This window comes from Ictalurus furcatus, chromosome 1 (assembly GCF_023375685.1).
Source record: "Ictalurus furcatus strain D&B chromosome 1, Billie_1.0, whole genome shotgun sequence".
In the NCBI taxonomy this organism is placed as follows: domain Eukaryota; kingdom Metazoa; phylum Chordata; class Actinopteri; order Siluriformes; family Ictaluridae; genus Ictalurus; species Ictalurus furcatus.
In genome coordinates this window covers 2810572-2954750 of record NC_071255.1, presented here as the reverse complement: position 1 = coordinate 2954750, position 144179 = coordinate 2810572, and the positions used below count along the sequence as shown (strand labels likewise).

General features: G+C 40.5%; 4 protein-coding genes and 1 long non-coding RNA gene across 7 annotated transcripts; 4 read left to right on the top strand and 1 right to left on the bottom strand.

The window, feature by feature from the left end:
• Nucleotides 1-15826: 15826 nt before the first annotated feature.
• Nucleotides 15827-17900, top strand: zgc:92591 (uncharacterized protein LOC436997 homolog). Its single transcript, XM_053626745.1, has 2 exons — nucleotides 15827-16036; nucleotides 17664-17900. The coding sequence occupies exons 1-2, from the start codon at nucleotides 15920-15922 to the stop codon at nucleotides 17898-17900; spliced, it is 354 nt and encodes a 117-aa protein (XP_053482720.1). The 5' UTR covers nucleotides 15827-15919.
• Nucleotides 17901-26622: 8722 nt separating this feature from the next.
• asb10 (ankyrin repeat and SOCS box containing 10) lies at nucleotides 26623-36349 on the top strand. 2 transcript variants are annotated; one of them, XM_053612612.1, is made up of 5 exons: nucleotides 26623-27510; nucleotides 30834-31101; nucleotides 32257-32761; nucleotides 34962-35075; nucleotides 35546-36349. In XM_053612612.1, exons 1-5 carry the CDS (start codon nucleotides 27171-27173, stop codon nucleotides 35729-35731), a joined length of 1413 nt encoding a protein of 470 aa, XP_053468587.1. In that variant the 5' UTR covers nucleotides 26623-27170; the 3' UTR covers nucleotides 35732-36349. The 2 variants fall into 2 exon arrangements, with proteins under 2 accessions (XP_053468587.1, XP_053468667.1); XM_053612692.1 differs by having other exon boundaries at nucleotides 27420-29376.
• A 5817-nt stretch (nucleotides 36350-42166) lies between these two features.
• gbx1 (gastrulation brain homeobox 1) lies at nucleotides 42167-44370 on the top strand. Its single transcript, XM_053626621.1, has 2 exons — nucleotides 42167-42878; nucleotides 43523-44370. Exons 1-2 carry the CDS (start codon nucleotides 42434-42436, stop codon nucleotides 44071-44073), a joined length of 996 nt encoding a protein of 331 aa, XP_053482596.1. The 5' UTR covers nucleotides 42167-42433; the 3' UTR covers nucleotides 44074-44370.
• Nucleotides 44371-49199: 4829 nt separating this feature from the next.
• Nucleotides 49200-60951, top strand: LOC128600198 (uncharacterized). The gene is made up of 3 exons (XR_008384529.1): nucleotides 49200-49270; nucleotides 55467-56270; nucleotides 59792-60951. It is a non-coding gene; the product is annotated as an uncharacterized LOC128600198 (long non-coding RNA).
• On the bottom strand, nucleotides 54902-139118 carry agap3 (ArfGAP with GTPase domain, ankyrin repeat and PH domain 3). Of its 2 annotated transcripts, none has more exons than XM_053612393.1 (18): nucleotides 138445-139118; nucleotides 129197-129255; nucleotides 126297-126384; nucleotides 121572-121657; nucleotides 120109-120250; nucleotides 119785-119919; nucleotides 115806-115933; nucleotides 114179-114337; nucleotides 107229-107312; nucleotides 100151-100255; nucleotides 97555-97726; nucleotides 87321-87485; nucleotides 75661-75822; nucleotides 69346-69500; nucleotides 68735-68825; nucleotides 68369-68591; nucleotides 55977-56232; nucleotides 54902-55117 (listed from the first exon to the last, which is right to left on the bottom strand). In XM_053612393.1, exons 1-18 carry the CDS (start codon nucleotides 138563-138565, stop codon nucleotides 54902-54904), a joined length of 2547 nt encoding a protein of 848 aa, XP_053468368.1. In that variant the 5' UTR covers nucleotides 138566-139118. The 2 variants fall into 2 exon arrangements, with proteins under 2 accessions (XP_053468368.1, XP_053468281.1); XM_053612306.1 differs by lacking the exon at nucleotides 138445-139118 and adding an exon at nucleotides 134648-136697.
• Nucleotides 139119-144179: the final 5061 nt, after the last annotated feature.

The window sequence follows — 144179 nt, the reverse complement described above, 5'->3', positions numbered from 1 at the left end:
TCGTTACCTTACGTGCAGCGACTCAAAAGTCTGGTATTACAATTCCTAATAATTAACAGCGCCTCCTCTTTTTTTTTTAAATTTATTTTTCTCCAAACCATAGATTCCACGGCCCCGCCCACTGTGTTGGCTTCACAACAATTCATGAGACTCACGAATTCACGTGGCGAAATTCACCTAGATCAAATCCAACACTCAAAGTAACTAGCTATTACCAGAAGTGCGTCTTTCGCATCCCTTACCCTTTCCGCTTCGGTGAATTAGCGTTTACGCCAAGTCAATTTTATTTATACTACTGTATTATCTGAAAAAGAAGAAAAGCGTCATTTTTGTGGGGGGTTTCCCGCCCAGGTGGCTCCCGTCTCTCCGTGACGAGCCGAAATATTTGAAAACCAAACGTTCAAATTTCTTCTCATTTATAATAGAAACCTGCCATCACTCCCTGGTTCCTTGACATCTTGACATCTTGACAAGCACAATGAGGCATTCTGACATCCTGTCAATCAAATAATCCGCTTGTTCGAGATGATCTAACGCGTACGTAATGTGTAATGCCAAAACTTCGGTAAAAGGTACATTACTTTATAAGGGTTTTACTCTTTAATATTCGGTCTTTCTGCAATCACAGATTCAAAATCAATAGCAGTGAAGGTCTAACTGGTAATATATGTGCACAAGCATGAACAACTTGTCCGGTAACAACAACAACAACAACCACCGTGGCTTTTCACTACTCTAATTATGCAATGCTGGATGAAAGAACACAATTCGGTGGCACATGGGTGTGCGCGAAAGGAGACGAAACCACCGTCCTGACTTCTTTCTGTCCCGAAATGTGCAGTTTCTCATTTTCCTTTTGTTGTTGGCTCACAGTTCTATCAATGTGTTTAAGAAGTAGAAGAAGAAGAACAACAACAACAGCAACAACAAAAGACACAGAAGTCCTTTTTAAGTGGTTTGTTTTCATCACTTGTAGAATCAAGTGCTCTGCTGAATCCGTATGGAGCACAGACAGATCTCTGACGAGTCGAGCGCTTCTCGGGAATGCGTAATGCGGCGGTAATGCATTGGAATGCGCCATGACACCTTGACACAACCCTCAGCACAGCAGTGCATTGTCAACGGTAATTTGTAGGATATTAGAATTATGAAGCACACAATAACACACACACACACACACAGATAGATAGAGAGAGAGAGAGAGAGAGAGAGAGAGAGAGAGAGAGAGAGAGAGAAACTAATTAAGCACAAATGCATACGTGCATGCATGTGTCCAGTAGTTATAAGCTTGAGCGCATGCCACAGAAATGACTGCTGTTGTGTCATCTCAGTGACCTGGCAAGTGTTTGTCATTATGCACAACAAAAGCAATTACCCATGAATGATTTGCTTTGGCGAAGCAAAGCCTTGTTGCCAGGCAACACTCATGTAAATGAAGAAAGCTCTATCTCTAACTAAAAAAAGTACAGGGACAGTTAATCAAGTGACAGAGATGGCTTCAAATTTAGCAAAAAGTATTTGTATACGAAAAGAAATTCTTTTCTTTTTCGACCAAATCACACCCACAAAACCCAGCTTTTAGCTGAAAGTGACGTGAAAATGGAGTGCCAATGCCAAATCCAAGCAAATACAAGCGCTGTAAATCAGTAAGCGGTCATTATTAAACCACCATATTGCTTACTGAAGTACACACTTTTCACACTATATAAAAAACATTCACATAATACCCAAGCCCTGTGAACTTCAGTGCAGTGAAACAACACCGTGTATGTCCCGACTGATAAAAACACACTCGTCTGGACGAGCATAGCGGCTTGGGAGAAACTGAAACACGGAGTGCGCAGCATGGAAGCTTGTGTACATCAACAGCTCAAAGAGCACTCTTGCTTGAATGAAGGCTGTGATGTCTACAGCAGTGTCTGGAAGATTTTTCCAGGCCAGTATGCTCAACTCTGGCCTCCAGAATTACAGTCTGGATCAGTGTGTGTGTGTGTGTGTATATATATATATATATATATAGACAGATAGATATTTTTAAATAAATCTTTTGGGAGCAGACGAGAGTAATAAATCTTCATTTCATACAAAAAGTGATAAATAAAGTGAGAATGTTCCATTAAAGCAAAGCAAAATAGAACTAACAAAATAAGACTTTTCCTAGAGTCGACTGTAGAATTGACTTCATCCAAAATGCAGTCTATTACAAAAAAAAATTAAAAATACAGAAATAAATCAGATCTTGTGGCTTGAGATGAGTTTAAAACATTTTATGAATGGGTAAACGATTCGATGTTGACACATGGAATCATCCTTCTGTAGTGAAAAAAAAACAAAACACACACACTGCTCCATCAATACCAAAAAATGCATTCTTCTTCTTCTTTATTTAAAGGGTTTTTTTTTTTTAACCAATGTGCTATCCACATCATCATTTTCATAGCAATTATCTCCAATTAAGCCTGTAGAGTCTGATGGCACCTAATAACTAGCTCTGGGTTCATAACGACCCGTAATTTCAGTAATACCTACCACTACTATACTGTACTAACAGTACGTCTCGAAGTACAAGCTTCAAATTTCTTATATATTTAAAAAAACAAAAAAAAAACAAAAACACATACATTGTACTTTTTTTTTTATTTATCCATTTTTGGTTACATCTAATATTGTATTGAATGTCCACAGAACAAGTTAGTTCCTTTTATAATTTAAACATTAAACACCCCTCCCCCCCCCACACACCCATCTCATGACATTAATAAAGACAGCTTGTCCAGTTACCAAGCAATCGGAAAACGCAAATCCCTTTGTCCTTTCTTGCGTCAGAAAACTTCAAAGTAAAGTACACCGTTACTAAGTGCCGACGCTGGAGACTCCTTCCAAAAGAAATAGTCACCTCACCATTATCAATAATTACACACTTAAGAAACGCGTTTACGTACAGTATGGCGTCTGCCCTCCGAGTCCCTGTGAATGAGCTGATACTATAGAAAATATCGTGTATAATAGTATAATATAAAATGTATGTGGACATACATAAACATAAACATGAGACTTTTATATAAATTTAAAAGCAACACCTTCTGACCGACCGGAATCAAGAATTCAACAGCGTTAATGATCCGTAGTTGACGGCCATATGACCTACTTCACCCGACACGCCGATCCACATACACCTCCATATAAAGACCTTAATTAACCTAGTAGATACTATAAAATAGATATCTACTGAAATTATCAGGAACTGAACACATTTGCTGGTATCATGACCAAAAAATACCCTCAAGTCACGGTTTAACCATACGGACCTAATGTTCAGAAACAAACATGCCTGTACATGCAAGTATACGAGTAGGGCATGAATGAAAGAACTTAATTCATTTATTCATTCATTCCTTCAGCCTTGAATGTAACACAGTTCTTTGTGTTCACTGTCACCAAACCAAAAAAAAAAAACCATCACAAGTATATTAAAAAAATATATTAAATGTCTTTGCGCACGTTTATTGGTTGTAAACTTTATGTACTTCTAGCTCAGCTCTAACGTGGGAGAAATTGGACAGGATTGTACAGGATGTATTTTTTTACCTTCTCTGCACAGAACAGGAAGAAATTTATACAACCGTTGAGTCGCACCACATGACATGGATTCTTATTTTTCTTCTTCTTATTATAACAATATACGTATACTTATTTGAATTCTATTGCCTTGTACTGTCTCTCTTGGATGTACTATCTTAATTTGTGTATTTAAAATAATCTTGAAAGTGAATTTTAGAACCATAATGGTAATTAAATTTGCCGGCTCGAGGGCACTCGGAGCAGCCGTCAACTTTTTGCTGCGATTGAAATAAAAAAACCTGATACGGCGGCGAAAGGAGCTTTGCCCATTTGCATTTGACACACCGCGAACGCAAAAACAAGAACAAACATGCATCGAGATCTCGACAACTCACTGTGGAGAAGTTGAAAGGGAAGCAAACGTCGCCTCGGAAAGTGCACTGTAGAAGCATGTCGCTGATGTCGTGGCCCGTTCGGTTATAGAAATCGGTCATGTTGAACTGCTTGGGCTTGAAGTTGACAAAATTGGCCTTTTCTTTCAGAGCAGCAAGGATTTCTGGCTCTGCGAGATGCGGGTTCGCAATCTGGTAGTTCTCGTTGAGCAGGGCGAGCAGTTCCCCTACGTGATAGAGGTCGTTTTTGGTGATCTTCGAAAAGCGGAACTCGTTGAGGTTGCAAAAAGTCACAGCGGGAAACGTGAGGTTTGGCGCCGCCACCTCGTCCAGTTTGGTGACGTGAGGAAACTCAAAGTAGTACGACACGCGGTCCATGCATACCAGGAGCAACAGACCGAGAGAGCCCAGAAACGAGAGTGTCCACAAGAAGCGACGGAATGTCATGTGTCCGTAGGCGAAAATGTGGCTCATGCCGTGCAGCGTGGATGAGTTGGCGAAGGCTTGCAGATTCGAAGGCCTGATGCTCTCGATGCTGTCCTCCGAATCTCCCTTCATGGCTGTCATGGTAAGTCAGTTCCTAATCAGAAGTTGGAAGAGAAATTGGAATAATTTGCAAAGTCAACAGTATCAAAAAATATTGCACATGATCCAAAGTCCGCCTCAGATCGCGAGCTGCTCTTCCTTGAAATGTACGGTCTCTATTCAAGAAGATCCCAAAGCCTGGTAAATGTTCACGTTGCACAATGAAAAGTGCAGATGGAGAAGAAATAAGGAGCCACTGAAACTGAAACGTTCAGCGGCTGACTGGACCGTGCCTCATCCAGCCAGGAGGACTGGCTCTACATCGCCTTGCTGGGTTTATGAATGGGAAAGATCATTCAAAGCGAAGCCGTTGTCGGATATGCATTTTTCTTCCCAGGATCTTCCTCACACCCCTCTCCACACATGCAAATGAAGTGTCACGGACCTCCCCTAGTCAACCCTCTTGCGCTTGTCAGTCAAGTCTTTGTCGCCTCGTTCCTCCGGGATCTACGACGAGCACCGAGGGCTACCTCTTGATGCTGAGAAAAGCCGCGCTCAAGGTCTCGCCCAAAGCTGCCAGCGTTTTCCTCCAGATCTGCTCATGTGGATTTGCACACCGATGCCTCAATCCTTTCCCTTTCTTGTGCAAGCTCGGAGCTCGCTGGCTCTTTCCCCCTCCCTCTCACACCGTCTCTTTAGTAGTCAGAATCCATCCCACTGCTGAGCTCCTGCTTCACCAGGATGTGTGTATGTGTGTGTGTGTGTGAGAGAGAGAGAGAGAGAGAGAGACAGATAGACAGAGAGAAAATGAGCGAGAGCGAGCGTGGGGGGAGGGCAGAGGGGGCTTACACTCAATACATTGTCTCCAGGTTTCACAACAGAGAATCACAGCCTGTAATCTACAATCTGGTTGCACAGCCACAGGTAGTCGCCTATCAGCATTTGTGCACTGAGATTTCATCCTTGTCAAATCTCCAGAGCGCGATTCGTTCCACTTCCCTGCAGAAACCAACTGGTCAGCCTTTTCTTTCTTTTTTTTTTTTTAAAGAGAGCGAGAGCGAGAGAGAGAGAGAGAGATGTATTTACTCAAGATGGTCTCTAATAGTCAATTAGTGACATTTATGCACATACAGGACAAATATGTAAGGAAAAAAAGGGCAAAATTGCTGACACCCGAAGCATTTTCTTCCTCTTATGACTACAGCAATTTGCCAACGATCAGATTTTTAAATAAAGTTGTTTTTTTTAATGACACATTGTACTTTTTATCCATTTATGGTTATGTTTTAGGCTGTGTAGCACAGAGGAAAGCAAAAAAGAAAACACAGATTCTGTGGTACACAAGAATCAACCTAATTGCCTGAACGGCTCCATGCTGCAAACTGCAGTTTTATATAATTTTTTTTTTATGTAAGGAGGAAAACTATCCGTGCCATGCTGTTATAAGGGTGCACGGTTATCGCATGCTGTTATCTTACTCGGGGTGCACGGTTCGCCTCACACCACCAGGGTCGGGGTTTCGATTCCCACCGTGGCCCTGTGTGTGTGGAGTATGCATGTTCTCCCTGTGCTGCGGGGGTTTCCTCCGGGTACTCCGGTTTCCTCCCCCAGTCCAAAGACATGCACGGTAGGCTGACTGGCATGTCCAAAGTGTCCGTAGTGTATGAATGGGTGTGTGAATGTGCATGAGGGTGTGTGAATGTGTATGTGATTATGCTCTGCGATGGATTGGCACCCCGCCTTCTGCCCGATGCTTCCTGGGATAGGCTCCAGGTTTCCCCGTGACCCTGAAAAAGATAAAGCGGTATAGAAGATGGATGGATGGAGGTGTCTTACTCTGCTTATATTATTTTTATTACCATTTATAGGTACACTTAACGTTGGGGGCGTGTCCATGAAACAAGTTCCGGTTGTTACTTTGACAGTCACTGCCAGCTTGTTAATTTCACACAAAATCCACCAGAAATGTAAAGTTATAGCTTCACCTCTAGCACAGACACTGGGAACCCCTTCCATAAACGTTAAATAAACATATCCTCACAGAAAATGTCATCACCACACACTTTATGTAGAGCATCAGCCATAGAAGTCACATGGTTTCACTTCATTAGAATAAGCGAGTCAATATATAGATTGGACATTTAAGACCCGATATATCAATTTACTCTTCATCAACTGACCAGTAACTTAATGTCTATCGTTCTTCCAGACAATTTAGCCTGCATCCTTGCATGACAGTTTCATTACAGTCCCAAGCACTGTGAAACTGCCAATCCTATGCTGGTCAATAAAAACAAATTAGTAAGTAAACAGCCAAGCTCTTTGATCTACAGTATAGTAATGAAAAAACAGGTTCAGTTTGACATGATCCTATGTGATTTGTAATGGCTTGTTACTTTTTACTGTAAAAAAAAAATGCATGCACAAGTGTCCATACAAGGTCTTGCTCTGTTCACCATCATGCCATCATCCAGGAGCTGACTGTTCTTCAGACCCCAGTTTGCCCACCGTAGTTGAGGCAAACGCGATGACTCGTATCCTAAAGCCCAAGAAAAACGATTGGTGTTCTCTTGCATTGCTTATTATACTGTATATAACCTATAATCATTTTAGTGTTTCCACAGACTGCATTAATAAACAGGTCAAACAAGTGAATGGGCCACAGAAATCACCCCACAAGGAAAGGAGTCAGGAGAGCAACTCCCTCAATTATCCCTGGACACAGGGATGAACTTGAGACAGAACTTGCCCGCTCCCTGGACAACCTGCTGCCTGAATACTGTTGTCAACAGACCATTGAGACCATCAGGAGACCATCACAAACTACCCAGAAGCTCTTCAGCAGCTGCTCTGAGCTCATGGAGCTAGGAAAGATGCACCTAACTTCAAAAGACTGGTAGAGTTGGATTGAAGTAGGGTTGTGACTGTATGGTAAAGCCTTGGGCAATATGTGTAACCAATGTGAAGCCAGTCCAAAGATGTGTCAGGCTTGCCCTTTTGGGAGCTGCAATTCAACATATTTAAACTGTGAATATTTAAATTGGGAACATCCCACACAAAATTTCATTATTAAAAAGTTTAATAAACCTTCCCAAGTTGATTTCCGAAACATTGTTTGTGTAAAAATACCACCTATAATATCCGACAGGGAAATTTTCAGTCCATTCCGTTTCGCTTGACAAATCTGCTTCCACAAATTCATTGCTTCAAATTTGGTTGGATATTCAACGCTGGAAAAGAAGGAAAAGCAGCAGAGTACCAATGCATAATCTCTACCTGCTGCTAGTCCACCTCACCAGCAGGTGGTGCAAGTGGGTGTTGAAGACCAAAGCAACAGGTAGAGCGAGGCCTTCCTGAAGAATCAAACAAGGACGTTGAATATAAACGTATCATGTCTTAATCAGTTTTTTTCACATATATACTGGCGCTGATAATCATAACTCGTACTCTGCTTTGGTCTTCATCGTGCACCACCTGCTGGTGAGGCAGACTAGCAGCAGGTGAAGATTATGCATCTGTACTCTACTGTTTTTCCTGCAATTCCCAGCTGTTCAACGTTGAATTATCCAACCAATGAACTTTGAAAGGTGAATATTGCCATTTTAATAATGAAATTGTGTGTGAAATGTTTCCGAGTGAAATATTCGGAAATATTCCGCTTAAACATACAACCATGTGAAATTGGAGCCCCCAAAAATGCAAGCCCTGAAAATACAATGCATTAAAATGCAAGAGCTGTTAATGCAATGCATTTCTTTTTTTCTTTTTTTAAATCAGTGCAATTCAGCATGTTTTTTGTCAATGTTTATGCGTGTTTGTTTATGTCATTACTTCCATAATTACAAAACAAACCACACTCATACTGGTGCAAGTAGGAATTTGAAACCATTTATTTCTATGTTACCAAATCAGTACATTGATGGTGTCGTTTCAACCATTACTGTAAAGACCATTGACTCCAGCTTCATTTCAAATCAACCTGGATAGCTGTGTCATACTGAGAGGGAATCAACATATCTCAAAGATTTGCTGACCTAGTACAAGACATGCCCTACCAAATTACCACCTCATCATTTTTGGGACAATGTTCTGTTAATGTAGTGTCAACTATGTAACAGCGCATCAATAAGGCCCTTTAGCAGTGTTTCCTTTGGGTGTGTTCACACCTGGTATTAATATCAGTCTTCAGTCAACACTCGCATTCAGACTTCATACATCATTTCCGTGAATGGAGCAGTAGACTGGGCCTATGCAGTTTCCTCTGCATCATTTGAATCCGAGACAAAGAAAATAGATGACTGCTTCCTCTACAATGACAGCAAGCTCTAGCGAGACATGCTCCACGTGTATTTCTCCCTATATATAGATGCCATTCCAGTGCGATTTTAACACTAGACATTGTCACAAAGCAGGATCCAGCGTAGGGACGTACCGTAGGTATAGAGTATAGGAGAGTTTGGTCTTAGAGCGGAGTTTGGTTTTGGGTGTCAAAACCAATACCACGTAATCTGAAAGAATCAGAGGATCTCTTAAGGAGTCACTCATTCAAGAGAATGATATTGCTGGTATATTTTCTCAGTTGTGTGAGCAATTCGGGTCTGCCAGTTTCTTGTCGTGTCCCCAACTTGGACATCAAGGAGGGTAGACATTTTGGGTAGTCTGAAAAGTGTCTGGCGACTGCAAGAGGTAGGCCTTAATGGCTACAAGATACTGCCCAGTAAGCGTGAGAACAGACTTTTTTTTTTTTTGGTCACCTTTTTAGACCTATGCCATGTGGTCCTTGAAAAGGGCTGCTCAGTCACACAGGTAGCTGCCAAGGGAAGACAATGTTCCCAGTACATATCTCGACAATGACCATGCCTCCTGCGTGTGGGATTTGATCTAGGGGCTCCCAGCCACATCCATGACCATGACCTATCCCATCACTTTGATTTGGAAGCAATGTTTGTGCAAAGAGTGTACCTAATGTGAATGACAGACTGCGCAACTCTTCAATTCACAATCTCACAATCCTCCCAATGTTTAGGTGGACAAAGTTTGGACAGAAACCTCATACTGCCAAGAAAGCACATACCAGGAGCACTGAAATATGGAAGCCTCTCCATCAGTACAAGTTGATAACCCAGTGAATGGAAAAGTCTATTCTAGATCGTATCGGAACCCTAGATCTGCAGGTTTATGACAAGTCACTACCAGAAAGTGCCAGAATCTTTTCAGACTGGTGATACACCACCTGTTGGCGTGTGCAGGGAATGCTATTAGGCCTCTGTGGTTGATGGGGAGGAGCACCCAGTGCTATACATCAGCTGCAAGCTCTCTGTAAATCCTCTGAGATCCTTTATAGGACAATAGAGAAAGAGTGCCCGGCCATCAAACGAGCAGAACTCACACCCCGATACCATCTGTTTGGGATGGGCCTCAGACCATGCCCCATTCTAGAGGTTCCAGGACAACAATGTGCAAATCATCTATTGGTACCTGGAACATCAGCTGTTTAAGTGGTGGACCTTTAGCCAGGGGCATGAATGTCTGTATTGGGGGGTGGGGGGTTGTGGGGCTTTGGGGGGGAGGTGTTCAGCTTAGAGAGCAAGCAATATAATGAATGAGCACTGTCACCTGTGTGTGACTAAGGCTGAGCTATTTATATGCAATATGTTTCGCATTTAGGGGCTGAGAAGCAGGAACGATTTAGCTGGTGCAGAACTGAGATACCGGGGATTTTACAGACAGCGTCCTGCTGAGCCAGTGTGTGTGTGTGTGTGTGCATACATTGTAATTTTTCATGTTTTCTTTTCTTTTTGGAGAAAATCACACACACAACACTGCCCTTTCTGACATCTGCTTCCAGTCTCCTCAATTCCCTTCCACTTGCTAGGGTATTACAGCCCCTTTTAATCACTGAACTGCACAACAAAGCTGAACAAAGACCTGGAAATGTTAGTCAACTAGCATAAAATTTCATTCAATCACACACACAAAAAAAAATTATTCAATACGAGGCTGTAGCAGCTTTGTACATTTCTCGGAATATTCTGGAGATTGTTAAACTGATCAATTTTAGAAATTGTCATAAAGGGTGACTTCAATTGGAAATAGTTTTCCTTGTAGCACATAAAGAAATGTGGTGTTCATGATGAAGTACTGCTATTCTTATATACAGGCTGTGTCTGTTTGGCAGGCTCTTAACTGGCAAAGCTTCTTCACTAAACCACAAGTGAAAATACTGGAAAATTTTGAAAATTAGTGTGTGTGTGTTTGTGTGTGTGTAATCATACTTGGCTAAAGATTCACACAACATACTGAGAGGCACTCGTTATTGCTTGTTGTCCCGCCTTTCTGAGAACTGTAAACAGCTGTTCCTTGGTTTTTGCCAAAAAAACTCTAGAAGCCAAATCTCAGCGACAGGCTGCCTCCATTCACACAGGAGATTAAAGCTGCCAGTCAAGGAACTCAAACAAGCTTGCTATGCCACGCTGCCAGAGAGATACTGACCACCAATACCAAATAGTCCAAAATCACCAAATAGTATTTGCATATACTGTGTATATAATAATATATACTAATACTGGATCAGAACACCATCTAGAATACTTCTCGTTAGTGAGCCGATGCTAACGCACCTCCGTAACAACTGGGTGAAAATTGGTTCCTAGATAGTCCTGATCATACTCAGGGTCCAATAAAGTTTAGAAACCGAGTAATGAATAATCTTGCGTCTACATTATGGATGTAATTGAATACGCTATACAGAATGAACAGATCACGTGCTCAAGACTGATACAAATATGATAGAAAGGAAAGATTCACAGGGCATCAGCTTGAGACCCAATACTGGGATCCTACAGCAATAGACAAAATAGTCAGGAGGTTTTTTTTTTTGTTTGTTTGTTTTTTTAAAATCTGACCAGCACTAAGTTCTCAGGACAAAGAAACCCAAACGAATGATTCTACGTGATGCGATTAGAGCAGGTTCATATTTAATTAAAAAGTGAAGAAATGTTATAGTTGAGAAAGAACCCATTAGCTTGTTCCTTCTTAGAAATCTGAACGCATCCACCATGCTGTGTTCTTCTTACTCACATTTATTAACTCATCAAAGTGAACTGCAATTATCCTGTTTAAATGGTGAGAAGGTGTTATTGCCTTACTCTGGTGAGCATCGTTCCATTCTCAGCGTGGATCGATGTGTCCTACAGCTCCCTAAGTACCGAAGGCAGTGGTAGATTGGAGGTGAGAACGGTTTCTGCTGCTCCACTGCGTGGGAAAAGTGCCTTTAAATATCCGTACCACCTTCACACCTGTAAAGGATGGGGCAGAATGTAGTTAAAGACTCCACAGTTAGCGATAATGAGGCATGACATAATTGGAGAGTAGAGTAGCTTTTTTGAGCTTGTGTGTAACCCACACATTTCTAAACCTAAAACTTGAGTTTGCAAACTTGCAAGCTAAGGCCACGGCAGAAAGTAGCTCACGCACAGGCTGTGCAAGTGAAACTCAAACAACAAACCAGAAATCTACCATGGTAACCGACGCAAAATGCCATACACCTGCTGCTCAAATATACTCGGAATTTGATTGAACAGTGTATGCTTAGGTTCTCGTCCTAATGTATTTTTGGGGGTGGGCATAAATTATCCACGTTGATGTTCATTAAACCTTAACTGTATTTCATATGCGCCTCCTCAATCATCATCATCTGCTCATGACATGCTTTGTATGGATTTGTCTGGAAAAAATCTGAATGAAGATCCCATCCCAAGGGCTCCTACGTCCCTACCTGGCACCCTCTATCCCGTCAGAGGGTTGTGTACCAGATCCTCTCTGCCGCAGTGAGAACTGATGGCCCACCATGGGAGGAACTAAAATGTGTGCTGAACTCTGGGAGCCTAATAAAGCTATTCCGGTCAAATCAGATTAACTTGATGATTCTGACAACGCCCATCACCAGCATTTGGTTCCGGTTTCGTAGCGCTCCTTATGGGCATCCACTCCATCTACCTCCGAAAAGACTCTATCAATCATCCTGGACGCTGTGCAGAGTCATGCTTTTAGTCAGCCCACCATGAAGATTGTACATCAACAGCTTTTGTGCATACGTATGACTCAACAAGTCAAGTTCAAACTTGCTGGCTTGCTGAATCATACTGCAGACTTCTTTTCAACGGTTACATCTCTTTTTCTGACTAATGGTGCTTAACCAGAGCTCGGTCGCTACGGCCCAGACTCTTGTCTCTTAATGTGCATTTGAAGCTGCTTTATCGTCCTTCCCTGAAATGACTACGCTGTACATTCAGAAATGACCCATTAGTACTAAACACTAGTCTATCCTCAGTGAACTGTGGGTTTGAATTGGCTCGTCCTTATGATAATGTTTTTGGACTATCGTTGAAATGTAGTTTTCATTTTCCGCAAAATCAAAAAAAAAATTCCTGTCTACAAGAACAATATCTCTGTCCATATGAAAGCACCAATAAATGTTTTGAAAACGCTTGTGTGGATGTGCCAGGCCAGTAGATGGCGACAGCATGTCAAACTCTTATGTCAAACGCATCAAGAACTTTAAGAGCATGGATGTTGAGTGCAGGGTTGCCAGGGAAAGGTTTTTAACGCCTTGGACTAGATTTCGAGCATTTCGAACAGGTGGCATTATGATGTACTGTACGTGGTGAGTACAGAGCGAATAGGCAGCCTATATTTGGCCTAAATGTGGAAGTGTTGGAATGCAAATTTTTATTCGAACTTGGTTTATCTAATAAATGTTTAAAAAAATCTATCTAGTGATTAATTCATCTTCAGTAAGCTCTTAATAATGAGTCTTTATTTATCACATATACATTACATCACAGTGAAATTCTTTTCTTCACATACCCCAGCATGTCAGGAAGTTGGGGTCAGAGCGCAGGGTCAGCCATGATACAGCGCCCCTGGAGCAGAGAGGGTTAAGGGCCTTGCTCAAGGGCCCAACAGTGGCAGCGTAGCAGTGCTGGAGCTTGAACCACCAACCTTCCAAACATTAACCCAAAGCCTTAACCGCCACACCACCACTTCCCCTCCTGGTTATCCTGGTTAGAGTCATGGTGGATCTGGTAACATTTGATAAAATGAATTAGTTACCTAAGGAACACTACATAATGCAAACCTACAAGTCCTGTACAAGTTCCCTGTTCTTAAAAGAAACCACTCTCAAGGTTATGTGACCAAAAGCACCGCTGCGCCTCTGTTTTCATATCAGCCGTGATTACTGGAGACTTCCTCCATTTCATCCATCTTCGGTTATGATGGCAATTCGATCCAGCTGCTGCCTTACTATAGCCATCCATTCACATCAACACTAAATAATAACAGTATTTACTGTACACCTGCACACACACTTGCAGAGGTAGCTGCACCCACATGTATGTTCATGTGATTGTGGCATCAGGTGATCTTTATTTTTCTGATGGCCTTGGGAAAAAACAATTGCTTTAAAGTCTGTTTTGCCTTCTAGTCTGCTACAAAAGTGGAAACTTTTTTTGAAATCTCTTTCTTCTTTTCATTAGCAGTACGAATTTGCATCGAACGTTCACACACAGATTCTCATGTTCGACAGGAAGTTACATCGTCAGACTATGCTGAAGATCACGGGGAGAGGAAAAGTGCGTTCTCTCGTCTGACAAGCTCGCTGTGAGACTACATCACTGTTATACAAAATTTTAGATTGAAATAAAATTTAAAAAGCAGCTGTTGAAAGAGAAAACAAAGAGAACCTTGAACGGCTCTCACATAACGGGACAAACCGAAGAACCCTGCAGTTCCTTTATTTTTCTAAAAGGGAGTGTGATGTCTGTCTGCTTCTCGTACTCCAGCTCCCAAGCTTACTGAGCCAGTGACCAACCACCAACTCAATATCCCAGAATTCCCACTCACGCCACATTACCTGACCAGTCACATGACCCCCATCTCTATCCCCATCTCCAAATTCCAAGACTTATTTCCTGTTATTCCTGTTCTTTGACTCATAGACCATTAATTCTTCTCTAAATACTACTTAGTCTACTCTCCTCGAAGCTTGACTGATATACATTTAAATATAAATGAATCCATTTATATTGATAATATTGTATATTGTTCCCTGCGATGGATTGGCACCCTGTCCAGGGTGTACCCCGCCTTGTGCCCGATGCTCCCTGGGATAGGCTCCAGGTTCCTTGTGACCCTGAAAAGGAGTAAGCAGTAGAAGATGGATGGATGGATGGATGGAATATTGTGTATATGCTAAAAATGGAGCCATGTTCAACCCTGTTAGTACCGTTATTTATTCAGTGAGGGGTAACAAGCTTGAAACTCCAGACTAAATGTGTGATCATACTGTACATTGTTCCTAGTTCTAGTACAAGTGCATGTGAAAATAAATGAATTGTGTACAGAAATCCCATGTGGCAAAATAAACGCTCATGCTCTGGAGACAATCAATCAATTTACAGACGTTCTCAGGATAAGACAAGACATAAAAATCACATAATTATCCTCATTTCTGTTGCTCACTACACTATTTACACACCTTTACAAACTTTCTGTACATCTCGATACATCTTGTATAGCTTGATAAATTTCTACACAAAATGCCAAATTAATTGAAATAAAATTAAATGATTTTGTTTAGTGAAACTCTATTGAAGACCTTAGTTTGTTTAACATAAATTCATATATATATATATATATATATATATATATATATATATATATATATATATATATTATATTATATTATATTAAGGATTACAGAAATCAGCCCAACCAATTGTGTACACATTAAGAATATTGCTCTAATTTTCCAAACGGTCAACGTGAAATGTTTTGGACCTGAGTGTTTATGTTCAAGTTGATTCATTTATTCAAGTAAATAATATACCATGTAAGAAAATCAGCTGTGGAGAAATAAACCACACTACATGGGGAAAATGTAAAACGTACAGAATTTAAAAATAAACAAATAAATAAATAAACATGTAAAAATGTTTATTGTTGACTTGGAAGGGCTGTCACGACCATTAACAGTAATAATTTGAAGCTTGAATATTTTGTAGCTATATATAGTCTTGGTAAGTGTTAATGAGTGTAAGTTGTTAATTAGTTTGAAGGCAAGCAATGTTTGGGGGGGGGGACAACAATATTAAAAGCCTGTGGGACTTACTTAATAAATGCTGAATTATTTCAAAGCCATGAAGGGTCAGATTTTCACTTGAACATGTTAAGAGATAACAGCTCCAAAGCAGGTGAAGAGAGCAGGAATGTCACTGGGTTTAATTGGACTCGTCATGTATTTGAGACCACGTGATAAATTGGTGATGAGCTGCAGCTGAGCTCTGCTGAAGACCTCGAGTTCGGCCTTGAGCTGTGAATTTCTCACACTGAAATTAGAAGAAAAAAATAAAATAATAACCCCTCAATCTTTCGTCAAAATGACAAACGATGGGAGTAAGAAGAAAGGGAAAGCACCGGGTGAAAAAAAGGCTTCTAAAAGGAAAGGGAAGAGGAGAGAAACATATGCTGTGTATATCTATAAAGTGTTGAAGCAGGTGGGGTTTTTCTTTATTATTATTATTATTATTATTATTATTATTATTATTATTATTATTATTATTATTATTATTTTAAATGTTGTGCTTTTCACCTTCAACATTTTTAATTTAGTTAATTTAGACCCTTTTTATGAACACCTGACTGGGTCACAATGTCAATGTCAAATTGACCCCTATGGTGTGGACGTATAAGTGAGCAGTGTGGTAAGAGTTAATTTTGGGCTTCTTGTTTTCTTTCTACAGTGGGATCAGGCAACGTAATTAAACCATTAGATAAAGTATAAGGGTGCACGGTGGCTTAGTGGTTAGCACGTTCGCCTCACACCTCCAGGGTCGGAGGTTCGAGTCCCACCGTGGCCCTGTGTGTGCGGAGTTTGCATGTTCTCCCCGTGCTGCGGGGGTACTCTGCGGGTACTCTGGTTTCCTCCCCCAGTCCAAAGACATGCATGGTAGGCTGACTGGCATGTCCGTAGTGTATGAATGGGTGTGTGAATGTGTATGTGAGTGTACCCTGTGGTGGATTGGCACCCTTGTGCCTGATGCTCCCTGGGATAGGAGGATAACGATGATAGAAGATGGATGGATGGAATTGCAGTATATCAAATACAGTAGATGTACTACCCACCACTAGCGACAAAGAAAATGTACTTTTTTGTTCCCACATGGATTGGTGTTCTCAATCCATTGCACACTGTGAAATGTGTCCTTATCAATATCCTAATGGACTTTGTAATTCTCTGGAATTAAAAAAAAAAAAAAAAAAAAAAATTTAAATAGTAAATTTATGTATTATTAATTCTTGATGAAAAAAATGTATTTGTTGTAGTAGAAGAGGAGACCTTTTGGCCATTCATTTCAGCTAGCATGTGCCAGTGCATGAACTGGAATGAATTTTGTAGTTTAAAATTTAAAAAAATTAAAAAAAAATCAGTATTGAATGTTCACGTCATGTAAACATGAACGCAAACGTCACTCTTCGGAAAACTCTTAATCGTCTGTAAAAGTTCTTTCTAAATCTTCAAATTTCTAGCGAAAAGTCATATCGAGGTCATCAAGGCGTGTGAGCAGAACCCTTTCAGAAAACTAAAACCTTTTTAATTATCCTAAGAACCACTGAATGATCCTCAAGTCCATCCTAGAAACCTTATTGACGAAACTGATCAATAAATCTTTGAGCCTGTATCCAATGTAGCATCAGATTCCTGTTTTTTGCCTGACAGGATGTGCTGTTGTAGCCCATGCACCTCAAGGTTTGATGTGTTCTGAGATGCTCTTCAGCTCACCATGACTGTAAAGAGTGGTTGGTTTGAGTTATTGTAGACTTCCTGTCAGCTTGAACCAGTCTCGTGGTTTTCCTCTGACTCTGTCTGATCAACAAGGTGTATTTTCCTGCCTATAGAGATGGCTGTATGTGAAAATACCAAGAGATCAGCACACTGAAATACTCGAACTCTGATACCAAGAGCCATGCCACAGTCCAAGTCATGGAGACCGCTCTTGACCTGTATCTGCAGGAGTTTACGCGTTGTGCCATGACCACATGATTGTCTGACTGGATTAGCATGAATGAATGTACAGGTTTTCCTATTATATGATTTATTTATTTTGCTTTTTCATTTTGCAGGTGCACCCAGACACGGGCATCTCGAGCAGAGCTATGAGCATCATGAACTCATTTGTGAACGACGTGTTCGAGCGCATCGCCACTGAGGCATCCAGACTGACGCAGTACAACAAGCGCTCGACCATCACGAGCCGTGAGGTGCAGACCGCTGTGCGTCTGCTGCTTCCAGGGGAACTCGCCAAGCACGCCGTGTCCGAGGGCACCAAAGCCGTCACCAAGTACACTAGCTCCAAGTGAGATGGTGTTTGGGCTGGATTATTTTGGTTTTTGGAAATAAAACTGCACAAAATGTCTTCTGAGTGGTGGTGTCTCAAGTTCATCCATTTTATATAGTCGTTTTTCCTAGTTGGTTTGGATCCGATGTGCAATACTGGTTCAAAAGTCGTCTTCTTGATCTTCGTTTTGTTCTTCTTGATCTTGTTCTTGATCTTCTTGATCTTGTTCATCATCTTCTTTTTCTTCATCATCAGACATTCCATTTTTAATAGAATTTCTTTTTGAATGTTGTAACTATCTAAAACAGACGTGAACGTTGGGGTTGTTAAGACTAACTGTTTTTTCAGTGTTAAATGTTCCGATATGAAACAGGAATGGCTGCACTGGTTAAGGAAAAGCCGGAAACATGTAGCAGGTATCTTCGAAAGCTAATATTGTTTACAGGACCAATAAAACAGCCCACTTGTAACCACACCGAGCTAATTATTGTTTGTTTGTTTACTTTTTGTTCCACTAAACGTGGTCCAAGTTTAAGTTCTGGTCCACATCATATCCACGTCACAATATTTTCATACATAAAAATCAGCTCTGAGTGCTTCATGAAGAAATGAATAATACATTTAAAACCGATTATTTTAAGCTGTTAAGTAGGGATTTAACCTGAGCAGCAATAAGAATAATATAAATTATTAAAAAACCACAAGAGAAAAGCAAAAGTCATGGTAAATAAAAGCTAGAAATAACAAAATAAATATAATATTTAAAAAAAACAAGAATGCAAACAAGGAATCATAAAAAATGTAGTTTGTAAAAGAAGAATTAAAATGAAAAAAAAAACACCATCAAAAAGTTTATTTCCTGTAATTTATTTCAAAATGTGGAACTTAATACATTTTAGATTCATCACCCATAAAGTGAAATATTTCAAGCCTTTTTATTTTAATCTTGATGATTACGACTTGCAGCTCACGGAAATCAAAAATCCAGTATCTCAAAATATCAGAATAAAGAATTTATAATACAGAAATGAAAGTTGTAAGTGTAGATAATGACCATGATTGATACTCACTTGTTATATTGTAGACACACATCATGTTGTGTAGTAACATATATTCACCACTAGATGGCAGTGTTTGAGAACTTTTAAGATGGCGGTCTCAAACGACAAACATCTGCGACCTCAGTGGTCAAGATCAGCAGCACAAAATGGGATCAAATGGATAAAATAGCGATTTCAATACATTAAGACAAAAACTGAAGCTCTAGGTGAAACAGGTTACTACTGTGTATAATATTGTAATAATAATAATTGTTCCCAGAAGTAGCTCTAAAGGTTTCTGTAGGCTAGGTGTCGTTAATTGAAACCATCGTTTACATGTTTGCTGATTAGGTCAGAAATGTCAGAAACAGTGAATGGGTTTAACCCCATTTCTTAATTCCTAAATCTTCCCATAATTGTACACAAATTAGAAACGAACCATGAATTAAGAATTTACCAATCTGAAAGATTAAAATACCAATCTGTAAGAAATCACCAACGGCAAACGAACAAACAAACAAACAAACAAACAAACCCCCTGTTCTTTTCCCTCTGATTGAAATTTTACATTATGAAAACTAAATGAAGAAATAAAGGAATGCACAAGCATCTACACTGAATCTCATGTGACTTTTGGGCCTGTAGTTATTTGACATGGCCTCTGTTCTTTATCGTTTCCCTAATTTTCTCTGTTTTGTGTCAATATTTTATATTTAGGTATACTTTTCTGAATTTTACAATTCTCAAATTCCAAATATCATGACATTAACAGTTCCTTAGTAGAGGAGATTTTTTATATATATATGTAAGCAGTAAAACACTGTGTGTTGGGTTGTTAAAGGAAAATAATCAACAATGTGGGGGTGTGATGAAGCGGAATCACTGTTACCACAGCGAAGGTGATCGTTTTCCACTCATAGCACATCCCGAATTGATTTATATCTCTTATCGGCTATACGACAGCAAGGTTTTTATTTATTTATTTATTTATTTATTTATTTATTTTTATCTGTTTACAGTTACATTTAATGTTGTGGAAAGTTCTCACTTAGGCCTTTATCGTTTTTTTTTTCTTCTTAAAAACAAATTTTTATTTTTTTTTAATTGTTGCTTGTTGTGTTACCAAGAAACCAAGACTTAGAAAGTACTGAAACTGGAGACTCCTTACATAAATGTCAAATACATCTCCTTACAGTAAAGTTTTTTGAATCTGTTTATTATTAATAGAAGTTAGATAGAAGAATAGAATAGAATGAGTTGTTACTACAGAAAAGTTAACGTATTAGAACTAGCGCATTATATTAAACATTATGTTCAAACCTGCGATTTGGATGACAGCCGGAACTACTGATTTTATCAGAAATTACCCAATACTTTATGACTTGTGGTAGAATGAGTAAACTCTCTTTCTCAAAAACACAAGCAGCTACTACCAACACTAGTGCTATAGCTTAAAAAAAAAGTTTCTGCTTAATTGAATCGACTTAATTGAACATAACGAGTGGATTTGGGCGGTAGGTTTAGAACATTTTTGCTTAAACTGTATTTTGTGAATTTAGCCATGCTAATGGCCGCTGGTGATCATTTACTCAAATGGCTGTTTTGTTTAAAAGCATCTCAGTCTCCTCAGTAGAGAGAATATGTACTAAGGTACTACTTTTTAAACATCAATGATTAAAAATACCACAGTTTACCTTTTGGTAAAGTTTGTGTCATTTGTCAAGTAAATCACTTATTATTTAATTTTGCTGTTCATAATTTTCTACAAAAACATGCTTTATGTATCTGAAAAACATTGAAACTAGTTTCCTAAATGTGAAATATTCCAGACCTGAAATAAGCTTGATAATAGATTTGCAGTTAAAAGGGAAAAAAAAACTTTACATGAAATTTACACGTGCTTTTTAGACACTTATGTGTATTTTAGACACTCCCTACAGTCCATGTGTTTTCCATCAGATTTTTTAAATGATTCATTTATTTTCCTGTAAATTTTTCTTTACAAGATTCATTTTTCATTATGTGATTTTTTTTTTTACAAGTATATTTGTTACACAATTAATTTTTCACTTTTTTTTTCACATGATGTGATTTGTTTTACACACAATTCATTTATTGTCATGTATTTTTCCACACTAAGTTTCACCTGATTCATTTATTTCACTTGATTTTTTTTGGATGATTTATTTATTTATCACATATCATTACCACGATGTGTTTACTTGAGTTCACATGCATGAACACCGTTCCTCCATACAGAATCTCTCCAGATCCTTCACATTTCGAGGTCCACGCTGGTGGACTCTCCTCTTCAGTTCACCACACAGGTTTTCTATGGGGTTCAGGTCAGGGGACTGGGATGGTCATGGCAGGACCTTGATTTTGTGGTCAGTAAACCATTTTTGTGTTGATTTTGATGTGTGTTTTGGATCATTGTCCGGCTGGAAGATCCAACCACGGCCCATTTGAAGCTTTCTGGCAGAGGCAGTCAGGTTTTCATTTAATATCTGTTCATATTTGATAGAGTCCATGATGCCATGTATCCTAACAAAATGTCCAGGTCCTCTGGCAGAAAAACAGTCCCAAAACATTGAAGAACCACCACCATATTTAACCGTGGCCATCAGGTACTTTTCCATATGGCTACCTCTCTGTGTGCTCCAAAACCACCTCTGGTGTTTATTACCAAAAAGCTCTATTTTGGTTTCATCTGAACGTAGAACCCGATCCCATTTGAAGTTCCAGTAGTGTCTGGCAAACTGAAGACGCTCGAGTTTGTTTTTGGATGAGAGTAGAGGCTTTTTTTCTTCAAACCCTTCCAAACTACTTGTGGTGCTGTAGGTGACTTCAGATTGTAGTTTTGGAGACTTTCTGACCCCAAGACACAACTAACTTCTGCAGTTCTCCAGCTGTGATCCTTGGAGATGTTTTATCCACTCGAACCGTCCTCTTCACAGTGCACTGAGACGATATAGACACACGTCCAATTCCAGGTCGATCCATAACATTTCCAGTCGACTGGAACTTCTTAATTACTGATGGTGGAAATGGGCGTTTTCAATGCTTCTGCTATTTTCTTATAGACGCTTCCCATTGTGTGAAGCTCAACAACCTTTTGCCGCACATCACAGCTATATTCCTCGCTCTTACCCACTGTTATGAATGACTAAGGGAATTTGGCCTGTGTGTTACCTCATATTTATACCCCTGTGAAACAGGAAGTCATGGTTGAACAATGTCCTGTTCCTAGTCACCCAGGTGTACTAAAAACATGTTAAAATATCACTGGGAATATACTTCAAATATATTTTTCTCATATGAATTCATAGGAGTGCCAATAATAGTTGCACACCTATATTTAACAAAGATATATTTTTTAACCTGTGTTTTGTTAGCAATTGTTTGATATCCATGAGAGCAGAGTATTTTTGTGAATGTTTTGAACAAAAGATCAAAAGTTTTAAACAATAAAGGCAATTTTCCACAGCCTTCTTTGCTCATATTTTCCAAGGGTGCCAATATTAGTAGAGGGCGCTATATATAAACTAGAGCTATTATCGTCTTTAGCATTTCTGTACAACTTTCAGTTGATGATGAGATAAGTTTGATTTGCATAAACATGGAAGTCCGTAAAAGCGTCGTCTAATTAGCCTGAAGGTTGCTTTGTTAATTAACACTCGGTCAACAATTTATTCACGTTTCAGCTCAGTATTAGCCTGGTGAACATTTGCAAACAGGGGGGTCGGGGGGAATTTAAAAAAAATTTTAAAAAAGGAAACGAGCAGAGGAAAAGCAGACACCTTGGTTTGAAAATAAATGGTGCTTTTTGTTTTGCATTAATCAGAGCTACAGCAACGCAGCCTGAGCAATGCCGGATGTTAATGTTGTGTATTGCGTTCCGTCTCCCTCCCCTGCTTGCTCTCTTGCTCCTGCAATGTGCCTTGATGGTCTGATGTATGCTAATGAGAGCATGTCTGCGGACGTATTACGGCGCGTGTGATAGGGTCATTAATGACAGTGTCTTAAGCACTATCATCATCATGACCATTTTCCCTCTGATCTCCCGGTTCCTCGCTGATCCCCCCTTTCTCTTTCTCTCTCTCTCTCTGTGTCTCTGGAGTCATTTCTCTCTCTCTCTTTCTACTACTCTCTCTCTCTCTCTCTCTCTTTTGGGAGAGCGTTATAAGCACATTATGGATAGGGACATTAGTGACTAATGTAGTCACTGGGCCCCGCATTGTTTTGGTGTGCAAGTGCATCATTAGAAAATGTTCCACTTGGCGGGGAAGCGCGTATTAGGGGCGCTCGCGATGAAATGAGGTTGTGATCGATTGTTAAATTTATCGAGAGCTATTAGGTTGAAATATGAACCTCTCAATTGTCATAATGAAGAGGGCCTCCATTTGCGCGGGGATCAACAGCACAACGTATAGCGCGCTAAACATCGCAGGTACCGGCTTAAACGCTGGAAGGGTCTGGGTTTTCCTCCCCCATCACATCCCTCACGCCATCAACGATTCTTTCAAAAACGTTTTCGTGGCCAAAGAAAGCGCTAAAGAAACGCACAGCCGAGAGTTATCCGTGACTTGGTGCAAATCTGCGCGTTTGCATGCCAACCGCGTCTCTCTGTCACACATTGGACATTTGCATTTAATACTACACCGATCCCATTTGGGTCGAAGTGTTTGAGTGGGAAAGTGTTTCGTATTACAGTCTATAACTGACTCGGTTATGCCGCGTCGTGTTTTTATTCAGGTAGTTGCTACTTTATTTCAATACAGCATACATCCAGCTCTCTATACTGCCCAGTATGCAAACGATACACGCTCACACTCCTGTACTGTAACAGAAATGCTTGTACACTCGGTTAAGCTTTACACAGACTGGTGCGACAAACAAAAAACATCGCCGTTGTTTAGGTCCCAAGACCTTGAGGAGAACAACCAGAGTTGTATGAGCGGACAGGAAGGCAAGGTTAAATCCAATAACCACTCTTTACAGCCGTTGTGAGCGGAAAAGCACCTCCGAACAACTCGCTCTCCTAAGGTGGAGATGATGCAAGGAAGCAAGCATTGCCGCTAAGCGAAGTGAAAAGAAATCTCTGATTCGTTATGAAGCTTAAGAGTCACGCAGGGCGGAGTTTTATTTGAACTGTCGGCCTTTTTAGGACATCGTCTTCCTTTTAAAATACTATAAGTGTGTTAGTTACTCTGTAAATTAGTCTCAACCGATTAGCATGCGTTTTTAAAAGTCCTCCCCTCCTACCAATGTCCCATTAATTAGCGAATGTTATTACCGCTGTCTTCGCATGCCAACTAGATGAGCTTTCCGTATATTCCTTTTTTTTTGTGCTTTAATTTTAATGGGAGGCACAGCAGTCAAGTTGGCAATGAGTGGGAGATAATCAGCAGGAACTAATTGCCTAATTGTATTGATGAGGCCGGCGATCATTAGGATGTTTCGTGAGTCCAGTGACCAGAGATCACCACAGATGGCCAGATCATGTGTTTATCTTATTGCTTTTACCAAAATTGACTTGTGTATGCGAGTGGCTTGGTGTGTTTCAGTGTTCTGCAGGGAGTGTGTTTGTGTGTGTGTGTGTGTGTGTTTGTGTGGTGTCTGCAGGGAGTAAGACGAATGACTGAAAGGAGTGCTGATTCCTTTTTTCTTTTCCCTTCTTTTTTTTTCTTTTTCTTTGCCCCCCCATCTTCTTTTCTTGGTCGAGAAAGTCCCTGCCTCCATTTAAAAAAAAATAATAAAATAAAAATAAAAAAAATGTGAATGTCCACCATTTGAGAAATGAATTTGTGGAAGTCGCTGTCTCTTTTCCCCCATTAGTAAGTGTTTAGTTCAACGTTTTAAATAATTGCGTTACGAGGAATGATATTTAAAATACATTTGGGAGGCAATGGGCCGGGAAAGTGCCTACATGTTTTGCTGATGACACCCGGGCCATTTGGAAGACATCAAAGTAGAGAGGAGGTAGCCCAGATGCATATTATAAACTCATTATGCGTATCATTTAAAAGGATGTACTCCAGCAGCAAAAAAACAATCTCGCCGCTCTCTCTCTCTCTCTCTCTCTCTCTCTCTCTCTCTCTCCCTCGCCAGTAATGTGTGTTTGCAAAGTCGGAAGTCTTTGATTCCTTCAGTCAATGTGACAGCCATTACGCCACTGCAGAACACAATCAGTGGTATATATGTGTGTGTGTGTGTGTGTGTGTGTGTGTGTGTGTGTGTGTGTGTGTATATATATATATATATATATATATATATATATATATATATATATATATATATATATAATATGTATATATAATGTATGTATGTATGATCAGCAGCATCATTAACATATGGATCAGACACATCGCTGTTTAAAAAAAAAAAAAAAAAAAAGTTTTATGGATTTATATTACTTGAATTAGTTCAATGGTGGAAAGTATCATATAGTCAAAAATAACACAAATTCCAATTACTGCATTTTCCAGACTATAAATTGCAGAGATTTTTTTTTTTGGGCACCTTTTAAGCATGTAAACATTATATATCTTCTAGAAAGGACTTCCACGTTTGGATGAAATATCTTTTTCATTCTTTCTCTTGAAATGTAAAATTTTGAAAATAAGGTGCAATTGCAAAATGTCTGAAATGACAACAGGTTTCTTTAGTTTGAATGTAAAAAAGTGTAAATATACTAGAATTAGAGAAGCCCTAGTGTCTTTTTCGCTACGTAGGTCTGTTTTAATTCATGAACACATATACCACGGTTCCGTTATCACATGTTGTTGCCATATGGCAACAATTCCGTTTTATCATTTTAACAAAATACTCAAAATGTGTAATATATATAGGCTAAATAAAGGTTAACTTATCTCAGAGAGTGTTTAAATTTTAAATTTGTAGCCTAAATATTGAAAAAAATTATACATTTTTGAGAGCCCTGCGAGGATGACCTTCATCATGTCATGTGACTGCATAAGAGGAAGTAGAAACAGCACTTCCTGGTCATCTGGCATGGCATTTTTTTTGTGTTATGTCAACATTAAAGCCACCAATTTCAAGTTATATAGGAAAATAGTAGTTTTGTATTATTGCCTATCAAAAAAAAATGGAGATAGATTCATTGTTGCCATATGGCAACACTATGCAGTAAAGGGCTAGAGTAAGTAAAAATACTTTGAATAATTGGTCTTCGTTAATATGCTTCGTTAATTGGTCTTCGTTAATATGCTCAAATATTATTGTGGCATGTTTATACTTTACTTCAGTGTGAACTTATGTATTTAATTACCCTTCCTTATTTATGCCTCAAAGTATTAAATTACATTTTACATTACATTTATGGCATTTGGCAACATTTTTTATCCTGAGCGACTTACTATTATCTCATTTATACATGTAGATGGTTGAGGGTTAAGGGCCTTGCTCAAGGGTCCAGCAGTGGCGGTGCTGGGATTTGAACTCACAACCTTCTGATCAGAAGTAACAATTAATAATACTTATGTGGCCTAATGCTACACTGTAACTATTCAAAGTGTGCGTTTGAATACGGATAATCCAGTGTGGAACCTGAGGATGCGCACTCATGGCCCTACCTTCTGTGCCGCACTAGAAGGCACGAACTCCAACAAACTCCGTCGAAAAAAAGGACGTTGAGGTAAGCTTTGCTAATTTGCTAACAATAACTGGTTTGACTAGCATTGATCCTAGTGGAGAGATATACAATGAAAACAAGGTTCAGGTGTTAGTCATTACATGTGTGGCCCCTCCCCCAACCACCACAGTCATGATAAACCACACCCCCTCCTGCTACACTGCTATACTATTTCCGTCCAAAGAATTTATAGTATGGATTTTCCAGCAGTAAAAATGAGCCAGTTGTTTTGAGACTATGTGAGGGACAGAGTAATTATGACACTGACTTTTACTAGTTAGTCATGAAAGGGATTACAAAGTGTACCTTGAAACTTATCCCCACTATACACATTGGGGCTAAGCTTATTGGAGTCTAAAGTGGACTAAAAATTGTCCTTGTCACACTTTCAGCTGTAGAATGTCTAAACCTGGTATGTGCCGCCCATGTGACTGCGGTAAAAATAGAGTCCTGCTCATAGGCAGCAAGGCCCATCTGAGATTAAATATCAAAACAACTCCACTGAGCCGGGGTGAGACAGCGAACGTGGTGCCTACGGCAGTTCAAGACTGAAGCCGGAACAGAAAAGCAAAATATTCCGTAGCATCTTCCTGTCAGCATGTCTCACCGGAGCTTCGCTTTCAGTCCAACTGCTCTGCGCTCCTTAGAACAGGAACAAGACCTTCTGGAGAGACGGCGGCATCAGAGGAAGCTCATGGAGCCAACTGTCAATGGCTACCTGCTGAGGAAGGAGGCTCGGGAAAGAGCCACAATCTCCAGGAAGAACTTGGAGGTACCATCGGTGCCGCTGGTATGCCATGATTTGGTGGTACAGAATGCACTGTACACAGGAGATGTGGAGGCTGTGAAGACACTGTTTCCCAAAGGCTCGCCGGATAAACTGGTCATCAAGCCTGAGGGAGGGGCCATGCGCTGGGTCGCTGACGGGAAAGTGAGAGGTACTGGGTTTGGCTTATCTATCTATCTATCGATCTGTCTGTCTGTCTGTCTGCCTGTCTGTCTGTCTGTTTGTCTGTCTGTCTGTCTGTCTGAGTTCTTTAAGCAGCTGAACTGCAGCTGTTTGGTCGAACTATATGCAATACGATGTGGTAATGACAAAATAACCGATGACTCATATGAATGCGTTGGGTGAAAGAAACAGCAAATGGATGGATTAATGGAGGGAAAGTAAAGAAAGAATGGTGAGGGTGTGGGGGGACAATAAAAATGAAAAAATGGCAAGGAAAACAAAAGAATGGGAAAAGAGAAAAATAAACAGAAATCATTAGGAGGGATTAAAGAAGGAAAAGTAAAAAAAAGGAAAGATAGAACCAATAAAATGGAAAAAGAACAAAATTAACAAAAAGAAAGAAAACAGCAGATGGATATTAAAAAGAAAGACAGATAAAATTTTTAGAAAGAAAAGAAAATGCATAAAGAATGTGGAAAAATTGTGTGAAAGAAAGAACGAAAGGAAAAATTCTACAGAAAATAGCAGGAGTAAGGAAGCAAAAGGAAAGGAAGATAAATAACTAAAAAAAACAACGAAGAAAAAGGAAAGAAAAGAATTCATATGAAAATTAAAAAGTAAAAAAAAAACAGAAAGGGAGAATAGAAAATGACAGATGATAGGATTAAAGAATGACAATGAAATTATTTATATTAAAAAAAAAAAAACTTTTTAAAACCCCCCCAAAAAGATTAAACTAAAAAAGTAAATAATAAGAAAGAAAACAAGAAAGGAAGAAAATAAAAAAGAAAATAATCGAAGCAAATGAATAAACACTGGCAGAATCTAAGAAAGTAAGAAAACATCAAAAGGACGGATCAAAGAAGGAAAAGGAAGAAGACGGGAAACAAGGAGCAATAAAAAGGAAAAGGAGAAAACTAAACAGAAACAAATGGTGGACTTAAAGAAAGAAAAATACAGATAGGAAAAAAAAGAACACAAAGCACACAAATGAGTACACAAGGAAAGAAAACAGCAACCGGAGGGATTAAAGAAAGAAAGAAAGAAAGGAAGTAAGAAAGAAAGAAAGAAAGAAAGAATGAAAAGAAAAGAAACAAAGCAAATGAATAAATATATTCGGATCAATGAAAGAAAGCAAGAAGGAAAAAGAAAGAAAGAAACGAGTGATGAAAGTAGGAAAAGAAGATAATCCAAGTACCATAATAAAATAAAGAATTACAGGATGGACGAGGGGCGGAGCTGTCATGAACCCCATTAACCTGGGGCACACTCTCTTTCTCCACATAAATATTCTGTAAATAATGGATATTTGGTTTTTGTAGAGCAGTTAGAGCAGTTGGTGCGAGGCTGCAGGACGTGAGTCATCATTAATGTTGGTTAATAAGTGCACCAGCCTGGTGTGAGGGCACACAAGTCTCATGTGGTGTGAATACCACAGCTGCCTCATGGCTTCTAACGTGTCCAACTGGTTGCATAACAGCCATGAAGCCTTAAAATAGAGCGGTCCATGCACAACATTCAAATCCTACAGAGATCACTCAGGATAAACAAACGGTCAAAACAACACCACAACAAGACGCTGGATCCCGTCTGGTCATCTGTCCAGCTGCTTCCATTTAAATTATGGGACCAAAGATTAAGTTCAGGAAGCAGAAGAAATATCGCAACGACGTAATCGCAACCGCGCACGCTTCGGGAGTAGTACTTCAGTTCTGGAACGCTCTCCTTGTTGGCGATGAGGTCACTGTGATCAGTATCGTCGATGACCCTGAGTACACACACCTTATGGATGCGATATATGACACCAGTGACATCGAGGAGTGGAAGAACTACAGGTTCAACTACAGAGGGTTAAGTATGTCACCGCACTGCTGAATTCTCGAATCTGATTGGTCAGAAGGTGTTGATGCATTGTTCAGAAGCTGTGTGGTCATTATATAATATGTTATCAATAAAAAGTGTTTTAGATCAAATAAAAATATATAAGAAATGCATAAATAGCTTTTCTCTGAGGAGACATTTATCTTACCATTTAGAGAAGGCATCTCCAGCGACACTAAGGTTTGCACCATGGGGAAGACATCAGGACAGAAGTGTTTGCTCTTTGTGGTTTCTCTGTAATAAGCGGTTTTGGGGTTGTTGTTTTTTTTTGGTATTATGAACTTGAAGAAAAAGAAAAAAGGATGTTTTGTTTTCTTGTATCCTGTCAAATAAAGTAAAGATGAGATCGTTAATTCAACTTCAATTCAATTCAGTTTTATTAGTTTAGTAATGAAAGAAATAAAGAAAGAGAGAAAGGTAGAAAAGTAAAAAAGAAAGAAAGAAAGAAAGAAAGGAAGGAAGTAAGAAAGAAAAAAGGAAGTAAATAAATAAATGTGGAGAAAGAAAGTAAAAAGAAAGAAAGAAAGAAAAAGCGATAGAATGGGGAAACAAAAACAAACAAATGTGGAGATAGAAAGAAAGACAGAAAGAATGAAAGAGAAAGATAGATAGATAGATAGATAGATAGATAGATAGATAGATAGATAGAAAGTAGAAAATAAAAAGAAAGAAAGAAAGAAAAAGAAAGAAAGACATGGAAAAAGAAAGAAAATAAACAGAGAAAGAAAGACAGAAAGAAAGAAAGAAAGAGGAAATTAAAAACAAACAAACAAACTTATAAATAAAAATATAAATAAATATGGTGAAAGAATGAAAGGAAGGAAGAAATGTAGAAAGAAAAAGAGAAAGAAAGGGGAAATTAATGAATGAATTAATAGATAGATAGATAGATAGATAGATAGATAGATATGTAAATAAATGTGGCGAAAGGGAAAGAAAGAATGAAAGAAAGAAAGAGAAAGTAAATGTGGAGAAAGACAGAGAAAGAAATGTGCAGAAAGAAAGTAAGAGAAAGAAAGAAAGAAAGAAATGTGGAGAAAGAACGAAAGAAAGAAAGGAAAGAAAGAAAAATATCTCAAATAGAAACTAAAAGTGATAACTAACTTGTTTCAGCAATCTTACACAACATTAAATGTAACTATAAACAGATAAAAAGTATCATCGTATTATTAATGAATTAAAATGTAATGATTGGCGAACTGCTGTGGTATAAGGGGAATAAAACTCTTTGGGATGTAGCGCAGCACCAGCTCGTTGATTATTTTCCTGTAACAGCGTGACGTGGAGTGTTCTGCTCCTCACTTGAGCTGAATTCATTTCCTTGCCTAATAACGTTCTGTAACGTAGTTCCACAAGCAGCATTCGTCGCACATGTGGGAAAATAATCAAAGGGCTGATGTTTAATCTGATGGTCTGCCTTTCCTTCTTCAGGACTGTGGTCTCTGACCTACGAGCAGGAGCTGACCACCCCTCTGCACATCACAGCGGGCAGAGGCTTAACCGATTGCCTCAGGCACCTCCTTCTGAGAGGGGCCAGTGTAGATTTTACCCCTGGGGGCAGCACTGCATTGCACGAGGCATGCCAGGAGTGCCAGACAGACTGCGTTAAACTGCTGCTACAGTATGGTGCCAACACCAACGCTGTCAACGAGGATGGACTGATGCCCCTGCACCTCTGCACTGAGCCAGAGTCACTGGAGTGAGTGATAATAAGTCACTGGCTATCATTATTTTTAAATTCTGCACAATTAGTCACATTATCTGAAGAACTGTAGCAAGGTCAATATTGGTCATAGCATAGGTAATGTAGTATGACTGATAATATAGTTTCTGTCATTAGCAAAGGCAGATCCTTTTAATGATCTGAACATATATAAGAAAAGAGACAGCTAGAAAGAAAGAAAGAAAGAAAGAACAATATTAAAAAATAAATATTAGAAAAAGAGGAAACTAAACAGAAAGAAAAAGAATAGCAGGTGGAGGATTTTTTTTTAGAAAGAAAGGGAGGAAGGGAGGAAGAAAAACAAAAAATAAATACTGGATGCACTGGATGGATCAGTAAAAAAATTTAAGAAAGCTAGAAAGAAAGATAGATCGCAGATAGAAACAGCAGATAGATTGAAGAAAAATTAATAACTCACCAGAAAGAAGGAAAAAAGCAAATGGAGTGATTCAAGATGAAAAATGTAATGGAAGAAAGGAAAAAGAAAGAAAACGAAGAGAAGCAAATTAAGAAAGAAACTAAGTAAATGAAAAGAAAGAAAGACATGATTAAAGGAAAGAAAGAAAGATCAAAACATAAAACACCGAAAGGAAAGAAACAGCAGATGGATGGATTAAAGAAAAAGAAAGAATGGCAAGAAAGAACCAATAACAAAAGAAATATAAAAAAAGAGAAAGGGTAAAAGAATGAAAGAAAATTTTTTATACAAAACAAATAAGGAACAAAAAGAAAAAAGAGACAAGAAAAAAGAAAAAAAGAAACAAGAAAGAAAAAGAAAGAACGAAATAAATAAATAGAGTAGGTCGATGCATGATATAAGGAAAGAAAGAAAGAACAGTGGAAGATCAATCCATATAATACTGAAAGAAAGAAGCAAAGAAAGAAAGAAAGAAAGAAACAACAGATGCAAACAGATGTATTTAAGAAAGAATGGAAAGAAAGAACCAATAACAAAAGAAATAAAAAAGAGAAATGATAAAAGAAATAAACACATAATAAATACAAAACAAACAAGAAGGAAAGACAGAGAAAACTATAAACAGAAAGAAAGAAAGAATGAAAGAAAGAGAAAGAAAGAAAGAGGAAGAAGTTGTCTTAGCATTACTTATATCTCTGACGTACACTTCCCAGGTGTGCCAAGCATATCATCCAGTTCGGTGCAGCCATAAACGGCTGTAGCTTGGATGCAAACGACACGCCGTTGCATGTAGCAGCACGTCACGGCCTCCTGGCCCACGTGGATCTGTACCTGCGGCACGGTGCAGCAGTGGAGTGCCAGAACGACGAAGGACAAACACCACTGAATGCTGCATGTTCGTACCCACACGAGCACGCTGCTCTGGAGCGCTATGCCCAAGTGTGCCAGCGGCTGGTGGAGGCTGGGGCGAAAGTGGTCACGGGTGACGCCGATAACCGCACTCCTCTGCACATGGCGTGCAAGAACGCCAACCCCAAGATAGTGGAGCTACTGCTGCGAAACGGTGCCTCTGTCAATGACATGGACTACGGAGGCGAGGCGCCCATGCATAATATCCTAAAAATGGTGGCCTATAAGTTGGAGCATGAGCCCGAGCGGATTGTTCAGGAATTGCTTAACTACGGATCAATCAGAGTGTGGCCAGGAGCTCTGCCAAAGGTCAGTACATCTGTCTCAGGTTCTGGGGTACATTGTTTTAAGCTCATCAACCCCCAAGCAAGTTTCTGTTTTGGTCTGTTCCGGTTGCAGTCTTAAGGGCTGACCTAATACTAACGCAACCACGGATTGTACTTTATAAATCTTAAAATCTTTATACTTCCCTCATTCCTACACTCTAGCAAAGTCCGATTTCGGTTTCGCCAATCCGTAGAACTGTTCCAGGACTGTACAGATCTCAATGTTAGTTTTAACCTTCACTTAGCAGGATCTTGTGGGTACCTCCTGAGGTCAAACTGTTGCTTTGAAACAGCTTGGGGGTGGGGGCAGGTGTGCGGTTAAAGATATAGTTCGATATAGTCCTTTCACATATCACTTGTAGAAACTGTAGGTCATGTATATATGGGGTTATACGGTAACCACCTGGAGGTTGTGGGGGGTAGTGAGCTGTTTCTTGCTCGGTGTTAGCTAAGTCGAACGTACTGTATATTGATAGAGTTTGTTTTACGTTAATGAACTCAAACCATTCTCCCTTTACCGTGACAAAGTGAGGCCACATATTTCAAGCAGGAATATCGAAACCAGAAATGGGAGGAGAAATGGGCGTGGCTTCCAGGACATCAGAGAGTGCAAAACACATGCGCATCATTCTAGATTCACATGTCGACTGGCTTATCTGCATTTTTTTTTTTCTTGAAGTAAAAAAAATAAGACTACTCTTTTTGTGTATTTTTGAATGGTAACTTGTAATAACTCCGTAGTAACTCTGATTTTAAAATAAGGAGGTCTGCGTTAACGCTACTTAAACCATTCTATAGCTTGTTGATCTTGATGCTATGGGATTTAGCCTTTGCTTCAGGTCTGTTTGAAGAGAACGATGCAGCGGCACTTTAGTCCTTTAGTCTGTCCAGCTCGGTCACCTCCTCAGCTGCACAATCTGCAAAAACAGATCAGCTTCAACTTTCCTGCTAATAACTCTGTCAAGGCCAGTCACGCTCGTTATGTCGTAGATTGCTAACTAGTTAAGGCATGTCTCTGCCGTAACTCCGCCCAACCGGGTCATATCGCTGCAGTGCATTCAACATTTCCTTTGATGTCTCAACCTCATTGACCTACATATCAGATTTTTTGACTAAATGCTGGCTATCATTCGATTACTGCCTTACTAAACATACTCAAAATGAAATCTCAATTTGTAGTTTGCATGTTTATTACGTATAAGGACTAAACCTATTAATGCATGCGGCAGCACAAGAAACAGAATACGATATCAAATACCATCGGAATGTTTAGTTGTCTTTTTAAAACGCTGTGCTGATCGCAGAAAGCGCTTAGTACTGTACATCCAGTGAATCCCACTTGTGCCGGATAAATTGCCTGATTCTTAATGAGGCAAATGTTAATAGGAGATTAATTAGCACTAATTGCAGAAGTTCTCGACAATCCCCCAGAGAGGGGCCCAATCTGTTCATCAAGCCAAGTGCTTAATTATTCCACACTGCACTCCCTCACAACTACCACCGCCGACCTCTGGCCTTTTTCCGAGCAGGTGGGGATATCACTCCAGGTCATTGTTACCTTGACTGAGGAGCAGCTCCTTCTTCCCCCAATTCAGTGTTAGCTGTTTCAAGAAATGACTAGACTGTCCTAACAGACCATTCATAACATACACACTCCATGTTTCACATCTTAAGGGTATCCCACGCTGCTGTTTAATTCTCAACCCTGTTTGGTCAGAAGTCTGTGATTTCAATCGCAAGTTTGTATTAATGTCATTCTTTCTACAGCATTAAATGACACAGCAACTTGTATGGTGGTTAATCCACAGTAACAAACATGGTGCGATTTAATAAACCAAATGGTATAATTGTTGATGTGCTGAAGTTTTCTGTAAGGAGATGTTTATTTTAGGCTAATATTTATGGAAGGAGCCTCCAGTGTCAATGCTTTGTAGTAGTCAGTAAATTTCCCACTACAGGAAAGTCTTCAGGACTGGTCAGGGAATGACCGTTTGAAGCTGCTATACCGTATGTGACGGCAGGAATTAAGTTCCACAGCGTGGCATGATTGGAATAAATACTGTTAATAGAACATAATGAACTTTGCAGTGGTAAGAGTAACTCAGTTGTTTGATCTGGATGACTGTTATGAATAAATGTGTAATCTGATCATTGTCGTTAATGTGTGTGTGTGTTAATTCCAGGTCCTAAAGTACTGCTGTATGTCACCACGTACAATCGAAGTGCTGCTGAATGCATATAGCCGTCTCAAAGTCAATGATCGGTGGGTGGAGGCCGTTCCTCCAGACATGTTCCAGGTAGGAAAATATTAAAGGACTGCAGTTATGTTCTCCTAAGGCTGAGATAGATCATTCTACAAATTCAAGATAACATAACATAGCCACAGAGGTGGGAAGTAACAAAGTTCAATTATGTTTATAATATGATGAAAAATGAAATTCTGAACAAATCTAAAAATGTGACAGAAGGAATGAAACCCATCACTGTAATCCATCAAGGTAGCTATTAGCATTCAGTTAGTAGTTGTCCAGTGGAGTTATAATTACAAGCTAACATTTGACAGATTTGGAATAAAGTTTTCAATAAGGAAATGATTGATGGAAGGAGTTTCCGGTGAAACTCTCCATGGGAGAGTCATCAGCACAGAAGAGTTTATGCTTGGAGGTTTCGAAGTATTTATTTAGAAAGTAATTGCCCTTTTAAAGAAGTTGTGTACATGACCAGGATAACATGCTAAACTATACTGTTCTCTGGATTCTCTCTACAGAAACATCATGACTTTTACGAGTCTGTGTTTGCCCTGGCCAATACTCCCCGCTCCCTGCAACATCTGGCTCGCCACAGGTTACGCACCTATCTAGAAGGCCGTGTTCACAAAGTGGTGCCCAATTTAGGCCTGCCCACATTTCTGAAGCACTACCTGATGCTGGAGTTTCGAGGCTATGTTCACTAAGTGCTCACTGAACTAAAAGTGTACCATCAGCTTTACAATCAATAGCAGCGTTTACATGGACAACAATAATCCACTCTTAATCCGATTAAGACCATACTCTAATTAAGAAACTAGCATGTAAACAGCAATTTTTACTTACCTTAATCTAATTAAGGTCATAATCGAAGTAAGCAATAATTGAATTAAGACAGGTGGAGTACTCCTGTTTTAGTCGCATTATGGACGTGTAGTAGTGACATGTAAACACCTTAATCACATTATGAACGTCGTGTGAGAGTTTTCACCGCATTTTGCGACAGGACACGATCACACATGGCAGCGCAACCGTTTTACGGCGAACAAGAGAGTTCGGCTGCGTCCCAAATTGCATACTTTCCTACTATAGGCCTGTAGTGGGGAAAAATACATGTATCTCGGCTACTACAGTGAGGGAAAAAAGTATTTGATCCCCTGCTGATTTTGTACGTTTGCCCACTGATAAAGAAATGATCAGTCTATAATTTTAATGGTAGTTGTATTTGAACAGTGAGAGACAGAATAACAACAAAAAAATCCAGAAAAACGCATGTCAAAAATGTTATAAATTAATTTGCATTTTAATGAGGGAAAAAAGTATTTGACCCCCTCTCAATCAGAAAGATTTCTGGCTCCCAGGTGTCTTTTATACAGGTAACGAGCTGAGATTAGGAGCACACTCTTAAAGGGAGTGCTCCTAATATCAGTTTGTTACCTGTATAAAAGACACCTGTCCACAGAAGCAATCAATCAGTCATATTCCAAACTCTCCACCATGGCCAAGACCAAAGAGCTCTCCAAGGATGTCAGGGACAAGACTGTAGACCTACACAAGTCTGGAATGGGCTACAAGACCATTGCCAAGCAGCTTGGTGAGAAGGGGACAACAGTTGGTGCGATTATTCGCAAATGGAAGAAGCACAAAAGAACTGTCAATCTCCCTCGGCCTGGGGCTCCATGCAAGATCTCACCTCGTGGAGTTGCATTGATCATGAGAACAGTGAGGAATCAGCCCAGAACTACACGGGAGGATCTTGTCAATGATCTCAAGGCAGCTGGGACCATAGTCACCAAGAAAACAATTGGTAACACACTACGCCGTGAAGGACTGAAATCCTGCAGCGCGCGCAAGGTCCGCTGCTCAAGAAAACACATATACATGCCCGTCTGAAGTTTGCCAATGAACATCTGAATGATTCTGAGGACAACTGGGTGAAAGCGTTGAGGTCAGATGAGACCAAAATGGAGCTCTTTGGCATCAACTCAACTCGCCGTGTTTGGAGGAGGAGGAATGCTGCCTATGACCCCTGGAACACCATCCCCACCGTCAAACCTGGAGGTGGAAACATTATGCTTTGGGGTTTTTTTTCTGCTAAGGGGACAGGACAACTTCACCGCATCAAAGGGACGATGGACGGGGCCATGTACCGTCAAATCTTGGGTGAAAACCTCCTTCCCTCAGACAGGGCATTGAAAATGGGTCGTGGATGGGTATTCCAGCATGACAATGACCCAAAACGCATGGCCAAGGCAACAAAGGAGTGGCTCAAGAAGAAGCACATTAAGGTCCTGGAGTGACCTAGGCAGTCTCCAGACCTTAATCCCATAGAAAATCTGTGGAGAGAGCTGAAGGTTCGAGTTGCCAAACGTCAGCCTCGAAACCTTAATGATTTGGAGAAGATCTGCAAAGAGGAGTGGGACAAAATCCCTCCTGAGATGTGTGCAAACCTGGTGGCCAACTACAAGAAACGTCTGACCTCTGTGATTGCCAACAAGGGTTTTTAAACCAAGTACTAAGTCATGTTTTGCAGAGGGGTCAAATACTTATTTCCCTCATTAAAATGCAAATCAATTTATAACATTTTTGATGTGTGTTTTTCTGGATTTTTTTGTTGTTATTCTGTCTCTCACTGTTCAAATAAATCTACCATTAAAGTTATAGACTGATCATTTCTTTGTCAGTGGGTAAACATACAAAATCAGCAGGGGATCAAATACTTTTTTCCCTCACTGTATATAGACGGTAACTACGCGATTTGGGACACACCCACCGCTTCAAGCAGTTGTCTATTAGCACGTATAGCATGACAAATAATTAACTGCACTTAAAGCGTTCGTAAAAAAAATAAATAAAAACACCCAAAACTGTATACGGTACCATAACGAAGACGAACTGTATGTTGATACGTGAAATTCTGGAGGGACGTCGGACGGCGTGGCGCAGTGACGTAATGACACGGGCTTTTAATCTAATTATGTTCTAAAACATGTAAAATGGGAACATGACAGGAGTATTCTAAAAGTGACTCATGTAAACACCTTAATCACATTATTATCTTACTCAGATTAAGGTCAATAATTAGATTACTGCTGTCCATGTAAACGTAGTCACTGATTATTTTGACCTTTTATTTTGATTTTATTTTTATTTTTTTTACTGCTATGGCGCTACAGTTGGCTGAAAACTATGCTAACGCAAATAAAATTCACCTGGCAGAAAAGCTGATTCACTGAAGGGGAAAGGACGCACAATGTGAAATTTGCTTCTGGTGGTGCTTATTTGCACTTTCGAGTTCATCTAGGCGAACTTTGACCTGTGAATTCACCTTGTCCGTTTCGTGAGCCAAAAGAAAACACAAAATTTGGTCTCTTTGGTCGATAAATTTATACATTTGACATGTCATCTACTGATATACACTCTGGATGTCGTCTTATTCAGATAATTTTTTCTCTGTATCTGTTAGGATTTTCTTGCTAGCAGTGTTATATTATATAGATATAGATATAGATATAGATATATAGATGCTCTGACCAATAATTTGAAGTAGTTCTGTTCTAGTTACTAGAAGGTTGTGAGATCAAATCCCAGCTGGAATAAAAGCATCTTCCGAATGAATAAATGTAAATTGCCTTAAATGAGACACAAATATCATTCAGCTCTGTGCATAAATGTGACATTTGACATTCATGACATCTTTGATAGACTAGAGTAAATGAATGTGTCGAACTGTGGAGCAAACAACGTTTGAGAATTGTTTTTTTAATTTTCAGTCTTTAAAAGACTGATGATGATGATGGTGATGATGGTGATGATGGGGAATCGCTTTTGCAGATGATGCTAATATGCATTCTCTTTTGCGATCGCTGTTTTACTGAAACAACACGTACGGGAAATATCATTAATAAGACTTTAAAAGGATGAGCTTTGTTGTATGATTGAAGTATTGCTGTACGGCATAGTAGATTTATTTACCACCTGGAATTCTTTTACATGTCTGATGAGCTTATTGATATCGAGGACATTGTGGTTACTTGTTTAGACCACAAGGGGGCGACCTGCATTTTGAACTATCACATCTATCTCGAAAGACAATACGAAGTTTTAAAATAATGGTTTGATTGTATAGCTTGAACATTTATTTGCATTGACATACAAATAAACGTGTTTCTTTCTAATTGTGTGTTTTGTTAGTGAAATTGACGTGTACCTGCCAGAATTATTGGCACCCTTCCTAGAAATGATTGTATAAAATAAACACATTTTTCTTTGCTCTAACAAAAATAAAGATTTGCATTAGAACTGTTTTTTAAAACAGTGTTATTGTTTAGAATGATAGTAGAAAGAATATTTGAAATAAATCCAAACAAACTTGAAAATCTGATACTCTTTGTCCATTTACTCTCAGTCCCCCAGGAACACTGTCGTTGCCTTTAACTGGGGTATAAATATAAGACTGCTCACATGTTAAAAAAAAATCAATTTCACATCCATTATCATTTGGAAAAACATGGGAAGACTGCAAACTTTCAACACAAATGGTTAGCATGAACAGATAAGGTGAAGCAATTAGGGCCATAATAAAAGGTTTCAGGAGGAATAAAAGCCAAATCGACTATTAAACAGCGCAAAACAAAGTTTTTGATCGTACACACCATCAGCATGTTTGGCGACAAAAGGAAGGGGGATGTATACAAAGAAAAGCACCTGATGACTCCGAAGTCAAATCTGGAGGTGGATCGTTGGTGCTTTCAGGCTGGTTGCCTCTTCCAGGAGGTTCCGACTTGGCCATAGATAATTTTACCCCTGGCTAAATAAAATAAATAAATAAAAATCAAGAACCCTACTAAAAGCCTGTGTTCTGAATGGAACATGACATCCATGCTTACAAACCTTAGAATATAAAGAAGCCAAAATGCTAAGTGTTCCACTACAGGAAGTGTCTCAGTGATGTTATTAGTGCAAATAATTTGAAACCGGTGTTTTCTTGAAAAAATTTGCACTACTTAAATTTTTTGTTTTTTAAATATACAACATTCCTGCATTTTTACTTTAAAGTTTTTTTTTCAGAATGTAGCTTATTTGAGAAATTAAACACATTAAAACTTTAACTGTTTGAATTTAGTCAATTAATTATTTCTCAAGTTTCTAGTTAAATCTTTCTTTCCAAAAATGTCATCTTCACGACTCGACTGTGATAATTCTAGATATTTTTCACATGTACTCATTTCATTATAATTTCGACCTATAGGGGAATGACCAAATTCATAACAAGTATTCAAAATCTAACATCTTATCATGTTAATTTATTTATTTATTTTTTTTACAATGCCCTGGCCTTTCATTATATACTGTTATGGTTATTATCAATGATCTGATTCAAGAGCTATGAAGGTGAATCTGGAAAGCCGGACAATTCCATGATGATGATGATGATGATGAAGGGATTGTTGCCACTCTTCAGGCCTCATCAGGAAAGAGCAGCCATACATTCATGTCGATTGTGACAGGAGCACTTTGACCTCTATCCTCGGTTACACCCTCCTCGTCATCACACCATCCTCATCAGCCCTCACCTCTCCTCCTTCCTCACCTCTCCTCCTTCCTCCTCCACCTTGTCCCATCCTCCGTTCAGAAACATGTCCACCTACGTATACATTTTGTGTACAGTTCTGACAACATAATAATAATAATAATAATAATAAGAGAAAGAAGATGAAGAAGAATTACTGTTTTATTATTATTATTGTTGTTGTTATTATTATTAACCTCAATAAAAATATAAAACTTTTTTTTAAATTATTTTTTATAAATATCCAAATGTTTCTTCATGACTTAGAGGATGACATCTTATAAATTATTTTATGCTGGAATGTCTGAGAAAAGTGCCAAGGCTTGATAGACAGTGTGTTGTGGGGGGGGGGGGGGTTGGGGGATGACAGTGGGGGCAAGTGGGGCAGGGATGGGGGGGCCTAAGTGCCTGGTTTGAATAGATCAAAGAGCGCGGCTACTCAATGGGGTCATTTGCATTTTTGAGAATAATTAGCATGTGGGGTCCAATCAGAGTCGGAGGTGATGGTTAATCAGACGGCCGGTCTGTGAGAGCGTGCGCCACCACCACTTCACTGCGCCCAATCAGCGGCGCGAGCGAACTGGCATTTAAACCCGCAAAATGATCTCCGATTAAATGAATAGGCCACTTATAAATAGAGATGGAGAAAGTTTCGCTCCAAATTAGGCTAGTTTGCTTTCTGACAGTCCAGGGTCTGTGCCATAAAATCACAATCTTATTATTGTTCTTACCCTTATTATTATTATTATTATTATTATTATTATTATTATTATTATTATTATTTAATTGTATTTATTGTTTGTTTGTTTTTTTCTGAAGACCAGTTCTCAAGCCCACACTCCAAAACCCCGGGGTCCAGAAATGTCACCAACCCTTGTAGTCCTACATCCAAAATGTAATTTCATCCAGAACTTTCTCTCCAGGGGCTTATTGTAGCGGAGCTCTTAGAGGCCACAATTTCACCATTTAGCCCCCACAGAATAAAAACCCCCACTCGTTCTCTCTCTCTCTCTCTCTCTCTCTCTCACACACACACATACACACACACACACACACACACACACACACACATACATACACACAAGAGGGCCAAAACATCTGCGGTGCCATCGGCCCCTGAGTTTGGACAAAACAAAAAAAAAAACACACAAAAAAGGAGCGCCGTTTGTTGCGCGTCTCTTCTTGAATACAAAGTAATTGCTTGTCATCAATCAAAATTAATAATAGCTGATCGGGTCGGTGTGGTCAGCGATTACAGGGCTGAAGCGGTGTCTCGCGCATCTCACTCAGTGTGGACCGGGCCATTGTAGGAGTGGAGAGGGGGGGAGAGAGAGGGAGCGAGAGGGGTGACTTGACCCGTCTGTTTGGTATCCACTGGGAAAGCGGCGCCAAAAAAGGCCCTGAATGAGGAAATGAAGCGTAATTTGAGGAAGATGGATGAGTCTCCAGGGCTACGCCCCCTTCTATCCTCTTGTGTTGATGAGCGTTCGCGTACTCACAGTGCGTGTGTGTGTGTCTGTGTGTGTGTGTGTGTGAGAGAGAGAGAGAGCGAGAGAGAAAAGGGGGGGGGAGAGAGAGAAGGGGTGGGAAGCAGGGAAAGAGGTGCGTGTGTGTGTTTATGTCTCACTATGTGACAAATAGTGAGAGAGAAGGACTGGAGCTCGAGACTTGAGAAGGAGGGGGAAGAAGAAAAAGAAGCAGAAGAAGAAGCAGAGGCGAGAACTTTTCAAACGGCGAATAATCGGCGAATAATCGACAGGAATAAGTTTTGCTTTTCTGGCAAGAAACAGAGAGACAATTCAGGATTTATACGGCGACGGAACACGGAAACTTCAGCATGCAGAGGCCGAGCGGTCCCGGCACGGCGTTTTCCATAGACTCGTTAATTGGCACTCCGCAGCCGCGGCCGGGCCACTTGCTCTACACGGGCTACCCGATGTTCATGCCGTATCGACCGCTCGTGATCCCGCAAGCCCTGTCTCACTCGCCATTACCGTCGGCCATTCCTCCCCTCGCGCCTCTGGCGTCCTTCGCCGGCCGGTTAACCAACACGTTCTGCGCGAGCTTGGGCCAGGGCATGCCTTCCATGGTGGCCCTCACCACCACACTGCCGGGATTCTCGGAGCCCGCGGATGGTTTCTACCCACCTCAGGAGATCACCGGGCCCAGGTTAAGCGCAGACGCGGCGATCGGGCGCCAGGAGAGTCCGCACGAAGAGCTGCACGCGCGCGACAAGGCAGCCGAGCTCCTCAACTTCTCGGAAACTTTTCAGACCGTGGCAGGTGAGAGCAAGAACGCAACAAGCTTCAAATCACTCTCTCCGACTTCAATGCAACAAGACTGATTAATGTTTGATGAAAAAAAACAACAACAACAACAACCAAAAAAAAAAAAAAAAACAACAACAACAACCAGGCTGTTGAGGAAACGAATTCCGATTGCATGAAAGACATTTCAGCTAAACAATGAAGAGTAAATAAATAAGCGAACACAAATAAGCAAATATGTTGTTTTGTAGGACACCACAGAAAGAACAGGGTAATGCAACAGAGTAGAAGTGATTTCGACACATTCACCACTTTCTTTTGCAAGAAAAAAAATCACTATCATTGCAAGATAATTAAAAAAAATGAGTTAAATCTAAAGTAAATAATAAAAGCATGCATGTTTCAGATCTTTGCATTGACAAGGTGGTTAAAAAGTCATTAAAATTCATAACAACTAACAAAAAAATAAAAATGAATAAAAGTCGCACTAGGAAAATGTGAGTTTTCGTTATTAAATTTGTGGCTAATTTAGAAGCCCATCAGGAAATCCTGCTAGAAGGGTTTAAACTTATAAAAACCTATTTTCTTTTTGGCTCGTGGATGAACAGATGGTTAGGAATAACGCGCGCATTTCCCTCTCCTGTGTCTCTGTGTGTCAGGTGAGACTAAACTGTACAGCTCGGACGATGAGAAGCTCGACCTGAAGTCCGCCGAGGCGGCGTGCAGCGAGCGCGAGGACAGCTCGGGAGACAGCGAGAACGAGAGCTTCTCGGACGGCCACAGCTGCGGCTCCAAGAGCAAACTGAAAGCGGGCTCGCACGAGCCTCTGAGCTCCACGTCTACGGCTGCAGCGGCGGCGGCGGCGGCGGCAGCGGCGGGCGCGTCTTCGGCGGGCAAGAGCCGGCGGCGAAGGACAGCGTTCACGAGCGAGCAGCTGCTCGAGCTGGAGAAGGAGTTCCACTGCAAGAAGTACCTGTCGTTGACCGAGCGCTCGCAGATCGCGCACGCGCTCAAGCTCAGCGAGGTGCAAGTGAAGATCTGGTTCCAGAACCGGCGCGCGAAGTGGAAGCGCATCAAGGCGGGGAACGTGAACAGCCGCTCCGGTGAGCCCGTGCGCAACCCAAAGATCGTCGTGCCCATCCCGGTGCACGTGAACCGCTTCGCCGTCAGGAGTCAGCACCAGCAGATCGAGCAAGGCGCGAGGCCGTGAACTGCGCCATGCAGCCGCCCACGCGCGCTCCAAAACTCGTTCCAGAAATGCATAGAAATAAATGCATGAAGCACAAAAACAGGAGGGAATTAACTCGCGCAATTAAAACTCGAGCATCTAGACGGATTATTATTCGACCTAGATGTATTTTTTTAAATACTAGATTTTTTTTCTTCTTCTTCTTCTTCTTCTTCTTCTTAAAACGTGGCCATGTCTTTAATTTATTGCTTTGTACATAATGTGTAAATAGGAGGAAAAAAATGTGTCTAAACGACACGCCCATGTGCACTATGAAAGAAAATTGTTAAAAAGGACGTTTTTAAACAAACAAACAAAAAAAAGAAGTATTTATCAGTTGCAGTCTAGTTGGTTTATCTGCATGTTTATATGGTTCCCATTTGTATGGCTGTAAAAGGCCTTTTTATGTTGTTCTCACATCTTGCATATGTTCCTTCATCAACATCATCATCATTGTTTTCATCATCATCATCATCATCATCATGGTGGTCTTTAGAGACCAATTATCTGTGGAAAAAAATATTAAGGAAACTGGTTGGTTGAAATAAATCATGAGTTCATGACATGCAGTGCTACAGTTACTTCTAGACTGAAAGGTAAGGGGGAAAAAAACAATTTGCAAACTATGACATAGCGCAAAAATTGCCTAATTGTAATCGCGACACGTTATTGGCCTAATTATGAATAATGGGTCCATCAAGTCTTAAATTAGGCAGGATGACGTAGCATGTAATTAACCAATAGATTAATTGATATGTTGTTAACATGCATGGCGGGGTTAGTTTGGAAAAGAACAAGGATTTATTTCCTTTTTACAATATCAACAGCAAAAGAGAAGAATATATGTTGTATGTTTACCTTATTATTATTATTATTATTATTATTATTATTACACAGCCTGCTGTTCAGGAGATATGGTTAATTTGTAGGATTTACAAGCATAAAACATTTAGGATACAATATTATTTAACATGAATTCGAATAAATTTAAGGAGGGGAAACCGGAAAAGGCTGTCATTCTGTGTTAAAATGCATATTATATATTTATTTATTTATTTATTATTAGTGTTTGGTTGTTAATCCCCACGTGTTTAGCGTTCTGTAGGTTTCTTACATATTCAGAAATGTTTTGATCCCAAATAGTTTCATTATTCATTACAGAGATGTTTATTTAGTTTTTGATTTGTAATTAAACAAATTTCTGTGCTCAGAGATAAAGGAAAAAGTTTAGTAAATTTGTTGTCGTTGTTGTTGTTGTTGTTGTTGGTGTTGTTGTTGGTTAAGTTCGCGTAGAGCTTATGTTGGTCATCTAAAATAATAAGCACTGTTTTTTTTGTTCAACAATAATTTAATTCATTGAACAGCAGATTTACACTTGATTATTTACAAAATTCAAAGAAATTCCAAAATGAAAGCTGTAATGAGCTTTCTCTGGGTGACATTTACTTTTTTTTTTTTTTTTTTTAAATGAAAAAACAGACAAGCCCCCGAAAACACAAATGAATACAAATTTACTGACAATTTATCTCTCAAAAACAGCCTGATTTTCACGTCTGATCACGCGGATTTAAACGACTAGACTCCAACCTCTTTTGTAAATTTCCTCACTGCAAAGTATATACATCAGAAAGACCTAGTAATGGATATAAATAGTGTTTTTGTGCGTCTGTTCGTTCACTATCATTTATTTAACTCATTTAACGCTGGATATTTTTCTTTAAATTTATTTAGGAGAAGTGACAAGGGGTTATTTTTAATATCCGAAGTACTGTCTTGTGGAAGAAATGATATCTGAATTTAACACTTAGATTTAAAAAAAAAAAAAAATCTTTGCTCCATGATGATTTTGGCACGTGAATAAACAGAGAGAGAGAGAGAGAGAGAGAGAGAGAGAGAGAGAGAGAGAGAGAGAGAGCGAGAGAGAGAGAAAGAGAGGGGGGTTTTTGTTAATGAGTATGAGACTCATTTGTCTCTCTTTAGGAGGCCAAGTTGTCAGAAAGAAGAGTGATGGATTTCTACACTGGTCATATTCACCTAACAGTAATGATCTTCAACATCCATCACTCTCTCTCTCTCTCTCTCTCTCTCTCTCTCTCTCTCTCGTCCCATATTGGGGGTCTGTGCTCCAGACTTGGTTGGAGAACTCATCTTGTTATATGAACAAAAAAAAGACAATTTGATTGACAGGACAAGTCCAAGTTATAGACGAATGAACAAAATATAGTCCAATAACCTTTAATTTCTTTCTTTGTTTTTTGTTTTGTTCTTCTGCCTTCCTGCATGCTAATCCTTATATATATATATATATATATATATATATATATATATATATATATATATATATATATATATATATATTGTTAGATTTTTAACAAAATAGTAGTTTGATCCATCGATGAACAGCCTGTTGCCTTTGTGGATTAATTTTCTGTAACTTTTCCTCACCACTTTATTCTCATAAGTACCGCACTGAATAGACTTCTAAGTCATTTCTAGATCATTATTTGACACAGAGCCGCTGAGGTGACATGCTGGTTATTTTTATTTTAATAGGCTATATTAAGGACACGGGTCAAGTTTCTCGAGATCTGTTTTGTGGTCACGACTTAACTCGTGGCAAGTACTCTATTTTCAGATGATTATCAGATGAGAAATAGATTACAGTGGACTCTTCTAGCCATAGGAACTACACCATGGAAATGATTGATCCGGAGTTGCTGAGGTGATTGGTTTATATTTATCAATATCTCGTGTGCACGAAATATTATGTCTTGTCCACTTATTGTTTAACTCGAGCCCACGACTTAACGTATTGTGGAACGTCAAATTTAATGCATGGCCTCCTGTTAATTATTTAGCGGGAGAAAAATATAGCTGCATTTAGTGGCCACCAAGGAGATATCCAGAAATGTAACCAGTGCCCATGTCGTTTAGAAATGACCACCATGTCACCTCAGAGGCTCCGTACATTTTCGCAGTCAACTCCAATTAATCAGGCTAATTGGAGGCTATGTATTAAGTATGACGATCAATAATGTATTAAGTCGGGGTTTCAAGTTACACAATTAGGGGGACAACGTTGGTATCTCATGGCCACAAGATAATTCTTGACCATGACATGCTTAGTTTTGGGCCTCGAAACATTAACTCGTGGTCTCAGTAGCCTATATTACCATCATGACCACGCCTTATTTAAAACAACAAAAACAAACAAAGCCCCTCACCATTTTAGGGGAGAGTGGGGTCAATTATAACATGTCATAAAGCTTCCGTTACTTCACTGTGTTTACAATTCATAATAAACACATGCTATTTTTACGTTTATATAAGTGGATATATAAAATCAAATCAACCGAGCATGGGTGGCGTCGGTTGTAACATCTTAATTAATCTTAAATTATTTTATCATGAAGTAAATATCTTGTAGGTAAGCAGACCTGTAAAGTGTTTGCACAAGATGAAGCACTTTCTTTGCTAAAACATATTCTTAATTGGGATTGGGTGCACACACACACACACACACATACATACATATATATATATATATATATATATATATATATATATATATATATATATATATATATATATACACACACACACACACACACACACACACACACACATATTCAGCACAGTGTATGTTAATCACACAATTAACAGCTGATATGCTTGGGCCTTTGAGCTTCATGCTTGTGCCACAAAGTATTCCAGGAATTAAATCATTTTTCAAGTAAGTGGAAACTCTTTAGCATTTTGTTAAATATCTGAAATACTTACATTCGTGACACTGTTACAGTTGACCCCATACTGTCAAACTATTAAATCTGATATGCTAGATAACCTGCTTAGTTGACTTGTTGACTAGCAGTCATGCTAACTGGAAGTCAATTAGACGATGATCTAAACTAACCTGTTATGGCTTTATTTGCATTAAAAAAAATTACCTCAATATTGGACTTTTGACGATAAATTATACAGAATTTAATTTACTTTAAGCTGGTGTTGTTTTGCTGCCAGACAGAAGAGTCTACTGAGCATGTGCAGAGTGAGTGTCACCACTGTAGCTTCTTGCTGATTGGGGTAATCGAGAACATTACAACTGATCCCTGTTACAACAAACGTCACCAACTTGGTCAACTTTGATTTTGCAACTTTTTAGTCCCCGTTTTCTTTTCAAAGACGAGCCTAGTGACAAATCTAGCCAATTGTGAGCTGACATTAGCGACTGTCCTGCACTCAGTACAGCTCTACAACTCGCATTCACTCAACTCACCACCAGTATTTAAAGCCTGACTGAGTAGCGCTTGTCCCAACCAAACTAATCACTGCTCACCATAGTTTGTCCCATCTGTGGTCTTCATTTTAAATGCTCCTCTTGGTCATAGTTAAATCAATAAAGTGAATGAAAGCGAATTCCAGCTACTCATTACTTCTGCTTGATAGAAATAAATAGAATTTATAATATTCTATTAGTATGATTATGTAAATAATTTGTGGTGCTACGACCAAAGACATGCTTGTTTTGGTCTATGAGATGCAGTTCATATGGTGCAGTTTTCGGTGAAGAGAAATGTAACATTTATTGAAGGAGTCTCCAGTGTCAGCGCTTTCTAATAGCCATAGGTGAAGTCTTCAGGAGCGTGCACTACCAGTTTCTCTGCAACATGATAGGCTGAGAGAGAGAGAGAGAGAGAGAGAGAGAGAGAGAGAGAGAGATGACTGTTTATAGCAATTATAATAGAAGTGATAACAAATAATAGTTTGTCTCATAATGTTAAATGTTACAGTAAGAATGAGATGTTCATTAGTAAATTAAAAAAATGAAATAAGTGATAGTTGCCAATTCACTGTTGTTATAAGAGGAATAAAACGTGTTCGGGACGTTCTGTTTTCGGAACATTATCCACTTCAGGGTGGAAACAGTATCAACTACAGCATGCGCACAAGTCATTTAATTCATTACTTATTTCGTATTCTGATAAAACTTCGTCATGTGAAACGTTTTGATAGGCAAACGATTGCAGTTATGCAAATTAGGCTATTGCGTCATATGGTAACTTCTAGACGTTTTGAGCATGTTCTATCTACGTTCCTTTGTAAACAACTGGCAACACAGGTTACAACTGACCCCATCCTCACCTACCTCAACGGCTTCGTGGGATATAAGACCTAAAATGTAGGCGTTTTTTAATTTATTTATTATTATTATTATTTTTTAAAGCATTACTGAAGTAATGAGACCCTTTCCCCTAAATATATTTCGTCAACTTTCTTAAATTTGGACACAAAATGCGAAGGCTAATTATCGCCTTTTCTGACAGACCCTCTGCTTAGCCATTAGCAGCTAGCCGTGTTCGTGAGGAAGCCTTTAGCTAAGCGCTAATGGCGAGGACAAATTTTAACACCAAGACGTGAAAGCACAGCCCATAGCTCTTAAACACGTCAGAGTACAGTGTACAGACTGAGTTATCGTGCTTTAGGCGAACTTTTAACTAAAAACTAGCGGTAATTATCACGATAATATTAGCATTCAGCAGTCAGCTGAGGTTCAAGTTTACTTCCAAGTCCAAGTCTGCTATGTGGGTGATTCAGTAATTAGGGTGCTATTACGTTTGCAAATGTGTGCGTAAAGGTCAAAGACATTTTAAACACAAGTAAAGTGTCCTTCACAACAACCTGTGTGCATGTTTCAGGTAAGTAACTTACAACATTAATAAAACCTACAAAATCTACAACAATTGGAAAACATTAGGTTTTTTCTTTTTTTTTTTTTTTTTTTTTGCCTTTCCCAGCCCATTATATCTAAAATTTATCCTGGAAAACGTAAAATTCTCAAAATTGTACAGTTCTTTGCGTTAATCTGCAAATCTCCACAATTTCCACAAGTTGGTCATTATAGGTTATTTAAATTTATATATATATATATATATATATATATATATATATATATATATATATGAAATGTTGAAAAATGTTTTCCTTTTTAAGTGTTTGAGCTAAATGGGAGCCAAGTCATGGAATCGCCCGGATCATTTTGGAAAAAGTCTTCTGTTACAGGGATGACAACGTAAGAAATATAATGAGAGCTTTTTAGTGAAGAGCTCGATGCAACATCATGCTAATAACTTACTCTCGGTTCCTGATATGACGTATATAAAAACAGTGAAGCGCAATCACTTACTTCGTCTGCTAAATTTGTGCAACAAAACATTTCCGTGACCAGTGAGTTGATCACGTATTCAAGAGAGATTCCCAACAAACTTGACTGCAATTAGACTCAGTGTGCTATATTAAATGTTGTGCCCCTGTGGAGTTCACAGGTAAGAACATTTTCAAATAGCTGTGGAAAAATAAAGGAAAACCTCCCTTTGGGTTCATCTCATTTAATTTCAAGTCAGCTTTTATGAGCGGGATAATTAGCACAAGTAGGTTGATTGTATAATTACAGTTCTGCCGTTGTTAGTGATAGGATGCTATTACCAAAATACAGAGGTTCCTTCAGAGCTTTCCTTTTCCAATTGTGCGGAGTTGGAATGACCGTCACTGAATGAACGAACTAAACAGTGTCCCTATGAATATGTTGTTCAGAAAATGAAAAGATGCATCGAGATGAATCAAGTGCTTGCTGGTCAGGTTTGTGGTGGATCCGGAGATTATCCCGGGAATACCGGGGCACGAGGAAGGAACCGCCGCTGGATGGTTGTTCCAGCTCTGTTCCCTTTAACACAATGGGAGGGAATAGAAAAAAAAAATCTAAGAAGGAACCTGTGTGTGTTTTGGTAATACCATTCTATGACTAGGGCAATGGTGGATCTGGAGGCTATCACGGGAACACAGGATGTGAGGGAATACACCCTGGATTGCAGGGCACCACACACACTCATTCACTTCTAAGAGGAATTTACCTTAGCCAATCCACCTGCTGGGAGGAAACCAGAGAACCCAGAAGAAACCCACAGGCAGAAGATGCCCAACTCCACACAGAAAGTAACGTAATCATTCTGGATTGGAGCAATGCTACCTTCTGCACAATCCTGGGTTTCTACCATTGTATCATCCTCAATGCCAAGGTATTCCTCAGAGCAGAAGCAGGTTCTTCCAGGCAGTAGGATCAGAGTAGTCATCAAAGGAGGCCTGAATCCCGTGGAGTGTCTGGGATGGAATGTGGTGGTGGTGGTGGTGGGGGAGGTATGTGTGCGGAGGACGCCCACGAGCCTGAAAATATGGGCAGATGCATCGAATCGCACAAGATAAACAAGCGATGAATTTCATCAGGGCCATCATAGCCTTAATTTGGCTGCCTAATGAGTCAGATCCAGTGGCGGAGATAAAAGTTGTCAGAGGCGCGGCTCTAATGAATTTCTTGCCACTTGTAATCAAGGTTGGCTGTCTGAGGAGCAATGATTAATGGAACCCTGGAGGATTCCCTCGGCCTTCGGCTCTCATTACGGCTAATGCATTCTCAAGCAAATTAACGCAAGGGGGGGTGGCGGAGGAGAAAGCGAGAGGGAGCGAGAGAAGAGGGATGCAGAGAGCACAGCAGGCAGAGATTGTGAGAAGAGACTGAAAGAGAGATAGGTGAAGGCAAACAGCAGGGAGAAGGTGAGACACTTAGATTTCTGACGAGGGAAGTCGAGAGGGAAAAGAAAGGAGCTGGCTAAAATTAAACAAGAAGGATGCCAAGGATGAGGTTAAGAAATAAATCACGAACAGGGTAGGAAATAAGATTACTTTATTCGTTTATACATCTTCAGTAAGCACTTTATCCTGGTCAGGATCGTAGTGAATCCAAAACCCTGGAAACGACACGGGAATACACACTAGACGGAACTAACACAAAAGTGGATACGCATATGCAGGAAAAGAGGGAGGGAACTCGTATATACCACGTGCTCTCCGCATTGTGATTAACTATTACCCATCTTTTTTTTCTTTTCTTTTTTTTTTTTTTTTTACCATAATGAACAAACTGATTAATGAAAGAACAACACTCGGTGCTATGGTATAAATCATTTTATTCGAGTGTTTATTATGTCAATAGTCAGCCAAGCATCCGAGCACACACTCATGAAGTCACTTCATTATGTAAAAACAATGGAAAAATTGAAGAGAGAAGAAAAAGAAAAAAAAGAACAAACCGTTTAATAAAAGCGACAAAAAACAAAACAATATTTACATCCGGCATCTTTTTATAAATATGTCAAATGTACATCATTATACACAAAAAAAGTACCTTTGATGGTCAGGCAATGTGATGACAGGCACATTGAGACCAATGCATGGTACTGGGGGAAAAAAAAACAAAGTAAACTGAAAGAGGGCTAAAATGCTCTCTTGGGGAAAGAAAAAAAAAGAGAGAGAGAAGTGCACAGGTACTTCTGCAAGTTTAGTCCATTCAGAGGCATTTCATTGGCGCACCAGCTCTCGAGCCATTTAGCACACAGTAGAACCAATCAAATACACAGACGACTTGATTTTGGAATTATTATCCAGGCCAAGAAATGAAGACAAGCTGCATTTTTTCCCTTGTCATAATAATTCAATACTTGATTGGGGGTAAAATATAAGAATGAAGTTCAGATGCAGAGGTGCCAACATCGCTAGCAAGAAAATGCTAGCAGATTTTACCACGGAACCCTCTCTCCCCCTTCTTTAAGAAAACAATAAGGCAAAGGTTTGGTGTGATGATGCTTACAAGCAGCTTCTCCAGTTTTTACTATTATTATTATTATTATTATTATTATTTTTTAATCAACAAAAGAGCCTGTAGCCCCACCCACTTTCTATTGCCTCACATGACAGAGGCTTCTGAATTTACACATCAAAGTTATGTACGCGCTACCAGAAGTAAATGCGTACATAACTTTGAAATGTTCCTTTTGCGTTGAGTGAAATGCCTGCGGTGTTGCGAGGTTTGCATTTTTTTTTTTAGACCAAATTGGGCTAGTTTTGGAACAAGGTCGGAAAGAGCAAATCTGCGAGTGGCGGGTTTTTAGGGCTAGTTTAATAACAGTCAAAGATCACTTTCCACAAAAACTTTGGCTATGGCGAACACGACAAAGGGAAAGTAAAGTAGAGACGGCATCTATGATGTACAGAACCATTTCTGTTTTAGGATATTTCACAAAAATGGGTACAGGGTAACGGGGCATTATGGAGTGGATATAATGGTCATACCAGGTGAGGATTGATAAAAAGTGAAATGCCCGCACACCACAGTGAACTGAGAAGAAGATGAAAAACGTGGTTTCTTTTTCCAGTGGTTGGTTTCAGGTCACTACAGTGTTTTCTCAACCCCCCCCCTGCCCCCGAGATGTATTTGGGAAGGAAATTGGTAGCAAGGGGTCCAAAGCTGTAAATGTCGGCACCTTTGCAGATGTACAATTTCATTGATTCGAATCAACATGAAGCTGCCTAATTGTTCACAAAAGAGGAATAAGTCATTAAAAAAAATGTATTTACTGTTTTTGCATCTCTATTAAATGATTAACAGAATTCTCTTTCAACAGACTGTTCAGATATGATTGGAGCAGCTAATAAACAAATGTTCTGCAAACGTAAAATACTGCATGGTATTTAAAAAAAAAAACAGAAAAGAAAAGAAATATTAACATGATTTATTGTCCGATTTCGTAAACAGATCAGATTCGAAAGCATCCTGCTTTGCTATTTCCTTCCCTCATAGCTCATTAGCATGACTTGAGATGAATCTAAGTGGTGTTTTAAGATAAAAAGAATTTCAAAAAAGAATAACATTTGACGAGAAAAGTTAGCATGGCTAATCAGGAACTCAAAAGCCATGCTAGTATCCTTACCAGCAATAGCTTACATCCTTTTAAGAGTCACTAGAGAGGCAACGACGTTGGTCAAGCGTTGTTGTTTTTTTTTTGTTGTTTTTTTTGCTAATCTTTTAGCACCTAAATGGTAGGATGAGGCAGTCAGAAGGAAATATAAGCTACTATATACACAACTCTGTACGTAATCTGTCGTACCGTCCCGAATGCTGTTATTCTATATCAGTACAAAATGGAAAATGTCCTCGTCAATGCATAATCAAGTATGGAGGAGGTAAATGAGCATTCTCTAAGCACGCACACAAGTTCACAGCAAACGCAGGTCACCTAACAGATCTTTCATTTGAGATATATATATAACGTGTATGTAGACCCCAGTGTCAAACAGTCAGAAGACCACTTCACGAATCCATCTCACAAAGCCCTGATAACGACGTATTATTCTCAGCTCGGGGTAATCATGTCCTTCAGCCTCGACTGAAGAGGTATTCTTAGGCGGCTAACTGCTTTGATGAACGCGGAGAAAATTCTTCGACGAGATCGGACGCGCAAGACGGAAAATTTCGTCCGATGACCTGCACCTTGTTAAAATCTACAATACAACAGGTTCGCGTCTTCCCGTAATCAGTATACAGGCTTTTTTTTTTCTTCTTTCCCCCGCCGTCTTTAAAATCTGAACCAAAAATTATTAGTATGGATGTTTTTGAAATCCGAACGGAAATATTTCTAAAAATGACTTACCCTAGGCCTAACCCTTTAATGGCTTTACACATTGAGTTAATGGTGTTATAGTGCAGCGCATCCATATAATATATCAAGAGTTTTTTGGGGGGTTAACCTGGCACGTTCTCATTTACACACCGACTCGACACGATGGAACAACAGGAAGATTTTTACGCGGAGGGCGACACGACAAACAGTGGCGTTCATGTGGAAATGGCTAAAGGCAGGGAAGGAAGTCACAGTATCATGGCACTGGGACACTGAAGGCTTTACACCACGGCGTTTGGGATCTACATGATGCTAATGCTTCGGTTGATCTCGCACTGTCCGTTGTTGTTGTTGGCGTTGGGGTTGTGCCGCACAGCGGTCGGTGGTGACGTGCCACCGGAATCCGAAGGGCAGCCGTGTTGGACGAGGATGTCGACGCATTCCTGACTTCCTGCTCGCCGGGCAAAGAACAGTGGCGTCTGACCGCGGGCGTCGCGACTCTTCACATCCACACCATACTGTACACAGGACAAGCATGTAATAAGACGAACAGGGTGATTTTTACATAACAAATATGAAAATAAATCAACGAATCAAAACCTGCTCTTGCTACAGAAATGAGAAATCTATGATGTACAAACGGCAGATCGTTACTGCAGTTTGTAACGATACCCGATACAGCAGTACATTAAACATCCGTGTGTAGCTTTAGTCTGCTTAATTGGATAATAAAAGAGCTGTGGACCTTAATTAACCTTAACATTAACAACCTCGCTCTATGCTTTGGGAACTTAAGTGCCTGCTGGACTACATTTAATTATTAGGTTGTAAGGCTCAAATTTTATTTCTGTTCTTTCTTTCTTTCAGTCACAATCAGAGCTACAGAGGGCCGAGTCTCCCCAAAAAGCATCACGGTATCGCATCGCAGACTCTCCATGCCAGTTCAGCTGTTCACACTGGCACAGTATCAGTTTAATGCACAAAAGGTCTGCGAAACAGCTGGAGACACGTGGACTCAAAGAACAACCTCGTCTTCGAAGCCTATGATTTGGCTTGGACTGACATCTTAGTTTAATTATTGTTATAATCAAAATGTGTTGAGTGTCTATACTTTCTATGCTGGTTTTCTATGATACAGTAGTTCTGGCTGGCAGATAGATCACACGTGTATATTAATGCCTCATCTAACAAGGACGTTAGGTCTAACTGGAAAAAAAAATATTAGTGTACGATTACAGAGTGTATCCAATTATAGAAATGGCTGGAAATATAAACTTAAATAATATATAAACACATAAACTTTTAGCCAGTCCCAAACATACTAGCTGGCGACTTTTTTTATTTATTGGATTTTAATCTTTATTACATAGCTCTTACCCAGATTAGCAGCTGTGTGATGACCACATTGGCCATGGCGCAGGAGAGGTGCAGCGCTGTGCGGCCGTCCCCGTCGCCGTAAGTCTCGTTCACCTCATCCTTCGTGCCGTGAGCCAGCAGCAGCACCACCATCCTCAAGTCGTCCTCCACCACGGCCCGCAGGAGCTGCTGCCCCAGGGGCACGTCCGACTGCGGCAGGCCCACAAGGAACAGCTTCTGCTCGTACTTCGCCCTGATCCAGCGTTCCTTCTCCTCCCTGAATTGGGGGGGGGGGGGCAGATAGAAAAAGAAGAGGTATGTTGAGACAATTGTTTTTTGAGATTTGGAGAATGAACGCTTGCTTTTTTGTTTGCTAGCGTGCACGTAGGTTCAGCGAGTTAGATGTGTGAGAATGTCCTGCAAGATGTTTTATTTGTGCCAAACCTAAAGGGTTTCATTCCACCAAAGAGAGAGATGTACAGTTTCGTGTCATGCTCCATTTTCTTTCAGTGCACGCTCTCGTCGTTTACAGCAAACGAACCTACAAGCACTTTATATCATCGGCAGATTTTTTAGCATTTTGACCGAGGGTCGCTGTCACCGCTACACAGCACGCACAGTAAGCAGGAACATATTTCATTTGGAATCATTTGGCATTGAATCTGTGTTAATAGGGCCACACTAAAAAGATGACAAGCGCGTTGTTTTTAATCACCCGACAGCTTGCCAGTAAATTACTGCACAAAGGCTTGTACGCAGTTCAACGCCATGCTGTGTTTTAAACATCGCTCCCTACAGTTTCAACGTTTTGAGCTACGCCAAATCAAACACTTTTTGGACCACAACACAATGCTTTCGATATCTTCTTTTCCAAATGGCTCTTGTGCTTAAATACCATATTTCACACCAGTTTGAGGCCTCCTTAAAGTCAGAAACATTTCCAGGCACTCTGTGTTAAATAGCATCGCGTGAACCCCTCTGCGAGTTGCAAGATCACCGCTGAGAAGCGGCCAATGAGAGTCTGAGAGGAACTCAACTCGATCTGCGGTCGCGCGCAGCAGATCCCTGAATCCAATTGATCATTCATCTGTTTGTGTTGGAGCGCAAGGGCAAAATGTAAACAATAAACGTGTTTCTGTATGAAAATATTTGGCATGTCCTTCCCAAAATGGTTGTTCGGTGCAGCAAAGCCTCTTGCATCTTCTCAATCAATATTCCCTCAGATTTTCTTTCTGGTTTCTGTGCAATATGGTGACGCACGATACTAGAGCTTTCGGGGATCATGGGGATTATGTGCCTCGTGTAGTATGTGCAGTACCATGTCCACCAAGTAACTGATCGCAAATGACTTAATTCGTGTAGCGTGAAAGGGTCAGCAATTCTGCGACTCGCCTGGTTTGACGACTCGAGAGACCTTTATTTGACAAATTTTTACTTTGATTCCGGACCCCGAGTCTATGGTGTCCACCACGTGAGCCTGCGCTGATCTGGACGACTTCAGCACTGTGAGGGTTAACGCCTGGTCGCCTATCGAAAGGTTACACATTGTGAACAGCATGTCTGTGCTGGACAATACAGGAAGGAGGGGGGGGACATGTTTTTATCACTGCTGTCACCGCTGTCACTCTTGCTCGGCACATCCCCACAAAGGACTCCCCAATCTACACCGGACCTTCAAGGCTCAGGGGGATCAAAGCCAGCCAGATTGAAGGGCCAAAGAAAAGAGAGAGAGAAGGGAGACACTGACGGTAGAATGGGGCTCAAGACGGTACTCAGGCTTCACACTTCTATCTAGCGCTCTTCATCTAACACCCCATTCATGAAAATCCAAATCGATAGGCGGCTATTTCCGAGCATGCTCAGTGCAGTAGTGACCCCTCAACCTCATGCGCCGGGCGATAAGGCGACCAGAAAGGGCTTGTTGTTTGACTCGGATAAGTGAACGACAGAGAGGAAAGGGATGAGATTCGCAAGTCCCACGAGTCTCCTTTTTACATTGAGTATAACCACATCCATATGTCTGATAAACAACAAACGGTGTAAGAGATGAGGTTTTGGCTCCAAGTGCAACGGGATTTTTAATTTACTGTATTACCCCATCCTTCCCACAGCGTGTGGCGAGAGGACGACTTCTCCCTTTAACGCTTGCTAATTCTACGACTAATTAGGTGTTAGGAATACAGTGCCACCTCTTTCCGAGGTGACTGCAACGAGCCAAATGGTGAGCCTGCACATCACATGTTAATTACAGCAGCGCTGATTGGAGGCACAATGGCGTCTAAATGGGGAAAAGCCCCCTTATTATCTCCTGGACAATAAGATAAGAGTAGACTCCAAATCAGCCAGCACTGGGGAACAGGCTGATATGTCAGCTGCCAGAGCTAGACCAGAGGGAGGGATGGGAGGGAGTGGGAGGGAAAAAAAAAAAGAATATCATATCATGTCATAGAGACGAGAGACGAGGCATGAGAGTTGGACTAGAAAAGCGAGCAAGATCCACAGGAATTCGCTATAGGAAATATATTTTATACGTTAAACTATGTAGCAATATGGTGGGTTTTTTTTTTTGCACTCACCTGGATAACCTAGATTTGTACCCAAGAACATTCATAAAGCCTCTTTAAAAACTTTAAAAACATTTAATTTCATAATTTATCCTCAGTCATCACATTTTCACGTGCCTGAAGTTCACTTCTTCAGCTTTCCCGTCACAACATATCAATTTCCTTTGCATATTCAGTTTTATTACACCTCAGCGCTGCGAGTTCTCAAACCTGATCAAACAGTGGTTCTGGCTGCAAGGTAAAGCACACGTTTATATTATAAACCTGTTTTTATAACTGTTGACCACGGTGAAGTTTTCCGTCCGAGACGTCTATTGAACATTTACGGAAGGAGTCTCCAGTGTCAGCGTCTTTCCAACAGTCAGATGGTAATGCTGTAACTTTAAGGTTTTCCACCACAGGAAGGTCTATAACAGCATGCCGCAAGTGGTAGAGCGGGTTATCCAGTAATCGTAGGGTTGGCGGTTCGATTCCCGGCCCACATGACGCCAAGTTGCTCCCGATGGCAAGCTAGCGCCGTGCATGGCAGCTCTGCTACCATTGGTGTGTGAGTGTGTGTGTATGTGTATGAATGGGTGAATGAGAACCAGTGTAAAGCGCTTTGTAGAACCGCCAAGACCATTTCCCATGTTTACGCTGCTATTTACTTTTATATTCTAAAACCATAACAACATGCAAAAAAAAAAGTGTGAAATTATTATTATTTTTTTAAACGAAACAAATGTACAATGCCACACAAGACTTCAACTAACAGATCACCGGGTTTGAGCTTTTCTAGAGCACAGTATCCCACTTCAAACAGGTCACATTCAATATCCCACTTCAAACCTTCAACAACGTGAAGATTTAAATATTAAAGGAGTCGTTCGGGGTAAACAAAAAAACAAAAACAAAGGAAAGGTTTTAAGTATGCAAACATGTTTTTGTTGCCACACTGTACGCAATTTCCTGTATCCAAGCACTCTGTGAAAGTCAGTAGCACAACAAAGGAGTGAGCTAATTAAAAAGGCCACGGCTTTAACTGCGTTCCCCTTAAAGTCCCCGTCCGCTCTTTACCCAGAACAAGGCACAAAGCCCGTGAATAGACTGCGGCCAGAGTGAATTGCTCTTCAATGGTGTGTGTGTGTGAGAGAGAGAGAGAGAGAGTGCTGTGCTATCCCCCCCACCCCCCCCTCCTCAGCAGTCAGTCTTTCAAAGCTTGTTTTTCTTTTGAAGAGGTGCTGAGAGAGACCCACCCCATTGTTATCTTTCTCTTCTTTCGCTCGCACACAGAAAACATACGGCGGCAGTGAAAAGGCTGGAGACTGTAAAAGAGAAGAAGCGACAGAAAGGGGCCCCGGACGTTCTCCCGTTCTGCGGTTTGGGACGGAGATGAAGGGGGTCCACACACGTGCACTCAAGCGGAACCGCAAAATTGTCCTAGGAGTCTGCTTTAGAGTCTGCGGCGCTAGCGAGAGGCTCGAATAGAGTCGTGCGATCAAATTTAACATCAAAGTGCTCTTGAAATAACGTTAGAGTCAGGATCTGATTCTGGACGTCAGGGAGCGAGTGGGACGGATTTTTATTTTGGACCGATTAGGCGCAACGGTTGTACATGTTTGAGACAAGATGACTATTTTGGAGGAGGAATGAGCACACACACACGCACGCACAACCATCATTCAGCAGAGAAAGTGAATAACCATGCCGGAAAACGCAGGGGCGGGGCTAATACGTTCTCAAGACCATTTGATTGGACACAATTTGCATGAGTACAGGACAAGTCAAGATGCTTTTTCCTTCTGAAATTTTTTAAGTACAAAATTAAAATAAGTAAACCTTTTTTTTTTCTGGGCGTACACCCGATGTCTACTGTAACAGAAGCACCTGCCATTTCAGGCAATTACCCAGTCAGCCAATCATGCACAAGGGTCTGAAATGTTGACAAAGAATGGTGCGGAAGACAAAAAACATCCAGAATCACCTTGCTGATGAAAGAGAGGTTAGAGGAGAATGCTACGATAATGCAAATAACCACTCTGTACAGCCGTGATGAGCAGAAAAGCATCAACGTGTCGAGCCGTGATTCATGTAAGCAGGGGTACAGGTGTTCCTATTAAAGTGAACGTATATATACACTGGCTTTTTTTGGCATCTACAGCACCAAGAGCCTCTAACACCTCCATTTCTGTTTAAACCGTCAAGACTGCGGACAATCTGCTCGGCTGTATTAATTCCTGCGGAATGAAGGGAGAAGGGCAACGAAGAAGAGATCCCGCCTCTGCCTCCTGTTTGAGACGGCGCCGCGAAAGCAAACAAGTACCCGGCCGGCGCGAGGGGCTGTGGGAGAAAGCCGAGAAGCCTTGAAAAGGACGCTTCCTCTCGGCAGGAGGAAGGAAAAATAAAAACGAGCAGCTTTAGCATGTCAAAAGAGAGACAGAGGGAGCGAAAGAGAGGAGGGAGGGAGGGAGGGAGGGAGGGCTGGAGAGAAAAAGAGGAGGGTTGGGGAAAAAAAAAAAGAAAGAGTGATGAGACTGAGAGGACACTCTCCATGGGGTTTCGGGGGGTTATATTCAGGAAATCAGGCCCATGGCTACCCCCTTCAGAAACACACACACACACACAGCCTGGCACACATGCTTGCTCTGAAACGTGGGGTTGCTTGGGGGACAGAGAAAGTGTTTCACAGGGAAAACGTATTCATCATGTTCATCAGAACAGGAACTTTGTGTATTACGGCCTGCGTCATGGATTACAGCGCAGGCATATACAGGGGGAAAAAAAAAGAAATTAAATTCTTAATAATCTAAACAGTAACATGGAAAAAGATTTTATTCCCCCCACCCCACCCGCAAATCCTTAGCATAATAAATTACTTAATGACCCCCGTATTTCAACTAAATTATGCAGAAATAAAAAAGAAGTTTTATTTATTTATTTATTTTTAAAATAAGGATAAATAAAGAAGAAGGAGGAAGGGTGAGGACGGGGTGAGGACTTGGCTCTTGTAAGGAAGTCCCAGAAAGCCCTGCACCTCATCAAGTGGAATGATTTGCCTGGCGAGTCAGTGACACATGAGCGCACCTCAATACAGCAGGACAAACAAGGATAATTACTCAGCGGCACACAAACACAAACCCTCTGCCATCTCCCTCCTCCTCCTCCTCATGCTGCCCTCGCTCCCCATGAAGTGCACACTCGGGGAGAGGGAGCTATTCAGCCAGGTTCAGAGGTGCCAAGTGGCCTGGAGAGGCAGGGTTGTGCCATACAGCTCATACAGCAGTGAGGGGCCATCTTAAATTGCAACGGAAATACAAAGTTAAAGGGGAGGTCAATCCATGTAGCACACAGGGAAAGAGAAGTGATTGCTTGATTATAATATCAAAATCATAATCATGACATTTGTACGATACATGACAGATGGGTTTTATTTTATATTATTATTGAAGGAGAAAAAATTTGTTTGGAATTAAAAAAAAAAAAAAAACATTTTTTTAATGTTATACATGTATAGACAATATCTTGGAAAAGTGTACCGTGATGTCATTTTTCACGATGTCGATATTACGTAAAGGAACATAAGTGCTGGTTTAACTGTTTAAAGTTACTTTTAAATGTTATGTAAGGTCCTTGAGACAAGCTAGTTCAAGTTATCACTTACGTTATAGCAGCTATAAACAGTTGTTGAAGTTTAAAGAAAGAAAGAAAAAAGACATACATCCCTGACATGTTCCCGAGAAACTCCTAAAACAATTGTTAGAAACGATAACGCGTTAGAACGAGGATGTTAATATAATACTTGAACAACACTATAGTAAACTAGAGGTAAACATAAATAGTTTTTCGATCATTCCTCTCTCAGTTAAACCACATCATGCGTCTATATCTATCTATGAGGAGATGCCGGTAGCCATTAGGTACAACACTCATAATTAATCATTAATAATCAGTTACAGTCTCTAGCACTTATAAGCTGCCTTGTGAGATTTTAGCGGTACTTGCTGCACCTTGTTTCTCAATATTAATTAATCAAACGTTAATCGAAGTAATTAGTCTATGTGTGGCGAAGGCTCGAGGCAAAGATAGCTATGCCAACCGCCCCCCACCCCGCCCCACTGACACCGTCGAAGACATGAGCTGCAAACAAATAGCTCTTCTCCTGGTGGAGTTCCACCGCTCAGAGACAGTGTCTAATCTCACAGCTTTCGGGACCTTTACACAGCTGAGTCCCGGTCTAATTCTAGCACCAAAGTGCTGATTAATTGGAACTAATAACTGTTTTCGGGGCACCAAAAGTTCTTGAATCGTCCACGACTGATATTCGTTTTATGGGATGTACGGCTCATTAATATTTGGCTCTCAGACTGGTGTAAATGTGGGTCAGGTGTTTTAAAGAAGGGGCGCACAAACTTTTTTGTAGCCAGAGACCCTTTTAACTGTCCGATAAATTCTACGGACCTTCTCAGTTCAGTATTTCTTTTGTGAAAAGTATTTCAAATGTGTAGAATAATATTTTGTAATATAAAGAAAGAAACATAATAATAATAGTCTTGACAATTACAATAGGGTTCCATCACCTTTGCTTGGACCTATAATAATAATAACTAATAATAATAATAATAATAATAAACGACAGAAGGAAGAAAATAATATAAAATCTAAAAATAAATTGAAATATTATGAATTATAAAAGAGACAGTTGGAACAATAAGAAATGTTACTATAAATGGATAAAAAGTTATAAACGGGTAAAAGCTGGAAATGTTCAGAACGTCTGATTTAAAGACGCGCACTCTGGAGGGATCCTAAGTAGTGATCGAAACCACTTAAAATAGAAAGCAGGGGCTCAGCGCGGAGGTCTTGAAGCCCAGCAGGTGTACAGTGAAAGGGGTGAAATGGTATAGCATACGGGGAGGGGTAAACTTAGTGGCGTGCTTCATTTTTATTACCGCCGCTGCCCTGTGGGGGCGACATGCCGGGCAAATTATTTCAGAAACAAAGTGCTCTCCTTATCAGAACTATTGCCTGTACTGGCCAAAGGGCGTCAAGGTGTGTGTGTGTGTGTGTGTGTGTGTGTGTGTGTGTGTGTGTGTGTGTGAGAGAGAGAGAGAGACAGTGAAGAGCGCACTGATGAGCGATAGCTCTCCACGACTGCCTGGACCTCCGGGACACGGGGGAGGGGGTTGGAGGAGATGGAGTGATGGAGACAAAGGTGCTTCCCGAAGTGTCTTAATGGGAGTGCGCAAAAGAAAGAAAGAAAAAAAAGGAAAAAGATATATGAAAGGAAATTGATTGTAGAATGCAGCCATTTTTGGAGTGAGTGAATGAGAGAGAGAATGAGAGAGAGAGAGAGAGAGAGAGAATCTGTTGCACAGACCCCTCTCAACATTTCCACGCACAGGTGCAAGGCAATTAGACCTGCCTCGAAAAACACACATCTGCCAACTGCTAATTTAACACATGTTCTATTAAAGCTCAATATACACACTCTCTGTCTCTCTCTCTCACACACACACACAGACACTCTATCTCTCTCTCTCCCTGTCTATCTCTGGCCCTGGTGCAAGATTTATGAGCACAGCCTAATTTATGACACGCACTGAGTAAATCATAAATCCATCAATCTGGTTAAAGGACGACCCGAAGATCTGTACGATTGATTGGTTCTATTCATCAAAATAATCGTTCTAATTAATTACGTTAGGCCCCGGCACCATGGCGACTCTGCTCTAGTACTCTACACCCTCGTTAGAGTATTGCGAGCATTAACTGCTAAGCACGCTAAATAAAAACCTGTCTTACGTGAGTGTACTGAAATTCGAATCGGGTATTATTTTAATATCATCGCCGGTGAAATCCACGTCTTTACCATCAGATATATAGTAACACGATACATTAAGAGCCAGGGGGGTGTAAACTTTTGAACAGCACGATTGGTGTAAATTGAGAGTATTTTGTCTTCTGGGAGACATGTAACTATCTTATTTAGTGTCTGAAGGCCAGTACTAAATGAAGGATACTAAGGATACTACTAAATAAAAGGATCTAAACAAAATGATAACAATTTACACTGATCATCCTGTTCAAAAGTTTACACTCCCCTGGCTCTTAATGTACGGTGATGCCTTCTTGAGCATCAGTGAACGTTTGCACCTTGTGTAATAGTCGTGTACGAGTCCCTCAGTCGTCCTCGGTGTGAAAAGATGGACCTCAACCTCATATAACCACTGTTGGAAAGGGCTCAAATATGCAGAAGATGCTGGAAAAGCAAAGAATGTGCAGGACCTGGAGGATTTTTCTGAAGAACAGTGGGCAGTTTAACTACTCAGGACAAACAAGGGACTCGTGAACAACTCTCACAAATCATCTTTTATTATTACTATTATTATTATTCCTAACATTGTTGTTATTAACTTTTATGTTTTATTTTTCTGTGTACTGCTTATTTTATGTACAGCGCTTTGAGAAGCTGCTTTTAAAGGCGCTTTATAAACTAAGGTTTATTATTATTATAATAAACAGATCATCCAGGTAACGACACACAGTATTAAGAATCAAGGGTGTGTAAACTTTTGAACGGGGTCATTTTTTATAAATTCAGCTATTATCTTGTCTTGTGGACTATATGTAAACATCTGCTATGTGATATAGCTTCTTCAGGACCGAACTAAATAAACAACAACATGGGATTTTTATGATCTATCTTATCTTGTTAACAGTATTAAGATTTGCAGAATTCTGCAAGGGGTGTGCAAACATTTGGGCACAACTGTAAATACAGGACTTTGAGCCGAGCCGTAAAAGTAACTCCGCTAAGCATCGTTGTTTATTTTCCTCACTTGATGCAGCTCTGTATAGATAGACCACACTTGAGGGAAGCACGTATTCCCAAGATCCCCTATACATATGAGCACATTAACATGACTGTTTACAACCCCAGAGAGGAAAAAGCATTGATTACACACCATGTAACAGCAACGCTGCTGTGGCTCAGGAAAATCAGTTACGACGTTAATCAGATTTTCATTTCTGACGGAGTGTGTGTGTGTGTGTGTGTGAGCCGTCAGAGTTCCCTGACAGTGAAAAACACTCCCGCTGCCCGGCCGCCAGCGAGTGCTGCCGACTGGAGTGTGAGAGCGGGATATCAGCATCAATAATCCTTCATCCAGTCAGGAGCAAGCGCTCGGCTGCCATCCGGGAGTCCTATCTATTGCACAGACGCCGCTACTCCGACCGAGACTCAGGGAAAGAGCTGACCTCTTTTCATAATGTCGGTTTAAACACACACACACGCACAGACAATGATAAATTCAAATCCATAGACCAGTTATAATATCTAATCTGTACTAAAGTGAACTTATTTATATATATACACACACACATACAGTGTATAAACAGATATGAATAGGAGACACTTTTTTTTTTAACCGAAAAAACTAAAGAAAAAAAAACTAAATCCAGAAAGGTTCACGGGACATCCGGTTGAGATTAGAGGTGTGCTTTTGGTGTGCTGGGCAGATTTGTGGTTTAAATTAGGCGATTAGCTTTGATTACACTACATTATATTCTATACTCAAGCATGTAACAAGAAACAAAGGCAAGAAAGAAAGATTTCGTGTTTAGAGCACTAAACAGATAACAGTTGGATCTAGATATAGGTGTAGGTGCAGGTGTAAGTCTAGCTGTATGTGTACGTGTATGTGTAGCTGTACGAGTAGCTGTAGGTGCAGGTGTAAGTGTAGCTGTAGGTGTACATGTAGCTATAGGTGTATGTATAGCTGTACGTGTTGGTGTATGTGTAGGTGTACGTGTATGTGTAGCTGTACGTGTAGGTGTAAGTGTAGCTTTACGTGTAGCTGTACATGTAGTTGTAAGTGTAGGTGTACGTGTATGTGTAGCTGTACGTGTAGGTGTACGTGTAGCTTTACATGTAGCTGTACATGTAGGTGTAAGTGTAGCTGTACGTGTAGCTGTACATGTACGTATAGCTGTACGTGTAGCTGTAAGTGTAGGTGTACGTGTATGTGTAGCTGTACGTGTAGGTGTACGTGTAGCTTTACGTGTAGCTGTACATGTAGGTATAAGTGTGTGTAGGTGTAAGTGTAGGTGTACGTCTATGTGTAGATGTAAGTGTATGTGTAGCTGTACGTGTAGCTGTAGGTGTACATGTAGCTATAGGTGTATGTGTAGCTGTATGTGTAGGTGTACGTGTATGTGTAGGTGTAGGTATAAGTGTGTGTAGGTGTACGTCTATGTGTAGATGTAAGTGTATGTGTAGCTGTACGTGTAGGTGTAGGTGTACATGTAGCTATAGGTGTATGTGTAGCTGTACGTGTAGGTGTAGGTGTACGTGTATGTGTAGGTGTAAGTGTAGGTGTATGTGTAGCTTTACGTGTAGCTGTATGTGTAGCTGTAGATGTATGTGTAGGTGTACGTGTAGGTATAAGTGTGTGTAGGTGTACGTGTAGCTGTAAGTTTAGCTGTACGTATAGGTGTAGCTGTACATGTATGTATAGCTATACGTGTAGGTGTACGTGTAGGTGTAAGTGTAGCTGTACGTGTAGGTATAAGTGTGTAGATATATGTGTAGGTATAGGTGTAAGTGTAACTGTATGTGTAGGTGTAAGTGTAGCTGTATGTGTATGTGTAAATGTAAGTGTATGTGTAGGTGTACGTGTATTTATAAGTGTGTGTAGGTGTAAGTGTAGCTGTATGTGTAGGTGTAGGTGTACGTGTAGCTGTAAGTGTAGGTGTACGTGTAGCTGTATGTGTAGGTGTACATGTAGGTGTAAGTGTAGCTGTACCTGTAGGTATAAGTGTGTGTAGGTGTAAGTGTAGCTATATATGTAGGTGTAAGTGTAGCTGTACGTGTAAGTGTAGTTGTACTTGTAGCTGTACGTGTAGGTGTAAGTGTGTGTAGGTGTAAGTGTGGGTGTACATGTAGGTGTATGTGTACGTGTAGGTGTAAGTGTAGCTGTATGTGTATGTATAAGTTTAGCTGTAGGTGTACGTGTAGGTGTACCTGTATGTGTAGGTGTAAGTGTAGCTGTACCTGTATGTGTAGGTGTACATCTAGGTGTATGTGTAAGCGTAGCTGTAGGTGTATGTCTAGGTGTACCTGTATGTGTAGGTGTATGTGTAGGTGTAAGTGTAGCTGTACGTGTAAGTGTATGTCTAGGTGTACCTGTATGTGTAGGTGTACGTGTAGGTGTAAGTGTAGGTGTACGTGTATGTTTAGGTGTACGTGTAGGTGTAAGTGTATGTGTAGCTGTAGGTGTAAGTGTAGGTGTACGTGTTGGTGTAAGTGTAGCTGTACGAGTAGGTGTACGTGTATGTGTAAGTGTAGCTGTACGTGTAGGTGTACCTGTATGTGTAGGTGTACGTCTAGGTGTATGTGTAGGTGTAAGTGTAGCTGTAGGTGTATGTGTATGTCTAGGTGTACCTGTATGTGTAAGTGTATGTGTACGTGTAAGTATATGTCTAGGTGTAAGTGTAGCTCTAGGTGTACCTGTATGTTTAGGTGTAAGTGTAGGTGTACGTGTATGTTTAGGTGTACGTGTAGGTGTAAGTGTAGGTGTACGTGTATGTTTAGGTGTACGTGTAGGTGTAAGTGTAGGTGTAGCTGTAGGTGTACGTGTTGGTGTAAGTGTAGCTGTACGAGTAGGTGTACGTGTATGTGTAGCTGTAAGTGTAGGTGTATGTGTAGCTGTAAGTGTAGCTGTACGTGTAGGTGTATGTGTAGCTGTAAGTGTAGGTGTACATGTAGATGTACGTGTACGTGTAGGTGGACGTGTAAGTGTACCTGTAGCTGTGCGTGTAGATGTACGTGTAGAAGTAAGTGTAGATGTATGTGTACGTGTAGGAATGTACCTGCTGCTATCAGCTCCGGGTTTGGTATATCCCTCCAGCGCTCCCTCCCACACGCTGTTGGCCATAGCGTTTCCGATGGCCGTCATCACCATGCTGAGCTCCACAGGCCAGTCGTCCAGGTCCAGCGAGCGCACACGTGACAGGTGAGTGCCCAAGTGCCGATGGATCCCCGAGCACTCGATACAGATCAGAGCGCCGAGGTTCAAACTCGCCCAGTCTGGATCTACATGAGAAAAAAAAACCCCAAAAAAATCTGTTCACACTGCAACACGTCGTCTTCTACTACAGTCACTATGTTGAAAATGCAGAAACTGATATCTGTTGAGTCAAATAGCATACACACACATCACAAAGTTCTGTACTCACTGGGGGAGTCGCAGTCCACACAGAAACTGTTCCCTCTCACGTTCCTGATGGACTGGATGGTCATGGCATCACTCTGGCTCCCTAAGCGTGACTTGAGTGGAGGAAGATTAAGTTAGAGATCACAAAGAATACAAGAGTGTAAGTGTGTGTGTGTGTGTGTGTGTGTGTGAGAGAGAGAGAGAGAGAGACAGAGCGCGAGAGAGTGAGTGTGTGCAAATGAGAGAGAGAGAAGAGAAGACAAGACGAGACGTTCGGTATGAAGATGAAAACGAGACCTGTCAGTCTTAATAACAGATTTCCCTTCAATGCACCACCTGTACTTACATGCACGCTGCAAGATCAGAAAGATGAGAGAAGAAATACACACATGGAAGAATAAGTTGTTGAAAATATGGTATATGACGTGATCAAAATATCCTTTTTACACACTTTTACAAACAAACAACTCCAGAACTAGTGCGTTAGTACATTCTTTTGTCATGTTTTGATGCAATTTCCGACTTTATTGGTCCCACATGAGAGCCCTGAGGAACACCATTCAAACATGTTAGAATATTAAGTACTTGACACACTTAACGCGAATCCAAGATGTAAGCTAGGTTATGACATACCTTATTCTTGCTACTTTCACAAGACTGTAAACTGGCAAATATCTGACTCTCGATGGCTTGGACCCAGAGCTCTCTCTCCTCATACGTTGACGCCTCAAAATGCCACATCTGTCCAGTCAGTGACACAATGATGAACTCAAACGACTCTTCTTGCTCTGAAAACAACAAGACACATTTATTTCAAGATGAGCAGAACACCGGGGAGGCATTAGCAGGTTTTTAAAAAACCAGAAACCGAAAAAACAAATAAATAATAATTATAATTGTTCGCCCTATAGTCGCGAGTTTGAATTCCAAACGACGCCACAGCTATTCCTAGTCGGGAGTCAAGACAGGAAATTGTTAGTGCTCTCCGGGTGGGAGGGGCATACTTTCATACTCTCCCCAACAAACCCAAACAAACCAGAATTTCAGATCAGCAGAATTAACACCAGATTGGTGTTCAATTTGCCACAGGTAAGCAAGCAACCATCACTGTTTTTGCTTCTGCCCCTCTCCAGACATAATGATACACATAGAGAGAGATAAAACACATATTTTAGCTCCGGCACGAACCTAAAAAGACAGCAATAGAGGACAAACATGAGTTCCCGTCATCAATTCCAGTAGCCGTGGCACATCAGCATAATAAAAATCGACTCATTTACAAGGTAAACATATCCATTAGAGCTTTTATCTCATTATCATCCAATCGCATTACAGAGCAACCCGCCTAACTAGAATCTAATGTGGGTTAATCATTCGGGTCGTGCTAATTTCCACATCACAAACATGAGGCGAGACAAAGGGGCGCGCGTCGGCCGACGCAACAAGAGGCGAGAGGTGAGAAATAAACCATCAGCTCAGCGATAATTTGCTTGATGAGCGTTTTACAGCCGTGATGACTTTAACACGTTCATAATGATCGGATGAGCGTCAGGAATATTTTGGGGTATTTAGCTACTTGGGTCAATATTTTGAATATAGTCTTAAATCAGAGCAATTCTTAAAAAAAATACCCTTACATTGCATCATAACTGAAAAAAAAAATATACATATATATATTTATAGAGAGAGAGAGAATATGACAACAAGATTAGCATTTCATACACTGATTAAATGTCCCATTTAGATAAATCATGCAACGTATATACACTACTTGTTACAGAAATCCCACATTAATCGCTTTCCTATCAGAACCGGCGTGCCAAACAACAGATGTACGATTATACACAACACGTCTTATTCTCTCGGCAAAGCTACACAGCCTCGAGCTGAAAACAATAATCCAATTAGCTCTACACCATCTTCAATTATCTGATTTCATTCACGGGACTTGACTCCAGGCTCCAGATCAATGAAAAGCCAGGAGGTGTGTATCTAAATCAAGGACTAAAGGACTGAGGGAGCGCTGCCCGGCCACCAGCGGTTCATTGTTTACTTTCCAGGCTGTCTAGGGCTTCAAATTCCACGGCAATGCTTGTGTCGATGCTAATTATGATTAACAGCAGCTCTTACTGTACTTCTGGCCGCATTGCAAATCGCAGGTTTTTTTTTTTAAAGAATCCAATACGTACTCCGAGAAAGAAAAAAAAATAAAAGAGAGAGAGTTTAGTGAGGGAACAGTTGTTTATAGCTGCCATAATGCTTGCTAAAACAATAAATTGTTTCGTGGACGTTCCAGACCATTAAATCCAACACTGCCGAGAAGAATGGTGGTGGGAGCATCATGTTGAGAGCTACCCTTCGCTTCTTGGTTGATTCTCTGACTAAATGCCCTCCTTACCTTGTTTTGGTGGACGGCTTTCTCTAGGTCTAGGTCACCATATCTATAATATTTAAGAACAACACACCACGTGGTCTATCTGACATTAATTCTATCCCCGACGTTAGCCTGTATACACGCACCCACATGAACAGGATGTAGCTGATTATAAAATGGAAGCGAAACAGTTCTGCGATGTAATTACATAGCTAGCTAGTTTAATTACATGCTGTTGAGCACTCTGTCCTCTTGAGTAGGGTCCCAGACTGGGGTTTGTATTTTAAGATATTTTGGTAGTGGTTTTAAAAATTAGCGTTATGTTATACATGCATTTGTTTTCTCCATGCAATTATATCTCCTTTGTATGTCCGCGCTACCTACCTCTCCCTTTTCTTTCTCGCTTTGATAACGCTAATACGTACACCGACATAATTATCTGGAATTCCAGCGGGTTCTATGATTACACACCTATGAATCTGAACACAGACAATTACCTTGTTGGCTGGTCATCTGAAAAAATTGCCATTACAACAGGTAATTTCCATATGGAAATCTAAAAATATCAAGCTTCGATTGCCAGTGGTTTGAAGCAAGCAAACGAGTCCCAATACTAAGCTCGCGAAAGTCACATCCTAATGGCCCTGGGTCTTAAGGGAAACCCGTTTTTTTTGAGAGGCTTGCAAAATAACGTTTTGAAGAAATACCTGAACTGTATAAATGTTTTGGCAAAGCTGGTTTAAGGGGCATGTGCTTCAGGAATTTACGTAACTTGACTAAAAATGAAATGCTTCTGTCAACACTTATTTTTACACAATTCCTACAAGGACCTTGTACATAAAAGCGATCAGAAATGCTTTATGGATCGCCACGCTGCGGATTCACGTCAGCAACAAGTACGCTTAAATGGAGAGATAAAAGAGAAGTGGCTCGGCAATTCGATCTGGGTGCAGCGAGCGAGGGTGGCGTGATGTACCCTTATTAACACAATTAAAAGCAAGTTCAAGATAATGACTAAGGGAAGTTAAAAGTGTGGTATTTCCTCTCTCCTGGCTGCCTTCCAGATTCCATGCATCAGAAATTCAATGGACAGCTTTTTGGTCTTGCTCATGTCGTAACTGCAAATGATGAAGGCCATTAGCCGCTTTAATCGAATGTAATTGGAGTCGTTAACCTTACAGAAGCTCATCAGCTCTTCGCCATGTGCAAATATTGTGACATGTTGGGACACGGTGCTCTACGGGAGACATATGGTGGCCAATCTGCTAACGCTAAATGTTATGGAATAAGAGAAGGCATGTGTTTGGGGGGCGGAGGTGGTGGGATGGTTGGTTGGTGAGTGAGTGTCTCAGGATTCATTCAGGTGAATCCTCCGATTCTGATTGTAGTCTGGGAGCAGATGCTTTGGTTCTAGACCCCCGGGCTTGTCGGATCTTCTCGCACTGACCACAGCTGGACTAGGCAGCAGGTCCCGATTGCTATTCTGTCAGAATCTGTTGCTATGATCCATCAAGTCACGTGCAAGGCAAAGCCGTGAGGTGTTTATTTGGGTTTTTATGGGGCTTTTTTCACCCGGTGCATTGTTGTTACCAAACAATATTTGTATACACTCTCATTCCTTAACCGGATCAAACGTACTTCAAGGTAAAAAAAAAACAAACAAACAAAAAAAAAAAAACAGAGAGATGGTGGTTGATAAAAGGGTGCAAGGTGCTAGTCATTTGCTGTGAATTAACAGGCAGTTGGGAGGAACCGAGTCCGCTGGTGCCATCTGTAAATGTCAGCGCTGGCGCTTGCTCATTTTACACATCATTAAAGGCAATATTCCTAACCTGTATTAGAGCAATCAGCACAGGGCCATTACCAAGACAAGCCTGGGGGGACACAGGCCAAACAGAGAGGAGGAGAGGCGACGACAACGCGCTCTCGATCTCCCTCCAACACACAACAGTCGGCGAAAGCAACCTCACGTCTACACACATACACAAACAATATTTGTGTAATGAGATCTATGGACAATTGGATAAGCATGACTGTCCTTGCCGAGCGCAGGCGCGCGTATACCTAACACCAGTACTCGCGAAGTCCGACTCCGTGTTTGTCTGGGCGTGAGCGCTTGTGTGTATGTGACTGCATAGCGTGGCATGCGAACAATAATCTTGTTATTTCTGCCTCCAAAGAGCGGCCCTCCACAGCAGCTCCATTAGAGAGGCAGGGGCTCGGGGGAGCACTTGGGGAAACGAGAGCGGGTTGGAGAATGACAAAACAAAAGTATTGAGATAAACACCCTCCATTAGGCCAGGCAGTTAAAGCTTCATTTGCTACTGGCCGCTTGGACTCCCAGCGAGGGAAGAGTTAACCCTTTATCCACTCAAACCAACATAAAATAAAAAAACGTACCACTGTGGAGAAATATAACCGACACTGTAACGCTGCTAAGAATAAATAAAAGCCAGTGGAGCCAATTCTTGCATTCTGATGCTAGTTCGATATAAACTACTGTGAAGTTTCTAAAAGGACAAACAAATCTGTCCAACTTGTCAAATTGTTCTCTTTCCACATCGGCAGGTTTTATTTATTTATTTTTTCACAAGATAACTCTAATTCATAGCCTTGACTTTTATACCAAATAGACGGAATTTATCAACGTGATGTAATTCTATCAGAGTCTCAATTCTGATTGGTCTATTCTGATTTCCGGTTTCTCTAACATAACGGGTCGTGTTTTTTTTGTCTTATTAACATTGAGAGAACTTTAAGATAAAAATAAAATAAAAAAAAGACAGGCTGGTGAGGGAAGGGCTGTTTATAGCTGCTATAAAACACCCTGCACTCTGACCCCAACTTCCTACCAAACTGGGATATGCGAAAAAAAGAATTTCACTCTGCTGTAATGTATATGTGACAAATACAGGCTTCTTCTTAACTTACGGCATAACAGGAACTAACTTGTTTTGTGGGCATTCCATAACATTAAATGTAACTATAAATGGATAGAAACTATGAGGTATCAATCTTTGGCAAAGTGCTGCGGCGTAAGAGGAATAAAACACTTCGGGACATGCGGTTATAGGAAAAATAATCAACTTCAGGGTGGTAGTGTAATGCCGTCATACAACCCAGTCGTGTCTCAATCCTTACTTAATGCCATAAGACACAAAAGCCACTCTTACAAGAAAAACCGGTGATACAAAACCGTTAAAGAACCACAATCCTGATCCTTAAGAAGAAGGACCCACCGTAGTCCTGCAAACTCAAAGTCTTGGTGCGTAACCCATGGTCATTGACCACAGAAAAAGGCATAATAGAAAGATGACAAGATGTAACTATTAGCAGATTAAATCTTTGCGCTCTCATATTCTTTCCAGAGTGGGGGGGAAGGGGGGGGGGGCGACTTACTTAACCTTTTTTTTTCCCAAAAGCTTCCGTACATTTGATTTATGATGCTTCAAAACAACTAAAATTCAATTTCTGCATTCAGCGCTTGTGATTGCCTCATAAATGAGATAAACTGATAGCAATTTATTCAAGGATCCAACCCACCTGTCTCACTCTCTCTCTCTCTCTCTCACACACACACACACACAATCTGTGGCTCCACATGAGTGCCTCTCATACTTAAGCAATATGTCTGTATTCTGCATGCGTTCACCAGAACAGACACGCGCACGCTAATAGAACCTTTCAGGAAAGAAGCAAGGAGAAAGAGACTGTTCTTGATGGAAAGCAAAAGTTTTTTTTTTTTTTTGAAAGTGCCGTGACTGTCACCTCACGTTCAGGCCTCACGGTTTTGACAGTATTCCACATGTAAAGGGACGTACCGCGGTCTTCTAAACCGCTCCCTAATACAGGAGAACAATGAGAACCCACCATGCCTGTAATCCCCCTTGGGCCCTTAATGTCAGACATCACTCACTACTAGGCCATTAAAACCCCTTTAACACCCTTCAATCAGTCAGCGGACTCCCGCAGGGCTGCATCGCGCCACGTCGTCTCCTCTTACACCTTTTCTGTCGCTAACTAAGACCAGGAACTGGATCCGATTTGGCTACAAGATGACGCAACAATAACGACGATGAGCAAAATCATTACCGTCATGACACACCGGTGACAATTTGTGAAGGACGGCACACATCAGCGTGATTGATTGACCCCCCCTTGAGTGCGAATAGCCTGAGAGAAACGCTTTTGTTTTCTCAATGCCACCCAATTATGGGTCTTCATTCGTCACACGGGCTGCAGCGATGGCACGCAGGTGATGAGTTAGTGACATATTATCTCCGTCAACGAGAACAATGGTATGAATCAAAGCTCTGGAAACGGGGCCAGTCATGCTTTCAAAGAGGTATATGGGTACATCATGGCAAGTCTGGATGGCAAGTGGGTCGCATACTCTTTGAAAACAGGTTCCTCAAGGGTTCTCGCTTCCTACAGGGCAAAGAAGGGGACAGGGAAACCTTCTGCTCACCACAGAACCTTTACGGGTTCCCCCAAGGATCAAGAACCATTACCATTCCACAGATTCCTAGAGAGCATAAAATCAGTGCGATCGTAAACATGAGTAGGTGTTTTACCTTCATTCCCTGCCGACAGCCCATCAGGTTTGGTGATGCCCGTACTCTTTTTCCTTCTGTGCTTTTTGCGGTTGGCATGCGGCGAAGGAGGTGGTTCCAGTTTGGGACTGGTGGGTCCGCCTAGGCCAGCGGCGGCACTGAGAGAATCCAGCGTCCCATTGGCTGGAGAGAAAGAGGGTTAGACTGAGGGTTAGCAAGGAGGAAGGCACATTACACCAGCTTGACCGACCACACTGGGGTTTCCGTTCGCCCATCAGGCAAGTCTTAGAACTCGATTTTTGGTTTGCGCTCCCTTTTCAAAATCTTGATGAAGATTCAAATCGGAATGTCACAAATTATATATATATCTTGTTATACTTATTATGTAAACCAACATGGTCATTTCCGTATTTATGCTTCAGTAGGAATAAGAAAAACAGCAACTAAACAATGCTAATCAGAATCCAGCAACGCAGAGGTATAAGGTGGTTTTAATACATGTTAACCTGCCACTCTGTAATGTCTTGAGTGTGGTGTGTAAGTATGATGGTGTGTCTATGTGTGTGGAGGGTGTCAATAGGGGACAATAGGTAAAGGGTGGTCATATTTCTAAGACTCTTGACACTTGGACATCACTTTTCCATCCCCCTAGGACACCATTATCCACAAGCCCTGGGGCAGAGGGGCCTTGGCAAAGCAGACCTCATATTGCTACACCCTCACACACACATTCATGTGGTGTGTCAGATACTGGCAGCCCCTCTATTGTCTTGGCATCAAAAGCTCATTGTGGTAGTGCACACTCTATTCATCTCAACAGGCCTGGGGTGGATGTGTGTGCATTTGTGTGTGTGGACAGTGGTCTGGGAACATCTGAAAACCCGTGGCGCCAAACGCTGCATATTCTAATGGCAGTGACGACCATTAGCAGGCGCGGAACATTAGACCTAATTTGGAAGATCCCTTCAGGGAGTGCAGGCTTAGCGCCGTCTTTAAGAGAAAAGAAGAAGATGGCACCCATGTGGGGGGTAGAAGAGCCTCAGCTACAGCCTTCCACATCTGCCTTGGGCTTCACACGGTTTAGCGTGGGTTGGCATACAGCTCGGCGCGTGCTGATTTCAAATTTTCGCATCACGTATTTAGATAAGTACCTAACCTTTCATGATGGTGCACGATGTTAACATGTTATTTAATTAAAAACACATCAAGGTCATAATATCAGCGTTTTGTTTTTTTTTTTGTTTTGTTTGGAGTGCATGTGACGTTAGTTTATTTGCAATCATTTGCAAGCTCGGCCTATTACAAAAAATTTACAGTGTATAATCACTTATCATTTGCCTAGTCATAGATTCTCCACCACGCCTTATTGCCGTGTTTTACCTAAACCTTTAAGTGTTCCTCAGGGGGTAGGAGAGCCAGGTGGACTCTCCAGGGTACTAGATTGAATCTTTTTTTTCTTAAAAGGGTATGGGAGAAATGAAGGTACCAAAGGAAAACCCCTTTCCAGAGCTAGAACCATGAACAAATCACAGAACCCTAGTGCATAATGTCAGTGGTGCCACAGTCTTATAGTCTCATGTAGTGAGCCGATTCGTGGCCAGAGACTTGCTGGTCTGCTACCAATAAGGGTGATGTCAATGGCTTGGGAGGTGGCGGCATTTGACTTGTTGCCATGACAACCATTCAAACAACTCAGAGTGGGTTTTTAAATAGTTCTTAACCAAAATTACAACGAATCAGTGAATCAGCAGTTTTGGGAATACTCCACCCCCCCCACCATTTTCTTCCCAATTTAGTCTTGCCAATTTCCACCCACTAGCTAACTCACATGATAGCTACCATGTACTTCCTCTGAATCATCTTTGTTGATCTGCTGCTCACGCTGCATCCCAGGGCAGCGTAACACACTCGGAAAACAGCGCTATCTACCCTCTTCCGCATACATAAGCTCACAGATGCCCACGATTGGCTAGAGCTGCTGTAACGGACAGGGGAGAGAGATAGTATGCCACGCCTACCCAGACCAATTTTTCCTCCCTCGACTCCTGGCCACGAATTGGCTACGGAATACTCATTTTACCGGCAGTTAGAACCAACTGAATGCGCAGCCCCATTACTACACACTTAGACGAGACAATACAATCCATATCATCTCTCAGTTTGGTCGAATCATTGCCTAAGATGATGACAATCTGTGTTAACTCTAAAGGACTCGATTGTACTTTGGTTCAATATGTTCTCGAAGGCAAAATGCCTTTCATTAGGAAAATCACTCCTGATTATATAATTACACGGCTCTTAAACTGGTGGCTGAAACAAGCGATGTTTCTTCAAAAAGTTTGCTAGTTCCCAGAAACCAGCCAGCAGCATGTCCACAGGAAAGGAAGGGACAAATTTATCGCCAACTCCGAACTCGGAGCGGATAACCAGACACGTGTTGTCTTTCGAACCAGTCGAGTGTTGCACTGGCAGAAAGGTGAAGCCGTTGCTAATGAGAGAAGCCACTGTTCTGAGGTGGTATCTCAATTAGAACAGCTTTATAATGAATAAATAATGAAGCGACGGAATACCGAAACACAGTGGGATCCGAGCCGAAAGACGAGTATAACCGGAATTCTCTTCATCGAGGACGGCCGTTTTGTTCATCATCCTCTTTGTCATAACCGTTATACCTCTAAAGTTGATTGTTTTCCAATAATCGCACAACACTACACATCTTATTCCTCTTACAGCGAAGCAATTTTCCACCGACTAACATTTTTCATTCGTTTTACGATCGACGTCGCACTTTTTATCCAATTATAGCTACATTTAATGTGGCGCAATGTCCGTGAAGCAATTTAGTTCCTATTCGTACTACAGCTTTGAACAGTCGTTCCCTCACAACCACATCTTTTTTTTCCCACCTCTCTCTCTCTCTCTCAAAGTCAACAAGACTTGCCAGGTTACTGAGAAAACAGAAACCGCAAGTGAAAACTTCCCAGTGTTGGAAAAACTACCGACTATTAAAGCCCTGACACTGGAGACTCCTTCCTACTAAACAAATGACACTTTTCCCATACGGAGTCCCCGTTAAGTCGAAACGACAACGCGTTAGAAAGCGTGCACGAATTATAAACCGTGTGATTCTGACCAATCAGAATTGAGGAAAAAAGAGAAATACTTTAGATTAAAAAATAAAAAAAAATCAAACGATTCATAGATAGATTCAAGAAGGACGATCGTGTACACGTTGTTGCTTTTTTTTTTTCTTTATCGTCTCACTTATAGTCCTTTTTTTGCTATTACAACTATTATCACAGTGACTGAAGCCGCAAGCAAGCAGACTGTAATTACTACGGCGATAAGAACGTGGCAGGAGCTGACGCTTTTTCGTCTCTCGACACTGCTCCCGTCATTGATATTCATGACTATTAGGTGCCGTTCGCGCTCGCTCGTTCTGAATGGAGAAGCGCGGCGCACAGCTGCCACACACGTTGTGTTCGGCGTCGCGAACGTCTGTTTCAATTTCCACACTCCTCTTCCCCAACAGCCCCCCCGGGACCTATCATTAGCCATAGCAGACAGCTGGGGGCAGAGGGGCTCCTGAGAACACCGTTCACACACACACACACACTTGCATGTACACACACACACACACACCGTATGGCGCAGAGGGGGAGAACACCCAACCTGTTCGGTGCCAGAGGGTGTATTGTGTGTGTAAGCGTGAGGTTAAAGTGGAAGCTTGCCCCTGTCTCTCACACTAGACCTGTAATTCATTCATATGCTTTGATTCACACAATCAAAGTCAGTCAACGGACGAACGACACCGAAAAGGCCTGCGAACGCTAACGGCTATGTGATACGCCACTCTTTAACCCTAAAAGCCTCATCGATTATCATTCAGGAAGTTTCGAAAGCACACACATCATCATCAACATCATCATCATCATCCTCTAGTGCCGCTTTAAAAAAAAAAAGAAAAAGAAATACACACTTTATCCATGTGTGTTTTCTGGCACACGTGAGAGGACGTGAGCTCATCTGCGTGATAAATCACTACAGTACAGAAGAGAACGGACTGCTGAAAAGATGCTTGACAGTACGAGCCGATTCTGAGTCCTGGGATGAGCGTGAGATTCCACGTCGTACGCTTTCCAACACTGCTCTTGATACCAGATCACGCTCTCGGCCAGTCTGGAAAGAGTTTTAAGAGTTGTCCTGTAACGTGATAGACATATCGTAGACGTAGATTATAAACGTAGCCTTGGAGGACAGGGATTAAGAGGTCCGAACAGCCACTCGCCACCTAGGTAACCATCAATACCCTGCAATTTGTCCGCTATTCAAATCGCAGCGCTGACCCGCTTAATTACTACTCATACGTTCTGATGGAGACGGCTTCAAGATTAAGAGGCAAAGTGGCAGGCCAGCCAGCTCGGCAGGAAGTGCGGTGAGATCAGCTCGGTATTAGCGGTGCGGGCGAGCAGCTGTAATGAAGCACGGGAGGGATCAAGTCCGAAACTAAGCTTTTTTTTTTTTTCCCTCCCCTCCCCCTGAGGAGGAGGCGGAGGAAAGAGGTGGCGAGCTAACCTGCAATTACAGCCCATTACCATCCCGGCGGGAGATGGAACTTAAAAAAAAAAAAGAAAGAAAAAAAGTGTTCTGGTGATGAGGGTGAAAGGTGGAAACTCATTTCTTTGTCGGCATAAGTGTGGACGGACTTCCTCCGGTAATTCGAGTGCACGCAGGATGCAAAGTGATAGTTTTTTTTTTTTTTGGGTGAAGAAACCCCTACACCACCCCTCCTGCCCGTAATCAAAGGCAATAGCAGCAATTAATGGAAGTGAAAAAAAAATAAAAAATCAAAAAGACAGGAAAAAAAAAAGCCTGAACACAATCACCACCTCCTTCTTATTATAGTCAATTAGAGCGCGCTAATCAAGGTGCAGGCGGCTGCTCTCGGCAAACGAAATGTCAAACTTCATTACGGCCGCGTTCGCAGCCTCTTCACCCGCCGCGGGGAATCGTCACACCCCCTCCCTCCAGCCCTCTAGCTGCAAATCCAGCGCGCACGCTACCGTCGGCAATCATGTTTGTTTAAGCACACGAGAGGAGCCCTGAGCTAACGGTAGGTACGCAGATTTAGCATTCATCCGCAGAAACCTTACGCCAATTTAACGGAACAAGACTTGTATGATAAAATATATCGTGTTCCACCAGAATCCTTGATTCTGATTGGTTCATTTTCTAGAACAGAAACTCGGGGCTCGTTTTTAAATACGCTATATTGACGTAAACACACTTTCCTGTGAGGAAACGTGAGCGTTTGCGGAAGGAGTCTCCGGCGTCAGGACTGGAAACTTGATTAACTTGAAGGAAGGACTGTGTACCGCTTTTGTAACAGAAGCGATAAGAAGCAACTTATTTCGCTGACACGCCGCAACGTTAAACATGACTGTCAAAACGGGCGAAAATTCCGACGCATCGTCCGTTCACGAACAAAAACGTCGTCACCCAGTCACCGATCATCTTCCACGAGCACCGCGTCGCCCTCCCCTCATTTCATAAACGGCGCCGCTCCTTAAATAAAACGCAGAAGCCTCGTCGGTTACACACATCACGTGTTTTTGAGACTCCATCAATCTGAGGGTGCTCATCATCTTCCTCCGTCGTCTACGAGACGATCCCGTACGCTGACCTTCAACCAGCCAGAGCAGGGATGAGTTAATGGCTGTTTGACTCGAGCGCATCTCAAATGGCTAAACGTACCGTATCACTCAGTTTATTATGAATTACGTATAGATATATGTATAGATTTGAATCGAAGTCGCGAGCAGGAAAAAAAAAAAAAACAGTTCTTTGAGTTAATGTCTGAGAAAAGCCACGTCTCAATCACCCGAGCTGTTCCTCCTCCGCGAAATGACTCGCTTCGTGAAGTTATTTAGCTTCTAATTATAGCTACGAAACCGCCAAATTAGATTATAATAAGACTGCATGAGAAAAGGAAGTGCCTAATAATCTCGAGCCATGGTTCTCAAAATGGTGCTTGGGGAACCCCAGGGGTTACAGTGGTGGAAATCCTAACGCACCGAACATTATTTTGATGGTTATGGTGTCTTTATAGTTAGTCAGTAACTTGAAAACACGTTGGTGTATAAATATCTTACATTCAACGGCAAATTTCACTCGTTTCATTGGTGGAAATTTCCAGAATTCAAAAAAAGCCCCACAGCTCTAATTAGTATTGTGCACGATTAAATAACGTGCCCGATATCTGTGGATTGTGTTCGTTAAGAAAAAAAATAAACCTGTGCTCGTATTATAAAGTTTGAGAACCCGTGATCCCGTCATTGAAATTGGAAAAATCACTGATAGACACGTATTATAACACAGTAATTATCATTAATGTTTACTTTTACTACGTTTTTTTGCACTTCCTCGCACGCTTTTAAATCGAGTCCCGCTGGTGAGGGAAGGAAGAACTTGTTTCGTGGACAATTCACAACCTTAAATGTAACTATTAATGGATAAAAAGAGACATGTCATTCTTTCATTAACATTAACAACGTTCTAGCTGGCAATCTGCTGTGGTGTAAGAGGAATAAAACACTCAGGAACATGCTGTTCCATTATAGTCAATATAGAGTTACATATACAGTACAGAGTAACTATAAACGAATAAAAACTACGTGTCCAATGTTTTTTTTTTTAAATGAATAAAAATGGTTAGTGTTGTAATTTGCCGTGGTGTGAGAGAAATAAAACACTTCCTGTTATAGTTAATATAGAGTTACAAATACTGTATAGAGTAACTATAAATGGATAAAAACTACATGTCCAACGTTGTTGTTTTTTTTTTCTCTAAAAGAACAATAATGTTTAGTGCTGCAAAATTGCTGTACTAATGCTTATAAACCTTTTTCGCATAAACGTCCACTGAATTCCCGCTTAACGTTTTCGTGAGAGGAATAAAGACTCTGATGGGAACGGTTTAACACTAACACACACACACACACACACACACACACACACACAGACACACGCAGAGTGCGGCAGAGCTCATAGGGAGAGCTGCGGCCCTGCGAGTAATTCTGCTTTGGGGTGTGGAGCTGATGGGCGCAGGCGGGGGGCCGATGGCGGCTGAAATTGATTGTTCGACAAGCGGAGAGACGGAGAGAGAAGAGAGAAGGGCGAGTGTGTGATGTGTTCAGTCTGCAGCACCACGGGGCCACAGTGTGTGTGCTCGTAAAGAGCGATCTTTAAACTAGCGGTAGAGAGAGAGAGAGAGAGAGAGAGAGAGACATGGAGAAAGAGTTAAGAATGTGTGCATGTGTGTGAGAGAGAGAGAGATTAAGAGACATGGAGAAAGAGTTAAGAGTGCGTGCTTGAGTGTGTGAGTGTGTGAGAGTGTGTGAGAGAGAGGATGAGAGACGTGAAGAAAGAGTAAAAGAGTAAAGTGTGTGTATGGGCGTCAGAGAGAGAGAGAGAGAGAGAGAGAGAGGGAGAGAGAGCGATGGAGCAGGCACTAATGAGAACGACGAGTGTGCAAACATGCATGGAAATGACTGTTATTCTGTTGATGTGCATTTAAGTGCTTTTTTACTGCCAGCCGACAAAGAGATGGAAATAACCAGTGATGAATGTTGCCCCCGTAAAACATTCATTTTCCCCACACAGGAGGGAAAAAAGGAAGAAGGAAAGGAAAGGACGGGGGAGGTAAAAAAGAGAGAGAGAGAGAGAGAGAGAGAGAGAGAGAGAGAGCGCAGCATTGTTACGCCTGGCAAATATATTATTTGACTTCAGTCAAGTGCGCTGACAGGACGGAGGAATGAAGAGAGAGAGAGAGAGAGAGAGAGAGAGAGAGAGAGAGACACTGTGCTGCAGTGGGAACAAAGCTGTAATTACTGAATTAGGATGATTATGGATTCCATTTCAGACCTCTGCCAAAAAAAAACTCAAAAACAGCAAACCCCCCCCCCCCCCCCAAATAAAATGTTCACACATGACCCAAATTCTTCACGATTCTCAATGAAACTTAGTTACGAACCGCCTCAGCTACATAACTGAACTACAGGTCATTGTGGTAGCCACAGAAAATCCACGCCGGTGATTGGCTAGCTCTGTTCGTTAACATATCCTCTTATTTAATGAGATCGGAAACGTCCTGTCAATCTATAGCTACGCCAGCGCAATTATGCCAACGAGCTTAATTACACAGAAAGAAATCATTTACAAGATAAACAAGAAGAACACAGTGAGGTAATGACCGTCGAGATGTAACCATAGCAACAGCTGTGTATTAGTAGTAGTAATACAAATTAAACTGACAACACTAGAAAACAATACTTATTAAACAAATACTAACACTACTACTACTACTACTACTAATAATAATAATAATAATGATAATAAAAAACTATTTAACAAAAAAATTATAAATACATACTAACAACAACAGCAAATAAATACAATAACTAAAAAAAAGAATTGTAGCAGTAATAATAATGGTAAATAAATGCTAACAACAAAAAATAATACTTTAGTTTAAAAATATTGTTTTCATTTCTAACAAAAATTATAATAAATGAATACTGACAATGATCATTAAAAAAAAACTAACAATACTACTACTGCTCCTAATAATAAAAGCTGAAGAAAATAAATTATAAACAAATACTAACATTGTTTTATTATTATTATTATTAGTAGTAGTAATAGTAATGTAGTAATAGTAGTAGTAGTCATAATAGTAGTAGTAATAGTAATAGTAATGTATTAATAGTAGTAGTAGCAGTAGTAGTAATAGTAGTAGTAGTAATAATAGTAGTAAAAGTAGTAATGTAGTAATAGTAAAGTAGTAGTAATAATAGTAGTAGTAATGTAGTAGTAGTAATAATAGTAATAGTAATAGTAGTAATGTAGTAATAGTAAAGTAGTAGTAATAATAGTAGTAGTAATAATAGTAGTAGTAATGTAGTAGTAGTAATAATAGTAGTAGTAATAGTAGTAATGTAGTAATAGTAATAGTAATGCAGTCATAGTAGTCGTAGTAATAATAATAGTAGTAATAGTAGTAATGTAGTAATAATAGTAGTAGCTGTAGTAATAGTAATAATAGTAGTAATAGTGTAGTACTAGTAGCAGCAGTAGTAATAGTAGTAGTAGTAAAGTAGTAATAATAGTAGTAATAGTAGTAATAGTAATGAAGTAATAGTAATAGTAGTAGTAAAAGTAGTAATGTAGTAATAGTAAAGTAGTAGTAATAGTAGTAATGTAGTAGTAGTAATAGTAGTAATGTAGTAATAGTAGTAATAATAGTAGTAATAGTGTAGTACTAGTAGCAGCAGTAGTAATAGTAGTAGTAGTAAAGTAGTAATAATAGTAGTAATGTAGTAATAGTAGTATTAGTAATGTAGTAATGTAGTAATAATAGTAGTAGTAGTAATGTAGTAATAATAGTAATGTAGTAATAGTAGTAAAGTAGTAATAATAGTAGTAATGTAGTAATAGTAGTAGTAATAATAGTAGTAGTAATGTAGTAATAGGAGTAATAATAGTAGTAGTAGTAGTAATGTAGTAATAATAATAGTAGTAGTAATGTAGTAATAGTAGTAATATAGTAATAATAGTAGTAGTAGTAATGTAGTAATAGTAGTAATAATAGTAGTAGTAGTAATGTAGTAATAGTAATAATAGTAGTAGTAGTAGTAATGTAGTAATAGTAGTAATAATAGTAGTAGTAGTAGTAATGTAGTAATAGTAGTAATAATAGTAGTAGTAGTAATGTAGTAATAGTAGTAATAGTAGTAGTAGTAGTAATGTAGTAATAGTAGTAATATAGTAATAGTAGTAATGTAGTAATAGTAGTAATAATAGTAGTAGTAGTAGTAATGTAGTAATAGTAGTAATAGTAGTAGTAGTAGTAGTAATGTAGTAATAGTAGTAATATAGTAATAGTAGTAATGTAGTAATAATAATAGTAATAATAGTAATAGTAGTAATGTAGTAATAATAGTAATAATAATAGTAGTAGTAATGTAGTAATAATAGTAGTAGTAATGTAGTAATAATAATAGTAGTAGTAATGTAGTAATAGTAGTAATGTAGTAATGTAGTAATAATAGTAGTAGTAATGTAGTAATGTAGTAATAGTAGTAGTAATAGTAGTAATGTAGTAATAGTAGTAGTAATAGTAGTAATGTAGTAATGTAGTAATAATAGTAGTAGTAGTAATGTAGTAATAGTAGTAATAATAATAGTAGTAGTAATGTAGTAATAATAGTAGTAGTTGTAGTAATAGTAGTAATGTAGTAATAATAGTAGTAGTAGTAGTAATGTAGTAATAATAATAGTAGTAGTAGTAACGTAGTAATAATAGTAGTAGTAATAGTAGTAGTAGTAATGTAGTAATAGTAGTAATGTAGTAATAATAGTAGTAGTAATAGTAGTAACGTAGTAATAATAGTAGTAGTAATAGTAGTAGTAGTAATGTAGTAATAGTAGTAATAATAGTAGTAATAATGTAGTAATAATAATAGTAGTAGTAGTAGTAATGTAGTAATGTAGTAATAATAGTAATAGTAGTAATAGTAGTAATGTAGTAGTAGTAGTAGTAATAATAGTAGTAATGTAGTAATAGTAGTAATAATAGTAATAATAGTAGTAGTAGTAGTAGTAATGTAGTAATAGTAGTAGTAGTAACATAGTAATAATAGTAGTAGTAATAACAGTAGTAGTAATAATAGTAGTAGTAATAATAGTAGTAGTAATGTAATAATAATAGTAGTAGTAATAATAGTAGTAGTAGTAATGTAGTAATAATAGTAGTAGTAATGTAGTAATAGTAGTAGTAGTAATGTAGTAATAATAGTAGTAGTAATAGTAGTAGTAGTAGTAGTAATGTAGTAATAGTAGTAGTAGTAACATAGTAATAATAGTAGTAGTAATAATAGTAGTAGTAGTAATGTAGTAATAGTAGTAGTAGTAGTAGTAGTAATGTAGTAATAATAGTAGTAGTAATAGTAGTAGTAGTAGTAGTAATGTAGTAATAATAGTAGTAGTAGTAATGTAGTAATAGTAGTAGTAGTAACATAGTAATAATAGTAGTAGTAATAATAGTAGTAGTAGTAATGTAGTAATAGTAGTAGTAGTAGTAGTAGTAGTAGTAATGTAGTAATAATAGTAGTAGTAATAGTAGTAGTAGTAGTAGTAATGTAGTAATAATAGTAGTAGTAGTAGTAGTAATGTAGTAATAGTAGTAGTAGTAATAATAGTAGTAATAATGTAGTAAAAGTAGTAGTAGTATTTCTGCCATAGCATTCATTAATCATGAAAAAAAACCCACGTAAATAATGGTTTAGGTGTTATTACTGTTAAGGAAAGGATGAAGAAAAATGAAAGAGAAAAAAAAGAAGAAAAGAAGTGTAACACGCACGTGGCCGTTTACGTAAAATGAATTGAGCCTGTAAACTTTAATCATCAGAACAGACTTCATTCTTCATTCATAATCAATTTCTAAATAAAAGTTATTGGCCTTGTGTTTTAGGAAGCAGTGGACATCATGGCTCACTTAAAAAAGCATTTAGATAAAGTGTAGGTGTTAATTATTCAGTAATGAGAGAGAGTGTGTGTGTGTGTGTGTGTGTGTGTGAGAGAGAGAGAGAGAGAGAGAGAGAGAGAGAGAGACTGAGACACACCTGAGGTACTGCTCGTGTTAACTGCTTCATTCCACTGCTCAGCACTAGACACAGAGAAAGAGCGTTGATGCATTCCCTCTTTAGCCCCGCCCACAGAGACCACACCCAGTCCTGAGGCCACGCCTCCAGACTGCAGAGAGGTACTACTGTTGGAGTGAGAAGCGCCTGAGAGAGAGAGAGAATAATAAAATGTTACTAATTTACTGCATTTCATTTTATATAAAAACGATACACAGACAGCTCCATAATTATTGGCACCCCTGGTAAATATAGGTTAAAAAAAAGTTTATGATAAACTGTCTGTGGTTAATTAGTTTTATCTCGCACTGAAAATGTGTTTTGTTACATTTTTATTTTGGTCACATTTCTGAAGGACGTATTTGGGGACCATGATCGAGGGGCATTTTTGGAAGTGTTTTTTGGGGGGTATATTTAGGGAGGGTTTTTGGGTGGCATTTTTGGTCTGGTTTTTGGGGGCTGTGGGCATTTATTAGGGTATTTTCACCCCAATAAATCATTTTAAGGGGTATTTTTAGGTGGCAGTGGGGTGGGGGGGATTTTGGGAGCATGTACTGTGGTTGTTTTTTGTGATCATTCTGGAGGAATGTTTTTTGGAGGGGGTATCTGGGCATTTATTAGGGGAATTTTTGAGGTTGTCTTTTGGAGGCATTTATTGTGTGTGTGTGGGGGGGTAATTTTGGGGGGTGATTTTTGGTGGCAGCTATAAGGTTTTGTTTTGGGTGACTTTTGAATGGGTGACATTGCTGGGGGGGGGTGAGATTTCAGGGGCATTTTGTTGGTAGGCTTTTTTGGCTGACTATTATTTAGGGGCATTTTTTTTGAGGATATGTGGGCATTTATTAGAGATCTTGTTTGCGGAGTGTCATCCATTTATTTATGGGGGCATTTTATAGGGTGATTTTTGGCACTTGTATGTTTTTTTTTGGGAGTGCTATGGTGGGTGGGGGGGTGGTTGGGAGTTGTTAGGGGCATTTTTGGGAGCCTTTTTGCAGGTGTTTTGGGGGCAATTTTTGGTGGGTGCTTTTTGGAGCATTTTGCTGGCATTTTTCTGGGTGCTTTTCATGGGGTCGTTATTTGGGGGGTTATTTCTGACCCTATCTGCCTGATCTGTGCGCTGTTAAATATACATCAGTAATAAACAAGCTCGCTGTAGTCATCATGCACTGTGATTAATGATTGTACACTTTCCTCCCCTACAGATGCGCTACACGTCCTCTCCATTTGTCTCTCGGCTGCTCGTTCTCTGTGATGGGGTCTGCCACTTCTCCATGTTCATCTCTCTGCGCTACATGAGCAGTCGCCTCCTCCTCCGCTCTCTCCCTCCCTCCCATTCTCATTCCCCCTCTCGGTTTCTGCCACTAATTAGCCCTTAATTAACAAGATACACTCGGAACAGTAATTAGCTCTCCCCCCCACTCGCTGCCAGCCACATCCATCTACCCCAGCGGCATTCCTGCCTGCCTCCAATCAGAGGCGCCCGTCATTAGCGTCGAGGCCGGGGCGGGCACCGCATGGTGTCCTCTCCCTCCGCCCCTGCTGCTCCCAAAAAACACACGTTGGCCCTCTCAAACATTTCAGCAACACTTTAATGATTTTCCCTTTGGTTCGAGTCAAAATGACCCGTTTATAATTGTTTTTCACTACACAAGACTTCCCCAAAAAATGCTATTTGTGTTAAGGTTACTGGGGGGGGGGGTTGTGACTAAAACACATGCTGAGTCAAATACGTTAGAAAGAATCGTTTCATGATTTGGTTCGGTTCAAAATGAGGCATTGAGGCTGCGAGTACAAATCATTAGAGAACATTATTATTGAAATGCAAACTTTTTGGGGGTGTTTCCTAGGTGGTGTTTTGAGGGTCATTTTAAGGAGCATTTTTTTGTGTAGACTAATGTTCATGGGCATTTTTAGAGGTGTCTTTTAGATGGTGTAGTTGGAGGCATTTTAGGGGCAATTTTGTGGAGCTTTTTTTTGGGACTCAATATTAAGGGTATCTTTGGGGTTGTTTTTAGGTGGCATTTTTTGGGGGGAGATTTTTTTGGAGCAATTTTAAGGGTATTTTTGAAAGTTGTGTGTGTGTGTGTGGGGGGGGGGGTGTTGGGGGGCATTTTTAGAAAGTATTTTGGGAAGTATTTTTTGGGGAGCCATTTGTAGGAGTACTTCGGGGCTTTTCCCCTGGAAGTCATTCTTTGGAGACATTTTTGGAGGAGAATTCTTTGGTGCAATTTTGGTGGCATTTTTTGGGGCCCATTTTAGAGGCATTTCTGAAAGGGGGGGGGGTTGATGTTTTTGGGAATCCATTTTTTTTTTTTTTGGACTATTATGGGGGCATACTACATTTGTAGGTACCATCTTTTAGGGGATATAAAAATAAAATAAAAATTATATTATGGTAAGGTTCATTTTGACCGGACAATTACAAGGTGGCAAAAACGTTTCTAAAATAAATACATAAATAAATAAACACAATAGGTCCAAATTTTTTTCTTGGAGCACTGGAAGGATTCCTAAATTCTTGGCGACTTTACAATAAAGTTTTTTTTAAAGTGTATTACATTGCCACAAATTTTAAAAACAGGACAGGGTGGCCGTTAGCGCCATTAAACGGGTAAATAAACAAAAGAAACAGAAACATAAGAATGAGGAAAGAGACAATCCAAACTTTACAGCAGCCTTTGAACAGTCAGCGAGACTTTTATAATCTCTTACATCAGCGTTATAATCCAATTAAATTCCCCGAATTCATGTAGTACCTAATTAAACCTTGCTAATCTTCCATTTGTTGACATTCGAGGCTGATATCCGGAGTTCTAATATCATAAGATAAGCTGCTAATTCATATCGCCCCCCCACAAAGTGTCAAAATCACAGTGACTAGCTTATTCAAGAATTCGAGAATAACTATGCAGATGGTCCACAAAAATAGTCCTGTAGAACTATTTTTTTAAATAAAAAAAAAAAGCACGTTGTCGGCCATCTGTCTTGACGCACTTCGCAGTTAACTTCTCTGTTTTGTCTTTTGTTTCCCTTTCTCTGCCGCTCTCTCTTCCTGTTGCCTCCCTCCATCGCTCTAATTTAGCGAGCACGCTCCTCAGCGTGAGACAGGAGCTCTCTGCCGCTCCCTCCCTCCGAGAGACGCCCTTCCCCTACGGGCACGGCAAGATTAATATTCCTGCGCCCAACAAGATAATTACCGACACTAATTAGACATGATTATGCGAATTTGATACACTTATTACTCCCGCTAATGGCTACGACGCATTAGGCTAACAAGAGCCTGTGCTAGCTGAGGTTTGCTTAGCGCTAGCGCCGAGCGAGGAGACGCCTCGGCACAATCAGGAGCAATTCGTTAGTAATTGAAAGAATAGAGGGTATTCTTACGCCCGTCACTTTCGTAGACATGTAATCACATCCTTATTGTTGACGGGAACGTTTTATTACTTCTGTCATAATATTGCCCCTGACTGCTTCTTTGTGCATCTCTCGCCACGTGTTTAAGTCAGAAGGGACGGAATTAAATAAAGATGCGCAGCGATTATCACTCGGATAGATGCCTCTGCTGCTGGATGCCGCTGGTAATTACTACGTATTGTTTTTACTCCGAGTTCTGCTCCAAGGAAACGGATTCAGAGAAGGCTAGACACATGCTAACATGCTAGCAAACGTCATCTCTGAGAAACCTTCCACTGTCCGAAACCGAAGGCTGAAAAAATGAAAGAAAACAGTCTCAAAGATTTGCGCCGAGGAATGAAATTTGAAAGACGGACCCGAGCCTGAAATCTTGGAAATGGTTTCATTTCCAAACAAACAAACAAACAAACAGCAACAACTCTTGAACGTCAAACTTAAATGTATAACTTAGTCTAAAACAATTACAAACAAATATTTTGAATGTATGAATTAAAAAAAAACAACAACAACAAAAATAAACCTTGATAAAATTGTATTAAAAAAAAAAAGAAAAAACACAACACAATATTCGGTCAAAACAAAACAAACCAAAGCAAACAAGACAAAACAAAACAAACAAAAAAAAATTTGAATATTTTAAGTCTCGAAACAAAAGAAAAAACACCACCACCAACGAAAAACAACCTTGAAAAAACCTTTAAATTCTCATTAAAAAACAAAATAAACTTTGAATAATAGGAATAAAATGAAAATTTTGTATATTTTTTAAAAACTTGAATAATAAGCTCAGACTTGCTTAAAAAAAACAAAAAACAAGAACACTAACACCAGAGAAAGATCATCTTGATTGTGTGTGAAAGGAACGCTTCATATACTTGCACTAATCACCTACAATTAGACAATTACACGATTAGATGATTAGTGATTACTAGGGGGAGGGTGATGTGACAAAAAAGATCATATCACGATACTCAGAGTCATTCCTATGATGCACTACACGCATCACAATATTTTACGCTTGCTAACAAACTGATAGCAAAACAGAAGTGTTGTATTTTTTTTTTAAATACAAAACGTTTAAAAAGTTGTATTACATATAATTTATATATTTTTTGTTATGTGTATAAGTGTGAAAAATGTCATTTCGCAAAGTTAAAACAATCAGGTGCGTCTAGTTTTTAACTGTTTAAAAAAAAGTGTATCGCGACAATGTTTATGCGACGTTATTTTATCATTCTAATATAATACGCTATACCAACATTACACGACATACACACGTCACGCTCTAACAACACATCTTCAAGTGTTTTATTCCACTCGTACCACAGCAATTTGCCAACGTTTACAAGTTCTTTATTTATTAAAACAACAAAATGTACTTTTTTTTTTTAATTCTTTTTTTTTTTATATATAAGTTTCCGGTTACGTGTAACGCTGTGGAATGTCTCCGAAACAAGCCACTTATGTTAAATAAGCTATAAAAAGTCGTTCCTTCGCCTCTCTTTTTCTCTCTTGACGTTACTACGACAAAACAAACGAACAAAGAAAAAACGCAGCTTGTCACGCTACCGAGAAACCGCATACGAAATGAAAACCCCCTCTGTTCTGATGACTCTCCCATGCAGGAAAACCTAATATTGCAGCTTTTACCAAATGAATACATCGCAGACTCCTTTGATAAATGTTAAATAAACGTCTCTGACGGAACACGTCAATTAATCAACACCTTCACGAGCGCTTCTATGTACTAACATAAGACTCGATGCGTTTTTTTTGTTGCCCTCGGTACAAAACAAAACAAACAACGAATACATTACGTTGAGACTTGAAGCAAACTTTTCGGTCTGACGCACTATAGCTGCCACTTTACCAGCTTACATAATCGAAGCGATGACGATTCAAACTTTATATGAGATCAAGGCAAAAATTGCTGTTTATTTGCGGTCACAAATATGAGAAAATGACTTCTTTTTTTAATGCTGTGAAATAATGTATGCACTACTTTAACTTGTCAAAAAAGAGAGAGAGAGAGAGAGAACAAATAATTGACTAACCTCGCCTCATCTCCATCAGGAATTCAACAATCATCTCTAATTGTCAAATTTGATGCTAATGATTGATGAATTAAACATGCCTCTATCAATTAGTCCCTGGCGAACAATTCTGCATAAAAGGGGAGATAATGTAATTACAAGGAGAGAATAATCAGAGGAAAATACGGGGTAGAGCACTGTACTCGCACCCGCATCGCCACTTCAGACACACGCCGTCAGGGTTATTAGAACTCCAGAGATAACAGGCTGACACGCCGTAACCCCGGACACACGTCTGAGGCCAACACACACACACACCCATAAACACCACTGATCATGACCACTACTTTATAAAACTTGCCATTTCACTTTAATAGCTGTTTTATACATGGTTTGATATTTGAGCTGTAAAACATTTATACTGTTCTACCACCGCACAAAGTGCACTGTGTGAAATCTTTTATTCCTCTTAAACCAATGCGCTAATTATTACACCACGTCTATAGTTCCAATCCACCGTACAAGTCCCTGTCTAAGCTGTTACTATAGAAACGATAAGATATTCGAAGGATTACTCATTTGGTACCCCCCCCCCGAGTTCAGCAAGTGACACTCGGTCAAATCAACATGGCTGGTCAGGTGTCCACGAGCAAACTACGAACTTGTCTGGCTTGGCTGATTGAGTTGTGGAAAACAAAACAACAACAACAACAAAAGCACTGCAAAATGTTGTCAAGATTCACAAGAACAAAAAGACGTTCTATCTTGTAGAGGTGAGAATTTAGACGCGATTAGCGAACAGGACAGATTAGCGAGAGGAGGAGGCCATTTTTTCCCCCTCATTCCTCCTTGTTTCTGTGGCTTTTCAGATGGCTGATGAGGCGTGCGGTCACGGGGCCGCGGAGCCCTGACCCCTGAGAGCAACTGCTGCCATTATGTACAAGTGCGGAGGATAATGAGGCGTCCATGCTAATGCAGGAGAAAGGGGAAGGGTGGAGAAGAGACGGAGGGGACGACCGGGTCGGATTGTCGGTCTGTATGGTGTGCAGTGTGGCGTCAGGGATGCAGGCCGGAACGACGCGTGACGATGTTAAACAGCATCAGTAACACTTAGTGCTTGTAATCGTGACAAAATGTCCGCTCGGAAAGTAGTTCCGGCTGTTAATCAAGTCACAGGTTTGTACTTTTGTACGTTATCGGTTCAGGGACTTGTCTGGTTAACGTGTAGTAATAAAGAAATGGAGAACGAAAAAAAAAAAAAAACATCCTTTGATTTCTGGAAAATTCATGTAAGGAGTCTCCAGTGTCAGAGCTTTAAGGAGTTCGTGCTTGGCGGTTCCTCGTTAACACGACAAGCCGCGTTGATTTTTTTTCTTCACATTTTACACAACAATTACTACGACTAATTAACTTGAACCTTTTACAAATACGAATGACGGTTAAGAATTTTTCGCTCGTAGCGTCCGAAAGAAGGCGAGGAATGTGTGGGGGGGGGGGGGGGGGGAAGAGAAAAAAAAAGCGTAACTTTTTCCACTCAAACAACGTTAAACGTTTAAATCGGCGTCGTTACAGCGTGCCAACAACGCTAAAATTCAAACTTTTGACATTATTGCTTTGTTAAAACCACAAACTCTTACAGGACGTTAATGCTTGCGAAACAACGTGGACAGACGTCAGTGCAACGAATATTTCCTCATCGACACACAAAAAACGTCAAAGCACGTGTCAATCACGTCTTTACGAGCATCGTTACCGATCAGGAGCTTTGAAGCTGAGCACCGAGAAGGCACTCTCGCAAAAAAAAAAAAAAAAAAAAAAACAGAAGCAGTTCGAGACGGCGCTCTCAGCACTCAGGCACACGTCATCGATTAAGGCTGAATGACAGGACTATTATCGCTTCGCCATCACGTATCTGTCTGCGGCGACACAAGCGAGGCATCGTATTTAAAAACGGTTCCGGTGAGTACTTAGCAGAAAGATTAGGACGGGCCTGGTGTAGACAGACTCCTTTTTACTCCGTGGACACATGCGTTCATTCATTTAGCCTCCCGTCGTGTTCTTTCTCTATCTTTCAAACGCCTCCCTCCTAAAGCATCCCTAATGGTCTTCGGTTCTATGTGTGTGAGACAGAGAGAGAGAGAGAGAGAGACTGGGGGGGATGAATTACAGGCGAAAGGGAACAACAGCGCTCAGCTAGAGTGCCATGAATGAAAAATTACCCCTTTGTTCACTCGCATCAATTGCATGCCTAATGAAATCAAAATCAGATTGCATAATCAAGTGTAGGGCCCGGACTCGAGCGGAGAGCCACGGCGAGCCGCAGCCTTCTCTCCCCTTCTCTCGAGTGGAAATTAACACCAGCTCAGATGGAAGGGGGAAAAAAAAAAAAAGAAAAAAAAAAAAAAAAGGACACCAGTGCAAAGAAAAATAAAAGTCGGCGCATGAAGAGTTTAACACTAGAATTAGTGCTCGCGAAACTTAAATTTGTCGATTACTCACCTAACATTTATTCGAAGTCTGTAGTCTGAAAATACAGGAGTTACAGCGCCAACACTGGAGACTCCTTACAGTCTCCTCACAGAAAATTTCACCATATCAATGAGCGCTCTTAAACTCTACGTAGTGAGCATACACAGTGACTAGGAAGCCATTTTGAGGCCTAAACGGGAACAAATGCAGTATTTATCACGTATAAACGAGCTCAAGATGGCGCATTTTCACGTGACGTAAACATATCTAGTATATCGATAGATATCCGAAAAGAAAAACACACGACGTGATTTCGAAACGTTTGCGATAAAATCTCGCGTTTTTCTTTGCTCCAGGATTTTGCGACGTTGCGACCGTAGAAATTTATGCGAAATCAAGCAAACGCTGCAGTATTCGGAGGAGGGTGCGTTTTTTTTTTCCTTTTCAAAACGACCGCAGATTTGGACGCATTCGGTCTAAGCCCTCTCCAATGGACGCGAGTACAGGTAAAATGTCTCGTTTAACAACAAACGATTTCGTGCGATCATGATGTTACCGGTTCAAGTTGTTTTCAGCACCCAAAAAAATCAAATAAAAAACGCCACAAGTTGATGCATCGAAAAAAATATACACCGTAAAAATCTAGCATTTTTGGTCACAACAATCACGACACACCGCGAAATCCCGTACGGACTGTTAAAATAAATAAATAAATAAATTCCCCGGATTCCCTTGGACTACAATGGCGCTTTACAAATCGTTACAAAGCCGCCCCGTCTGGCGTTTAATCATTAGTCATCCCTCCAAAACCTCAGCCTTTTCCTGGACCCACTTTTCAGACTAATTAAGCCAGGACTCAGGATTTTTTGGCCTCCATCCAGAGGTGCTGAAATTCCCAGAAGCCCTCGGAGCGCCGACACTAATGCCATGAAAGCAATTAGCCTGGACGATGCCACCGAGAACCCGTAGCAGACCGTGGATCCCCGACAGAACAGACCGTCTAATTTTTTATTAATTACCTTTAATGTAAACCCCCTAAATCCAATTACACCTTTCCCCTCACCTCGTCTCAGGGGAACTCCCACGAGGGAATACGGAACAAACGTCTTTATTTCTGCTTGGCTAGTGAAACGACGAGACCCGGGCCGCCGTGCCTCAACCGGATCCCAGCATTTCCAAAAGATTTTAAGCACCATAACTAGAAGAATGTGTTGTTTTCCCCCACACAGTAGAATAACGAAATAAAATCCCTTAACAAATAAGAATGTGTATTAACCAAGGAATAAAACATTCCATGTTGCATCAGTCTAGGTAAATGCGATGAGTTCCAGTTACAGTGTGGAAGCGTTTTGTTCCTTGATACCATTGAAATGTTGTGGAACTGGAGACTCCTTCTAGAAGTTGTTAAATAAGCGTCGCCATACAGAAAGCTTCACTATATCAACAATCATGTGTTTGGGTTTGTTTGGTTTTCAAAAAAAATCTTTTTCGAATTATTTTCCCCATAAACATTGTTTTGAGTCATTGCAAGAAAAAAAAGTGGGCGTGTCTCAATAGCCGACATTGCTCACAAGAAAATCGTAGCAGGTGAATGTAATATTACCACAAAAACCGTTACCATATGAATATCGATGAATGAGAAGGCTAATTTTTTTCCTGGTGTGGCACTACCTAATAATTAGCAGCTCCTCCATTTTTTACAGATCAGAGTCCCGCCCCCTCGTTTTCTATTGGCTCACAAAACCGAAGAATGTAAATTCACAGGTCAAAGTTTATCTAGAAGCGAATGCGCGTCTTTCACGTCCTTCCCCTTCAGTGAATTAGCTTCTCTCTTTTTTTTTTTTTAACTCTGAGAATTTGTCTCATGTTTGGTCTGATTGCTGTTTGTGAACCGTAAATAATGGCACCTCGGCCGTTAATGGATGCAATTGGCTACGTCCAAAGTAATCTAGCAGACACTGCTGAGAAAGAGAAACATTTTTTCGCTCTGGTCATTTCAATAACAATAACAAATGGACATACCGTATACCAATTACCATTTCAAGTTAAAACAGTATTCTTTATTAGCTTCTTAAGCTTGGACATCCTATGACTGACTTATTATTACCAATGGCTTCATAGTTCTGGAAAGTTCTGGAAAGAGTTATCCCATGGTCAAATGTTAGAGCTTCTGTCCACCAGTTAAAATGATATTAACACTTTATGATGAATTTGGGGGAAATGGAGGAGGGAAAGGGGAGTTAAAAAAAAAAAAAACATATCCTGTATTCAGTCGTGTATAAAAAGCTGTATACACTCACCTGTGGCTCCGATGCCCAGCTGGAGCGTGCTCCTGTCCTTGGTTAAACCGTTGCTTTTGGGGCTAGCAGTCGGCGCTACCGTAGCCACCGCCCGAGGCGGCCGTTTCCCCGGCACTTTGACCGTCGTCCGGAGCAAATCGATCTCTTTCCCATGAACGTTCTGCATGTAATCCTTTTTTTTTAAAAAAAAAAAGAAACAAAGCAATCAGTTTGAAAAGCTTACAGATCGGGTTGGGGAGTTGAGAAAAAAAATTGAGCAGTTAGGTCACAAGCAAGTAGCGCTCACGATCGCTTTTTAAATATCCCACTTCCGCCAAAAAAGACACACAATTAACTTCACCTGTGTGTCTGCTTCGGCAGATTAGCAGAATTAGCCCTAACGATCGCAAATAGGCTCATTCTCATTTAAATCTGGCCATTCCATTTGGATGGGGTGTTTGCACCAACTCAAATGGGCTAAGCCAAGGTGAAAATCACCCTGATCAGCAGAAAAGAGGAAGAAAAAAAAAAACCCACCAACACAACAACAAAACAAAGCGTGCCGAGATGCCGGCCCCTGAAAAGCCTCCCGCCAACTCCGTTGCGTTTTTACTGCGCACCATAAAGCACTAATTTCTTCAAAAGCCTCGCTGCTAATTACCCAGTGAGCGCTCTCATTTCACTTTATTGCAGGAATTAACAGCCAGTTCGAGGCGCAGAAAGCTATTAAGATGTGTGATTAAGCCATATTCAATTAGTTTCTGCAAACAATTTAATTGATGTAGCAGACAGAATTAACAGAAGGGGATTGTGGGACGGCTCTGCTGGCTGCAATGCAAAATTAAACAGTTTCTCTCTCTCTCTCTCGCTCGCTCCGCACCCACACCGCAGTTAAATGGTGTGAGTAACTCATGGAACTTGCGTGGAAGCACGAGCCACAGGTGTCCAGACGCTAATAGCTTCCACACGAAGTAATGATGCTCGAGCTGAAAGCCGCCCGTCGTGTACAGTACATCACCCAAGCGCACGATCGCGACGGATTCAGGACATAGTCGTCTCGTTTTCCCTCCCATGTTCTAAAACCTAAATGATATGACTTCATGACAGTTCATTAACAATGGGATTAGAACACTGATTCTCAGGTATACGATTTAAAACACCGGCACCTGAAGGAAATGATAAACAAATCGTTACGTTCGGTCACTTTTTCAGCCCCGTCTTATAAGCGTTACAATTTCTGCTGCTGTCAATATGAAATATTACACTGTTTCTAGTTCTACCGTTTAAAATATATAATATATAATAAACAGTTAAGACGTTGGACTTCTGATCGGAAGATCGTGAGTTCGAATCCCAGCACTGCCAAGCTGCCACTGCTGGGCCCTTGGGCAAGGCCCTTAACCCTCAACTTCTCAGCTGTATAAATGAGATAAATGGACGTCGCTCAGGATAAGGGCATCTGCCAAATACTGTAAAATGTAAACAATAATAATTATAATAACAATAATAATAAGTGCTGCATCAAGTGCTATTTTATATACACTGGCAGCTAATCAAAGTGGGTGGAATGCGTATTGTTAAATTGACCAATTTGTATTGATTAATGTAATCATCACTATTAGAATCCTTTCAGACTAGTATTAGATGTTAAGTGATTACTTGTTTCATATGTTTAACATATTACAAATATTTAACTGTATTGTTTGTAGTTTCGCTTTTACGCGACATTGTATTGTTTGTTTTATTCGACATTGAATTCGTCTTCTTCTTCTTCCTCTTCTTATTATTATTATGTGGGTTATCGGATACAGTATTACTAACGCTGTGGTTCCAGTCAGTATTTTTTTTCCCCCCTGAGGTTTCTGGTTTAAGGAAACGTACTTAAAAACCCCTTCCGATCCCGAGAGCTCCACGTAAGAGAAACCGGGCGACGTCGGAGGTGTGGACCGCGCTTACGGCTTTCTAACATCCCAGAAACTCAACTTCGGCATGCGAGCGGAGTACGAATACGCAAACTTTCCCTACGGAAATACTGACGCTACTTTCGAACTTAAGATTAAAGTCGACTTTAGGTCGCTACATCTAGTTTTCAATTTTCTGCAAGGAGACATTTGTTTATGGAAGGAGTCTCCAGTTTCAGTCAGTTTCCCCAAGTCTTTGCACTTTTCCTGTTTCTCGATAACATGAAAAATACTCGATACTTTTTTTGGTCGTATTAACTTCGAAAGAGGCTGGTGAAGGGACAAATCTTTACAACTCTTTATAATACGATGTTTGCATTACTTGTGCCAATTGTTGAGTGAGTATTGGCTTGGCTTGCATTTACGACATGATTTTAGTATAGAATTTTCCAGAAAACTGATATGCAATCATAGCCAAGTTTGTACTCGTGCCAAAAAATATATATATATAAGCTTCCCAAATAATATTGTATGTATGTGTGTGTGTGTATATATATATAATATATATATATATATATATATATATATATATATATATATATATATATATATATATGTATGTATATATAAGCAGGCGTTCTGTTTGGTTTTATATCCAACATATCCACAATCATGCATGAATGTTTCTTTCTAGACAGGAAGTGATTGTCACTCACGTGTAAGCTGGGATGATAAGTGAGGACGCCGTTGTCGCACAACGTCACGTACTTCTTTTTCCACTCTTTATTCAGTGATTTTCCGCTCCTCTTTAGCAGAATGCCCTGCGACACACGGACGACAGGACTGAGCGTAACTTCACCAAATGATCTTTTAATTCAGCAATAAACACACACATCAAGGGTTTGGTGTTAAATAAAAGTCATACATGTGTAATTTTGAGAATTTCTTGGGAGAAAAAAAAAACAAAAAACCCTGATATACATGATCAATCTCACAGGCAACGAGTGATATTTTGAGCGGAAACATATAGGGATGGTGTATAGGTTTATAAAGAGTGGATTCAAAATTACTGGCACCCCCCCCACTCCCAGCGCCAAGAGTCACATTCGCTAGTATGCGCCACAAAAGCTTCCACAATTGAGAACAATTTAATACCAGATACTGACAGGAAATAACAAAAAACGTACATGTACATATTCCTTATTAGAGACAGCGAGAGAGAGAGAGAGAGAGAGAGAGAGAGAGAGAGAGGGAGGGGTATATGTGAGATTCAGCATTACTGCAGAGGAAATTAAATAAGACTATTTATTTCCGATATGCCTCTTGAATCTGATAATAAGTATCAGGATAAAAAGATGATTATTTGGCCTCTTCAGGATTTTATTTGTTCAAGAAAATGACATATTAATTACTAATTAAGTTGACTCTGGTACATGATTTCAAAAACCAGCTAGACACGATTTTTTTTTTTTCTAAACTCTTTTATTTGTTCAATTGGAATTGTTTTTTTGTTTTTTTTTATGCTCGAATCTATTTGAATTTTCTTTCCTGCAGCATTTTAAAGATTTCTTCTGTCTGAATCCCCCCCCCTCCCCTTCGACCTCTTTCAAATGTTTTTACGATTTATTCTATTTAAATAGTTTTCTTTCAAACTCTAGCCTACTTGTGTTTTTCCGTTGTTTGTTTGCTTTTCCGAACTTCTATTTGATGATTTATTCTATTCAAGTTGTTTTCATTCAATCTCTACTCTTTTTTTGTAATGATTTCTTATGCATTATTTTTATTCGTTTTAAATGTTGTAATGATTTCGTGTCGTGTTATGTTTTTTCAAGCTGAAGAATGATTTCTTCTATTTATATTTCCTTCTTTCGTGATCAGACTTGATTGATGATTTCTTCAAATTTCAAATGAATTATTCTGTTATAGTTTCTTCCTAATTCATTTTTAATGATTTCTTCTTCTTAATTTTTGTGTTTCAAACCATTTCTTGTGAATTAAAAAAAAAAAAAAGTATTATTTCTTCAGTTCTTGATCATTATTCTTATTCTTAGCCGCACCATTTACTATACCTCGACCGCTCCTCTCACTCATGCACATATCAATCCCCCGAGCTCAATCCGAAAGGAAGGCTAAATCCTATTTGTGTCGAGTCCCCATCTGTATGCATGAGCCTGCTGTGGTGGCGCTGAACTCGAGCAGACCTTTGCGAGCTCAGGATTAGACCGTGTGATCCGAGCTTCTTCAAAGCCCCTGGATTGTTCCCCTTATCTCCCCCTCGGTTCAGCAGGACAAATAAAGCAAGGCCGCGAGCCTGAGGGGGCCAAACACGAGCGTGAGGGGGGTCTGAGGGCTAATCAGGGGGATTAGGGCAGATTTCATGTGCTGTTTAACACTTCAAGTGAGAGCTCTGGGCCCGTGTGTGTGTGTGTGCAGCTTAGCTGTATTAACAGGCTAGGAAGGGGGTCGAGTCACAGGAACTGCTCATTAGGAGTCGACCTGGGGTCAACTGGGCATTAGGGTGTTTATCACACAATCACACCTAATCCTCACATCACACACTTCCACTGATCTCTCCATTCTTCTCCTGACCTCCCTACACATTTAATGCTAAATAACAGACATTCGGAATAATATAACAGTCACGGCTACATCGGCTTTCTCTGGCAGTACTTCAGCCACAGTCTGCTAATGTCAAGAATGGATTAACATTTCAAATTTTTGGTTTTTGGCACATTTTGCAGGAGCAGTGTAGTAAAAACGCATAAACGATTAGAGAAAAGGGTTCGAGGCGATTTGGAAACTGAATTAAAAGACCGTGCTGTATTTTATTTCATGCGATCGATAAATACATCGATATTGTGATAAAATGATGTTTTCCAAGAGTATGATGTGTGTATGTAGCACCAATGTAGAACATTTTACACTGACTGCTTAATGGAAATACCACTCCGTTACATTAAAATCCCCCCAAAAAATATTTAGCCCCGCCCCTTCCACTATGAACAGTGAAATGTGTCCTCACTTCTTTTTTTTTTTTTAATAATTTTTTTGATTCGTGGTAGCTCTAGTATGTCATCCAGTTTCAGTACACAACTATCTATAATAAAATATTATATATATATGTATATCTATATATATATATATCTATATATATATATATATCTATATATATATATATATATATATATACATATAAAAGCTTTAATTCTAATAATAAAATAAATAAATAAAAGTCTCTCTAATACTTTAGTTACAATTTGTTCATCGATGTGTGAAAAGTGAAAAACAGCACGACAGACTGAGGTGAGAACCTGTCGCAGATGAATTTTTATGAAGTAATATTAGAAGATAGAGTGATGTAATGATTTTATATTATGTGAAAACTATGGCACACTGCCTAATTTCTGCATTTGGACCCGGTGGAAAGCTGCTGAGGAAGATTAATGACGTTAATGACACATCTGTAGACTGTCTGTTGTGTTTTTGTCATGGAAAAGTCGGGCAGGTTGGTTCATGACGGGAACGTCAATCAAACAAACTTTGTTCCATAAAACAAAGTTTATATAACAATAAAACAAAAATAATACATCAAACCCCCCGAAAAAACAAACCCAAAAGTATAAAATCACCCCAAAACAAACAAAAACCTAAACTATAAAATGAACAAAACAAAACTGATTAAAAAAAAAAAACAAAGCCAAAAAAACAAAACAATTAAACAAAATTCAACAAAAAATTAACTACCAGAAATACAAATAGAAACACAAACCCCCCAACCCAAAACAAACAACAAAACACCAAAATATAACCACCAAAATCAAAACACCCCAAAAAGACAAAACAGAAAATAATAAAAACAAAAAAACAAAATGCCCCGCCCACCCCACCCCCTCAAAAAAACCCCTAATAAAAACAAAACAAACCCAAAAACAATATGTGCACATTATTGCTCACTGTTTTAAAACGCTATCTGTCGAAGCTCAGATAATTACAGGAATCGTGGTCACGTCATTGTCATCTGTATTCATTTAACTTTGCTCTTGGTCTCTATTTGCGTGTATTGTTCACTATACAGGTAGTAAACAATCCAGAGAGTCCACTTTTCTTCTCTTATAGCCCAAATAAAAAGTGTCTACATCCTGTCAGGAGACAGAAAGTGGAAGAGAGAGGGAAGGAGAGAGGAGGAGAGAGGGAAGGAGAGGGGAGGAGAACTGGGCTCTTACTGGTGATAAGCACAAAAGCTCAGTGTTGACAGCTTTTCCGTGTCGCCCCTGAGCTTTGTTGGCCTTATTTACCATTTTTACAGATGGGTGTGTGGTGAGTTTGGGGGAAGGAGGTATGAGGGAAGGGGGGGGGGATTTAGCCCAAAGTGTGTAATTTGCCCAGTGGGAGGCAATTATAGTCCCATTGGCACTTTGATCTTCCCGATTGTGCATTTGACTGGCCGAGCAATCAAGCCCATTGAAAGGTGTCCCACCATGACCACCTTCTCTCTTTCTCTCTCTCATCTCTCTTTCTCCGGCGGCTCAATGCAGTCCCTGCCGCGTACAATGACACTTCTTAAGAGGGATTATCTTGAAAGGATGAGTGTAATTGATATACAGTGGCAGGGAAAAGGCCTGGGGTAAGCGGTGGGAAGAACTTCTGACCTCCTCGTCAACTGTTTCAGTGGTATGGCGCTTTTACATCAGTGTACAGATGATATATATGTGTGTGTGTGTATGTGTATATATATATATATATATATATATATATATATATATATATATATATATCTGTAGCAAAGCTTAACCTTTTTAAAATTTATTTAAAACCATTTAAAGTCACCATCCTTCCACTCCTTCCACTTTGGGTTTTACTTTCACAATTAAGTCATCGTTTCCATAGCAACCGCTCATTCGCAGGGAGGTCTAGGTCAGACGCGCCACGTAATTGAAGGCTAATAATCGCCTATTCGATAAAGTGTTGTTATTTAACACACACACACACACACACACACACACAAAAAGGTGTGATGGTTGATATGATGAAGTTTTATTTATGGCACGAGGTTCCCGTGTCAGTGATAAGGCTGCAAGTTTTCTGTCATCTTCAGGACAAAGGAAATTACGCACTGCAGTTTCCTTGTATAAATAAAAATTGTAATGATTGGTAAGATACTGTGGTATAAGAAGAATAAAACACTTCAGGACATGCTGTTATTGGAAAACAGTCAACTTCATGGTGGGAAGAGGAACTCAGCATGATAAAGGATGGAGGAGGTTTCCATTAATACTGTCTGTATTGTATGTGATAGTTGTTTTTTTGTTGTTTTTTTTGGGAGTGAATGAATTCTACATTTGTACATTTTACCCAGATGAGGATGGGTTCCCTTCTGAGTCGGGTTCCTCTCAAGGTTTCTTCCTCTTAAAACATCTTAGGGAGTTTTTCCTTGCCACCGTCGCCACTCAGTGGCTTGCTCAGTTGGGATAAATTTGCACCTTTAATATCTGTATACCATGTTGATATTTCTGTAAAGCTGCTTTGAGACAATGTCTATTGTAAAAAGCGCTATACAAATAAAATAAATAATAATAAAAAAATAGTACTGCTGTCTAATCAGACTAGACGATATGGGACAACTTTTGGTAATTATGCTCAGGCCAAAAAGAATGCTCCTTGAAAGAACACAGACATTTATATTTTACATGCTGGTACAATGTATATTATGCGAAAATAAAATCATTCTACGGGGTGAAACTACGAGCTCATCTTGTAATATTCCACTATATTATAATATATTCATGTACTGAGACAGAGCAAGTATGTATGGGGTTGGTGATGGTGATGCTCCATTTTCTACTGATAAGGTACCAGTTCTGGTTCTAGTTCGTCATCTCAAACCCTTCTGCAAACCATAATCCACCACAAAAGTCCAAATCTAGGGCGGCTCCTTCAGTTGATGCTGGTCTGAAATCAAGACGCGGTGATGTCATGGGCTTGGCGGCAAAGTCATTTTGTTGCCATGACAACACCACAACCGACTCGAGTGTGATTTTGAAAATTATCGTTGGAAAAAAAACCCCAAACAAACATCAAAATTAATATCCCGATGGTGAATTAATGGTGTGAAGAAGATATAACCACTTTACTGGCAATTCCAACAAATTACATGGGAGATACTTTGCTAATGCTAGTGCTAATGATAACAGAACTTTTTTTTTTTTTTTAAAGCAGCTACACACTCACAGGTAAACGCAATAAATACGCATCTCTCATCTTGTACACGGGTGTAGCTCTTGCCCGTGTATCAACACTGACCTTTGGATTGAGAAAATACCAAAGCTAGGGGTACAACTGTTTAAAATTCTCAATGATTGTCATGATATTATTGGCTTTCTTGATGACATCATAATTCAACTTTTAAACTCAAAATCCCAGCTGGTTATTAAAGAACATTTACTGGTTTACTGTAAAAAGCAGCAGTTTGTCAGTGGAGAGAGAGAGAAAAAAAGAAAAAGAAAGAGTCTGTTAATTTCTCCCCGTTATGTAGCCAGAGGTAAATAAAAGACCACCTTGTGTGTGATCTGTGTGAGTTTGTATATAATATAATATAATATAATATAATATAATATATTAAATCTGAGAACATTGTGCTCAAGAGCCCCATTAAAGCCGTAATCAGGACGTGTTGCACCTGCCAGGTGTTTCAGCACCACATGTTTACCTCCTTCCCTGTTGATAAACTCTGCACTCGTCTTGAAACAGCTGTGCTGCACTTTCAGGAACTCCTGACTCCTGAATCCGACACTGTACTACCATCCTGTGCCCACCAAGGATCTTGTGACTGCTCATAATTTGCCACTGTACTACCCTCCAGTGGCCAACAAGAAACTCCTGACTCCTTGTAATCTGACACTGTACTACCATCCAGTGGCCACAAAGGAACTCATGACTCCTTGTAATCTGACACCACAATACCATCCACTGGCCACCAAGGAACTTCTGATTCCTCGTAATCCGACGCCGCATTACGATCCGGTGGACACCAAGAAACTCCTTGTAACATGACACTGTCCTACCAGGCAGTGGACACCAAGGAACCCATGACTCCTTGTAATCTGACATTGTACTACCATCCACTGGCCACCAAGAAAGTCCTTGTAATATGACACTGTACTACTAGGCTGTGGACACCAAGGAACTCCTGATTTCTCATAATCTGACATTGTACTACCATCCACTGGCCACCAAGGAACTTCTGATTCCTCGTAATCCGACACTGCATTACCATCCGGTGGACACCAAGAAACTCCTCGTGATCTGACACTGTACTACCATCCAGTGGCCACTGAGGAACTCCTGATTTCTCATAATCTGACACTGTACTACCATCCAGTGGCCACTGAGGAACTCCTGATTTCTCATAATCTGACACTGTACTACCATCCAGTGGCCACTGAGGAACTCCTGACTCCTTTGTAATCTGACATTGTACTACCATCCAGTGGCTACTGAGGTACTCCTTATAATCTGACACTGCACTACCCAAAGATAACACTGAAGGAAGAAGGAAAGAAAGAAAGATGGATAGAAGGAAAGAAACATCTTAGTAATGTTTCATATGAAGTGAATGGTGTGAATGTTGTGAAATGGAGAAAAAAAAAAATTCCAGATAATTTTGACTGGCTGCTTTTACATTGAACCCCTCAGCACTGGGGACGAAAGGTGTATTTTTTTCCCCCTGTGTTGTGTGTGTTGAGTGCGTTACTCACCGGCATGCGGTATGAGGTGTGTGAGGTGAAGTGCACTCACCTGTTTGATGGGAATGGCCCTCCCACTGCCTATGCTGTCTGTTTTACACTCGGCGCTCTTTGCCTGCTCACTGGCTTTCCGCGACTGCAAAGAAACAAAACGAGTCGATCAGCGCAAAACAAAAACCCACCACAAGACGTGGACGTGAAAGTGGCAGGTGTAATATGAGTATGTGTGTGTAGATGGGGTGTGTGTTGGGTTGTGTGGATAAAAAAGGGGGCAAAAAAAAAGTTGTTTTTTTAAAAAAAAAAAAAAAGAAAGAAAGAAAAAAAAGAGCGCACAAGCCAAACAGCGCAACAGACAGCAGCACACTGAGCGTGCAGTTTAGAAATGCACAAACTACACACAGACAGGACACACACAACAATTATATACACACACAAAAAACCTTCTGTTGTTTGGGGGTTTTTTCCCCCAAAAAAAGTTTTGGCACCTTTTCTCTCATCACCATAGTCATTAACAAACCAGACAGACATATTCATAAATAAATAAATAAGTTCATTTGCTCCACGTCTTCTCTAACGGCGTCTCTCCGCAAACAGCCCTGAAACTCTGCTAGCAACTTTCACAAACAATCAAGGAAGTAACACGGTTAGGGTTAGACAATAAAACAAGCACTGTTTTAATTGGATCATCAACAATTAAAGTGAAATATTTTAGCGTTGGACCCTGGAGCCGTCCCTGGAAGAGTGGGGGAAATGTTAGGAAGCAGGTTAATTATTATTTATTACTTTATTTTTTTATACCAAAAAAGAAACCAAGAATATATAACCTCCCCAGAAAAAAAATAAAATAAAATAAAATAAAATAAAACAAAGAAAAATGATAAAATCACACACGTTATGAGTCCTCTCTCTCTCACACACACACACACACACACACACACACACCAGACAAACGAGATGAAAGACGCTCATTCACAAAATGGAAATATCAATAGAGAAACAAGAGTCCAAGCACACACAACACAATCATATTAATTTTTAAAATTTTATTTATCTTTTTTTTGCTTTATATATATATTTATATATATATATATATTTATGTACAGACACCATACAAATCAAGTCACAGGTTCACTTGGAGAGAATCGGCAGGCCGAACCACACGGTGCAGTTCCGACGAGGACGACAGAGGCGCTGTTTTTTTTTCTTTTTCTTTAATAGATATACTCATATATCTATAGAATATACTTTCTATTGAATACCATTGGTAAATAAATTTCAATACAAGATATACGGCAGTCTATCATTTTTTTTTCATCTGCTTTTATCATGGTCATAGAAATGACTGTAACAGTTTATCCTTCCACAGCTTTCTGAGCAAACAGTTAATAAATAAATAAATAAATAAAATGAACAAAGAATTAAAAAAAAAAAAATTATTATAACAAACTCGATTAGACACTACATTCATACAAATCAGTGCAATCCACACCATTTTATTTCTCAGTTTTTAACCCCTGTGCTCTGTTTTATGAAGGCCTTCATAAGATTTTTTTTTTTTTCACACTCCAGCTTAAGAGCATGTGAACAAAGTCTGGGGAAAAGGAAGGGGAAAAAAAATAAAACAAAACAAAAGAAAAAAAAAAAAACAACCTGCAATGCCTCATTGATCACAGTTGGCATTACATTCGGCTGGATTTGAGTTCGGACGCACGAGTTGATTCATGCCGAGCGTTTATAAAAAAAAAAAAAGTAAAAAAAAAAAAAAAAAAGTTTGTTTTCCAAGACAACTTTGTCACCAGTGTCCGAAAGAGGAGTGTGAAAAAAAATGTCCCCCTATCCATTGTCAATCATATTGCATTACCCACATCGTCCACTTTGAAAACGAGACAAGGTGAAAACCGATCCAAATAAAAGAAAACAATAGAGAAAGCAAGGGAAAAAAAAGAAAGAAAGAAGAGGAAACGCAAAACAAACAGATAGTATCTTGGCATGTCTTTTAGAGTCCTTGCTTGCGGCAAAAAAAGGCATCGTGATGTCATGAGTTCAGTCCTTGTTTGGGGGGTTAAAAAGCGTCTGAGGAGAAATGAGAAAGCAGTCGAATACGCGGAAAGGGGAGGGGCTTCAAGCCGAATCAATTTGATGCGATTTAATGAAGTTCGTAAGTTTAAGAGTCTTTAACTGGCTGGCATGGGACATGTCCAAGAAAGCCATGATGCATTACCCACAGTGCACTGGGAGCAGGAGACAGGGAGAAGGACACTAAGGGTAAAGCAGCATGCTTGTGTGTGTGTGTGTGTGTGTGTGTGTGTGTGTGTGTGTGCTGTATGCATGTATATATATGTGTGTGTTTGAGCTGCTGAAGAATATTTTGTCGTCACACCGACACACAAGGGCCCTTTCAAAGGGTTCTGCAAAAGGAGCCCTTTTTGTTGGAAAAGAGACTGCAAATAGTGACAGGTTGACACTCACGGGACAGATCAAGTCCCGCTCTTTCAGTACATTTCTTGTTGGTGTTTTTTGTTTGTTTGTTTTGTTTTGTTTTAAGGCCTGGAAGGGGAAAATATGAAGGATCAAAACACGAAAAATGAAAAAGATGATAAGCGAGGACTGGCTCAAGGAGTGAAATGACAGATGGCGAAGGAATTAATGAAGGAAAGAAAAAAAGAAGAAGAAGAAGAAAAAAAGGATGAGAACCCCTTTCCCCTTTCCCCCTCTGTACTTTCACACATAAATGACGTCGTACCAATGAGGAACGTATTGGTGGCGGTTCCTTAAGTACCATGGAAGCACTGAGTGACTATTGGTGTCCTTTGCTGACATCTAGTGGCACAAAACTCACATCACTCATACACAAGCACACAAGCACACACACTCTCACACAGGTAATGGAGGGATGGAATATATGGAATACTAATAATTGTGAGGGGGAAAAAAATGACCTAGAGAGTGATATAATTTCGTGTGGTCGCTTCAAAAATCAATCAACTTCCCTTCGCTTTTAGGTCTTGGTTTGATATGCCATTGAAAAAAAAAACAAAACCATAATAAATTTGTTTTGTATGTTTACGCCAATGTTAATTTGCTAAGCACTAATTCATTCTTGTTTCCCAAGGTCGAATTATGCACCATAATCTTTTGTCTGTCCCTTAATTAATTATGTACCGTAAATGTATTACGGCAGCATGTTTATTAAGTACCGTAATTAATTATGTACCATAAATCAACTGCCTCAGCATATTAATTCTTTACGCGCTATAATGACGTACTTGTGGCAGCGGGGGCGTGGCCGAGCATCAGAAAGGACAGAATGATGTGGGCGGGCTGAACCGGTATATAACCAGTGACTGTTCTCACCTGTGTGACTGTTTTTCCTCTTCGCAGTTTTCCCTCGAGCGGTGAACTGTTGGGATCGATACTTTCGAGTTTCTTGCAGTTTATGAGACGCCCGCTGAAAAGCACTCACGCTAAACAATAGGCTTGTGTCCCGAGTCCCCCCCACCACCACCACCACCCACCTCTCTGAATACACACACACACTCACACATACACACATCTACACTGGTGCCGAAACCCGGATCCTCGATGCTGCCACAGTACTGTAAATTAAGTACCTTCCATATTATTTCCTTACGTAATGTAAGTCATTTCGCATCGTAAATGAGTTACAGAACGATCGGAACTAATTAAACACGGTAATTAATTATGTAACATCAATTAATTACAGTACTTTGTTAATTGCCGTAATAAATTATGTGCCATAACTACCTCGTATTTGCCAATCAATAGACATACCAAAGGTACCAAAGACGGACTCGAGGGCATCAATACCCTGAACTGTACAATTAAGTACTGTTGACTCTTGACAAGAGTGTCAAACAGGACTTATTGAAATCTAAGATTTTGAGACCACACACGTATCAGCGGATATCTTTTGCTTTCTAAAGAAAAGCGCATAGATTTCGACAGCTCGGCTTTTTTTGTTGTTTTTTTCAGTCATTAATACAAAAAAAAAGTATGAGATCTTAATAAGGCCACTCTTTTAAGTGCAGCTGTGAAAGAACTTTAATTAAAACAAAAAAGGAGCAAAAAAATGGATGGATGGGTAGGTAGTTTGACAGAATGGTGGGTCATGCCCGTTGGTGGAAACTCCCAATTGGTGATCACCGTTTAAATCACCAGCGATGCAGAGGTCACGATTCTTGCGTGGTACGAGCACCTCTTCTCCAGTTGCGCTGGAATCTTTTGTCGCTTGAAGAAGAAGTTGGAGACCTTGCACCCCCCCTTTTTTTTCCTTTCCACTTCCTACCTCCCTTTATCCCTCCCCTCCCCCCCTCCATGTCGTTGCTCCTCAGAAGGTCATGAGCTGGAACTTGCGTTCGCTCGGCCACTCGGGCACCCAGACGGGGTAGGTGGCGTGCTTCGGCTCCGCGGGCACAGGGTTTGACACTACCTATCAAGGGAGGGAGGGAGAAAACAGGACAGGGGAGCTAGCACGAGAGCCGCCAATCATCCTCCAGGGGCCTTCTGATTGGAGGACAGGTGGGAGGGGAGTTGGGCCTGAATGGACTGGGGCTGGTCTTGATTGGTTAGACTGGAGGATGAACAGGGTGCTAGCAAAAGTGTGTCCCTGTCTTTTCCTCCAGCAGAAAGCCCGCTAGGCGAACGTCTGTTAAAAGTGAGAAGAGAAGGGTGGGGGGAGGGGCTTGGCGTTGATTGGTTGATTTGACGCTGTGGCAGGAGGGGGTGGGGGCGGGGCAAAGTGAAAGACGTTTTCTTAAAAGAGAAAACTTGCAACATGCAAATGTGTCTAGGAAAGTTTTCCCTTTGTGTAAAACATTAACAGTTTAATATAGAAAGTAAAGGGCTCCGGAGAATTGAAAATAAAAGGAAAACAAAGCGGTTGTGAAGCAGGAAAAAAACAAAAACGCCGTTTTCCTCATTTCATATCATCAGTTCTAGCCTTTTCTTAACGATTTAAAATCTCTGAAGATTTCTAGCAGCTGTGATTCAGAGCAACTGGACTTGGGACATCATCTTTGGGCCTTTTTCCATGCCACAAAGTACTTTTCTCCCCCATGGGTCACCAGCCCAGTACTAGCGATTCTCAACATTGGCACCAATGAGACCTAATGGTACTCAGTGTTGGGGCTAGTGCGACACAATATACAGACAAACGAAGGGGGGAGGGGAAGGGGGGAAAAGTCAAAACAGTCTGGTTTGTGCAATCAAAACCAACATTGTGCTACTGTATTTCTCAATCTACATAAATGTTTAATTATTTTTTTTTAAATAATACATGAGTATCTAAAGTGTACAGTTCACAAATACATTGTGTTTCTAACATTCTCACCATCATTTTTTGTTGTTTAGTACCAGTTAAAAACTTTTTATTTGTTTGTTTCAGCTGATAAAATCTGGTTAAACAGACAGCTGATAGAAAATCTGGGCATTTCTTTCAATGACATGTTGTCAAGACTGTTAAAGCTCCACTGGTTCCAGTTTGGGGCAGTTCTACAGTGCCATGTCAGGATGGTATCGGCATGTTGTTAAAGGAAAAAAATCAATGTCTGGATGGACGTCAGCGCAAGAGATACCGTTACCACCCTGAAATTGAATATTTTCCAATAATCGCATGTCCTAAAATGTTTTATTTCTCTTATACCCCAGCAATTTGTCAACGATTACAATTTTGTATTTATTAAAGAACGACTCGTTGTACGTTTTATTCCTTTACGGTTACCTTTAACATCGTCAAACATCCCACCAAACAAATAGTTCCTGTTATTACTTACGTTGTAGCAGCTATAACCAGTCGTTCACTCACTAGCCTCTCTCTTTTTTTTAAGCTAACGTGCAAGTTGTTACAACAGAAAGGAACCGGGAACTGTTTTTTTTTTTTTTGTCTCACACTGGGGAATTATCTACTTATGTGTAACTTTGACATCTTTACATAAATTCAGGAACGTCTTGAAGATGAGACAAGTCCAGTTGCTATGATTTACTACTGCTAGGCAAGTGATACATTTTGCTATGGAAAGCTTGCTTTCAAGGACGGCTTTGGTAAGACTGAGCTCAGTGGCTCCCTCTGGTGTTCGCAAAAAAGTATAGAGTCCTCTAAGTGCAGATCTGCAAACAGCCCCTCTGCCATCGCTGTTTATTTTAAACCTGTTTTGTTTCAGGATTTGAATGAACATAGTGTTGACCCAAGGTCATATATATATATATATATATATATATATATATATATATATATATATATATATATATATATATATATAAAATTCCCAACTTTATCTCAATTCTCAACAATGTAACTATTATTTAAGGGAATAAACAAGTGCTTGGAAATCGATTGGCAAAGACCGGTCAGAGAGCACGGGGAAAACTTGCCACGTGAAAATTAGAGAATGCGAAAAATGAAATCAGGACTAATAGTATCAATTAATTAATTTGCAAAACTTGGAGTCAATATGTTCAAAGAGTCAGATCTCAGAACGAACTCTGATTTTTAAAACCGTGTAAAATTGCATGTGCATCGCAATCGCGGATTCACGGTTTATGAGATGCGAGTGTTTTTACGGGAGCGATTCTGCGTTTAAATAACGCAAACGAATCTTCAACCTTTCGTATATTGTCTAGCAACAACAAAAAAATTTTTAAAAATGTAAAAATTGTGTGGCAATAGTCCATAATCATTTCATTTTTACTTAAAAAATAAAATATTGAGGCAGAAGCAACTTAACGTCAAATTTAAAAATACAATTCCACAGAGCTGCTTCACTTGGTGTAAAAAAACGGAAATTATTATTATTATTATTTTGACCTGAACAGAACATAAGGGCTAATAGCGGTTAGTGTGGCGCGATGGAGCTGTTTGGAGGCCTACAGTTAAGAAGGTGCTCTTACTATCTTTCTAGTTCTCTCTCTCTGTTTCTATCTATCTCTCTGTCCCTCTCAGTAGTGCGAGTGTGTGGTGCTCTGCATCAGCTGCCTCATACTTACTGTGAAGATGTTGGAGCGGCGTTTGGACTGCTTGCGTATGGGCGTGGGCGTGTTTGAGGCAGCGATGGTCTCGATGCGCATCTCCCGCTGCCCCATGCTGGGGGTGGAGGGCACTGAGGAGGAGTAGTCACTGAATGGCGCGCCCCCTCCGTTAGCAGCCTGGGAGAGACAGAGAAAGAGAGAGAAAAAGAGAGAAAAAGAGAGGAGGAAGGACAGAGGGAAAGGCAGAAAAAGGAGAGGACAGAGAGGCAAGGAGACAGAGAGAGGGAGAAAGAGAGAGACAGAGAGAGAGAGAGAAAAGCAGACACGGAGAGAGAGAGGGAGAGATGGAGAAAGAATAGCAGGAATGAAGACACCAAGAAATAGTAAGGGGCAATAGGAAGAACATGAGCGTGACAGAAGTAGAGAGACATAAATAGAGAGAAGGAGAAAAAGAGTGAACAGGAGGAAGAAAGAAATCAACATGGTGAATGAACGAGAGTGCCAGAGATTGAGAGACACAGGGAGAAAGGAGAGATTAAAATAAATAAATCATTTTTTCATTTATTGCCGGTTATTTTGTCGTCTGGAGAGAATACCACAACTGAGCCTCTTTCTGTAATGTCTGAAAGCTAAAGACGCGTTTAGATCGAAGATGCCTTCTCGTGACCATCGCAAAACACTCATTTGTATTTCCGCAACCTATTTTATGGCGATTTAGACGAACGTTTGGGGATAATATCTTGAGAAATCCATCCACGACCAAGTGTTAACCTCCTCCTTTTTTCATTTTCGACGGCTTCAGACTTTTGAAAAATGTTATTTCACAGTATGCCCCTCATTAATATTCATTATTTTATGCATGAAATCTTTCTGACCTACTGTGTCATTGCCTCTGACGCAAAATATGGAGCGAAAGGCAACAATATTGTAGAAGACTGAAGAGTTGAAGAGAAATAAACAAAAAAAAAAAGAAGAAAAGATACATCTTTCTCATGCATAATTTGTTTTTATAGGGGTGCCAATAATTTTGGAACACTTGTTTTCGAGAACAAAACCACACTTTTGGAAAAGAGTGTATCTCGCTGTTTAGATTTGATTTGAACAATTGCGTGTTTGGTTTTTTTTTTCTTCTTCATTTTGTTACATCTGTTTTGCACATTACTATAAAAGGTGCCAATAATTTCGAATCGACTGTAGATGGATTTCATCTTGTAGCTAGATTAAAGCGCATGTTTGTTTTTTTCTACGCACAGCCAGAGCAGCCACTCTTTAGCGCCTTCTATAGACTCTACACAGTTTAATTGTTTTTTTTGTTTTTTTTTGACAAGGCTCTCACTGGCTCAACTACCACCACCGTGCTTCACTTTTAAAAAGATTTTTCATTTGTAATTATTTTTCAAACTGTATTGATTTTTTTACTATTGAATTATCCATTTCAATATTATGGGATGTTTTGTGCAGATTCATATCAAAACAAATAATTCCAATTATACTACAATATGCAAAATGTGGGAAAATTTCAAGCAGGGAGAATACTTACGCAAGATGCTGTACTTAAAATATTACAAGTTCTATAAGAATATTTGTCGTGAGTGTGTCCGAAATGTTTTTCTCGGATCCCTGCTCGAGTCGAGGTTGGGCTCACCTGGTTGAGGTGTACGGAGGGAATGGCCGCGGAGGGGACGGACGTGTGGCTAGGCGAGTTTGGCAGAGATTTGCACGGCCCGATGGCCAACTGCTGCTTCTTCCTCAGTGCCACCACCTTCTGAGCGACTGCGGACACATATGCGGATTCACACGTTATCACAGTGCAAAACATGCGATACAATCACAATGGCTAGGCTCATAGAAAGTGAAAAGTAAAGAACAAACGTTTTCCTTTGCTAATTTACTGGTGTAATTGTGCTTGTTATGGTATACACTAGGTTCAAATAGAAGCAGCACATAGGAAGTCATTTACTGTCCGAAGTAATAATTATGGACATTAATGAACATAAATCCTCTCAGACATCCTGTCAGGTTAACGCATATTAGCTAGCTGGCTAGAGTTACTAGCAAAGTAACTATGAATATTCATATAACTTAGGCTAAATCCTCTTAGATACTCTGTGAGGTTAGGGCAAGTAAGGGAACTCATTAATGTTAGTAAAGAAGAAATATAACACGCTAAATCTTATCAGGTACTCTGTCAGGTTAGCTCATGTTAGCTAGCGGGGTAGATTTAGTAGTGAAGATTAAAAATCCTCTCAGATATTCTGTCAGGTTAGCATATTAGTTAGCTGGCTAGCGTAAATGAAGATTATTCATATTTTTATTTATATAAACACACTAAATCCTAAATGTGTTAGCACATGTTAGCTAACTAACTAGTATTGCTATTGGTAAAATTGATGAATATTTAGAAATAAAGCTTAAATCCTCTCAGATATTCTGTCATGTTAGTGCACGTTAGCTAGCTGGCTAGGGTTACTAGTGAAGATTATGAATATTTATGCAACTTAAACTTGAATCCTCTCAGATATTCTGTCAGGTTAGCATGTTAGTTAGCTGGCCAGTGTTGGTGAAGATGATTATTCATATTTATCTGAGGAGGCTGGTCCACAGAGGCAGAGGAGGATGCACCTTACTATTTTTGAGTGGCAAGTGGGAGATAAATAAATAAATACATAAATAAATAAACAACCAAACAAACAAAAATATACATATATTTTTAATTTTAAAAAAGTGTAATTGGTTTTAACAAACCATTACCAAATCTCAGTATCATTTTTAAGTAATTTCTTTCTTCTTTGGAAAAAAACACATGATTGAAATTCTGATAAAAATGCCCCAACAGCGACACCTGCAGGCCAAGGGGAAATGGCAGGCTGTCAATAGTCTTTTTCTCCCCTCATGCTAATCTGTAATTGGCCAAAAGCAGGTAAAATGATGCTCCAATAGAGTTCCTCCTCCCTAACCAATCAACAACCACAATACAAGATTGACATCGCGTTCGTCCAATGATAATTTCCCAATTTCATCTTCAAGTCTCTACTCTCTATTGTACGTGATTGTGACGAACTGGTGGTAAAGCGACTCTTTCTAAGACGTGGTCTGCAATTTGGTATGTACAATATTGCTGTATCGTCGTATTACTGTATGATTATTTGTACAAAGCTAGCCAACTTGTGTACAAGAACCAATTCTAGCAGTAAAATGGATAAATATTTAGAAATAAAGCTTAAATCCTCTCAGATATTCTGTCAGGTTAGCATATTAGCTAGCTGGCTAGTGTTACTAGTGCAGATAATGAATGAATAATGAAAGATTATGAATATTTATGCCACTTAAACCATTTCAGATATCCTGGATAGTGTTAAAGATGATAAATTATATATTTTACACACACACACACACACACACACACACACACACACACACACACAACACACACTACACACTAAATCCTCTCAAATTCTCTGTAAGGTTACCTAACTGTCCAGTATAGTTAGCATTAAAATGTATGAATATTTAGAAATAAAGCTTAAATCCTCTCAGATATTCTGTCAGTTTAGCATATTAGCTAGCTGGCTAGTGTTAGACTTGCAGCTCTGAGGAATACTTTTATAGTTAGTTAATATTGCTGTACCCTCATACTACTGTATTAAAAATTTGTACAAATGTAGCCAACTTGTGTAAGATAACACATTTTGTCAGTAAAATTGATAAATATTTAGAAATAAAGCTTAAATCCTCTCAGATATTCTGTCAGGTTAGCACGTTAGGTAGCAGGCTAGTGTTATCAGTGAAGAGTAGGGATAGTTACCTCATGTTAGCTAGCTGGCAAAAGGAATACTTTTATTTGGCTAGAATGCTTCCATTTGAAAATGTATCCTTAAAATGTTTTTATTTATTTTTTAAAAATCTTCTGAATGAAAACGTCCAGTATAACATTGTGTTATCACATTACTGAGGTAAATCCTGGAAATGTTTATCAGTAGTTTATTAATAGCTATAATTGCATATTTCCTTTATGTCACTTTTTTTTGTTGTTGTTTGTTTATGTTCATCGTCATTAAGCACTTTATCTTGGTCAGGGTCATGAACCTTGAGTCAGGAACACTGGGAACATTCATTTTAAATTTAAAAAATGATTTTATATCATTTCTTTACTAAAGCCCATGGGAGGCACACGCCAATGAGACATCCAACCACTAGAGGGTGTACTAACCCCACATATCATCATATCCCACCCATACACTGCGGCATATCAACACAAAGCCCCATTAAACTTCAGGAGACGCCGGTCGTCCATCATAACACGCATTATTCCCTATAATTAATTAATTAGTTAATTATTCCAACAGTTAAATCCGGCATCGATTTGAACTGCTCTGTGCACAGACATGGAGAAATATCTCGTCTTTCTCTGCAGCTACGTAATGCCTTTAAACCCCATGGTGCATTTATTACTATTTATTATTTATTTTTTTATTTTTTACAATTTTTATTAAACATGTTCTTCCCTAGAAGCTCATTTATCATGTACCTCAACCGGTATCCATTTTAAACTTAGGAACGGTACAGGAGATTGGGGTAAAAATGCAGTCGAGGCACCGAGAACGAGGGAATTAGTTGCAGCATAAGCGCTCTACTGTTATGAGACACCAGAAGATTGCAGACGGATAATTACTGCCGACGAGCGCATACGGAGAGCGGGGAAAATAGAGAAATAAGTAAGCGATTAGAGCCTGCCGTCAGTCTGAATGCTCTGGAGTGTACATCAAATACCTTCTTTTAATTATTTCAAGCGCAGCCTAAGGACTCGATTAAGCGTGGCGAAGAAACGCTAGCCATCACCGTCCAGCTTAGCCATAAAGAAATACAGAGAGGAAGCAGGCACGATGAGATCGGAGAGCACGCCGGTAAACTTCAGCAGTTAAAACAAAGCGTCATTTATTTATATATATATATATATATATAATATAAAAAACCTGGGCACGAAGGTATTATTATCTCTAGAATGACGGTGCTTATCTGGGATCAGCAAGTTCCTGGCCATTAAATCATATTAGCAAGGACATAAAAAAAAAAAAAGTAAAAAGGAACCAGGATTAGTGGTCTTACTCCGAAAACAGGTGGAAAGACTAGGCTATAATTCCTACGTGAAGACTATTATTATTTATGATTTATAGCTGTGTGTGTGTCAAAACTCCTAAGTGTTATTTTGGAGTTACAAAGAGGAAGCTAGAGACGGTGGAGACCGTAGAGACGACGCCAGTAAAAGAAATCCAAAGATGCCTGCTCAGAGCCAATCAAATCCTCATCTTTATTTATTTATTTTTTTAAAGTGCTACGCAAATGCTTTAGCTCACTAGAACCGTTCACCACCGTGCTTCACATTATTTTGCAATCTGTTGATTTTTCCACAGCGCTACAATAATATGGGCTAATTTTTGTGTAGGTTCACAACATATAATCCCAGTTAAGTCCCAGGATGGTTGAGCGGTATGAATATGCAATATGCAAGTCAGCGTTATTTACAGATAAAACAAGGTTCGATAAAAAGGATTTCTGCTGTGAGCATGTTTTTTGAAGGATCTGAGCTTCACTGGTCTCATCGCGGTTACATTTGGGTGTCTCACCATCCTGGAAGACTCTCTCCACATTGAGGCCATACGTGGAGCAGGTCTCGTAGTAGGTGGAGCGCTTCAAGTCGTTGGAGAGCTTGCGGGCACGAGCGTCATCGATTACTCGCGGGTTGGTGGCACTGATGGCATCTTGACAGAGGCGAGAGAAAGAAGAACACATAAGGGCACGTTCAGCATGTTTTTGGGAAACCGCGAGCTCGTCGACACCGGGGTTTTTCTTGTGTACCGAGAACAACGGGGCGCTGGAGGTTGGTTTAAATTTGTATGAGGGTGGTGTTTAATAATGGAAAAACAGAGAACAGGTGGGTCGTGACTCACCCTGCGTGCCCACCAGCACCATGGGCACCTCAGCCGTGTTCCTGTAGCTGGACAGGCGCAGAAAGTAGTTATAGACAGTCTGGAAACTGATCTCGTCCTCCAGGCTGAAGACGAACACCACGGCGTCCACCCAGGCGGCAAACTGAGCACACGGGTGAGCAAACACAAGATTTTATCTGGAAACCTAGTCAAGATCGTGTACACATTTAATCAATCGTGTCTCCTTCACTGCAGCAGAAGATACATATTGATGAAACCCTGGTTAGCATGTGAAGGAGCATTTCCAGAGGCCATGACCACAATGTTAGCATACTGGAAATACAGCTAATCATTTATTACCATAATGCAAAGCCCATAATAGAAGTACACCTACGAAGAAGCGCTAATCATTCATTAGCATGATAAAAGAACAGCTATTTACCCATTACCATAATGTAAGAACAGGTAATCATTCAACAGGTAATCATTCATTCAACAGCTTGTAGTTCATTACCGCAGTGGAAAACATTCCTACACTGCAAGAGCAGCTAATCGTTTATTACCATGAAGAAAGGACAGGTACTACGGTATTCATTACCATAACGCTAGCTTAATTGAAGAACAGCTAATGGAGGTAACAGAAGCTGAAATCACTCGCCCTATTCCACCAGGAGGCTCGCTCGCAGAACAGTTTCCATCAGCGTCTCCACCCCCGCTGTTCCGCCGCGAGCCTCCGGCGCGTGTAATTAAGACGAGCCGTCGCAGGCTGTGTATCATTTTTGAACCAGGAAAACAGGGACCAGAACGAAATGTGCCCCGGAAGACGGCATGGAACGAGCGCCCAAAAAATCCATCATTCCTTTTGTGGGGCCGCTCGCCTCGTTCCCGACGTCGCCGTGAGCCAAATCCAAACGAGGACCGGGCAAGTGCGGTTTCCCGAAATCTCCCAGAGGTCATTTTAATTCGCCGCACATCTTTCAACCGTTCACGTGCATTTAGTGCCGAAAGCAATTAGCGACGGACTGCGATCGAAGCCTGGTAATGGCGTTCCTTTATAACGAACGCGCTGCCGAGGGGCTTGTAAACGGCTCCCTTTTTACAAATTTGACCAGCTGCTGACGCATTTCACCGAGAGGAACCTTCATGCTTAAAAGGAGAACACGCAGAATATATCTGCCGTATGAAATATTTGTCAGGTCGTTCGCGGTTCTACGAGACGACGAGTCTGATGGCGCTGGAAGCTGAAATGTTTTAGCAGACTATGGCGGTGAGAGAGCATCACTCTCTTTAGGTACAGAAAAAGCGAGGGCTAAGACCCGCTGCACCACCGTCAGCAGGTAGTCCAACGGCATCGTGGGTAACGTAGGGAAACTGTTCACCAAGAGACATTTAAAGCAAAACGCCAAGACTTTCATCATTTCATTTCATTCAAGATCACATGTAAATATTTAAAAAATGATTACGTCGTTCTATCATAGTCGTACCTGAAGCTCAGGAGGTCCTCCTTCGTCTCGGATTAGCAGCAGGTAGCTCTGTCCATCCACCACAATCTCCTTTTTAAACCTTCCTCCTGTGACAGAGAGTACAGCAGGCAGAGGCAGTATTACATTCGAGTACCTGACCGACACGGCTAAAAAGTGATAGCTAGCATAACGTAACATATCGCGAGCTAGTTAGCTTTAGTACAGACTGAACCAAACAAACAAGCATTGTAAATATTGTGCCAGCTGTTGCGCCCCATCCTCACTTCAGGCGTCAAATCCAGCTCGCGTCTTTAGTTTCTCGCGATAGGTGACGTAGCGAACTAGCAAGAAACATTTGGTGTTCACGCATAACCGCGTGATTCATCCGTGTACGAGAATTAACTTGACTAGTAAAATAAATAAAACGTTCTCCGTGGGCGTGTGTATTATAGCATGTGGTGGGATTTCGAATGACAAATGTGGACCGATTTCTCCACCTTGATGATAATAATAATAATAATAATAATAATACATTTTATTTATAGAGCACCTTTCCACAGCTCAAGGACACATTACATTCTGATTAGAGACGCACCGATACTAAATCTCTCAGCCGATACGATAAGCGATTATTCAGAGTGATATCGGCCGATACCGATAGTTCTGCCTTTTATACCCTCTTTTAAATGAATAATAATTAATTCCACAATTGTGAAGAAAACCCAAATAAAAACTTTATTCTCTCCATTTCAGCAAGTTGTTTCACAGTAACTGGTCTCATAAACAGAAAACACATTACTCTAATTAACATCAACACATGAACTCAACTCTGAAGATTAAAGTAAAATTTTATTTTAACTTATTGAATGTTATTAATTCCTATTAACATTGACTGAATTCTAAAAAAAACCTGTTAGTCTCACATTCACGCTCCACAGACACAAGCATTTCTACTTCATCACTGACATCAAACTGGTCATATATAATATACACTTTTTTTATATATTAACATTAACTGGATATGAAATACAAACACATTTTGATATATAATAAATCTACAAATATATTTGTTTCTGTGCAGTATATACACTTGTCATTTAAATCTTTCAACGGTGTACTGGCCCTTTAATTAAAGGCAAAAAAATTCATTAGGCTCGACGCCGAAACTCGCGCTTCACTGCTGCTCACTTCCAGTGTAACATGTTATCCGTGCAGAGATTACAGAAATTACACACTGCAGTTTTGTCATTCCACACAAGAGACATCTTTACACACAGCACGAAATCGAGGTGTTTTCCCGCCCTCTTTTGATTGACAGAATATAATATATAAGGATATAATCGGCCCTGAACATCGGATGTCTTTAAATTATCGGCCCATAGGGTGAAAAACTGCACATGGGTGCATCTCTAATTCTGATATACGATGGGCGGGGTTACTCGCTTGTTTGTAATTCTTATTAAGACACATGGTGTAATGAAGTCTAGAGCCTTGGAAAACATGCTTATTATACAGTATGAAATAGTTTCCTCATCTGCTGCGATACAAATCCAGCCCCCCCCCCCACACACACACAAAAAAACCAACCAGATGGCGCACACACTCAACGCTATCATTTATTCAGGAGCCTTTTTCATCCCTTTATTTGCTACTTTTCCATCATGCCAGGAGGCAAGTCTTTTTTCCCTCACCCTTTGTAGAAAGCTAAATAAGCAGACTATTGCTATTCTACATGGACATGAAAATTGGGGTCAGAACCTCAATCAGGAACCACTGCAGAGAGCACTGCAAGGTTTGGAATTACATTCCTGTTGCCATAATCGTGTTCTCCCGCACTTAGAGCTCAGGGCCAGCAACAGATCAGAGTATAACGAATACGATCCGATCGCGTTTCCAGCACGTAAATGCGGAATTTCCAGATGTTCCAGCAAGATACGAGGGTCAATTGAAATTTTGCATGCCTCTTATTCTTGTTTCTAGAGACGGCATGGTCCGTGCTGTCGCAGCCGCTCCACATTAAAGCTCAGCGTATTACGATGCTTTTCTGTTCAACACGGTTGTAAAGAGCGGTTCAAACGCATTGATGCCAGCCCTGAAATTCTCCCATGCAGCTTCGCATATAGTGTGTATACACACACACACACACACACACACACACGATTTCCTAGTGAGGCAGAAGGAATCTGATTTCTGTAGTCGATATCTGTTTCGTGTAATTGCGGTCGCAAGGAACGTCTTAATAACACCAGCAGATAATTATCATCTGGCTGAGAGGGCAAATCCTAACATGTCGGCTAAAGGCAAGCCCGATCTCATTCGCTCAGCCCTGCCTTAAAAAGAAAAAAAAAAAATTAACACGTTCCACAAAATTGGTGCAAGCAATAATAATAATAATAAATTAATGGATCAGCGCTCAAGAGCTAGACTGTTTTGTTCCCCCCAATCCACCTTTCACTCACGAAGCCCGTGGATTGAAAACACAGTTTAGACCTTGACACAGCAAAAACAGCCCACAATCTCTGCCTGACCCTCAGTTGCTATAGCAACACCGCAGCCGGCGAATCGGAACGCCCGTCACCGCAGCAGCAAATCCACGGGAAGATCAGATCAGAGTAACAGCAATATTCGTTAATCAAGCCGTTTCTGTGACGGTTTACAATAGAGTTAATCGGGCAGCTCGAAGGTTCCGAGTCCACAGCTTATAAAATACATCCCCGCTGTTACTATTAATAATATTATAAGCTGTTAAATCTGTGAGAAAACAGAAAACTGCATGAAGCACTGCTGAACATTCTCGCCAGTCATAAATGATAAAATCATCTGGGCGCAGACGCTGGCTGAAACAAGCCGAACATGGTTTTTTATAGAAAATATATAGAAAACGGGATGGGGTGGGGTAATGAAGCGGCATTACTGTTAACATCACGTATAAAGTGTTTTATTCCTCTCGCGCCGATGCAATATACGAACGTTTAAAGTTGATTTGGTAAAAAGAAAACGCACACGTACTTTTAAACATTGTAAACATTCTCTCCCTTACTTTCTCTCAATTCTGATTGGTCAGAAGGTGTCGATGAAGTTGTTTCCAGCACCTAACTAAATAGCACCACCTCAGACAGTCGTTCGGCTGAGAAAACTCCCGTTAAGGCGTTATCGTTTCTATAGTAACGAATTACAAGAAAGGTATTTGTACGGCCAACGTCATCTAGATCATCTAAATACGGTAGAGCGTAGCATCACCGCGGTTCCCTCGACAAAAAAGCCACTGGATTGTTCCACTGGATTTTGGATTACTGCAGAAAATTAGCTTAAAAGTTTAGGATTTCTTACACGGTTTATTCATGAAGATAATCTTCACAAACGAACACAATGGTTATGAATTTTGAAGCCTAAATACAATCGTCAGAAGTAAAAAAAAAAAAAATAAATAAAATTTTTTTTAAAAACTATAAACGACACCACCAAAAAGTTTGAAAAACTCAATATAATTTTTTTTTATTATTATTTATTTATTTTTTTTTTATAAACACAGTACAGTTGGAAAATACTATAAATCGCTAAATCTACAAGTGTGAAAGTTTTATCTGGAATAGTTTGCAAGAGCGTGAGTAACCGCCTTTTTCAAGATGTGTAAAAGCTTAAACAAAATAAAATTTAAATAAAAAATTAAAAAATCACAAGTGAGGTATTACTGATGTATTTTATGTCGTACAGTAAAACGTGAAAATATCTTGAGCTTGTACCAAAAGGCATTTAACCAAAAAACCCATCTGTCTTCGGGACGACTGAACCGGAAGTGCTAAACTGCTAAAAACCGGAAGTGCTAATATGCTAAAACAGGAAGTGCTAATATGCTAACTCATTTCCGGGTTTTAGGACTCGTTCCTGCAGCACTCTATACTAAACAAATAAAAACAAAACGTTGCTGTTATTTAACAAAGAAAAATAGTAGTCGATGTTTACTGTAAGGAGATGTTTTTATATTTTATGTGTTATATGCGGTTTACGGAAAGTGTCTCCAGCGTCGGCGCTTCGTAACAGGAATCGTTCGCAAGTCGTAAAGAAACTCGCTAACCTCGGGGTGTTCACAGTAACTCCGCGCTCATCTGCTGATTATTTTCCTGTAATAACACGACACGGGGTGGTTTATTCCTTATGGAGACCAGGTCCACCTTGGTGGCGTCCTTGGTGCGAGGTGTTATAATGAAATTCATTGAAAAGGTTAGCAAATGGAGTTGGGTATGATTACCAGCGGCAGAAATCCTACAAAACTGCCGAAAAATGAGAACGTAGAAGTGCAGACTTTTAATAAAAACACTCCCTCGACAGGATGGCGCTGAAACAACGAAGCCCAACAAATCCAAGAGGTGAAGAAACAATGACAAAACGAAACGGGACTGAATAATTCTGCCATGACGTCGTTTCTGATGAACATCAAGACGATTCAGGTCGAAGCAAGAACAAGTCTGAAATGAATCACCTTTTTTTTTATTTTATTTTTTTTTTTATAAACACTCCAGTGTGTGGACACCGTGTCAAACCCCAGGTGAGCTTTAACTACACTTCCTTCATACAGATCAATAAACTTTCTCCAGCCAGCGTTCTCTCGGGGGGGGAAACCCAGCCCATAATAATCTCACACACACACAGTGTTGTGATATGAGCAGCAGTGTCGCACAGCGGGTTGCACTGACCCCAAAAACAAATCACATACAGCAGTTCATTGCTCCAGTCATGTCCACTCACCCTCCGGAGACTCCTCCTGGACATATGTTCCTGTCAGGTACCGGTGCACGAGGGCCGACTTCCCGCTGGAGAGGTTACCCACAATGCCCTGCAACACAATACAGCAATGTCATGGAAAAAAAAAGCAGTGTATTCAAATGGAACAATAACACCAACATTAGAAATAAGAACAATTAGGAGACACTCAAATTTAAAGCTGCATTTTTTTGCCACATGATCTGGTGTTTTTATTTATTTTTGGGCCTGGTGGTTGTACTTGGTAACTCTAGCTGAACTTTACTGGCCACTGTAGGGGCTAGGGGCGGAGCTTTGGGAACACAGGCGGAAATTGGGGCGGGCCCGAGCAGTCGAACCCGCCTACTTAACTGTCAGAGACTTAAAATTTTAAAACATACCCTTTTTTTTGGCCTAACGCTCCTTTAAGTACAAGTACCACACCTTAGTAGGAGATGTTCTCCTATATGAATATAACCTGAAAATAATTCATTTGCTTCTATTTTCTTTCACAAACCTAGTAAAAATGCACAACCGAGGCATTTTAAGAAAATTGCCAATTCCCGTAATGTCCGTAAAACACACACGAGCGCTGAATCTTTTCACCACGAATCATTACTCATCTAGGGAAATGACTCGACGTGAAGGAAATGGCATTACGTTTCAGGAAATAAGGTTTTAAAAACGATTTAAACTCCATACGGATAGATTCGAGCTTTGACTTTTGACAAACAAACCAACAAATGCAACGACAACAAAACTGATTTCACAGCAGAACTAGTGGAGGTTCATTCAGTTATAGAACCGTGGTTAGATACGTAACCTAACGTTAAATGTGTTTAATTTATTGTTTGGTTGGTTTAGTTACGATGAGCAGTGGTCGTGTTTGATAGCCCTCGGGGAGGCGTCGCAGCAGGGGTAGCAGCGTAACGCGTTTACAGCAGTAGCGGAGTTAGCGAGGTCGTTGGGAAAGTTTAGAAATGGCACGAGAACCACTGGAGTAAGGAACAGGACTTGGTAAAAGATAGAAAGACGGAGCAGAGAGATAACAGTCCACTCGTACACCATGACTGACTGTGAAACCATGACAACACAACAACCCTACGTCCTACGAACAGCTACATGTTTAACATGAATTTGATATATGTGCAATGTATGGTGAAAGTTCAGTATGCGTCAGTGAAAGACTTTCTGACTGTTTATTTAGGAGGTCGAAACTGCGTGTGGAAAATGTGGAACGAATCGGGGACTTTGAGTTGAATTGGCACGTTACGTCATTCGGGATGGCAGATGCTTGTCTCCGGGGACTTCTGTAACTTTTAAAGATCTAGATCTTTCCCAACTGTTAGACTGTTTGCTAGTGAAGGTTTCCAAAATGAAGAGACAAAGAGAATCCTTTACCTTGTATGGAGCCATACGTCTGCACACGTAGACACACACACACAAGCATGGACAGACAGGCTTCGGTAACGTACTAAAAATCCGTTCTACGTTTACTGGTATGCTGCCAGCGTCTTCCTTTTATTCATTATTTATTTTTACCAGATATGTTCTTTGATGTTAAGGCTGAATGCTTTTTTTCCCCTGCAATTCTCATGCACTCAGAGTGGAAGCTCCATGCTAGGAATGTGGGTTTGTTGCGCCAACATCTCTAACGGGGGCTTCTCAAAAGCTGACACGATCCCCCTGGGGATCCGTCGCGTCCTTTTTAGGAATAAAGTGGGAGACGTCTTGAAAGAACAAAAGACTGTGGCACTGCAAACATCCCCTCTTCCCCTCCCTTCTCTCCAGGCCGCAAGTGGGTGATTAATCCGAGTTCGAGCTTAATTACAAGGATGAGAATGCCGCTCAGGTCTTAACAAGGCTTAAGGAGCTGCGATCCTTCATAGCGATCCAGGCACAAACGCACTCCTGATTGTGTGAGCGGAGCCTCGAGGCTTCGATTGGAAAAGAAGGTTGCCTCAGAGCGTGATTGATTTTAAATGTTTTCTCAGCATGGCTTCTTCCCCTTCCTCGCCCCCCCGCCAGCCTCATGGAAAAGGAAATCCTAGCGAACTGTTTTACCACAATTTCCAAACACGTGTCTGCCATTTGTTTTGTTTTTTTAAGTCCGGACAAGAAAACAATGAGGCACAAGTCAAGTGTCAGCACAACCTTAATTTTTTAAACCAACCAAAGAGCCCACAGTCCCGCCTTCCTGTTTTCTATTGGCTCACAAAACCACAGCACGTCCTTTCCCCTTCAGTGAAATAGCTTTCCTTTATTCACGTTTCAGCCGTTTTAGCTTTAAAAAAGCAGAAAACCATTCCAAGTCATTTTCAGGTCTCATGTATCGCATGCATTTCTCAAGAATCCAAAATTATTACATTTTTACGTCTAAACCATAAATATTGGCACCTCCGCTTAAAGGAAACATTAATACTCTACATCGTTCTGATTAAAAAAAAATTTAAAGACCAAACAAAACTGCAAAATTCATACCCTGACGGTTTTGTGTGTGAGGAGAAACGCTTGAAGCTCTCTAATGACTGATGCAGATGAATGGCTTTCAGAAACTGTCAGGCGTATAACCTGAAAGTGCCACTCAGCGTCAGCGGCACATCTGCCCTGCAGTGCCTCAGCACCAGCCGCGCGCTACGATCGACAGAGTCAAAGCCGTGTAATTTCATCTACAACTCCTTTCGCTCATCCTACAGAGAATCGCCTAATCACGCCTTCAGAGAAAAGAAACCATTCTCCAGAGCTCGACTTAACGTTCATTTCTTCACATTTGTTTAGTGAAATCAATTTTATACAAAAGCAACCAGATGTGTGTCTCGTTGATCAGAATTTCCTTTTCATTTGATTAAAGCATTCAGCTTTATGATCTAAACACATTTAAAACTTATGCCTGTGCATAAACTTACCACTTTGAGCTCTGGTACTGATCTACTCAATGTCCACTCCTGACTGTTGACAAAGGAATCTGTAGAAGCGAAGGGGGGGAAAATCAAGAGTTAATTTGCAACATAAAATCATGGTCATTTAAAAAAAATAATAATAAATGTATGACAGCTATAAATCAAAAGTTTATTTCAAAGTAGGTGACGGAAACCGCCCACGATCCACCAGCATTTTAGTCACGTTTACGTATAAATTCCTCACACATCTCTGCTCGTCCGAGATAAAGCAGCATTTGCAATAGGATACAGGCGTAATACAATGTCCAAAATAAAAATTAAAAAAACGAGAAGCTGTGGGGTGATGAGTCCAAACACGTTGAGCCCTCACCCTCACGCTCTCTACGCAGCATCGCAGATACTCTAAACTAAACGCAAATGCCTGTGTAAACTGATCCCTCAAAAAGAGATAAAATGTTTAGAGAAAATATCACGGTTCCGGTAGAGGGTTCAGACAGTGTGTCTCCACAGAGCAGGTGAGAAAGCCACACGGCCCACACACACACAGGAGCTTTTCTACGACAGCAGCCTACACACAACGCTTCATAGCACTTGTGGTAATTGCCACCGGTTTGTTTTTCCTAATCTTTCCTGTAATGTTATTTCCATTATGGCTCCTCTAGCGATGTGACAAGAGGCTGAATCAGCTATGACTGTCGCTCTGATTACAGCCTACCAGTGCTATTGAGGAGAGGTGCTTCATGCTAAATGGCTAAATACACTCTTAAAAAAAAAATGGGGGGAAAAACAAGTAGACGTGGGTGTGTATGGAAATTTAGTGTCACAAAATTCGAAAATATTTTAGCCATGATTAGTGTACATCAAATAACCAAGACATTGTTTTGTTATCGTGTTAGCTCTGCTCATCCCAGACTAGCATCTGTCAAGAAATTGCTAACAATCCACAAAAGACTTTCTACTTAATATCATTTCAGCCCACAGAGTTTATATCAGAGTCCAAAAAATAATCTCTTTATTTACACCACAATGCGCCAAAAAGGTACACCCTCTGTGATTTAAAAAAAAGTGTTGTTTTTTTTTTTTTAAAAGTACAATATTATTAAATTATCCTATCATGAGCAGTCATATTATGAGCTATTTGCTACATGATTAGCACATTCCAAACATGCGAGGGGAAAACACCAAGCGAAGATGACTCAACACACATCACACAGCAAAACAATCCCCAAAGGAGCACTCTTAGTTGCCTTATTTTCAAAATATTTAGCAGGAACACCTGTACCACTGCGCATTCATTCACTTATTCAATCAGCCAATCATGTGGCAGGAGAGCCATATATAAACCCATGCAGATATAGGCCAAGAGCATCAGTTAATGTTCACGTAGAACATCACAATTTGGGGGTGGGGGGTCTCTATGATCTTAACGTCTTTGACTATGGCATGGATGTTGGTGCAAGGTTGAGATTTGAAGAAACTGCTGATCTTCTGGGATTTTTGTGTGCAACTAATCGCTAGAATTTACGAAGAACGGTGCAGGAACAAAAACGGCAGAAAAACCTTGTTGAGAAGGGTCAGAGGAGAATGACCAGACTGGTTTGAGCTGACTGGACGACCATCGAACTTAAATAACTACTCTTTACAACTGTGGTGAGGAGCATCAGCACATTGGCATTTGAGGCACACGGGCTACAACAGCAGAAGATCACATCAGGTTCCACTCCTGTCAGCCAAGAACAGGAATCTGAGACGACAGTGGGACATTTCTCCATTCTTCAACCATTCAGATTCCTGTTCTTAGCTGACAGGAGTGGGACCTGATGATTCATAGAGGTTACTGAATAATGCGCATTAAGATAAATAACTACATAATAAACCAGAACTTCATAAGGTTGACGTTAACCAGTCTTCTCTCAAAACAAGTTAGCATCCTTTCATTTTCTTTTACGAGCTACAGAGTTCTTCATCTCCCGATGTTCTTGCTTTGTCTAGACAAAAATATGCGGGGAAAAGCTTAGCTTTGGTACGAGACCAAGGAATTCCAGGCTACCTCTAGCACCCCTGGTTAATTTTCAATCCCAAGCTGAAGCAAAGTGCTTAATGGGAACTCGATGAGGAAAACAAACAGCACGTTAACGTGGACAGAAACGTCACTGCCGTCTATCGTAACCATGCATTTAGCTCCACCTTGCTATCTTTTGTTCGGCGGTTACATCACTGCAGGTTCAACAATACTGAATCACAGCCATGTAAGAATTTCACAATCACTTTATACTCAAATACACACGATCCAACTTGATATTACATTCAGGAAGTAAACTACGTAGGCTCCACCAGTCTTCACCCCGATCCATGCAGAAGTAATGATATACTGGTTCACCTTTTATCAAGATATCGGTGTTTGAATAAATCGCAGAGAAGAACTGAACCTCCAATAACAGACAAGTCTAAGTGTGGTATATGAGAGAGCGAACAAGTTTGGATGGAATTTACACTGTTGAATTCTATGTTCCAGTTCTCACTTGACTAGTCCAATTGATCAAAATACAGCATGAGTCCAGAAAGTTGTTGCTTGTCCTTGCCTCAGGTTTGTATCAAATGTTTTCTCTTTTCAACTCTGTAGGAATGACTCAGCTAGTATTATTCACAATGCCGCAATCAACCACGGGTCAAGGTGACTACGTATAATCGCTGCACAGTGCAATAGTACTGGCGTTCTCTCTTCTTTTTTTTTCCCCACTCTGAATAACAAGAGGCTTGCCTTGTGCTGACGTGGTAACCAGCAATAGCAAACAAAGCATGTCTCATCAGTCAAGGGAAAGGCAGAGCACATATGGTAGTGTTCTTACTTTTGGGTGGTGCCTACCACTTGATATCTCGACATCACCGATTCAGAACAGGGAACAATAGCCTAATGTTCTGGGGTCGGCTGAAATATCAATAACGCACAACGATCAGAGTAAGGCAAAAGTCATGACCAAAGTAAGGCATGGTAAACCGCATGCGAATGCCACCTTCAGTCTCACCCAGCCTTATGATACATTTTAGATGACAATCATTCTTTGAACACAAGTGCTAATGTTTGGAAAAACAAGTGAGTCAGAGGCTTTAAGCTTCTGTTAGCTGAACGTGTCTGAAGCAAAGTAAAAAAAAAAATTTAATTATTACACGCGTACCCCAGAATTAAGGTAAAACGAAATTAAAGTCCACAAAGCATCCTTTTCTAATGAAATTAACAGGTAATTAGTGCTGCTTTGACGCAACAAAACTAAATGTGTTCAAGCTGACTAAGTTAACTAGAGCTATCTATGATCCTTGGAAACCCCTATTTCAACACCACCAATGAACATGTATGTTAATGGTTAGCAGTCACAATACAAATTGTTTTTACTGGTTTGGCAAAAACATGATGTAGGTATTGACAGATTTTTTTTTTTTTTGGAGAGTCTGATTGTTTGGCACCAGATTTGCCAAGAATCTAATGTTTTTGAAACGGATTATCTCAGCAACGTTAGAAATGCCCGGAGATGGAGAATGGCTGAATCAGCAACGTTGCTGCATTTCCGCGGAACCTCTTCAAGCCCGTTTCCTCCTCTTCTGGCTTAGATTCTGCTTTTTGTACGTCTTACATATGTAGAAAAAGTACAAATCGGTATATAATCTGCTGCTCTGATCTACTGGAGCTTAGATTTTTGGAAATGGCACATTGTCAACAGCACAAGTTGAAACTGCCTAATGAAACAAAAAACGCCTTATGAATTCCATAAACGTGTAGATTATGGAGTATTCAAGTCTGCTTTAAAATTCGGTGAGTAGGAAACTTTTTTTTTTTTTGATATGTAGAAAGTCTCAATCAAAGCACAAATTTTTGTACTTTATTACCACCCACCTCTGGTCTCAAGTACATCAGTGACAGATTTAGTGGCCATGAAGCAAACATTTGTTATTAAATACGACTTTCAAGCAATGATAGTCCAAAGTTCAGTGTCTGAGTTATGAAATACTGCAAAAAAACAAACAAACTTGTACCGTTATCTTAAAAACAGCAAGTAATGATGAAGCTTGAAATCTGCAAGAAATTATTACATAGCCATGCATACCATCAGAGTTACTGTTACCAAACTGAAGTGGATTATTTTCCTTTAATTATTCCTCTTATACAGCAATTTGCCGAAGATTATATACAGCGCTGTGTTATAAAGACGTTCACAGTCTTTGGTAGACTCTCAAGAACTCTGGGCTTTCATCACATGAGAACTTGAGACCTCTGCACTTCACCAGAGACTTCTCCAAATCCATTAACAGGCTCCTCGTCAATCAGGAGGCAGGTCAGGACAGGCGCACGGGGCCCAGCCTTCAAAGCGAACACACCTTAGCTTAGCGATGATTGCCTGCTTGATACCTTCTCAAGCCAGGGCAAAATCTCGGTCAGGACTGTCTCTATAGTGACGGCAGGCAAAATAAAAATCACAAGGCGTGCACTTTGGCTCAAAAGTGGTACGTGCTAAGTGCTAGGATGGAATGGGATTCATGCGTACGAATTTATAATGTTGCAAAAAGACCATCGTTTGTGATGAACAGCATTTCTGAGGTGTTTGAAACACAACTGGTTAAATGAGACTCGAGTCTCGTCTTGAGCATAGCTGCATTGATACAACACGCCGTTTTCAGGTGAGACGGAGAGTCTGTAAAGACGGAGTGTATTTTTAGGACTGAGAATGTGTTTTTATCTGCCACTGTGTCTATATCGGAATGTATTCACTGCAACGTGACTCATGTTGATACACACAATTCACGGCTTGCTGGCTGGAATACGCCACACGCCTTCTATGTGGAGAACCAAGATCCTGGGATTAAAACGTTGCCGTTTTCACAAGGATGCAAAAACGCCAAATGTAGCCTGGAATGCAGCCTGGCTTTGGGAACATAGCATTTCCTAAACATGCGTGCTTTTTCTGTACTGAAAACCAATCAAGAGTTATACTACTGATCTCACTCTGTTTGTCTCTAGCTGGGGATGTCAACTAAGCTTAGAAAAGAAGAAACTGTTTGAAGATTAAGACTTAAAGACTTTTTTTCCCCCTTCAACCCGTTTCTCATTACTTATTCATTCTTTCATACTTTTATCAGCTAATCCTGGTGTCGATCCATTCACTATGTGCTATTCCTTAATCAGCTATGAAGATATGCATTTTTTTTTTTTAATCCTCATTAAAATTTGTGCATAATTTCAGTTTAGGAAACTTGTAATGCAAACCGCTTAAACAAATCTCATCTACTTAGAGTAGTGAATAATACATCTAAACCCTCGAGCCAAGCAATATCGCTTTATTAATTTCCCCCTGAATATTTCAGGCTCGTTCAATACTCTGAGGGTTTGTACTCTTCCGAGATGGGGAACCGAGGGGGCTGGATGGCTCGGCTCAGAGCGCTCACATATACGCACACACAGCTTACCTTGACCTTTGCTGAAATCAATGCCCTTTAATGTCTCTATGGTAACTGGCTTTTTATTCCAGGCTGGGGGATCGGTGCCAGGTAGTTTGCTTTCAGCACAGGCTTCAGATTTGTTGCCTTTTCTCTTAAAGCGACTAGTGATGAGCTGCCAAAAATTCGGCTCTGAAGACGTCGGTTTGAGGGGCTTGGTGAGTTTCGGTGGGGCTAAGGGGACCTCGATGACCGAGACTTTCCCTCTAGTTTGGAACTCTATTAACTGCTTTCCTCTCTGGTCCTGACTGTGCTCATAAGCAGGAGACAACGTCCTGCCAGTCAGATAAGAGAATGGCTGGCTGGACCGTGTCACATCTTCTCTCACACTTGTCGTCCATGTTCTTTCTCGTACAGCACCTTGCTCTGGTTGATTACAATTCCGCTTGAGCCTGAGGCTTAGGCTCCTTCGCAGAGAGCTAAACCTCTTCTTTGGCCTATCTGGTTTGCTGCTGGTAGGTACTGAAATGGCTGCCGTCTCCTTATCCTGTGCCTGTCGGCCAAAGAGCCTCCATCGAAAGCCAGAGCGAGGCAGGCTTGCAGCGTCGCTGGAAGTGCGGTTGGCCAGTTCGTCTTGTGATCTACTAGCCTCCTTCAGCTCTAGAACGGTCATGCTAACGGGCCGAGGTCTTCCAGTTGTCTGCAGGGTTCGGCGCGGTAGGACCTCCTGTTGCGGATACGGGGGCAGCCGGAAAGAGGGAGGCATGTCTTGCTTGAGGCCATCAGTTGTTCTCCTACATGTACGCTGTTGAAAACGGTTGAAGTTACCCGTTTTAGCTGAGGAGGAATTGGTTTCAAGCACACTGCTCGACTGAGAGGCAGCCAGCATGCATACACTGTGAGGTCTCTGTGACCTATGCTCATGACCCACCGTCGTAATTCGTTGTTTTTGGGGCTCATCCAGGGAGCCATACATGCTCACCGTCTTCCTGCTGCTACCAACGTGTTTTACCCCAGGGTTAGACCTTCGCAGGACCACCACAGGGCATTCTGTTGTGGTCTCTCCATTATGGTATTCCTTTTCAGGTATGCAGCCCACGACAGTAGTGGTGTTAAAGTCCTTAATCCATGGTGTTCTCTTAATTGAGGCCGAATCAAAATCTGATATAGAGAACCTAAGCTTAGAACAGTCCTGCAGAAGTGCAGGAAACCGGTCTGTCCTCATTCCTGCCTCTTCCAACCTCCTCCCACTTTTTACCAGCCCACCTGTGCCGCTCAGGTGACACCACCTGCCGAGTCCCTACTCGGCTGTTCTCCTCCTTCGCCGCGGGCTGTGTCTGTGTTCCTCCCTCTTCCGCTTCTCCTTTCCGTCTACTAGCTTTGCCTCTCTGGGCTTGGCCTGTCGTATTTTCCAACCCTCCTCTCCGCCTCCAAACCTCCCATTCAAAAAGGCCAAGACTGGGTACGCAGCTTTTCCGGCTTGAAAGTGCTGAATTCTCATGGAATCAACTCTGCGCAGGACGAACAGTGCAATTTCTGCACACCAGCACAAGTTCAGTCTCGCAAGACTGCTCTTGCTCCAACACAAATCTGGCTGTGGCTGCTCAGAGACTTTCACCTCTAGGCCACATTCCAAACACAGCCATAATCCCTCACATCTGACATGCGAAAAAAGGAGACAAAAAGGCATTCAGACAAGCTTCAGCATGAAATCACAAACACCTCCAACAACCCACTAAAAGCTACTTTTGTAAATAAGATGAGCAAAACCTCTCCTTCTGTTTTCATTTTATTGATTCTGGGGGAAGTAAAAGCCAATGTGGAGGGTGGGGGTATAAATATCTCCGACATGGCACTTACTGCAGTGGTAAGTGTATTATTAAATAGCAAAAAAACCGGCATCTTCTCATACGAGGATTCCTGGCACATTCCTTTATTTTCCAGCTCATGGCATGAAGAGAGGGCTGAACTCTGAGCAGCTTCTTGATTACCTCGTGGCAAAGTTTAAAGAAGAAATGGCTCCTACTGTGCACCCCGAGTATTTCCAGACTTATTGGACCTTTCTGAACAGTGCAGAAATCTATCAATTTGCACTAAAGCAACAATTACAAAATCCCAGCTAACATCGAAAGAGTGCTTAGTGTTTCTAAGACCCCCGATTAACTCCACCTCCAACCCCCCCCCCCATCCCCCCGCATCCACCTTAAATGGTTTGGGAAATATAAAACAGTGGCTTCTTTTCCCAGGTCTGGATTAGGAAGAAAAGAATATTGGGACAGTTTTAGGTGATTTGTCATTTTAAGGATTTGTTATGACAAGACCACCTTTGTGCAGTCCAGGTGGGCTGGATGAGAGACTTTGTTTTGGGATCAGGAGAGAGGGATCACTGACAAGGACTCACATGCTGTAGCATGGGAATGAAAGTTAGAACAACTTTGTGTGTTGGAAAGACAATGTTCTACCGAATGCAAGAATACAAACCAAAAACTTTTTACACTTACACTGTACTATAACGGTGTATAATATACTATATTATACATTGTATTACATTATTGTATTACGTTCTCCCATTTTTTTTGGACCTTAAACATCAGATGACCCATTTTTAGGGCTCATGGCAGAAAACCTGAAAACTTATTTCCAATGTTGCAATCGGTGACATCCAATCACCTTGTTATTCAAATACAACCAATCAGACAAAAAAAACAAAAAAACAGTAACTTTTTTTTCTACATACCAGAAAGAATCAACTTAATCGCCAATGCAGTTGAGGACAGCACCATCAAGTGGTTTCCAAGAGTACTGTCCCTATCCATTTCCAAACCTTAAATTGTTCCGAATGGAAAGCCAAGAACAAGCAACACAAACGATGCCATGGAGCAGTCAAAGATATTGAAACACACAGTACATTCAAAAACTAATTCTTTGTGGTGCCAACCAGAAGTCATCACAAGCTGGCAGAGGAAAAGTGAAGAGGAGACTGGTCCACAGATCCCCACAATCTGTGGCGTAATCCATCTTACTCCAGTATGACAGAACGTCCACCATCTGACAGGCGTGAAACCGGGAAGCTGGGAACAAATCTCCAACAAAGTCAAAGAAAATCTCTTCAAACAGCCCTAGTCATCGAATAGATCTCAATCTTCAGCAAATGCTCCTCATCACCTTTACTCATCCTACACGGAGAACGAAGACATACCTTAGCTTCATAATCTTCCCTTCATTATCTTGCGTCATTCTTATCAGTACATTACCTTAATGCTCGTCATACCAGGTTGTTTGAAACTGCTGACAGAATTACATGGCTGTTAAAAGTCTAGACATCTATGTTAGATCTTGTCCTTCTTGCCCACACAATCGGTATTAAGGATGGTTGTTTTTCAGATATTTAACAGTTACACCAATACCTAGTAATTGTAGAAGTTTTCTGTGAAGAGATGTTTATTTTGCACTTTAAGGAGCCTCCAGTGTCAGCGCTTTGTGCCAAAAACAGACCCACAAGGAGTCACATTTAAGCCGTTCGGCACTAGACCACAGCCATGGTCAAGATCAAGCCCCTAGAGCCAGTGTTCTCTGCAGTCTAGGAACCAACAAGGATCCATGACACATACTGTAACATATGGGAGAGTACCTTTTGCTTCTCACCTGGATAGATTTGTCCTGTTCTCATCCCAGGACTCTCATTCACATACACTTAGCACAATTTGTCTCTATTCTTCTACATTTATTTGTAATCCCACTACCTGGTGTCACTGAGAAGAGGATCGGTTCCCTTTTGAACCCGCTGAATGACGTTACACATAACAAGCTCACTAAACAACGATTACCTGCGTCTACGAATCCAGGATTGGAAGCAAATTTCGCCACGACATCGACGGGAATCAGACGGTGTTCCTCGCTGTATGGCGTGTCCTTGGGCTGCCGTGGGCCGCAGAAACAAAGCATCATGTCCTCGCTATACTCCTTCAGGTGTGTGCGAACACGCCATCAATCCCACTAAATGCATCCGAACAGCTTGCGGATCTACACCAAGCATCCAGCTGAGCAAATCCACAGATGGCCCATTTCCCCAGAGACCGAGTGACTTCAAGACGAAGACGAGTACGTCTATCAGTACAAGCGTATGAATGGGAGGGACGATGACGGATGTTCCACCTCCGTGAAGGTATTTCTTCGTACTGGAATCTCTAATCAGGAGCGGTTTACTCCCGCTAGGTCCTCTCTACGTACATGCGTATTACCGGATTAGAACCAAAAAAGAAAAGGCACCATCTCACACTTTCATCAGGGAAAATAAGGCGCTTTATACATTCGCAGATTACTCGAGCAGAAAACAGTGAGAAACTGGTTCTACGTGTGGAAGAATGCTTGCAATGCTGCTGACGCACCACACATGAAAGCATCGCAGACGTTTTCAACGCCACTGCCCAGATCGGCATACGGGCGTTCTACAAAACAGATCTCTTGTGGAGACGCAGAACAATGTTACTTGAAGGCAGGAACACACACACACATACACACACACACACACACACACACACACATATAGAGGATTTAATCATTTATACTTCATTTCTTAATCAGTTCAGGATGCCACCAGGTCGATCTCTAACAATTATCAGACACACGTCTGGCGTAATTCGTTCATTATTCCATTCTCCGTGTATAGAAACACGTCCAGCACTGCGAATTCAAGCGCTTTTAGCATAACCTTCCAAACGCGACCGAGTTAATTACTACAGCCTTGTTGAAATGGCTGGAAATAAGAACAATTATCATTCCACCACCTCATTGCCTTTTCATTAAAACACCGGACACGGCCTGTCACCGTACAAACTCGCAACAACGACGCCACGCTCTAACCTCTGGAGAAATAAAAAAAACGCACGAACGCTCCTTTTTTCCACCTGTTTTAATTAGAGAGGCTGACAGAAAGGCTTCCCCCACCTCTCCCCTCCCCAACATTGTTCCTCAGCTCTCCTCGGGGAGCATGTTTGTGTTACAGGAACTGGCGGTGCAATTGGCCCAGCAAATCTAATTAAAACCGTTTCGTAGAGAAAACTCATTAAGGTCAGATATTTAAAGCCACTTTTCCTTAAAACTTCTCCTTTTAAAAAAGAAATAATAAAATGCGGATGGAGGTCGGAGGCAATGTCATTCATTCTCCTTTTTTATGAAGAGGCTGGTGCGCATGGTAATATTTCATTAGAACGTGAAAGGCGAGACATGATAATGGCGTACAAAGCCGTAATCATCTAGCTGATGAACACATTTCGAACACACGGGGTGCCACATGTGCAGTACCACCAGGGGGCAGTCACATGACTCGGAGAAAGCCTTGATGTCGGAGAATGAGCATCAAAGTTTCAGGAGTTTTCTAACAAGCTCCAGCAATTGCTCTGGAGTACATGCACGATGGGTGATGCGTTTAAGCATTTAAGTTTAAGCATGCCATGGCACAGGTAGCTTTAGTCCTCCACATCACAGCTTTGGCGTCTCCAAAAGCTTTCAAAGAGCTACAAAATATATGTCTTGTATTTTGTTTTTAGATCTGGGACACATTCCCAATCTATTGCTGGACAAGTTTTTTTTTTGTTTGTTCTTTTAACTTTAGCATTTAAATACCTATGATTTTCGCCTAGTTTATCTATATATATTTACCCATTTCACCATTTCGTATTTTTCTTTTTCATGACACTCAGATTTTTTTATTTTTACCTCACACACTAGATATGATTAAATATGATTGAGTTTAAAGGTGCTATTAAACTAAAGACCTCACACACACACACACACACACACACACACGTCTATTTCATTACTGACATGAACCCTGTTAATATATCCCCTAGCTGCAATGTGAGCGGTTCTGTCCTGTAATGTAATTCAAAATTCACATATAATTCAATGTATATTTTACCCACTCTGCAATGTTCAATTTCTCATTTTATTCTGGAATTATTACGTACATATGGATAACGTCATCCCCCTCCGTCAGTGAGTGGAGGAACGCTTTCATTTAGACTGCACTGGACATAATTACATCACCATAATCAGTCACTAATATCCAGATGTCACCGTGACATAGAAACTTAATGAGTAAGAGAGAGAGAGAAGTGCAAATAAACCGTCAGTAAATAAGCACAGACTGAGAACAGTAATTAACTCATTATTAGTATTGATTCCTTGTCAAGTCTCGGTTAATTCATTTCCTGTGGAAGGCTTTCTGATGCATTCACGTGATGTCGCGCGTGTGGACGCGGAGCGAACAGGAAAACACGGCACGACACTGGACATGGGGCGTAGACGCACCCTGAATGGGACACCGGTCCTTCGCATAGTATTTTTACACCTTGTGTATAACAGACCGGATGATGACCTTTAGAGAAACTCCGCCCACTTTTCTGTAACGCAAACGCAACACACATTTTGCCAGGATACGACAGGATAGTCCCGAGCTCGGATTCATTTCCGAGCACCACGCAAAAAGAAGTGCTATACGTCACCCGTACGTCACCACATGACCTGGACATGACCTCCTATTATTAAGCATGTAATCGTGATACTAGAACGATTCTCGCCAGTCACGTCCTTTTACCAGTTATGTGTTGGTGTGCGCCATATGGGTTCCGCATTTAGTCCTGGAACGCGCCAGGCCAGAATTAGGAGCACTACTGTCAGACTACTGGTCGAACCAAATGATGACTGTGTGTCAAAGTGACTAAAGTGACACAGTCTGTGCTTTGGGAACATGAGTCAGCAAGGGCGCACACACACTTCCTCTCATGAGTCCATTTGGATCACGTCGCAAGTGCAGTCTTTAACCAGGTCATTCATTCTTTGCCTTGAATATTGCACACGTCAATAATCAGTGATACGATACATCACAACGTCCGACGCTCGTTATTGTGGCAGGGGTGGACAAATCAGCACCTCAAGCCGGTTTTAATTCATAGTATGTTCAGTATGATCAGCAGTGCTTTTTCTCTTTCTTCACTCATCCAACAATCATCAAAAAAACCTCTACTCCCTATTGACAATCGCAAAGAAGTCAATGACTAAGGAATCTAATTATTGACCTTATTCTGAATAAGACAATATTGTGATTAAGGTGTTTACATGAGTCGCTTTTAGAATACTCCTTTCATGTTCACGTGTTACACGTTATAGAACACAGATGGATTAACGGCACACGTCATTACGTCCCCACGCCACGCCGTCCGACGTTCCCTCCAGAATTTCACCTATCAACATACAGTTCGTCTTCGTTATGGGACCGTATACAGTTTTGAGTGTTTTATTGTTAATTTTACGAAAGTGCAGTTAATTATTAGTCGTGCTGTACGTGCAAAGAGACGACTGCTTGAAGCCGTGGGCCGTGTCCCAAACCACGTACTTACAGAAATACATGTATTTCTCCTACTATATAGGAGGGTACGCGGTTTGGGACGTGTCCTGTCGCAAAATGCAGTGAAAACTCTCACACGACGTTAATCGTGTGATTAAGGTGTGTACGTGTCTGTAACGCACGTCAATAACGCGACTAAAACAGGAATACTCCACACGTCTTAATTCCATTTGTGTTTACTCCGAGTATGACTTTAGTCTGATTAAGATCATCAATAATCGCTGTTTACATGCTAGTTTCTTAATCAGAGTTTCGTCTTAATCGGGTTAATATGGGATCCATTAATTAAAATTAATACGTGTTCGTGATTATTGGTCATGAGGTGGATGCAATTAAAGATAAACACACACACACACACACACACACACACACTTTGAGACTTAAGTGAACCTTTTGCTTAATGCTGCGAGTATTCCACACGGCTGGGATCACCATGACAACACGCATCAAAATGGCTGACTTGCTTCCAAGGGACCGGAGAGTGAGTGTGCAGGAATTGCGAGGACATCCATGAAATATGAAACCATCTCACTATGATATTAAACAGATATCCATCATCAGTGCGAGCATTTCTTTGCCTGTGACTTTTTTTTTAACGCAACCGGGTGAAACAGGAGCTCCGTTATCTGACAATAACAAACATAGATCACACATTTTCCGAAGAAACATCACCGAAACGCTGACATGGTGGCGCCGTCAACAATAACGTGTCACACGATGATTGATTTCGCCGCTGAAGCCGTCAGTTATTGCAACACGGCACATTCACTCATTTTCCTGGGGATGTCTGGGGCTGAAACGCTCAACACCATGGCCATCGCAATTATGAATATGTGTACGTGTGTGTGTGTGTGTGTGTGTGTGAGCGGCAAACCACACCATGCACAAAAGTGCAGAAGGATGGGGCTTCGAGTCGTTGGTAATTATGCTTGCTGTAGTGGTGTCGGGCGTAGGAGGCTCTTTGAAATTCAGCAGCACAACTCTTGTACTGCGGAGAAAATGATAGGTTTGAGGATGTCTGTGGGAGGCTGCTAGAGGAGGAGAGGGTGAGGGGGAAAAAAAAAATCCAGACGCTTCTCTCTCTCCTTCTTTCATAATGCGTAGGATTCGTAGTAAATCTTAAACACGTCCTTTACATATATGTGTCAAGGTGAGGGGAAACGGACAGAAGTAAAGAACCGAACAGGCTTCATTCCATGACTCATGAAGGATGGTGTGCCATAACCAACTACGAGATGCCCACTGCCGGGGCAAGAGCAGAGGTTTATGCTGTACGGGGTCAAAATACAAAAAAATAGCCTCGGAGGATGGTCGCTTACCACGTTCAGGAAGAATAAACGTGGAAAAGAAAGCGAGAGAGGCTGGGAGCTCAGCCAGAGGATGGGGGAGGCGAGAGAGGAGAAGAGCTCGAGCATGTGAGCGTGGGTTCACAGAAACATTCCTCCGCACTCCGTGGGCCTGGTGCTCCAAAAAACCTCCACAAAGAGGCAGAGAGATAAGCCACCCATTGCACGCTTCTGTAATATGGCACATGGGCTTAAAAAGACAGGTGCGTTATGAGCCGTCACCTGTTTGCACCTGTACTCTCGTTTACAAACGTGTTAGAATGTTGAGTAATCCCTCAAGTCTCAGCTGGATTCATGATGCAAGGTCTCGCAGCTTTTTCCACCCGACTCATTTTCATAAGATTAAAGGGTTACAGATTTTGCGCACAATTTTGACTAATTTACCTTCAGTGTCCAAAATACATAGCTAAGAGCAACTGACGAAGCTTTTAATAACCAAAATCCTTTGGTGAAAAGCAACAAACTGACCTTCAGTAAACAAAATCCTTGTCGGAAGGCAACCGATTTATCTTCAGTTACCAAAGTTTTTGGTGAAAAGTAACCACTGAAAGTACTTGAGGACTTTTGGCCAATTTATCTTCAGTAGTAACCACAATCCTTGGCAAAAAGGTGACTAGCTAACTATCAATAACCAAAGCCCTCTAATTTATCTTCAGTACGTCAGTAACCAAAACCTTTGTTGAAAAGGGAATACCGTGCCTTGAATAACCAAAAATCTTACCAAAACGTGACAATTTACCTTCAGGAACCAAAGTCCTCTGCAAAAAGTGACCAATTTCCCTCAAAGTAAGCAAAATCCTTGGCAAAA

Excerpts from the sequence above, each read along its gene's own strand:
- asb10 (XM_053612612.1), top strand. The coding sequence starts at position 27,171 with ATGTCTCACCGGAGCTTCGCTTTCAGTCCAACTGCTCTGCGCTCCTTA. Across the intron at positions 27,511-30,833 it reads CGCTGACGGGAAAGTGAGAG|GACTGTGGTCTCTGACCTAC; the intron begins GTACTGGGTTTG and ends TTCCTTCTTCAG. Across the intron at positions 35,076-35,545 it reads TTCCTCCAGACATGTTCCAG|AAACATCATGACTTTTACGA; the intron begins GTAGGAAAATAT and ends TTCTCTCTACAG.
- zgc:92591 (XM_053626745.1), top strand. The coding sequence starts at position 15,920 with ATGACAAACGATGGGAGTAAGAAGAAAGGGAAAGCACCGGGTGAAAAA. Across the intron at positions 16,037-17,663 it reads TCTATAAAGTGTTGAAGCAG|GTGCACCCAGACACGGGCAT; the intron begins GTGGGGTTTTTC and ends TTCATTTTGCAG.
- agap3 (XM_053612306.1), bottom strand. The coding sequence starts at position 135,842 with ATGAGGACAGACCGGTTTCCTGCACTTCTGCAGGACTGTTCTAAGCTT. Across the intron at positions 126,385-129,196 it reads CAGTACCAGAGCTCAAAGTG|GGCATTGTGGGTAACCTCTC; the intron begins GTAAGTTTATGC and ends ATTGTGTTGCAG. Across the intron at positions 120,251-121,571 it reads GAGGACCTCCTGAGCTTCAG|TTTGCCGCCTGGGTGGACGC; the intron begins GTACGACTATGA and ends CCGTGTGCTCAG.
- gbx1 (XM_053626621.1), top strand. The coding sequence starts at position 42,434 with ATGCAGAGGCCGAGCGGTCCCGGCACGGCGTTTTCCATAGACTCGTTA. Across the intron at positions 42,879-43,522 it reads AACTTTTCAGACCGTGGCAG|GTGAGACTAAACTGTACAGC; the intron begins GTGAGAGCAAGA and ends TCTGTGTGTCAG.